Source organism: Biomphalaria glabrata, chromosome 10, assembly GCF_947242115.1.
Source record: "Biomphalaria glabrata chromosome 10, xgBioGlab47.1, whole genome shotgun sequence".
NCBI lineage: Eukaryota > Metazoa > Mollusca > Gastropoda > Planorbidae > Biomphalaria > Biomphalaria glabrata.
The window spans coordinates 624,279-768,457 of NC_074720.1; the positions used below are offsets into that span (position 1 = coordinate 624,279).

The 144,179-nt window shown below is 35.3% G+C and overlaps 2 protein-coding genes and 3 long non-coding RNA genes across 26 annotated transcripts in view; 1 reads left to right on the forward strand and 4 right to left on the reverse strand.

Moving 5' to 3' along the window:
- The window catches only part of LOC129928620 (uncharacterized), a 14,320-nt gene extending 7,095 nt beyond the window's left edge, over positions 1 to 7,225 (reverse strand). The window contains exons 1-5 of one of the 3 annotated variants that reach the window (XR_008780070.1): positions 6,853 to 7,225; positions 2,401 to 2,539; positions 2,075 to 2,164; positions 1,339 to 1,427; positions 1 to 862 (exon numbers count right to left, since the gene is read on the reverse strand). The exon at positions 1 to 862 is cut by the window's left edge and continues 7,095 nt beyond it. This is a non-coding gene — a long non-coding RNA (uncharacterized LOC129928620). Of the gene's footprint in view, positions 863 to 1,338; positions 1,428 to 2,074; positions 2,165 to 2,400; positions 2,540 to 2,975; positions 2,995 to 3,326; positions 3,358 to 6,852 lie in introns of those variants that run through there. The other 2 variants (XR_008780072.1, XR_008780071.1) reach the window with 2 other exon arrangements.
- Positions 7,226 to 17,770: 10,545 nt separating this feature from the next.
- LOC129928618 (uncharacterized) lies at positions 17,771 to 45,206 on the reverse strand. 6 transcript variants are annotated; one of them, XR_008780066.1, is made up of 16 exons: positions 45,059 to 45,073; positions 42,645 to 42,791; positions 38,927 to 39,117; positions 31,866 to 31,974; positions 30,025 to 30,336; positions 28,760 to 28,870; positions 28,400 to 28,495; positions 27,414 to 27,536; positions 26,987 to 27,129; positions 25,601 to 25,664; positions 25,383 to 25,449; positions 25,046 to 25,151; positions 24,816 to 24,919; positions 24,245 to 24,315; positions 23,923 to 24,045; positions 17,771 to 18,735 (listed from the first exon to the last, which is right to left on the reverse strand). It is a non-coding gene; the product is annotated as an uncharacterized LOC129928618 (long non-coding RNA). The 6 variants fall into 6 exon arrangements; XR_008780065.1 differs by having other exon boundaries at positions 42,645 to 42,802; XR_008780063.1 differs by lacking the exon at positions 42,645 to 42,791 and having other exon boundaries at positions 45,059 to 45,206.
- Positions 45,207 to 57,842: 12,636 nt separating this feature from the next.
- Positions 57,843 to 86,023, reverse strand: LOC129928613 (mitogen-activated protein kinase kinase kinase 13-like). Of its 3 annotated transcripts, XM_056043434.1 has the most exons (8): positions 85,904 to 86,023; positions 80,573 to 80,681; positions 79,405 to 79,514; positions 79,003 to 79,119; positions 72,662 to 72,790; positions 71,261 to 72,134; positions 65,559 to 65,870; positions 57,843 to 63,839 (listed from the first exon to the last, which is right to left on the reverse strand). In XM_056043434.1, exons 2-6 carry the CDS (start codon positions 80,672 to 80,674, stop codon positions 71,972 to 71,974), a joined length of 621 nt encoding a protein of 206 aa, XP_055899409.1. In that variant the 5' UTR covers positions 80,675 to 80,681; positions 85,904 to 86,023; the 3' UTR covers positions 57,843 to 63,839; positions 65,559 to 65,870; positions 71,261 to 71,971. The 3 variants fall into 3 exon arrangements, with proteins under 3 accessions (XP_055899409.1, XP_055899411.1, XP_055899410.1); XM_056043436.1 differs by lacking the exon at positions 65,559 to 65,870; XM_056043435.1 differs by lacking the exon at positions 85,904 to 86,023 and having other exon boundaries at positions 80,573 to 81,849.
- A 1,838-nt stretch (positions 86,024 to 87,861) lies between these two features.
- On the reverse strand, positions 87,862 to 116,421 carry LOC129928615 (probable peptidyl-glycine alpha-amidating monooxygenase pamn-1). 13 transcript variants are annotated; one of them, XR_008780059.1, is made up of 18 exons: positions 115,767 to 116,421; positions 114,529 to 114,583; positions 113,744 to 113,795; positions 113,574 to 113,641; positions 113,003 to 113,076; positions 110,984 to 111,259; positions 109,953 to 110,038; positions 107,860 to 108,029; positions 102,084 to 102,167; positions 101,842 to 101,915; positions 101,685 to 101,735; positions 100,899 to 100,952; positions 99,883 to 100,164; positions 99,666 to 99,727; positions 98,964 to 99,054; positions 97,287 to 97,363; positions 96,154 to 96,555; positions 95,649 to 95,831 (listed from the first exon to the last, which is right to left on the reverse strand). XR_008780059.1 is itself a non-coding variant. In XM_056043439.1 (13 exons), exons 3-11 carry the CDS (start codon positions 94,159 to 94,161, stop codon positions 90,618 to 90,620), a joined length of 564 nt encoding a protein of 187 aa, XP_055899414.1. In that variant the 5' UTR covers positions 94,162 to 94,174; positions 94,327 to 94,417; positions 95,407 to 95,436; the 3' UTR covers positions 87,862 to 89,655; positions 90,206 to 90,392; positions 90,555 to 90,617. The 13 variants fall into 13 exon arrangements, 9 of the variants coding, with proteins under 9 accessions (XP_055899414.1, XP_055899415.1, XP_055899413.1 ...); XR_008780060.1 differs by having other exon boundaries at positions 95,649 to 95,834; XR_008780061.1 differs by having other exon boundaries at positions 95,649 to 95,843.
- A 3,025-nt stretch (positions 116,422 to 119,446) lies between these two features.
- LOC129928626 (uncharacterized) lies at positions 119,447 to 122,438 on the forward strand. The gene is made up of 2 exons (XR_008780078.1): positions 119,447 to 119,740; positions 121,658 to 122,438. It is a non-coding gene; the product is annotated as an uncharacterized LOC129928626 (long non-coding RNA).
- The last annotated feature ends 21,741 nt before the right edge of the window (positions 122,439 to 144,179 follow it).

Below are 144,179 nucleotides of genomic sequence, written 5' to 3' on the forward strand. Positions count from 1 at the left end.
AGTAGTTCAATAATAATCCATGGGTAAGGTAACTAAGTAATCCGATTGAGAATACACATCAATGTGAGCATCAAAGTAGTAGTAAAATAATCCAGTCATATGCCATAAGATGGCTCAAATGCTCAAGTAATGTCAAAAAATATTTCCTCTTGACCTTTACAATTAACACAAGTCCAACAGGTAATCCAAATAATCCAATAAGATAATCCAAAATGTAAGTGTAGTAATGCAGGCATGTGTTATTTCTTCGTCGTACAACGATGACTAGGAGAGCGCCAATAGGTACAAGTTAGTCCAACTTCAACGTCAAAGATCAATAATCCAAAAGTACTTGAACATTCGTATAAATAATCCAACAGTACTTAAGTGGAGAACTTCAGCTTAGATAATCCAAATATGTAAAGTCTCTGAAAAATTAGAATGACCATAAGTGAACAGAGGTCTAAATGGAGGACCTTCTGTATAGCAATGTAAGGTGAAACCTCGACAATGCAAGAGCGTGTCAAAAGTTGGTGACGAGCGCTCACGTGGAAACGATGTATCATCTGTCTTCAGGCGACGCCTTGAATTTTACACCCACACAAATGTATCAGCTGTCTTCGAGCGAAGCCTTGAGTTTTTCACCCACACAAATGTATCAGCTGTCTTCGAGCGACGCCTTCAGTTTTTCACCCACACAAATGTATCAGCCGTTTTCGGTTTCTGCCGATGGTGATGTCTCAAGATGTCAACAATAGTGGAGAAATAGGCATTGACCAGGTTTAAAATATACATATAAGATCCTTTTTTGTCCAGTAGATATAATGGTCAGTTTGTAGACTTCATCAAGCCCTAACTTGAGAACTGCTTGGTCAGACACAAACTGTGAAAGATGGAATGTGATAATATGAATATATATATATATGAATACAATATTAAAGTGCTGACTTATTTATTACTAAAGCATCTCCAGATTTTCTTTTGCTAAGTCTTTCTTTTAACCAACTGGTGTGGCACAGCAGTAGGCTCTTTTTTTTTTCATTGCAAGTCTATGGTTATTTTTTAAAAATCTTTTTGTCTACCAACACTCTTTAAACTATTTCCCAGGTGGATTCCCTACTTTAAATTTCTGTCTGTTAACATTTCAGCAAAGGTACAAGATATGAATACATTGCTTATGTCCTGAGAATGTTCTGCATTAGACACTTTAGGCCTTCTCTGCTACTCTATCACCTAAATAAATTAAGTTATGCTTCTTTTCCTTGCTCTTTGTTTCACTGCCAAGTCTGATACTTAATACAAAAAGAGTCAAAGGAATTCATCAGATTAATTTAATATTTAAAAATAGAATTGACTCACCATTAGCTGTCCCAATGAATGAACCATAATGTCAGGTTGACCATTAACCCTATCTTACTGTACCAGACATTCATGCTTGTTAGTTTAGCCTAAAGATAACAATGGTAGTGATATTTAGCTGCAAACATTTTACTAAATTTATATAACTGGTAATAAATTATTGTTAAAACAAAAGAAAGTCCATAGAAAAGAGATACAAATAAAACATAAAACAGTCTAATTTAAAACTAAATAAAATGATTAATTAACACATTCTTTTTAAGACTGGATGGCTGCCTGGTTGTGCAGTATGCACACTGGATTATCTTTCACAATGGTGGGAAGCGTGGTCGAGAGGCCAAGTGCGCTTGAACTTGGCTTGGCTACCTAGAAGGGGGCTCGAGGTTCGACACCCGACTCGGGCAGAGATGTGTTTACCTAGCGCCCAAAGGCAGCACAGAAAACCAACTCCTAGATACCCCCTCCCCCCCACCGGTCCACAAATGAGATTGGACCAAAAAGCGCTCTGAGCATGCTATAAGCATGAAAGTAGCGCTATATAAAAGCTATAATAATAATAATAATGGTGCCAGGTTCATATTCTGCCAGCTGACATCAAACTTTTGAATTCATTTGTCAGTAATTATATTTTCTTTTTTTTTTTTTTAAATACAAGCCTCATGCAATAGCAGTCTTTAACTTTTTCTTTATTGTTATAAATTATTTTAAGCAGAAGAATCTAATGAAATATACTTACAAAACTTCCTTTAAGATTTCAAGTTAAAAGTTGTGGGTGAACATCATCCCAGGGTATACCAGGACCTATACAGATAGAGTGGTCATGAGTCTGAAATACAAATAAAGTGATTGTGTCTGAAAAAATTTTTTCTTTTATTAATCAGAGTTAATATGTCATCTAGGTATGTCAAATAGATAAGTTTTCCAACCTGTAGGTATGTCTGACAGATATGTCATAAAGAGTCTTACAGTCTAGTAATGTAACATGCTGACAAATTTTTTCTTTAGAATCTTAAGGGGAGGGGAGGGAGGTAAGAAGAGTGCTTTTAAGAAATTATTACTCACTATGGTTTCAATTACAATGGTCAGGTCAGTTCATCAGGGCTGATCAATCCAACATAAGATCCACTATTTGGTAATTTACCTACGCCACTGTCATGCTTTAAATATTTCCAGCCAATAGAAGTAAATTGAGTTGTATGTGCTGAGAAAGGAAGACAAAAAAATGTTTGTAAAATGTTTCACATATTTTAGTTGTTCCTTCAGAGTTGAAGATAATTTACTTCCTAGTCCTAACTTCCAGCAGGATGACAGCAGGCAAGGTATTAACCCAGGACCATCGAGAAGTCCAAACAATATACCACACGACCAGGCAACCAGCCTGTATGTATTATAAGTGTGATTCAATATGTTATAAATCTATATTTTATATATGTTATAAGTGTGATTCAATATGTTATAAATCTATATTTTATATATGTTATAAGTGTGATTCAATTTGTTTAAAACTACAAAATTTATTTTTTTTAGGTTTACTGTTTTTGACAGTCAAAATAGTGGTTTACATATTTTTCCCACCATTTAAGAATTCCGATTACAATATAAAATTTAAAAAAATAGAAAAAAAAACACATACACACATACAAAAGATTTGTAAAAAGCCTTGGCAGTCACATCAAACATTTTTTCAAAACCAACAACATGCACATCCTTGATACAAAACACACACACTGGTGATTTTAGTCATAAGAGATGTACCTGTTACCAGATGTACCAGTTAGGTTGATTGGCTGTATTGTTAAAGATTAAAAGCAAACCATTATCCATACAGATCTAGTTTCACTAGAGAAAAGATTTTTTTTCTTGGTATCCAAATTCTTATGTATAAGATTTCTATAATGTGTCTTCTTTCTACTATAACATGCTCAGTACACTTTTATTGTATAAATACGGTATGGGTTATATAATTTGGCTCTAAATGAAAGATTTACCTGCTTTCCATATGAAGGGAGGGAGGGGGGGGGGGGCAAACATTATAGTTTCGGTTCTAATGCAGTCATAAGACCATATCTAGTATGACAGTCGACAGTAGAAACTTGCAATTAGATTCCATTATAGTTTCGGTTCTAATGCAGTCATAAGACCATATCTAGTATGACAGTCGACAGTAGAAACTTGCAATTAGATTCCAAGCAATAGTTCTACAAGTATATAGTGAATTTAAGATGTAGCACATAAATTATAATTTCCAAAATCTAAACATAATTTTTTCTATTGCACAAAGTTATCCAGCTAGAGCTAAATTTTAAAGTAAGAGGCAATTCACAGTTGGAAACATATGAAAATATAAAGTAAAAATATTAATGTCCATCATGCATCAGGTTTAATTACAAAATGAGGATACTGAACACTTCAAGAACTTTAAATATTTCCTTTTCCACAACCAAGGTAACCAATCGAGCCTAGTAGGAAGCGTGGTCAAGAGGCCAACTACGCTTGAACTTGGCTTAGCTTGGCTGCCTATGAAGGGGGCAAGAGGTTCGACACACAACTCGAGTTGAGTTGTGTTTACTGAGTGCTTTAAGGCAGTTAGAAAACCTACTCCCACTGGTCCACAAATGAGATTGGACCATAGTGCTCTGAGCATGCTATAAGCATGAAAGTAGCACTATATGAAAGCCATAATTTATTTATATAGTAAATATTTAGGGTTAGAAACATGCTTACAATTCAAGTAGATTTCCTTATTGAATGACACTACAAAATGTAATCATGTATAATCTGGATATTCTTCTTTGTTTTTATTATTCATTAACTTCAACAGACCTACTTTTTTTGCAGTGTCAGAGCAGAAGCACCAACAAATGTTTCATTTTTTTTTATCTTTTTAAAAAAAAAGACTCACAACATAGCAAGTAAACTGCTTTACTATCGAAGTTAGTGGAATTAATTTAGGTGAATAGATAGTTCCAAACAGGATGCATGCCATAGTTTTACTTCTTCTAGACTTAATCATTATTTCAATTTATCAGACAATAGTTACCCAGATAACGATCCTGACTGCCAGGTCGTACAGTTTGCGCGCTGGACTGTCGATCGGATTTATCGATGGTCTCTAGTTCAAACCCTGCCTGCTCCCATCCCCCGTCACCCTGCGGGAGGTTTGGACTAGGAAGTAAACTATCTTCAACTCTGAAGGGACATCCGAAACATGTAAAACAATTTACAAACATTCCAAAGATAAATACATGTTAAATTAGTTATAACTTATGAAGACATATAGCTATTGACATAGTTTTGATTTAAATTTGAGGATAAAATGTAAAAACAAAAAAACCTTCATTAAAATTATAACAAATAGATAGTTGTATATTCTATAGCCCCATTTTCTAAAAGATCAATAGCAAATATTCTTTTTTTATGCTTTGTTTAAGCCTGCTTAGCATACTTTATAAAAGTGCATAATTTGACTATAGTAAGTATTGCTTATAATATTAGCCTTTTCTTGCAAAGTAAATCAGAAATATTATTTTAAAATCAATTGTTGATTTAACATAATCATCAATTTAGTGGCTCAGAAAAGAAAAAATGTCTGAAAAAATGATTATAATTTTTAGAATAGTTGCGGATTAAAATGTAATAAGAATGCCTTTTAAAACTTGCAATCTATAGGGCTTGCTAATAAAAATACCAAAGAGTGGAGATCTATCACAATGTGAGAAATGGCGAGGCATCACTTTGCTGTCAGTACCAAGCAAGATTTTTAGCAGAATCCTACTAAACAGAATAAAGGGAGCATGTGATGAACACCTAAGGGAAGAACAGGGCAGATTCAGAAAAGGGAGATCTTGTGCTGACCAAATAGCTACACTCAGGATAATTGTAGAACAATGTGTCGAATGGCAATCTCCTCTCTATGCAATTTTTGTTGACTTTGAAAAAGCTTTTGATAGTGTCGACAGAGAATCTATTTGGACTGTAATGAGACATTATGGGATCCCCAATAAAATAATAACCATAATCAAGAACCTTTATGATGGTTTCACCTGCCAAGTAACCCACTGTGGCAAGCTGTCAGAGGAATTTCCAGTCACAACAGGAGTCAAACAGGGATGTCTTCTTTCACCACTCCTGTTCCTTCTAGTACTGGATTGGGTCACAAAAGAAGCCTACTCTAACACAGGGAAAGGAATCCAATGGACTCTCATACAAAAGCTGGAAGATCTGAAATTCCCTGATGACATAGCCCTATTATCACACAGACTACAGGATATGCAAGAAAAGGTCACAGCTTTAAGCGAAGTAGGAAAAAGAATGGGCCTCAAAATAAACCACCAAAAAACTAAAGTACTTAAAGTAAAAAATAAACAAAGTGGAGACATAGTATTGAATTCTCAGACAATAGACCAAGTAGAAAATTTTATATACCTTGGGAGTGTAGTCAGTATATCAGGTGGAACAGATGAAGACATTAAACGCCGTATAAATCTAGCATGTCAGACATTTACACAGCTAAAACCAACCTGGAAATCTCCTTACATCTCAAACAAGACTAAACTAAGAACCTTTAACTCTAATGTCAAGGCTGTCCTACTGTATGGTTCTGAAACATGGAGAACAACTGAAGCCACAACAAAAAAAATACAGACCTTCATCAACAGATGACAAAGTAGAAAACACCAAACTGTGGGAGATGAGTGGACAGAAAAATATAGAAGTGCAGATCTTAGAGAGGAAGTGGAGATGGATTGGTCACACCCTTAGAAAAGATACCAGCAACAGAGCTAGGCAGGCCTTAGAGTGGAACCCCCAGGGAACAAGACGCAGAGGAAGACCAAAAAGAACATGGCGACGCAGTGTACTTGAAGAAGCAGTGAAGACCGGGAAGAGCTGGGACACCATCAAAAAGCTAGCAAGAGACCGTGGAGAGTGGCGTGTTTTTGTCGAGGCCCTATGTTCCATAAGGAACTCAAAGGAGTGATGATCATGATGAATCTATAGGGCAGATGATGTAAATGTCTTCTGTTTCAGTGGCCTACAGTTATAAAGGTATCATGATATGGCCAGCACAATGATAAACCTTCTTTACTTCCCCAACTAATGTCATTAGAATTGCATGGACTTGAGGCACTCTAAGATCCTGAAATTCAAAAACAATCTTCACCAAGATTTGAACCTGAAAACTCTAGCTTAAAAGCAGTTGCACTTAACCACTTAGAAAGTCCCCCCCCCCCATTAAAAAATCAAATGTTCCATTATGAATCAGCACATCATCATTTGCAGAGAGAATTTCTGCCAATCTTTTGACTATACAGGATATAGCTAGCTTAAGTACAATAGAGATAACTTTATTCAAGAATTTTTAACTTTGGCTGAATGTGCATTGTGACAAGCTAATTCAGGAACTGGCTTATACTGTAACATTTATTTAAATATTTTAGACTAAAATTACAACTATTATACACTAAAATAAAATGTTATTTCATTCACTATGTCATTATGTTATGGAGTGTTTACCCTGGCCCAGCATCCTCCTCCTTTTGCAGCATTACATGTAATGTAATCTTCAGGGGCCCAAAGACTTTTTCCAGTGATGTAAGCCTCCAGAGAATCATATGTCCTTGGATAATGGCAGCTGTGAACAGAATCACTTTTGCATAACACTTTCCAAAATGTACAAACTATTTAAATATATTAATATATGCCTTTATTCTAAAAACAACCTCATAATAATATACTTATTCTTTTAAAAGTTTCATAGAATTTATTACATGCTAGATATCCTTATATGTTCACCTAGATGTCTACAAGCTAGCAGAGCTGTTTGTTAGAAAGTTGATTAGGTCTTTCCAAACTCAGCCACTTTCAAAACTTAATAAATAGTGAACAATACACAAGTTACACCTAAAAAAAAAATGCCAACAAAAGAGCTATTCAGGCTTTAGATGGGAACCCACAGGCACAAGGCACAGAGGAAGACCAAAAAGAACAGTACAACACAATCTTTATATCTTCTAGATTACAGGCATTACTTCAAAAGAGAATATTCCTATGCATTTCATGATCAATCTAGTCAGGCATGTTAATAAGTTACTTCACCTCTACTAAGTCATTGGTTTTCCTGGCCGATTGAGGCATCCCATTCCCCCTCTCTAATGGCATTAGGGAAAATTGAAAATAATTATGTGGTGTTGTCTTTTTATCTGTTTCTATCTCATCATCACTAGTTTTGGGAAGTAAAAAACTTAACCAACATACCCAATAGCATAAACAGATTTAGCTCATTTTTTTTTTTTATCTTTTAAGATGTCATGAGCAATATCCCATCCTTCATCATGTGCTATAATTAAAATATTTTTAAAAGCCATTTAAATCCCAAGCCCAGGTGAAAAAGGAGGAGGGTTTGGCGTGGGGCTAGCGACCCCCACCCTGTAAAACCACTATTGCTACAGAAACGGCAAACTCGACACACCAGGTGGGAGGAGGCTTCAGACATTGCCAGATCTTTATGGAGACAGCTTGCCGCCCAATGCACCGAACGGCGCGGGAGGACCTAAGTCTAAAGTAAGTTTAAATCTAATGCATTTCTCAAAGTCTGCAAATAGAGAGATAAACAAAGATGTCTGTCTGGTAAATGTTGTATGCAGGCCTTCTAACAGAACTAATAATTTCAAAAACAAAAATGATTAGGAAAATATGACCCTAAATATACAATCTGTTGAATTTCAATAATCAATTTATTTATGAACCATCTGGTTTATTATATATTCAAAAAATATTTTGATATGTTTAAAAGCTATAGAAGATTGTCCTTATGATCACTTGAGAAAAAATGTCAATATACATTAAAAGTCAGAATACTTTTTATATCATTTCTACAATGATTCACTATAGAATAAGTGATGCCTTGTGATGACAAGAAACTAATCTTTAACTCTTGGACAACTATCAGATACATCCAATATGATCTGGTAAAAACAAAGATCTTCACTTTTTCCAAAAATATACAAGTATTATTATACAGTATGTCTTATAAAGATAGTATAGTATAAAATGTAGACAATTACCTTTATAATAAGTCCCAAGATAAGTTAGGAATGCAGTATTTTCCGTGGCTGTGCAGCCCCAGCTGAGACCTACATATTTATATAATCAACACTATAGCCTCTCTCATTCCATATCTGATGAAGATAAATTAAAATTAGTTGTTAGATTTATACAAAGTCCCTGTGGGGCTGAGGGGCATACACCAGTTGGCTACCTTTCAAGGGGCTGGATTTAGAATTCCAGTAAGCACCACACATTTTCATAAATTTTCAATTTAGATTTGGCTTGAGCTATGTTGCAGAAAGGGTTAAGTAAGGGTTGGAAACAGCATGGAAATCTTCTCCCAAATACTGCTTCTCCCCACATGTTCCCCAAAGAGCTTAAACTGAGCACTGAGCAAGCTTTATGTTATGATAAACCAAAGAAAAATAATAAATAAATAAACATCTAAATTTCATTCAACAGAAAAGTAAAATCTAGACAGTCAACTGTTAATTAAGGCTAGTAGAAACTAGAACAAATATATTCGTTTTGTAGAGTTCATTTTCAAGAATGTTTTTTTTTTTTATGTTGCTATCTTGACTAAGGCTAACTCATTTGACACAGAGGGCATTTCAAACCCAAGCAAAGGGGCATAGCACTTGTAATACATATTAACATAAACTTTTTCATATAGAGTTAAATATAAATATCTTTATATTATGAACTAAACTGTGTATGTAATAGAGACCAACAAAAAAACAAAAACAGTCTAGAGAAAACCAATACATAAGACCATAGAAAGTGTAGGGGCAGCTACGGAAACTTACCCCAAAGTAGTCTATTGTTAAATTATGCCTTCTCTTAGCTCCAGTAATCCATCCCTTCTTTGTCTACTCAATCAATCATATACACTCTGGACTATCGTTTAGTGGTCTCCATGATCCTAGGTTAGACCCCTGCCTGCTGCCACCCCACATCTTCTTGTGGGACGTTCAAGCTAGAATGTAGTTGTTTTCAACTCTGAAGGAACATCTGAAACATGTAAAACATTTTTACAATAATCAGAATGGGTCACCACAATTTAGATCATGCACACATAATAATTCCAGACTCATCATAGATAATCAGTAAGTCAAAGTTAATAAGTAAATACTGTTTGCATCAGTTTAATTTAACTGAAAAAAACAACATTATTACATTATAATATATATGTCATAGAAAAAAGCAGTTTTAAAATCATAATCAAGAAATTACTATTTTTCTCAAATTTACCTTAATTATAAATAGTCTAAGATTTCATTCCCCTGAATCTCTGGATAGTTGACAAAGTAGTTTTGAAGTTGCCTAGGAAAACATTTTTTTTTAGGAATTAGTTTCAAAAAGATCAAACTCATGCCTGTAATAAACCTTCCTCAGTTACCAGTACTATAAAAAAAAATCCTGTGTTTGGTACCATGGGGTCAGTTTAAGCTTTATTAGTCTCATTGTAATTTTTTCATTTATGTTTTGAATTCTCTTAATTAAATAACATTAAATCTCTAAAATCAGTGGCCTGACTTTAAACTTATCTGTTTGTTTCTAGTGTAACAGTGTAAGCTTACTTTATCAACTCTATGCAGTCTCATTTATTCTATTTTACATGTTGTTTTTTTTTATTTGCTTAGTTGTTGCTTTTTTTTTTTTAAAGCATCAAATTTACATAAAGAAAAAAATAATATCTTTTTGATGTATTTTTTTTCTGCCTTTTTATTATGTTTTTCTTTTAATAGGCCTACATAGTAACATAGATCTCTATATATTTTGAACTTCCAAATTACAGCAGTTTTTTGTTTAGAAACCATAATGATATTATGCTTAGACTTAGACTTAGGTCCTCCCGCGCCGTTCAGCGCATTGGGCGGCAAGCTGTCTCCATAATGATCTGTCACTGGCAATGTCTGAAGCCTCCTCCCACCTGGTGTCCACTGTTCTGAGGTCCTCCATGAAGGTGTGTCGCCAGGTAATACGAGGATGTCCCTGTTTGCGCTTTCCTCGTTTTGGCTTCCATGTTATCGCAACTCTTGGTGTGCATAATTCATTTTGACGTAGAACATGTCCCGCAAATCTCATGCGACGCTCAGTCACAACCTCACTAAGTGTTCGACTCCCAGTTCGGCATAGGATTTCCTTGTTTGAGATCCGGTCTGTGTAACTGACTCCCAAAATCCGTCTCAGCCATCTCTGTTGAGCCACATTTAGTCTTTTCTCAATTTTGACAGATGACTTCCACGTCTCACATGCATATGTAGCAGTTGGAATGACGATTGTGTTGAGAAGGTGTATTTTTGTCTCGAGTCCAATGGCTTGGCTAGTCCAAATAGGCTGCAGCCTTTGGAAAATGCTCCCTGCCTTTCCTATTCGACATGCTACATCATGGTAAGCATCTCCATCATTTGTTATGATGCTGCCAAGGTACGTGAACTTGTCCAGCTCTTCAAGCTTTGACTCGCCAAGTTTGACGGGGACACCCTTTGCCTTATATCCAACTCGCATAATTTTAGTCTTATCCAAGTTTATGCGGAGGCCAATTTTGGGTGCCTCTCTGTCTAGGCTCTCCGTCATTTCTTGAATGCATTTATTTGTAGCCCCGAGTAGTGCAACATCATCAGCAAAGTCCAAGTCTGCTGCACCCAGACAACGCATATCTCTGAGTACAGTAACCTGAAGTATCTGCTGCACCCAGACAACGCATATCTCTAAGTACAGTAACCTGAAGTATCTGCTGCACCCAGACAGCGCATATCTCTGAGTACAGTAACCTGAAGTATCTGCTGCACCCAGACAGCGCATATCTGAGTACAGTAACCTGAAGTATCTGCTGCACCCAGACAACGCATATCTCTGAGTACAGTAACCTGAAGTATCTGCTGCACCCAGACAATGCATATCTCTAAGTACAGTAACCTGAAGTATCTGCTGCACCCAGACAGCGCATATCTCAGAGTGTGTTTTTTGTTCCTAGTCCAGGACAGTTGGACTTTTTTGGATATATATTATATATAGTCTAAGTGTGGACTCTAACTATTTTTCTGTATTATAGTGCAAATAATGTAATTAAACATGTTCTATGTCGGTAAAGTGGCATTCTGAATCTTATTTTGTCGTTGTATGACAATGTATGTGTCATTATAATAAATGGTATTGCCCAGGACTTGGGTGTCTTGGGTACATTTAGCATGACACATAGATCTACATATATAATATTAGAGAGAAAATGAGTCTTGGACTGCACATTACCAAATTAGTTAATTTAATTAGGTTTGGACAAAGATGTACATTAGATTTATACAGATCTAGAGTCTAGTATAATTCATAACATGTTATTGTTATGATGACTGGTAATCTGATTATAATTATGACATGCCACATGGTGTAAAATAAAAATGATAAGATTCAACTTGGCAGAATTTAAGTCATTGCATGACTAGATGCATGACGCGTAGGACATAATAATCTTCTTTTTTTCAAAGTAACGTCTGGGGACTCTGTATTTTATAAGATAAGAAGATTCAACAATCTAATTCTAATATATCTAGATATCTGTCCAGTCGTCTAGATCTAGATCTACTTACGGTAAAATCTGCGGCGTCCTTGTCCTTATCTACCTTTTGTTGGCAGTGGCCAGGGAATGGTTGAGTGTGGTGACTTTATTATAGGCTAATCTTATCTTTTAAATTACAGACACGTCTTCAAGAAGACATGCTAATTATGTCAAATGCGTTTAATGTGTCAATCTAGCCATGCATGTTAATAAGGGGCTTAAACTCTAAGTTGGTGTTCCTGGCTGATCCAGGCAACCCATTCCAGACTCTAATGGCACTAGGGAAGAAGAACTTGTACTTGTAATCAAGGGCGGATTGGATGTCAAAATCGGTCCAGGCATTTCTAAACAGTACATTTCGTAAATTGTATATCATTTGATGGGTCTCCAATTATATGCCTATCTGTTCTCAAAATCATTGGGTTTTTTTAATGACGTATTGATAAATGTATGCATGCTCTATAATACTCTATATCTTTAAAAGAAATATAGGACTTATGTTGCTTTTGAATCGTCCTAAAGAATGAAGCCTAATAATAGCACTGTCTACGTATGTAGGTATATTAGCCTACATTATTTTTGAACATGTGTGAGATTAAATGAGTATTACACTGTAGTCTGTAAAAGATGTATTTAACTTGACGCTCATATAGCCCCTTATATAAGAGAATATTATAAAACCTTTAAAAATTTTATGCGTGCCATAGTGGCATTCATGAGACCATTTAGGCCAGGCATGTCAAACTCATTAAGATGTATGGGCCACATAAAAAACTTACTATGACCTGAGGGGCCGCAGCCAAAAATCAGTTGCAAAACAGCCTACTAGTTTTATGTAAATTATAAACAATAGAGAGGAAGTGGAGATGGATTGGTCAGACCCTTAGAAAAGATACCAGCAACAGCGCTAGGAAGGCCTTAGAGTGGAACCACCAGGGAACAAGACGCAGAGGAAGACCAAAAAGAACATGGCGCATCAGTGTACTTGAAGAAGTAGAGAAGACCGGGAAGAGTTGGGAAACCATCAAAAAACTAGCAAGAGACCGTGGAGAGTGGCGTGTTTTTGTCGAGGCCCTATGTTCCATGAGGAACTCAAAATAGTGATGATGATAAACAATACAATAGAATACATTATTTAATAGCATACCTGTCCCATAGTTAGCTAAATTTGTAGTAGCCTACTATTTGGTAATTATAAATTACTATGATTACGCGTTATTTTCTTTGTCCTGATGCTTAACATTCTTTCTGGGATACAAGTTTATAAATGTCTGATTGAAGCTTGTTTGCCACTGACACTTTCATCACTGATGACAAATTTTGATCAGATAATCTCGAACGGGAAGGTGTTTTTGTAGCTTTCATTAAGGAAAAGAACTGCTCACAGAGATCAGTGCTTCCAAACATAGCAAGAATTCGGGCTGTAAATTTCCGCAATTTAACTTTCTTTACAGGTAAATAACTGTAAAAATTTTGGCACAGCCACTTCTATCTACTTCGCTTTCAACAAAGATCCAGACTGCTTTTCCATCAGCTCTAGTTGCACATTATAGCAGCATTTTCAGAAGCAAATAAAAATGGAGATACTAACAACGAAAATTCTTGCTCGTATGAAACGAAGTCAAGAAAACGGTCATTGAAAAGCATCTACTAATGATTCCAGGTGTAGGACATATTTACCTAATGTTGTAGCCGTATTTAATCTTTTTAGTTCCTGGCACGTTGAGACGTAAACAAGATTTTTTATTCATATTTGATTTATCCATAGTCGTAATTTTGTTTGAAAGCACTTGACATGATCACACGCAGTAGTGACAATTTTGTCTTTACTTTGAAGTTTCAAATTCAAGTCTTGCAGGTGACCATTGAGATCAACTATAAATGCAAAAATCCTGAATCCATTCGTAAGTTTGGAAATGTTCAACATGTTCATAAACAATACATTTTCTTCACGCAGTGCAAAAAATCTCAGCTTTAACGACACATTCCTTCATAAACTCACATTCACTAATGATTTGCTATGGCTTGCAATTACGTTTGACGAAATGTAGCTTGCTTTCACTGCAGACTCATTCTCGTTGTTCAGCTTAACAAATACTTGTTTCAATTCAAGTAACTTGTTATCTCTTATTTCCCAGCGTAATAGTCTAATATTATTTTGATAATTTTTGAGCTGGCCAAGCGGGCCGCATGCAAAGTGTTGCCGAACGCCGTGTTTGATATGCATGCTTTAGGCCCCTTTGAGTACCGGCCCACCGGGCATTTCCCCAAATGTCCATATAGCCAGTCCGCCCCTGCTTGTAATAATATAACATTATTATTGTTATAAAGGAGGCTGTTACATTTATATGTGTATTTGTGTATGCTGTGTGTTTGTTTTCTTGTAGTCTCCCTTATTCTACTGTTCAGTGTTTTCACGTTCGAACAGATCGAGACAGCTGGAGGTCACTTACAAAGGCCGCGGCATACACATTTGAGACCAAAAGAAAATCTGCTACCGAGGACAGACGCAGACGGCGAAAAGAAAATCTAATTCGACCACCTGAGGACAATGGTTATTCTTGCCCTGTGTGTGACAGGATATGTAGGTCACAGCTAGGGGTGCGCATCCATGGGGAATATTGCATTCCTCACTAATCTTCGAGGACAAGCCTTATTAGTGTGTTGACGTGTTTTTCTCAAGTATGTTAGGTCTATAATTGTGTATTACAGTCTCCTGTTAGTGTGTTGTTTTTTTCATCTTCTTGTTTTCATGTCAATAAAATTGAGTTGCATCTTAAACATCAGTGTTGAAATTAAATATTAGACTTAATTGATAGCCTAATATATTAGAGGCAATACAGTATTTTAGATAAATGGCTAACTAATTACTAGCCGCAACAGAGTCGATAGGATACCTCTAAATGTCGCCTACTGGCATCTGGTTGGAGGCGGCTTCAGAACGAGACAGGTGGAGGTCACTTACAAAGGCCTCGGGATACACATTTGAGACCATAAGAAAATCTGCTGCCGAGGACTGTTGTAGACAGCGAAATGAAAATCTAAATTAGACCAGCGGCGGACAATGTTTACGCCTGCGCTAGATGTGGCAAAACATGTAGGTCGCAGCTGAGGAGGCGTAGCTACGGGAAATACTGCATTCCTCATTAATCTTCAGGATAGAAGACTCAAAAGTAAAGTAGCAATTATACATAAAACACTTTTTATCCATAATCTTCAAATACAAAATTTAATAAAATACTCAAAAAGAAACAAAGATAAAGGCATATTCTTCGTTCCGTATGCTAGGACAAATGCTCCTTCTTCCCTAGTGCTATTAGTGCTTGGAATGGGTAGCCTGAGCTAGCCAGGAAAAACCAGTACGTGGCTTGGAAGAGTTTAGGTCATTGTTTAATATGCATGACTAAATGCATGACGCGTAGGACGTAATCATCTTCTTTTTTTGAAGTAACGTCTGTATAATATATTTGGACTCGAAGACAAGCCTTATTATTATTGTTATAAAATAACTCAGTCCTCGGCAGTAGCCTAGATTTCTTTTTTTTTGTCTCAATAGTGTATCTCGCAGCCTTTGTAACAAGTCTCGAAGTCTCGTTCTGAAGTCGCTTCTGCCAGGTGTTTTCTATGTCAATTAAAGCTTGCTGGCTCTAAGCTGATCTTAAAATGGTTTCATGGGATTGGAGAGGGGGGGGTGAACATATGTTAGGCCGACCTTTCTGCTCACCCAAAATAAAAGGATTGCCTTAAGCGTATGGCCGATTGACTGCAGAGGAAGACACAAGGGGATCATTAAAAACGCTATGAAATTACACTCAAGATTTCTATCCAAGAATGTGGAACTAATATCGGACTGGGAAAACGTAGCTTAAAATCGATTTCTTGTAGTCGGAATTGTCTTGCTGTGAAAGAAAGACAACAGCTGCAACAAGAAACGTAGAATAGAGCTAATTTAATAAGGTATATGCTTCCGTAGGCCATGACTAATTTAATGATCCAGATAAACTCGCCTTTTGCATCCATATTAGTGAAGGCTACATTCAAAATGAGAATATACTTAAACTTTGCGAACACATTGAGATTTTATGTGTGTGTGAACTAAGAGGGATTCGTACATGACGATGATGTTTTATAGACATCTTTGATCACGAATGAGAAGCATTTTGTTAACCGGTACATGATGATGTTTTGTAGACATCTTTGATCATGAATGAGAAGCATTTTGTTAACCACAATAGATGAACAATGGTAATGCTGTGCTGCAAGTGGCAAAATATATAGGTCATAGCTGGTGCTGCGAAGCAACAGGAAATACTGTATTCCTCATCAATCTTCGGACTGGAAGACAAGCCTTATTACTATAGATCCTTAGTTTGATTCTTTCCCTTTAACAGGATGTTCTTCATTACGGAGAATTCATGATCCAACTCTACTAATAACATAATGAAACAGATTTGTTGTTTTCTTCTCCGAAATGTTAACATGGACATTAAGCTGAATGTACTTTTGAGTGTATTTTAAGTTTGGCTTAGTCAAATTGTAATTAAAAATATTATTGTATTTATTGTTCTTTTAATGGCTGTAAACTGTTTTAAGTTCATTACGACATCTTTCAATTTGTAGTCACTCACCATTGCCAAAAGGCATTACCATTCTCAATCTAGTCCATGCATTGGCTCATATAAAGGCTAAAAGCTATAGTGTGATATTCAGTTTTTTCAAAAAATAAAAATATTGTGTTGAATAAAAAGTTGCATTTTACATTTTACAAATTTATGTGCAGAAATAAAAAAAAAAAACATTTAGGAAAGAGTACCAAATCAGTTCTAGTAAAGAAATGGATTGCAAAAAGTGATCACTTATTCCAAGGAAGAGGTAATGAAAAACTGGGTAAAATTTTAAATTATCTTTAAATAGGAGAATCACAGAAGAGCGAGTCCATGTTTTGACTTTCATATATAGATTTATGGATTTCAAATATTTACACTTTTCTTTAGAGTAAACTATTCTGGTATTCGACATATGTCCAAGCTTGTGCAAGTTGTGTGCCAGACTAAAGAAATGTTTGCTTTACATGTTTCAGATGTACCTTCAGGATAACATAATTCCACATACAAACCTCCTGCAAGATGACGGGGATGTCATTGGGCAGACTGCCAGAGTATGAACTCTGGACCATTGAGAATTCTGATCGACAGTCCAGTCCAGTCCAGTTTGACAACAATTGACAACCTCAGCACAACTACTGTAACAATAACATTATGGATGCAAATACGAACAACATTCACACACAAAACACAGACACACTCACAACCAGCGCTTTATGAATTAGACTTCTATGAACTTCTCGATGATGATAGATGATCTTGTAACACTCTGACCGACAGTGAGATGAAGGAGTTTTAAAATCTTTCTGTTTTAGTTCTAATGGAAAGGAGACAACCACTTCATTCAGATCTTATGTAACAGTGGTTTAATGGGTGAAGGTTATCTTTAAGAATAGTGAGTGTTTTGGAAAGGCATGTTTCATGGAAAAGTTCTTCTTGAGATGGTAGCAAACCGCTACATTACAACCAGGCAGCTATCCAATGTTTATGATGAAAGTTAATATAATTAAAATTGAGGCTTCCATAGAGTGGTTTCAAGAAAAAAAATATTAATGTTTTCTGGAACTTAAAAAAAAAAAAAGAGTCAAGATAGGCTTACAGATGATCATGGTTTATAAGTGCAGAAACAAACAATTTAATTTAAGAATCTATATTTATGAACAAACTAAAACACAACAGATATGTAAGCATAAATAAATAAAAATGTTAGTTTAAAAACATCAACAGTGTAACAATTTCTTTTTATTTTTTTTACATTTGTAAAATAATATAGAAAATACAATAGACTTACATATAATAACCCACATACTGGACCAAACACAGTGGGGTTTCCTACATTTTGTGACTTTACCATCACAAAAGAGATACAAGACACTGATGGCAATCAAATCATTAAATAGAAACAATCTGATATAAACTTTTCACATGTAAATTATGAGTGAGTCAGGTGTGAATGTACTTTATTATTATACATGTCTATTGTATTTTAAAAAAAGTTTTTCATCCCTGCAGAAGTAAATCTTAATATTGTATAATAATAAGGCAAATTATAAGTAATTGTTTGCTAGACTATTAGTTATTAGACTCTCATTGTGGTTTAACAAAAAAAAAAAAAAAAAGAAAGATAATTTACAATTGTGTTCTGAAGGAAAAAATTCAATAATGTTATGAAGTTATGGAGGAAATTGATAACATTTTGAAGGAAATGATTTGAAATTTTGGACACTGTCCAACATACATCTTTTTTTTTTCTGGAAAGTTACTTCAGATATGGGTTTAAACATGTGCAGTTTTTCCTCAATGGTGAAGCAGTAATAGATTTAGAAAACACATCATCAGTATCAGATACAGATAAGCAGAAACATGATGCCATTAAAAAATTACACATTTTTATGAACTCAAATGTATAATCATTTTACAAAACAATTTACATTGTATGTTTTATAAATATTTCATCTAATAAATTTAAATGAGTTTAAAAATGTCCTCTAAGATTATGCAGACATCTTGTTTTCACATAAGAAAGACTGCAATCTAAATGGAAACAAACTGTTACCAAAAAATGAAAATCACTGATTACAATATACTGGTATACATGTTTATAAATAGATATCACATCCACCTTGATCCACTCTGGCAGCTACAAAAACTCCACTAGTAAAATTTATTTCCACAAAAATATAAGACCTGTAAAATAAAAGAATGTTTATTGTATTAATATCAAAAATAAAGTTAAGTAACTAAATATATTTAAAAAATCATTTTCTAGTGTGTGAAATGGACAGCTTACATGGCTAATCATGAAATCAGAAAGACTAATTTAACACACTGCAATGACTTAGTAAGGAAATTTAAGTTGTTTTAGTGAGTAACTTTTTATGTTAGAGATCTTTTAAATACAGAATGCTTAACTGTATATATTATATATCATCTGTTCCTTGACTTTTGTCATGGGGTTCACCTAACCAAATCCCTAAACTTAACCCAGTCATCATACAGATAGAATATTATTTGATGTATATGCCTATAAACTAGGGGTGCACCGGATAGTTGCTCCGGCTCTGGCTTCTGCTGAATATTCTGCACTTTTTCACTATCCGGCTCCGGTTGGATATCACTACCGGATAGTAAAAGCTACACCTGTATTTCTATGAATATTGTTATGCGCCTCCGTGCTAAGTGTTTTCCAGATACGCCAAACGGAGGTAACACTTAAATATCGAAACAACACAGGCGAAAGGCAAACAATATAAAGGTAGTCGATGCTGATAAACGATGTCCAACAAGAAGTTTAAACTAAATCTCCATGTTAATAAAAATAAACCAATACTCATAAAGTGGACATGATTCAATAATGTCAGTTCTGAAATACATTAACTTTTTTGTTTCAAATAAAAAAATCTGTTTTTAAAACTAAAAACTATGAATATGCACCAAATATTTTTTTAGTACAAAGACAAGGCGTGTTAATCTAAATAGAAATAAGACTTTACATTATAAATTCGCATTACATACATAGCAACGATGTCATGCACATTTTAAAAGCTTGTCTTGACTTTTGAGTGGTCTAGTAAACATGTAATATTCCTTAACTACGCCACGCTGATAATCTGTCTAGATGTGCGGGTATATCTCCAGAGGTAGAGATGAGCAACCCCCACCTCTTTTTGTTTGTATAGTCCATAACATTGAGTTCACAGATAGGCAGCTTACCACATCAAGCCAGATGTCAATGTGTTGACACTTTCCAGAGGTCACATCTTATGAGGGAACTGAGTTTGTTTACTTGGAGAAGAATTTTTATTAGGGGCGGGACTACAAGCCAAATCTTTATAAGGTTAATCTGGTATGAGTTTGTTTATTATGAGATAGGTTGTCAATCAAGGGTCTGGACCACATGCCACACCTTTTATACTTTTGGCCGGGACAATAAGTTTGTTTACTTTAAGTCTCAATTAGGAGGCTGGACTACAAGCCAAACAGACACTGACCAGGGGTATCTTTTAAGGGAGGGCTCAAGAGACTCAACATGCTCAACTTCTTATTTGTTTAATCCATGACAATGTATTGATAGACATTGACCATTCTTAAGCCAGAATGGATTAACGCAGATTGTTGAGAAATATTGACACTGTCTAGAGGTAACTAGATGATGAGACTAAGTTTGTTTACTTGGAGAGAAATGTCATTTAGGGCGCTGAACAAACGTTCGTTGCACAATAAAATAAAACAAATATGTTTTTGTTTTTTTGGTTTTCCTAATTCTCTTAGATCTATATAACAGTAGATCTAAACATAGATATCAATAAAAGGCCTACAGACTACAATTAAATCTATGTTTCGCAACATTTAAGGCTCTGGCTATGAGTAGGTATAATAGATGTTCCTGCTGTTAATAAAATATCGTTTGCCGCAAATGGATTAATAAATATATGACCTACAACGCTTCAGATTCCAACTATTAACTAACAGCTATCAGTATTATGCCCTTGAATCCAGAAGCAGTCTTTGGACTTAAAATTACAAGTCTGATGACCAGTTGTTGGTCAGAAATTCTTGAACACATACATCCAACCACCATACAAGCCAGATGAGAGATTTACATTAGTAACTAGTTAAATATTTACTAACATATTTTACATTGATCCTCCAACACACAGCCTTTATAGTTGGTGGCCTTGTACATACATACAGACACGCTCATGCTACACAGATTAATTTTTGTTTATACTGTTAATCTTTTATAAATCAATCAGTAACAGAGTTTAAAACAATAAGGTATATAAAAGGAGAAAAAAACAAACAAATATAGGTATGTTATTAACAGTTTCGTAATATGCTCAGCAATACAAGCTATTTACAAGACACTTAGGTATTCGGCTCCGGCCGAATATAAAAAAGTACTATCCGGTGCACCCCTACTATAAAAAAATTTTATATTGTTTAATGCTACATATGAAATGTTTGACTAATATGCCTATAAACCTCATTGAAAAAATAATCATTTATACATACAGAATATTATGAGTAGGACTAAAATCTAGGCTATATCAAGTTGAATTTCACAATTATTATTTAAATTATACAAAATGGATCTTTTAAATATTTTGACATGAAACCAAATAAAACAATTTTCAAAATAGGATTTTCAGAAGGCCTTGGTTCCTTTGTTGGAAAATAAAGATAGTTGGTATTTGTGATAAACACATGACACGCAGATTAATAAGTGGTTAAAAAATCTTGACATTATCTTGACATATCAATTAATCATCATTTGATACAAATTTTTTTCCCGGGCATGCTACCCTGCCTCATAGTGGTGCCCGGGTGGAAACGATCGTAGGAGGAAACGAGGTTAAAGGGTAGCAAAACAAGACTCCCGTGGGGGTGCCTAAGGGGGTGCGAGTGCATCCTCTTGCATTGCGCAGAGTTGTAAAAAAGCTCCCACAACCTTGTCACAATCCAGGCGCTGTTCCTCAAGGGGCTGTTACATAAATGGCGTGTCCCGCATGGTTAGCCTGGTATAGAAAAGGAAAATGGGGGGTGGGGGGGGGGTGGGGGGGTGTCTTAGTGTACGCGGCCTCTTGCCGTGAGTCTGACCCACCCGCCAGACAGAACAGTGTACACTGTTCTCATTCAGGCCAGTGAGAGAGAGCTCTTGTTCACTTTTGCTGGCCTAGAGTTCCAAATAGCCGAAGGCTCAACTCTAACTGACAGTTTCAAGAAGAAGAATAAATTTTTTTTTCTGATAGTTAGTGGCTATTACATTCAAGTTTTTATTTAGCACGAACAAACACATGCCTCCATTTTTTAACTTGAATTTTTTGTCTCACTAACTCTACCAATAGTTTAACATTAACTTCAATCAGTGATGGGAACAGACTTTGAAAACATTTTAGGAAATTTTGTCCACCAGCGTTTTTTTTAACTGGCCTGTTGCAGCGACTTTAAAAAGATGTCGCTGAATTTTTAAAAATAATGTAGAATTAATTATATTTATTATATTCTTTAAATAATGTATCATTCATTATCACTAAAATCTAGGACTAAACCTAGATTTTCTAGACACTAGTAATTCCTAGAAAAGATTTATCTACTATAAATCACTCATTAGATGATATTTTCTTGATCAAGAATCTAGATTAGAACTCTAGATAAATCTAGACTTGTAGTTGGACTTTTATTAGTCTCATTAGATCTAGATCTATCTATATCTAGATCTACTTAAATCTAATCAGACATTATATATCACTGTGCAAGAGTTAATTAAAAAGCTAGAAACTTTTAGTTTAACTAAAACAAATTAATTAAGGCCAAAGTTTAACTAGAAAAAAATAGTTTAGTTATAATCATATTTTTTTTTTAGTTACAAACTAAAATGTTTAATTAAAATTTGTAAAATTTTCAACATGTAGTAGCAGTTGAAAAGCACATCCCAGTTTTCTGGTCTTGTGATATCAACAACATTTGATTATCAAAGAGTGATGCAGTTAACAACTATTTTGTCAGTCTGCATTTGAAGAGGATAAAGTAGAAGTTACCCGTGAGTCAATATCTGCACTTGAAACTAGCAGTAGTATTAAATGTTGCTAAACATTTGTTTACCAAAAGCTTTTATGCAATATTATGAATAGATTTGGTTCGAGTTTTTTCTTAAATCATGTTCTGGTGTTTAATTTCTGTTTATAGTGGGAATCTGATTAGCAAGTTAGGTCAATATTTAGTAGTTTTAGTCAATTCATTTTCTGCAAACAATAATTTATTAACTGCAGGAACATCAAGTACAACCTTTTTATAGCTTAAACCTTTGATGAAGCAGAGACATATAATAGATTCTAGTCTTAAGACTTATTATTGAGATCTATGTCTAAATTGACAAATTATAGATCTAAAAGCATTAGCATAATGAACTCTAGAAAAAAACAACATCCTAATCCATACCCTCCCTGACCAAAAAGTAAATAGACTGTAGGCCTAGTGTACTGTACATGTGTAGTCAATGATACTACAAGACTACCCTGTTTTTTTTTTTCATTGCACGTTATGCAATTGTGTTTGCTTAATGTTGATTGGTCAAACAAGAAAATAACACACTGGCCCATGTTTAGTGAAAATAACATACTGGCCCATGTTTAGTCAAGCATGTTCGTAGATCTATCTTTACACTGAAATTTGTACACACCCTTCCTGCCCAAAAAGTAAACAGACAGTGATTTTAACAACCTGATCAGATAGACATAGACACATGTAGGCCTAGTGTACTGCAGTGTGCGGCCCACAGTGACAAGACCACCCCGTGTTTTTTTCTATGCACACTTTTAACGGTTATGCAATAGTGTTTTTGAGTGGTCAGACAAGAAAATAACACTCCAAAATTTTGTTTCTATATCTTTCGTTACTAGATCTAAATCTGAAATTCTAAATCTGTTATTTAATGAGATTTTAAACTTTACCGGTATAATAATAAGTTAATATAATTTTTTTTGTAAAAGTACCAGGTAAAGGTTTTAATTCAAGGCAAATATACAAGCACACATATTTATTTAGACATCTTTTTTTAAAAATTTTATTGTGCATTAACGTTTATGTAAGAAACATCTTCCTCAATACTGATTTTATTATGCTCTACAATGTTAAAAGAATTAGTTCAAGCCGCAGGCATAGAGTCGAATGATTATAGATAAGTCTAGATATCCCCCCCCCCCCCCCCAAGTTATGAAAAGGTTTGTATGGTATGATTAATCTTCTTTAGTTTAGTTTAACTACATTTTGAAATTCATGATAAACTTTTAGTTTAACTACTTTTTGTTAGTTGAAACTTAGTTTTAGTTTAACTTTTTAAATTTAGTTTAGTTCCCATCACTAAGTACTGACCTTTCAAATTAAAGCTTTTGAAGTGTAAGTATGATTGGAGCTCAAGTCCTTAACCTTTAACATTTCTTCTTTTCTTTTACTTGAGTGTTCTTCAGAATAATGTCTGGAGTAGATGCCAAGTTCCTAGACAAGAAATAACCCAAAATTTTATTGCATGCCTTAATCCAGAAATACTGTTGTACAGTAGAGAGAATTACAGCTTTAAAGTAACTGACTTGTGTTGACAAAACTCAAAAAACTAACCTTTTCTTAAAAAAAAAAATCAAACAAATTAGTTGATTTGTCCCAACAAAATGACTTCAAAAAAAGAAAAATGACTTACTACAAACAAACAAACTAAAGCTCCAGTTTTGTTTCACCTCTGTATCCTACTGTTTATGACTCCATCATCACCTAAATAAGAACAAATTTGTGTTAGAGATCAAGTCAAATTAATTTTGGATATATGGACTTAGTAACAACTTAATTTTTTTTTTTCAAATAATTCTTAAAAAAAAACAACATATGTACATGGAAATATAGTTGTTCATTACTGATTTAAACTGTATTCATAACACATTTTCAAATTAGTGCAAGCTGTTCCATGCACCCATGGCATTTGTTTTGTGCAGTCTGTTATTTAAGATCTCAAAAACTAAGACCACAATTAAAGAACTCATTCAAGATTCTATACTCTGTGTTTGACATGCTCTGTCAATGACCACATTCCCCGCCCAGCCCTGCCCCCACTTCAATATACAGTAAACATATGTAAAACACATTTCCTCACAGATTAAAACATTATTATTATTATGGTAAGAATAGTTTAATCATGAGAAGGAAAAAATTAATCTCTTTCTGTTTGCAACACTAATTCCTAATATCTACAGTACAAACATTACTGCTTATTGTACCTGGTTTGAAGTGACTGATGAGCTTCTTCCTAAATAAAATGAAAAGACTGTTGAAGGAACTTGAAATCAGCTCCTTTCAAGATGTCTGCTGCCTCATTCACCATCTTCAGCAGGAAAAACATAATTATGAATAATAACAAAATATTATTTTATGAGCTTTTACCACATACAGAAATAAAAAAAAAGATGAATAATAAAGAAACAACTCCCTATTTCAACTGTGTACTTACATCTTTGGACTGTGTCTGGGAAATAGCAGCACTTAAAAACTGGATCAAATGTGACCTTAATCTTTTAGCAGCAATAGAACTATTGACCTTGATTTGTTCTCTTAATCTAAAATCAACAAAGACAAAACAAAAGATTAGAAAATGACTTCATTGAAAGTGCATACTAATCAATAGACAGTATTTCAATGAAAGTGTGTGAATCTTTAATAATAATAGATTTTAGAGCTACTTCACAAAGGATTTAGGTTTGTGGATAGAAAATAAAAATCATTTTGTAGCTTGACCTACTTTACAACTAGTTTTAATTTCACTAACATGTAAACATTCATCCACTTACTTATCAATCTGTTGGAAGCAGGAAGGAATGACCAACACAATACCAGGGACTTCACTTTCTATTCCATCTAAAATTTTGATATGAAACACACAGAAGATGAGATAGTATTAACAGTTTAGGCCAAGATTTCACTTAGGCTGTTATATTTATAAGAAGACTATATTGATACTTAATCGCTAATGAATTAGATTTATACTGAAAAAAATTACAAAAATTACATTTCCATCTTTCAGCATCAGAATTTTCCAAAATCTTGACAAAGTCCCCTTTTGCTAATGACACCTGAATGTATAAGAAACAAAAATCTTTACTATTAATCCCAACAAATACAACCACATTAAGAAGACTTAGCTACAACTAATCATTAATTAAACCTGCTCTGGTACCATGGGATCTAAGTGACATCAAACCTTTTTGGAACATTTTTTTTTATATTACAATTAAAATATTTCATTCCACACAATTCCTTATGAGGCTTTCCAAATTTAAATATTGTCTGGTTATTTATTATTTAGGTCTTTGGATGAACTTTATTTCAAGCATTTTAAAATTGTGACTATGATATGATGTTGGTACACATGGACCAGGGACAAGTCCTAACACAAGATATATGGATAAGCTCCCAACTATTTCATGAACAAACAGGAACAATACAATTATTGCACCTAACTTTTACTGATAATTTAAAATCAAGGAAATCAATTTGGAATGATGAAAAAGAACAAGATCTTTGATAACAACAATTGTATGTTTAAATGAGAATAATATTTTTATTTTTGTTTCAAAAACAGACTGACTTTTAATTGGGAATGAAGAAATAAGGACAACCTGCACCCATTAAACCCCTGTTACATAAGATCTGAACGAAGTGGTCATCTCATTTACATTAGGACTAAAACAGAAAGATTTAAAAATTCCTTTATCCCACTTTCGGTCGGAGTGTTACAAGATCAGCTGTCGTCATCGAGAAGTACATAGAAGTCAAATTTATAAAGCGCTGTGTTTCGTGTGTGAATGTTGTTCGAATTTTTCATCTATAATGTTATTGTACAGTAGTTACGCTGATGTCGTCAACTGTAAACTGTAGTCAAACTGAATTTCTATTTGATTGGATCAATAAAATTATCTAATCTTATCTTATAATAAAATATGTCACTACAAAGAAAAAAATTTGTTTAACAGACATGAAAATAAATCTTTGAACAGTGGCTAAATCATTGTGTCTTTTAGGGAATGGCTGATAATGCTGCTAACAAGGAATTTCTTGTAGAACTTCAAAGAATGTACAAAAGATAAATAATTGGCCCTAGCTTTGATCACTCTTGTGCCATTTAACAGTTTAAGTGCATCAAAGGTCATAAGACTTCAAACAAGTCCTTTGTAGCTGTAGAATTTTCATTGTACAAGATCAGGTTGATATTAGCAACTATCTGGTTAACCATTGAAAAAATCGTCTAAACAATTCAATGATGATAACTGGCTTTAGTTTATACACACAGCTATACAGAACAATTTTAGATGCAACTTTGACAATTTGGTTCTCCTCCAGAATAATAAAGATTCATACAAGGAAACTGAATGAAAAAGTCCCATGGCAAACTCACATGTTTGTGCTGATATTGGACAAGAGCTCTAGCCTTCAAATGCCATTCTGGCAGTTCTTGGCGGTGATGAACTGGGTGAATATCTCAACTTCGCTCTGTGAGAAGATCTAACTAGCCCTGATAGTCCAACATATGTTTATTAACTGAAATAAAAAATTAGCAAAAGAATTATTTTCCTATTTGTGCATCAGCATCTGACACTTTCTTTCTTTATATTTATTAAACCTTCTCTAGTGCTGTAAAAAACCTGTACAATTTTGCTAAAGAGTAATCTTAACATGAAATATGTTGCTCTGAATATAAAAAAAAGTAATTAAAAAAAAGACATAATCTTGAACTACAATATGAAAAAAAAAATTGTGTTTTGTTTTTTTGTTGATGATATATAATCTAAATCTAAACAAAGCTGAATGATAAATAATCTTACTCTGAAATGTTTTAACATGACATCAGGATCATGAGTCTTGACTTGAGCTCTAGCTGTTGAACTGTCCATCCAAAGCAAGAATGAAAGCATGTCTTCTTCCAGGTGGCAAACATCATGGTAGAACTTTGAGAACATTAGAATAGAAAAGTCTAATCATTAAGGTACTTCTATCAGAACATCATGGTAGAACATTCAGAACATTAGAGTAGAAATGTCTAATCATTAAGGTACTTCTATCAGAACATCATGGTACAACATTCAGAGCATTAGAATAGAAATGCCTAATCATTAAGGTATTTCTATCAGAACATCATGGTACAACATTCAGAACATTAGAATAGAAATGCCTAATCATTAAGGTACTTCTATCAGAACATCATGATAGAACTTACAGAACATTAGAATAGAAATGTCTTATCATTATACTACATCTATAAGAACATCATGGTCAAAATATCAGAGCATCTTGGTACAATTAAGATGCAATTATTGTAGACATAGACCTGGTTTCATGCATGTCTTACTGATTGTACTGAGATGTTTGATTTAGTATTAAAATTGGCATGCAATTTTGGTTTTCTGCCTGCATTAAACTGTCATCTGGTTGTCCACTTCTACAGCTATTGACACTTTGGTTAACTACTCAAACTTTAGTGTCAGTTTCATTTACTTCTTGTAATAATGTTTCACTTGGTCTACTGCTTCTAATTAGATTTCACTTTAGTTTTCTGCATTTTCCAATGACCAGTTTTGAGCCCAGCTCATTTCATAATATTGCATTTTAAATGTTTCTTTTACCATATTTTTTTTCTATTTCTCTGGTTCTATATAAGATGAAAGTCTTGAAATACTTATTTTTATTTTTAATCTATGTTGGCTGGGTGAAAATTTACTACACAATTATTTACTGAGAATCAATAACTTTTGATTCTAGCTAGCAATTTCTAATACACAAACTTTCACAAAGGAAAAGGAATAATATTTACCTGATGATAGTTAGCAGTATTTTCACTATGAATGCCTAAACATTCATTGACTGTTTGAATCCAAGACCAACTCTTATGCTTCGCTGAGACACAGTCCTAATTAGAACAGAAAGAAATTGTAAACAAATTTTCTTTTTAAACACATTTTGACAAAGTAGCAAATATTATTTATTTGTAGGAGCTGGTCTTTAAAGTTTTCCTCTAAGAACAATGGTATACTGACTTTATTCATGCCTATAATCACTGGTATATAGATTTGTTATCCTAGAATGTATCTTGCACTAGACCTATTGTAAACCCTTTGCTTATTTAATTCTATACATAAAATTTTTTTATAATTTAATAAATATTTATACTTACTTTATGAATTTTGGACTGAGCTGGGACATCTTGTCCTCTGTAAACACTGTCAAATACTAGTGGTCTTTGACTTAGATACAAAGCTCTGGCTTCAATATCTGACTCAACATTCTAGCGCAGAGTGAAAAAAAAATGGATTTATGGCATAAAACAGGTAAGTTGAAACAAAAAGGATTTACTTCAGTTTCTGCAGACTTTAGTGTTCTGACACTGAAAATGTGTAGTATGTAATTTTTTTTCCTAATAATTTTCAAAAATCCCAGAAAATGTTCATTTTTTTTAACTCTTTAAATTATATCCTGCCTCTCTATTTTAATGAGTATAATGAATAGAAGGTACTTATTTAAATAATGAAGTTGGTATCTAACCATGGATAATAAGTTATCAATAGCTAGTGATATTACAACATAGATGGCTATTTTTAGTATTCTGACAGTAAGCAAACAGTATTGTAAATAAGGCAACTTGTACTATTGTGGTTTAGAGAGTAATCTTATAATAAGTGTGACAAAGATATGCAAGATAAAAATGTTATAAGTTGCAAGAAATATTGTTGTGGATGAAGCTTGTCTGTCTACATCCTTTAACATCTCAATAGATGATCTTTTCCCTTTGCAACTACTCATGTGCCTTAAGAGGCCAGTCCTAAATCCTAGATACACATCTGCAGTCACAGGCTTGGTATTTTTGATCACTAAACATTGCATCATATTCAACTGTGATCCAGATCATTTCTGTTATGCTTGCTTTCCATGAGGGTCTATCCTGTGCTTTTGCTTTTTTTCTCCATGCTATTGGTGTTGATTTTGAAAAGCTTCATATAGAGCAGAGTGAAAAAACAACACCATGGATTTATGGAATAAAACTGTTAAGTTGAAATAGTGTTCTATGAGATGAACCTTTGTCTTTATGACTGAAGGAGGCCAAGAATCATTTAAAAATGGAATAGAGAAGCTCTACTGCCCTCTATTTGATATGGACTAACCTCTCCATTACTGAGGAAAAATCTGCGCATAAAATGTGTGATTGCTGGGCTTTCCAACATCAGCACTCATCTCTCTTTCATGCTGACCAGATACTGATGTATCTTGTATTATTATAACATCACTGTTGATATCATGATGTAGGTAACTTTCAATATAATTACATCAATAGCTGATAATGTTATATTTTAGTAACATTAATAGCTGAAGTTATAAAATGTAGCTAAAATTATTAAATGATGTAAGTTGCTGATGATGTTGAGGTATCAAGAGCTTACTTACTTAGACATAGGTCCTCCGGCGCCGTTCGGCGCATTGGGCGGCAAGCTGTCTCCATAATGATCTGTCACTGGTAATGTCTGAAGCCTCCTCCCACCTGGTGTCCACTGTTCTGAGGTCCTCCATGAAGGTGTGTCGCCAGGTAATACGAGGACGTCCCTGTTTGCGCTTTCCTTGTTTTGGCTTCCATGTTATCGCAACTCTTGGTGTGCGTAATTCATTTTGACGTAGAACATGTCCCGCAAACCTCATGCGACGTTCAGTCACAACCTCACTAAGTGTTCGACTCCCAGTTCGGCATAGGATTTCCAAGAGCTAATGATATTATAACATTTATAAAGTTACTTGATAAAATTGGTCTTCCAAATATCTTTACAATCCTCAGACAACGACGTCTGAGCTGGCTTGGTCCTGCAGGACAATCATATACCAAGTGTTATTTTTATGGACAATTCATGACAGGTTCCAGATGTACATACTATGTAAAGAAATGGTAACCAAGAAAGGTATGGACAGCGAAAAAGATTTGCCTCAGTTCTGGAAAAAAAAGCATGCCAAATGTCACCTTAACCTGGGACACATGTGGAAAGGAACATCTCTCTACAGCCACATTAATGAAAAAGTGTTATGTGAAATGAACTATTAAAAGAGGTCCACTAGTAGATCCAAATGTGTTGAGTCAACAAAAATGCTAGCTGTGGCATTCATACTCTCTCACCTTGACTACTGCAACGCCGTGCTAGAAGGTATACCTGATGACAAAATAGCCAAGATGCAATGTATTCAGAACAACGCCGCTGTGGCATTCATACTCTCTCGCCTTGACTACTGCAACGCCGTGCTAGCAGGTATACTTGATGACAAAAGATGCAACGTATTCAGAACAACGCCACATGAATAGTACTTAGAAAAACAAGACAAGATTCTGCTACTACGCTCTTTTGTTAATTGGAGGTGCAGTAGCTGAGTGGTAAAGCACTTAGCTATCTGAACCAGGGGTCCCGGGTTCAAATCCTGTCAAAGACTCGAATTTCTAATTTTGGGATCTTTGGGTTTAGTGGTTGGTTGTTGTGCTGGCCTCATGACACCCTATTTAACCATGGGCCAGAGAAACAGATGAACTTTACATCATCAGCCCCATGGTCTGAAAGGGGAACTTTTTTTATAATATTATTATCTTTACGCACAATATGATCGGTGAAGTACAAACTTTGATGTCAAAATGTAAATATATTAATAACATTACTCTATTTGAGTAAGGGCCTAAGAGTTTGGCCTGAACTGTGTGAAATTTGAACCAATCACTTGGCAGCCTCATCCAGGGGCTTCTTGTCCCAGCATTCAAATCTTTTTTTCCCAATTTATTGTTTTCAGAGCGTTAGTCTCCACTTAAGTCATTATTTAGTTGAAGCTAACAAACTTAAGTTTATACCAAAAAGTAAAGCATTAAATGTATGTTAAGTTCCCCTTGCAGACCTTGCGGTCTATGTGGTAGATGTTGTTTCTGTGGCCCATGGTTAATGAGGGTGTCATGTGGCCAACACAATGATCAACCACCTTTACAATTCCCTAACTAAAGTCAGGTACCCATTAGAACTCTTTGAATCCTGAATTATTTTCCACGTTTAGATGGAATTAATTTTTTTTTGCCATTCGGGGTGAAAAGAATGCTTTGATTAGACTTTTATAAATTTTTTGTTTATAATATAGCACAAAGCAATTATAATAAAACAAAAAATTATTTTTATATTAATGTTTGAAAATTAAAAATAAACATTTACAGACTGCAAAAAAAGCCTCTAGGATCTAGATCTAGAGCAATATAATAAAAAATAAATATTTACCAACAAGTTTCAGATGTATTTTATTGCCGGCATGGAAGAGGTAAAGATACTGACGACAGTCCGGTGCAAAGTCTTTCACATCCCAGGATCTTAAAATGGTATGACGATCCTTAAAATACAAATAAAAACTCCATGAGTCACAAACATCACAATTTTTGTTTATCTTTTAGCTCACTTGGTTACCTAAACTAGTCTATATCAATATACTTTTTATAAAGCTTTTATCAAGTCTGACTGACTTTTTGATAAAAATTGTGTACATGTTATTCTCCCACTTCCCATACTCAGATCAAGTTGAAACATAGCACTATTATTCATTGTCCTTAACAAAACATAATTAACCAAAGAGTTAAATGATTATTGGCTACATGTAATTTTAATTGGGGAAAAGTAAAGGCGGTTGGTCATTGTGCTGGCCACATGACACCCTCACTTACAATAGGCCACAGAAACAGATGACCTTTATATCATCTGTCCTATAGACCACAAGGTCTGAAAGGGGAACTTTCCTTTTTTATGTGTTGTTACAAACTGACAGGAGAAAGGATGAAAGGCGGAACACTGGCGCCTCAAAACCAGTTTAGCTTCGTGTTGATGGAGCACGTCAGCCTAAATAACGCAACCCATCTAGGAGAAGGAAAACTCTCCAAACCTCCACTCTGTGGTGATACTCCCCCGTGTGGGTATCGGGGCTTGGAAATGACCAAGAGAAATAAATAACCCCACTGCCTTTCCACTTGCATTTCACTAAGTGAATAATAGTGGACCTTCCCCCCCTCTAGGTGCTTGTTGACGGAGGTCTGGATTGCACTACACCAGACAGAGGTCCTTGTCTCACTACATTCTAATACTAGATATAAATCCATCATGAAGTGTTTTTTTTCTGGATCTGGTGAATGTGATATCGTGAAGGGGCCTGGATCCAGGATGTGACGATTCCACAGGGCATACCCAGGGCACAGTCCACTTTAAGCTTTCTACTGCAGAAAAGTTCCATTTGGAGAGCTCTATGGATGGCGGAGAATGGACCATTGGCCAACCCCACCTTGTCCCATGGATATTCCGGTTACAGTCTTCAGACCTAGATGTTTCCTTTTATGTCAGTATTGGTGAAAATTGCCAAGACCGAAAACTCCCTTAAAATGCGGGGACTATATATATATTTATAGATTTTTAAAAAGCCTGAGGAAACAGCCAGCCTACACTAAATGCCAACGAATTTAACGAAAAATCCATACGAGCTCAGACGTCGCCTCGTAAAAGGTCTGCGCATGGCAGTTTCTTCCAGGACTGCCTGTGATAAGTGAGCTACTGGAAATAAAAAACAGACTAGCAGCAAACACCTAAACCTTTTGCAACTCAACATCTTAGGCCTAGAAAACAAGACAACAGAACTCCAACACATACTCAAGAAGCATGATATACACATAGCGCTATTGCAAGAAACACTACTGCCCAAGAAAAAAATAAACATCACAGGCTACACACAGTACAGATTCCTTTGCACCAAATGTCAGGGAATTATGACCCTCATAAGAAACAACACACAAGCCACAGTAAAACAAATACAGAACAATACAGACATCGACACGCAGGAAATACTTCTTTGGAGAGGAGGAACAACATCAAAAACTACTATTGCCCACCATCATCAACAGCAGAAATAGACATACAACTACCACACTACACAAGGACAATAATAGCTGGCAACATCAATGCACACACACCTTCCATAGGCTACCCACACTACAACAAGCGTGGCAAAGTAATATAGGATGTAACAAATGCCTCTAACCTACAACTTCTGCAAAACAAAACTTCAACTCCAACTTTCCTCCACAGAGCACACAACACAACTAGCAGACCTGACCTAACTTTTATCTCTACAGAAATTACCAACTCTTCTAAAATTACAGTACTTGAAGACATAGGTAGTGACCACAGGCCTATACTCCTCAATATTGGAATGCCAGGTAGATACCAATCCAACAAAACAACTAGATGGAACTATAAAAAAGCTAACTGGGCAGCTTTTTCACAAGAAACAGACACAAGACTATCAAGCATAATTGAGACAGACGTCAATTCAACCTACACAACTATAGTCTCCAACATCTTACAAGCAGCAAAAAAACACATCCCTCAAGGCCAAGTTAAGAAATACAAACCTTTTTGGACACCTGAATTAGATAAATTAGTAAAAGAAAGAAACATAACCAGGAAGACTATAGAAAAATACCCTACTAGAGAGAACAAGACAACGTACAACAAATTGACAGGGCTTATAAGATACAAAATTAAAACAGAAAAAAAGAAAAAGTGGACCACAACATGCGAACAACTAGATCTAAACAAGGATGGTCGAAAGGCCTGGACCCTTCTGCACCGGTTAACAGGAAAGAAACAAATAACAAACCCCCAACCTATAAAAGGCACTGACGACATAATAACAGAAAACCTTAAAAAGACTGAAACCTTCAATAAATATTTTGCCAGCATTAACAAGTCAAAGCCAAGAAAACAACTGGACCAGGCCTTCAGTAATATCTTAAAGAAAGAAGAAAAAGCTCCAACAGTCAACTGTCAGATCTTTGACACTCCCTTCACTCTACATGAGCTCAATAGTGCCCTCAAGCCTCAAGTCAAGAAAATCCCCTGGAAACGATAAAATAACAAATGAAATGATTCAGGGACTAGGACCACAGGCCCAAAACTGTATACTTAACTTTATCAACCAAACATGGAAAACTGGAGACATACCACAGGAATGGAGAACCGCAAACATAATACCCATTTTAAAGAAAAATAAACCACCTGGAGACTCAAAAAGTTATAGACTAATTTCTCTAACATCCAACATTGGTAAAATGGCAGAAAAAATGATCAATAACCGACTTTATTGGTGGCTAGAAAGTACTTGCTCACTCCACAATGCACAAGCTGGCTTTAGGAAAGCAAGTAGAACAGAAGACCACCTCTTTCGTTTTATCCAGGACGCAGAAGAAGGGTTTCATGAAAACAAGCACACTACAGCAGTATTTATAGATTTGCAGCAAGCCTATGATAGAGCGTGGAGAAAAGGTCTATTTTTGAAGATGAAAAAAATGGGCATCCATGGAATCCATGTACAGCTGGATCAGGGCATTCTTAAAAAACAGAACCATCCAAACCCAATTCGAAGGTGCCATCTCTAGTAAAAAAAGTTTGGAAGAAGGACTACACAAGGTTCAGCCCTTAGCTGCACTCTCTTTCTAATCTTCATGAATGACCTCCCGGACCTCATTTCGGTCAATAAGGCACTTTATGCAGACGACCTTTTAATTTGGACTACAGAGAAATATCCAGTGCTGACTAGATCCAAACTAAATAGAGCCCTCACAACTATCTCCACATATTCAAAATTATGGAAAATGGAAATAAACAAAGAAAAGTCAGTTTATTCAATCTTTAGCCACAGCAACAAAACAGCAAAAAGAAACTACATCCTAAAAATAGACTTTCAGCCAATAAATAAAGAAGAAAATCCAACATATCTTGGTGTAAAACTAGACCAAAGACTGTCTCTAAAACACTTTATGGCAGATTTAAAAGAAAAGGCATCACAAAGATTAAACATAATAAAACACCTAGCAGGAACATCCTGGGGAGCTGAAAAGAAAACCTTAAGACAGTTATACACTGGATATGTCAGATCTGTAATGGATAACTGTCTCTCCATACAAGTAGCTGCCAACAAAACCTATCAATCATCATTAGATACAATCCAAAACCAAGCCTTGCGGCTAATTAGTGGAGGTATGAGAACTACTCCCACAGCAGCCTGAGAAATAGACTCCAATATTGAACCTCTTAAGTTAAGGCGCAACAGAGCAGCATTAGAAGCTATTGAGAGATACAGAAGGTTGGAGGAAATATAGGAAAAACAACCAAAAAAAGCAAAAGACTCTGAATTAACTTACTGATGAACTAGCCCTAAAACACCACCTACCCAATAACAGAGAAAAAATTACCAGGTTTTCAAACATTACGCCCGGACTAAACTACAAACAACCAACCATCAAAATACATTTACTAAATAACACCTTAACAAAGAATTAAATCCACTGAAGCTCAAAGTAGGCACGCTTGAAACAATCGAAAGCTATCAAAAAACAGCTTTCCATATTTATACAGACGGATCGGCTTTCAAAGCTACCATCAGTGCTGGTCTTGGTGCCTTCCTGGTCTTCCCTAAAAATAAACACTTTGAGATAAGCACACCCTGTGGCGATTACTGCTCAAACTTCCAAGCCGAAATTGAGGCAATTACCATAGCACTTCAGACAGTGGAAAACAAATTATATGAAGGAGTGCAACCACCATCAGATATTGTTGTCTTTACAGACTCCCAATCTACTCTGCAAGCACTTAACAGCAGCACCTCAAACATCACAAGAGAGTTGACAACACTCATTGTGATAATCCACCAGATGATATCAAAATTAAATATCAATGTCACACTACAGTGGATCCCTGGACACATTGACATCATGGGAAATGAAAAGGCAGATAAGCTATCAAAGGCAGGTTCATCTATAGAACAACCAGATAGACCTGTTACCTCACCCTAAGGTCAATGTTAGTCAACAATCACAAAGAGGAGTGGCTCAACCAATGGGCATCAGGAAACACAGGCAGAGCCATGTACAGAGAAATGACTACGCCTAACAAACTGGACAGTATTAACTTCCTCCCCCACAAAGAACAATCTACAATCTTCCAACTAAGAACAGGACACACACCACTATTAAATTACCACCTGAACAAAATAAACTCCATACAACTACCCCTTTGCAGACACTGCGCCCACCCCTTTGAAACCGTAAACCATATCCTCTTTGAATGCCCCTCCCTAATCCATCTTAGGCAGACCCTACTTCCACTACAGCCCAACATAACCAACACCCTGTATGGCAGTGCAGAACAACTGAAGAAAACGGCACACTTTTTTTCCTTGGCACAGTCTACAAAAGAGCTCACAGCAATAAAGCTGGCTAGAAGAAGAAGAAGAAGAATGTGAAAAGTGAAATAGAACTAACAGTATTGAGATATGTGCCTGTAAATGTGCAGCTATATTATAAGCTTTGTTTATTTTTTATTTTGCTTGTTACATTTCTTTCTTATTAGAGGCTCAATGTATTGAGAAACTATATTGTGATCTTATATTTCTGTATTACAACATTGTTTCTTTATAAAATCAACTTGTCAGGATGTAACCTTATAAAACGAGAGCTTTAATTCATTCTTCTTCAAGCCACATTTATGTTGCTGACTTTTAGGCTCTTTAGCTGCCCACTTTTCCTCATTTAGACCTTGTGATCTATAAGACAGATGATGTATAGGTCATCTGTTTCTGTGGCCCACAGTTAATGAGGGTATCATGTGGCCAGCACAATGACCAATGGCCTTTACATGTCCCCAACTATTTCCAGGTACCCATTACAGTTTTGTGGACTCAGGAGCGCCCTTAAAATCCTGAAATTAAAAACCCAGTCATCACTCGGATTCAAACTCGAGACCCCTCAGTTTGAAAGCCAAGTGCTTTACCACTTAGTCACCACAACCTGTCCCATAGAAAAAAATGTGCTGTTTACTTTTTAGCTGTTCTACACTGCCATACAGTCTTGGTTATTTTGTGGTAATTGGTTCTGTCTGCGATGAATTAACTTCTGTGAAATTTCCTTTATTAATTCACTTTTTGTGTTTATTATATTTCTAAGTAAAAAGGGAAAATGGTGTCAGATCATGTCTCAGTGGTTCAAGTGTAGTTACATAAATAATTTAGTGTTCTTGCTACAAGTCTGGAGCATAAAATTGAAAAAATTTCAGAAACTCAATAAAGTCTCATACAAACTAGAAAATCTTGATGAATTTTATTTTTATTTAATGTACATAATCCAGGTCAGGCTTTAGAACAGCCACAAAAACAGTGTTTCTTGTTTTAAGCACCAAGGAGTTCTTCTTCATCATTCTCATTGTTATGTTGGAGTGTTCATATGACTAGACCAATACATGAGATGAACTGTGCAGTGGTTTCCAAATCAGGGAGCTCTCCATATAGTTTTCTTTCTATTGGGGCGATTTGGGGCCAATGTCTTATACGGGCCTCTTGGTAGAGAGAGCAGTTTTGGAGGACGTGGTCGGCATTTTCTGGTGATACTCCACATGGGCAGATTTCACTGGTTCCAATTTTGAGCTTCCGGAACATGTGTTGTCGCATTCTGTTGTGTCCGGTCCTGAGTTGAAAGATTATATGTTGGTCTTGTCGGGATAGCTTATAGTAATCGTCATCTTTCTTGTGATTTGGATGAGAGCTCGTCCATTTCTCATTTATTTTGTCAACAATTAATTTCTTCATTTCTTCTGGATAGAGTGCAGAGTTTACTTGTGAGTTTGTTCTCCCACTCTTGACGAGTGTGTCAGCCTTCTCATTTCCTGCTAGTTGTATGTGAGCTGGTATCCATTGAATAACAGTTTTTTTGCTATGTTGGAGTTCAGCAACCAAAGAGTTGTTTTTTTAATATTTGGCATGTTCAATAGAAGTGGAAGAAAGAGAGAAAGAAAAATATTATGGGCTAATAGCTTGAACAAATTTGCTTCTTTAATTTTTTGTTATTTTTTTGTTGCCAGTTTCAACATGACGCTAAATGCTGAAACAATGAACAATACATACATATAGCATATGTGAAGCACTAGGGTCCACATTTTTATAAGAGAAATTAGTGAATTATATAAACACAATAAGGGACTGTAACAAGCAGGGCAATAACCAGTAACCCCAGAAACAGTCTTTATATATGTAATATGTATGCATCATTCAGTTTCGAAGTGAGACTGCAATTTGTGTTTTCAGTTAACCAGGAGATTGCAAGCTTCATTCAAAGACCAATGTCTGAGTACCACTCATGGAATCAAAGTTTTAGACAGTCTTACTTACATGAGGTTAAGTGAAGAAACATGAAGTTAATCTTAAAAAGAAATTTAAAACAAAAATCTAACATAAAATGGAAAAAAAATCTTACAGTCTGTGCTTTGTCTTGTGTTAAACGAACAGCCAAAAGAAGAAAGCAAAAGCTTCATCAGCTTGACACCACATCAGGTCCACATCTTTTAGTGCTGATCGCTTGATGTACATGACTCTATCAGACCTCTATTAGAAGACTTGCTTACTGGTTTCCAACTCACGGGGACACAGCAGAATTACATCTCTATTCTTGAAAAAAAAAAAGATATATAAAGTTAAGTATTCTGATAGCTGAATTAAACATTTTTAAGTTTCTTGGGTTAAATTTTTTCTTTACAACTAATCAAGTTTTCAGTCCAATTTCTTTTGAAATATAGACAAATGGTCAACATCTTAACAAACTATATTTATTATGACTGTTTCTTATTGCCTTAAACTCAGATTACTCTGCTAAGTCATTGGTTTCCCTTGCTGATTTAGGCAACCCATATAAGGTAGGCATTAGAGTTTAGTGGACTCTAAGCCTTTTTCCAATTAATATCGAGAGAAGATTCTCCCGACAGAATAATAATTGTTTTGCCATTTCTTCACTAAACATTGTGTAGGTTGATGCTATGTGTTCAAATTGATCCAAGTAATTTTCAAGAGTTTCCTCTTTGATGTTAAAGTTATGGAATTTGGAGATGTTTGTTGGGTCGATATATTAGGGTTTACTTTGACTGCTTCTACTTTTGCTAATTCTATCCATTCCTCACTTTCTTTTTGTTTGGTTTCTAATTGTTTTGGTTTGAGTTCTAAGTCTTTTAATTCTTTTTGATGAGCTCGTTGAGCTGCTCTTTCATCTCTTTCTCTTATTCCCCAATATATGTTTCTAGTTTATCCCTCTCTTTCTTTTCAGCTTTTTCTAATTCTAATTCAATAAATTGTGAGAAATTAGTGGAGGGATCCACAAAGGCTTCTATGGCACCTTACCTGAAAATAAAGGCAGCTATCCAGAGAGATGAAAGGGGCAGTCCCCCAGAAGGTTGTGCGCAGGGCTAACTACTTTGTCATATAAAAAACAAATACTGTCCTGAAAGCTTCTACTCACAAGAAAACCTGGACAGATCTCAAAGGAAAACAGCCTTGGCCTGGAAAAGACATGATTTTTGTTTTGCAACATGGAACGTGCAAAGCCTTTATAGAGCAGGTGCGCTAGCCCAACTTACTGAAGTGTTAAAGAAATAAAGGATACCTCTTGTAGCCATACAGGAAACCAGGTGGAAAGACATTCTCAGAACCAAGGAGTATACTATATTTTATAGTGGTGGAAGCATTAACTTAGGTACAGGTTTTACTGTAAAAAGAAAATGGCAGGTAATGTCATTGGATTTAAACCTGTAAGTGATAGACTCTGCTCACTACGTTTGAGAGGAAAATTCTTCAACACATTATTCATCAATGTCCATACCCCTAAAGAAAATGCAGATGATAACAGAAAAGAAGCCTTCTATGATGGACTGGAAAGAATTTATGATGAAGCACCAAAGCATGACATCAAAATAGTCCTAGGAGATTTTAATGCAAAAATTGGAAAAGAACCAGCATTCAGACCAACAATTGGCAAAGAAAGCTTACATGAATAGTCAAACAATAATGGCATAAGATTAGTGAATTTTGCATCAGGAAAAGGAATGTCTATCTGCAACACTAAATTTTAACATGAGAGTATTCACAAGGTAACCTGGATCTCACTCTATGGAACACCCAGAATCAAATAGATTATATACTCATAGATAAGAGACATGGATCGGATTTACTAGATCAGAGGTGTGCAAATTACGTCCCACAGGCCACATGAGGTCCGCCTTACTGTTTTATGCGACCCGCGCATACCTACAGAAATTAGGTGAGCTCATAGATTATACATATAAAGAATGCAAATATATAAAAAAATAACTTATTTTAAATATCTATATAAATTATTGAAATTTCTGATTCTTATCAGTTATGATGAGGCAAAAGAAATAGTCTCTACACATCATTCTAAAAAGCCTAAACTAAACGTAGCATAAATTCTTATTTGCAATATTTTAAAGATCCAGTCAAAGATTCAAACTCAGAGAAGTACTTGAAGATTTGGAAATAAAACATTCTAAGGTTCGGTACCACAGTAGTGTCTGCTGGCTTAGCATGGACAAGATATTGAGAAGAATATAGGATCTCAAGGAAGAAATTGTTATGTTCCTTGAAGGACATTGACTATGACTTTGCTACTAATATTTCTAATGAAGAGTGGAAGACTCAAACTTTTTTTTCTTCGGAGGTATTGTACAAAACTTTCCCATTTTTCCAGGCAAGCAAGTGAAAACAGATTTTGACATTTTCCTTTGCTGAAAGGTAAAACTATTTCTAGTAAAAGGGTTGAATTATTTGAATTCTTTGATTGTGGAATGGGCTGAATACTTTGAGGGGACAATGGAGAATATGAACTGCCACATTGGAGGACCAGATCCCTTAGAGAACCAACACTCATTGAAACATCAGAAATAATTAGGACCATGAAGAATCACAAAGCACCAGGAGAGGACCAAATTACAGCAGAACTAAAATATGGAGGAAAAGACTTAGATTCCCAAATACACAGACTAATATCAAGAATTGTGGAAGAAGAAGCAATACCAACAGAATGGGAAACAGCTCTTATAATCCCAATACACAAAAAAGGATCCAAGCTAAAGTGCTGCAATTACAGAGGAATCTCTCTACTAAATGTGACTGATCCTGTCTAGGCTTATAAGAGGCTTGGAAAATACTCAGAAGAAATCTTATGTGACTACTAATCTGATTTCAGATCAGATAGATCCACAACTGATCACATCTTCACACTAAGATGTATACTAGAAAAATGCCATGAATACAGCATACCTATCCACCAACTCTATTTAGATTATAAAATGGCCTGTGACAGTATCAAATGGAAATATCTATACATGACACTCTACAAAATTTTTGAATACCTAACAAACTGACAAGACTTATACATATGACTTTAAATAACCCAAAAAGTAAAGTCATGATAGAAGGAGAACACTCACTTGAATTTAAGATTAAAAGAGGATTAAGACAAGGTGACTCACTAACTTGCATGCTTTTCAATTTGACACTGGAGAGTTATAAGAAATATACACATAAATACGAGGGGAAATATTACTAACTTTTTAAATACTTCAGGAGAGAAAATATGGGTCCACAACCAACAGGGACGATATACAGCTAACCTCTACAATACCCTGCTTATGCCGATGACATTGCCTTATTGGGTAAAGAAACCTCTGACATTGCTAGTTTTTTCACACAACTAGAAGAAGCATCTCGACCAGCAGGACTTGAGGTCAATGACAGTAAACCCAAGTACATCGCAATGACAAGAGACAATCAAAAAGATAGGACCATATATTAAAATCATAAATCACAAATTTGAAAATGTCAAAGCATTCAAATATCTAGGAAGTACAATTGATTTAAAAAATGACCTACTAACAGAAATAAAGGAAAGAATAGCAGGAGGCAACAGAGCATTTTATAGCACCCATCATTTACTTAAGAACAAAACAATAGCAAGAGAAACTAAGAAAATAATATACAAAACCATAAGACCAGCTGCAGTGTATGCAAGTGAGACCTGAACGCTGACAAAGACAACCGAAAATATACTAAATACTTGGGAACGAAAAATTCTTAGGAAAATCTATGGTGCTATACAAGATGAAACAGGGTGGAGGACATGTACTAACCATGAGATATATTAATTGTATGAAGACCCACAGATAGTGACGGAGATAAAAGGCTAAGGAGAGATCTGAATGGAGGGATGTGTTGAAGCCAGCTAAAGCCCTCCATGGGCTGTAGTGCCATTGGGATGGATGGATGGACAGTGTTTCCTGCAAAATGACTGAAAAATAATGACATTAAAACAAAAAAAAAATATTTTCTCTATTCATATTTTACAATGTCTTTTAACAGTATTTCTTTCAAAATAACTATTTTGTATTAAATAGGTTAAATAAGATCTAGATGTAGTGATAAATTTCATCATCTTGACATCATATATATGTGATAAATATACATGACTTGATCATCATATATATACATAAATCATACAGGAATGGACTGGATTTCTGGATGCACTAAGATCATGCAACAATACAGGATTACAGGCAGCACTTTGGCTTTCTTACTGTCACTAATACCGTAGTCTAACTGTAATACTTGATCTAGATTCAGATCTAGACTCTAGTAGACTGTCCCTTACTTTACTCATAGTCATAGTCACCATATAATAGATCTAGATATCATAGTTTGGTCAGACGTGAAGACCTCCTGCAGGAGGACAAGGGATGGGAGCGGGCATGGTTTGAGCCCATGACCATCAATAAATTCAAATGACAGTCCAGTGCGCAAACCGCACGACCAGGCAGCCATCCACAAATTTTAGATCTAGAGATATAAATATATATAGAGAGAGATAGATCTAGAAACTAGAATATATAGATGTAGATTCTAGATTCTAGTTTGTCTAGATTACTCGTCTCTATGGTAGATTCTTATAACTGAACACCGACTTTCGGGAACTAGGTCAATTTTTTATTTTATTTTTTTATTTGGTGAAGGTTTAACTTACAAAAAAACTGAAAGCAGATTCTTATTCTGCAACTAAAGGACTATAAAAATAGCTGTGTTCCTTTGTATTACCACCCATAGTCAAGATTTTATTTTAAAATAAATTAGGTCACTTCATGCTCCTATTTTGAACGCAGTTTTTGGGCTTTCTCCTTTAGTTGAACAGTGAGCACCGGTGTTGAACACCACTATGTAATTGCTAATAAATTATATCGGTGTTACTTAAAAATTATTTAGATTGTAGTAAAAGAAGTAGATTCAATTTTGCAATATGTATTTATAGTCTATTTCCTCATATATACTCTCTCTATTTCTCTCTTTATATATATATATATATATATCGTGTATAGTTTATTTATTTAAATACCTATTTAATCTATGTGTAGAAACAGACAGAAATAAATTTATATAGATTATAGAGCTATAAATTAATTATTTTAATTTAATAAACATATTTTCTTATAGGCTACTTGTATTTTCTCTCTGTCTTTCTTTTAACTCCCATCCAAGGACCCTCTTCTTGTTTTCATAATTTGGATGTTCGTTTTGTGACACCTTAACATCCCCTCCCTCCCATAGATGCTTATAATTCTTTTCATGACTCTCTCCCCCTTCCCTCCACTGCCTGTTGGATAGTTTGTGACACTACTCGCTGAGTGTATACCTCTCCTTACCGCCAGCTTATCTTGCGTGATCACATGCAGTGGGCATGGTCTCTGGCTTCAAATTAGCAGCCCACACTTTTTCTTTCATTCATAAGTTATATATTCTAGATATCTCTATCTAGGTCATGTTTATTCATTGAAAAAATCATAGATTTATTAATCCCAATAATATTTCTTAATACGATTTTGCTGTGTTCAAAAAGGAGAATGAGCTGAATTCATTATTATTTGTTTGGACACCCCCTTTTTTAATTTTATTTAACAGCTAACATAACGGTATAAATGTGATTGGAAAGTCTTTCTAAAGATGTTTGGAAGCTTATTTTGATATGCCCATCAGCCTATGATCAAACAGGCTCATGATATAGCCTTCATCCCTTATATGGGTATGAATTGCCGGGGGAGGTTAAAACAACAGCTTAACATACATGGTTACAGAGAATCTAAATAACTGCCATCTGCTTTGGAAAAACGGAACAAAATTACCAGAACTTATCTAAAATTGGACATGCTCAGTCCCGAATCGTCGATTTTAGCTCCAAACATAAAAACAAATGAATTACAAACAAAAAAAAGCGACCCGTTTAGAAAGGAGAATCCGATGGGGTGTTCAAACTATAAGAGCCTCCTCTAGATCTAGTATAGTCTAGTCGTCTAGGTCTAGATCTTGAATCTTCATCTAGTCTATCTCTATAGTCTATAATTTATTTATTATATAGTAATATACTTATTATATAGATCTACTCTATAACTCTTTAACTATAGTCACAGTGACTAGTCTAGTCATCTAGTATGATCTAGTCAGAGTCAGACTTAGACTAGCTAGTTAAGCTAGTGACTTGTCTACTACTAGAATTACTTACCCCAATCATTATTTATATCCATATTCTACAGCTAAAAGATTAATATTCCCATTAGAATCTTATTCTATTAAAGCCTACACATAAGCCTAAATATGTTTCATTTTGAAGGCTAGCAAAAAAAAACGTAATTTTCAAAAAATCCATTCCAACATGCTGATGATAATACTGATAATCATAAGCACCTAAAAATAGCTTCACTATCGCTCTTCTAGGTCAGAGTTAGTAAAGGTATAAATCGTTATTTAAAAACTAGCAGTGCGTGCGTAAACGAAACAACCCAAAATCGGCGACTCTAATCGGCGCCTTCGACATAGCGGTCACGCTCTAGTTGTCTACCTACAGTGAAGTCCAGAAGGGCGTAGGCGCCATTATCCCATTGGTGGTTAGAAAGGCTTTTATCTAACTACCAGGCCTGGACGTAGGGCTCTTCACCCCTGTCCTGTCTGAGGCAGGGGCGTAGCTAGGAATTTTTCATCGATTGGGGGCCCGGGGGGCTTGGCCTCTTTTGAGGCCTCCGCATTTTGCGTAATATTTATTTTTTTTTATAAAAAAACACACTAATTTGGTTGCCCTCCAAATTGGGGGGGGGGGGGGTCCGTGGGAATTTTCAAATACTCCCATTCCCCAATTGTTTTTACAAAGCTTATATCAACTCTGTCTGTCTGGTCAAAAAGTTTGTAGTTTTTTTTTTTCTAAAAGTATTTTTTTTTTTATTTTCTTGTTCATATATTAATTTTTAAGCGATGGAAATTTCAAGTCACTGTCCACTGAAAGAAAACCTAGATCAAAGTTAGCTAGCGCTATTGTGTCTCTAGTGCAGTGTTTCCCAAACTTTTTCCTTAAAGGAACACTTCGCACGTTCTGAGTATTTAGCGAAACTTTTCGCTTATTTTTTTTTTCACTTGGTGGCCTTAATATGGATTGTGTATGTGTGTGTGTTTATATTGTTACGATCTTCTCTATCAGGCCTTTTGCAAACACTGCCAACAACACAACACATCTAAAACAACTTGACTACAAAAGCTTCAATAAACAAAGTGGCGGTTTAATGACAAATTACATTTCTTCACAACAGAACTGCCTAACTAATCCCTACAAGTCTCTCTAGCTCGCACAGCTACATCTTCGAGGACTCTCAAGGTACTGCACTGTCTTTCTCTTGCTGTCTTGGACTCAACTGTCCTTTCTTTACACACTGAGTCTCTCCCCCTTAAAGGCTATCTGTCACATGACCTCAGCACAGGTCATACTTGCGTGCACTAGCAGTACTGTCCCCTTATTTATCAGCCCTTGACCCGTGTGATTGGCATGAGTAATGAGTGTCAGTAGGCCGCACACACATTAACCCTTTCAGTCCGCCACTAAAGTTACTACAATATGGTGACGGTGGGAAGAGTTTAGCGGTTGTCCCTAATTAACATGCGTAACTAGATTAACACATGTATTTGATAAGGACGTAATTATATTTTTGAGAAACGTCTGTAATTCATAAGATAAAATAAGAAGTATTCTTATAGCAACCCAATTCATTATAGTAGAAGTAAATAAGAGATTGTTACGTAAGACTTTGGTCCTTGTTTATAAGATGTCCGGCTAGATTAGGGTCACTATATACATGCAAGCCCAAGGAGCACAGAAAGAAGGACAAAGCCTTCAAAAGGAGGACAATGAAAATAAAACTTTAAAAAAAAGTTTTGCAACTTAGTTAATGAAACGTGTCATTCAATCTTAAATTGCAAAACAACTCATATTTAGCCTACCCATTTCAGACCTTGCTATTGATAGGGAGGGGTAGATGATGTTAAAGCTCGTCTATTTCAATGGCCGACTGTTTCAACGAGGGTTTTATATGACCAATACAACGGTCAACCGCCTTTACCTTCCCCAACTAATGTTAAGCACCCATTAGAGTTGGGTGGACTCAGCAGGGTTGTCCTAGGAATCCACGTAGAATGCAATTATTTTTGTTCTCTAAATGATTTGTGTACATCTGGTCACACACATGATTATATTTCACACCTATCTCCCATTCAATTCATCATTTGAGAGTGAGTTTACGTGATTAAAGCAGAAGATGTAAAGCAGTGGTTCCCAAACTGTTTTGTCTCGTAGACCCCTTGCCATTTTTTTCTGGTTTTCGGTAGACCCATTGCTTAACTTGCAATTTTTTTGCAAATTCATAAACATTTTTTTAAAATAATTTCTAAATGTTATCAGTTGAAGAGTGAAAATTTTAAAACTACATATGAAGTCATATAGAACTATTGCTGGCTGCCTGGTTGTGCGGTTTGCGCGCTGGACTGTCGTTCAAGATTTATCGATGGTCCAGGGTTCAAACCCTGCCCACTCCCATCCCCCGTCTTCCTGCGGTAGGTTTGGACTAACATTAAATATTAATTAGTTAATTTTCTTGAAATATCATTGTAAAAGGTTTCGCAAAGAGCAGTTTCTTATGTATTTCTTGATTTTCACGTGTGGCGCAAATATTGAATCTGCGGAACTGTTTTCATTAACCTTGGTTTGCTACCCACCTAGCAGACGGAAAACAGAACTCAAACCTTTGCTGCCTTGCAGCTATACCCAAACGTGGGAAAGGTTTTGTGGGTCACCCTGTGGAAAAATAAGGAGACGGCGTAGGCGACCATTAGGCAGTTTGTAGCACACAGCGCTTCACTACATCAAACCTCTTAATGTTGATCCCAAGCTGTATAGGCCTACCAGTGGTTTGGACTTCTTTGGTGTGAGGAAATGTTTCAATCAGGTTTTTCGTAATAGTGGCTAGCCCTAATCACACTGTACACGTGCGTCGGTATGACTTCCCCCTCCCCTGCATGTTGAAAAAATAATTGATGGTATTACCGCAATTGGGAGGAGGGGGGGGTTCTTGTAGTCTCCTTTGTTCAAATGTTCAGTGTGTTCACGTGTTATTAGTGTGTTGGCAGTCTTCTGTTAGTTTTTTTTCTCTTCTTGTTCATGTTAATAAAATGGAATTGTATCTTAAACATTTTTGGTTGTAATGGGGTTGTTCCGAATCTCGATCTACTTTTCAAAAAGTCACGCTGTGGCGTGTTTACAGAGGCTAGGCCTTGTTATTTCCATTACTTTTCAACTGCTAATATCATAAGATATAACATGCTAAAGTCAACTGAATAAATGTATGAATAGTTCAATTATTTTAAGCGTATTAAAGAAGGAACTGCTGCTACAATTAGTTGTTTTGTTTTTTTTGTATATCTCAATGTCACTTTATCACAATATCTCAAAGTCACTTTACCATTGAGATGTAGGCAGTATAAGCCAACTAGCCTCTGTCAAATGTAGGCCTACTGATGCAACAAACGATAGCATATTTGGTCTAAACCCAGTTAATCTATTTGAATGGAAGTTCTTTTTTTTTTTTATTTTATTTACTTTATATTTTTTTTTGTGAAATCTACATCCAATAAATCCAGAAATACGATGTTTACAAACGATCTTGCAAGAAAAAAAAAAGGCTGGTTGTAAACTACACACACACAAAACACTCACACACACGCGCGAATATCTATCTATCTATCTATCTATCTATCTATCTATCTATATATATATATATATATATATATATATATATATATATATATAAGTAGTTGAATCATTGGCATTGTTATACCCTTTTTTTTATAAACTTCAGCTATTAGTTCAACTTATGTATTTCTCATACCGATAGTTCCTCATATATTATGCATATCAATGACATAATAAGAATTATTAAAGTGTGTGTTGTATAGGCCTACATTTATTAGGCCCTATAATGTTCTTGCATTTTTTAGAAATTCAGTAAGTAATGAAGATCAGTACATTTTTTTTGGTTGATGCTTCAGTTGTTATCCAAACATGGTCTATAGTCTATACTACTCTATACCATATATACAATTGCATTTTGTGTTTTCCAAACACTGTCAAAGCCTGTTACCGTTTGTTCAGAAGAGTGGTCATTCCGACGTGACAAACTAGCTATTGATCTGCACTGTCCACAGGTTGTGACGTTGCAGGTCAGTGTTGAGGCTTTTTATAACGAATGGCCTCGGTCATTCTCGAAGTTGAGAGAAGTAAAAAATTATATAACAAGTTCTAGGACACAGAGCAGGTTGACTTCACTTGCTGTTCTATCCATGAACGATGTTCTGTTGTCACAGATAAATAAATAAAATACTGTAGACATTAATTATAACAATAATACTAACAGAAACTTTGTGTTTATACAAGTAGACATAGAAGACTTTCCTTTTTTTTTATTTCGTAATATCCTTTCAAGTACTTTCTCACAAAAACATTCACAACAAACATTGACGTAATATAAACATATTAGCACAAGCGAAAAACAGCAAACGTTTAGAAATAGATTCACTGGTTTCTGAATTATTTTATTAGAAGACCAAAAGAAAAAAAAGTATTACAATATAGATGGCTGCTCGGTCATGTTCTATGCGCTCCACAATGTCGTCTAGACTAGCGGTTTTCAACCTTTTAAGCTCGGTGGCCCCTTTTTACAATTCCTCACTTTGCCGCGACCCCTCCCCCCTTACACACACACAGCAATAGAAGAGTAGACAATAACAATCCATATTTTCGATGGTCTTAGGCGACCCCTGGCAAGTCGTCAATCGACCCCCAAAGGGGTCGCCGTCCACAGGTTGAGAACCCCTGGTCTAGACGATCTTGGTCTCGAATCCTGAGACCACCAATCCCCCAGCCGTCACGCGTGAGACAGTGACCTCCGTGACTCCATATCGAAGGTGCGGGGAGACAGAATTCCAGTAGTGAAGTTTCAACTTGATCAGAAAATAGGTGCTGGAGTAATAACGTGTTCAGATTTTTTTCCAGACGGACAGAGTCAATATAAGATTTGTAAAAGCCTCTCCACTAGTACAGTATGTCAGGAGAGAGGGGTGTAAGATGTGAGACTGTGTGCAAGTTGTTTATTATTGTGAGACATGAGAATTGTGTTGTTAACATTTTTTTATTCAGGGGAGACTATGTGTGTTGGGCCAGAAGTTCGAGTGCTAAGCTGGTCTTTGTTAGGAGCGGGATTCTGTTTGTTTATAAAGAAGTGGTTCTCAAACTGTGGTCCGCATACGACCGTGGGGAGGTCCGAAAAAAAAAAAGAAAATAGTTTACAATTAAAATAATTTCTTCGCTGATAGCCAGTTAATTCGATCGGATAATTCGAATAATAATCGACTCGCCCATCTCTATTGTTTATTGTCTTTTACGAACTATTTTATGACGACCTAGGCAACAGATTTGAAGACACTCTTCACCTGATATACCCTATTGGACTTTATTGAACTCTTTAGCGCGTAGACAAACTCTAGATCCCAATAACAGATTGTAGTGTAACTGAGTTGATTTTCTGCGTGCGTCCAGCGTGTCTGAAGGTCATGGCCATTGTATGTGTTTCATGTCCAGTGTGTGTGTGTGTATAGACTGCATCAGTGGTATGCTAGACGTGCTGGTTTCATTCACTGTTTACTGTAGTCTAATTTTGTCGAATAAAGCCATGTTATTGGTATACTAGTCGTTATCATTTCATTACACAGATCAATCCATACTAATGCAGGAGCAGCTAATTGAGATATCAACACACACACACAATAAAAACACACACAAAAAAAAGAGGAACTTACAACCAATGTTTGAACAATGATATGAAAGATTCTGGTTTCTGCATTATGGATCATTGTACAAAGTTGTTGGCTGATTTCCCGTCTTTTATTTGGATACATTGCCGCCAAGAATCTCATGACATTAAAAAAAAAAAAGGACTAGAAATTTGTGATCGTTGAAATTAGCGGTTGCTATTTATAAAAACATTGACCCGGACACAAATACACTCCTAAAATCTCGTGACAGTTATCCAAGTATTTATTTTAAAACTTACTTTTAACAAAAGTTACAATTTCATAAATCAATCCTTCCCCTTTACTTTTTTTTTCTACATTTTAAAAATTATCTACTATGTAGTTCTTTAGCTTTGTCACTTTGAGATTCGAGGGCAAATTTTGACTATTCAAAGGAGTCCCCGGATCAAAAAAGTTTGAGAACCTCTGTTATAGAGTATGAAAGGGATATTATTTTTTCTCTTTTATTTAGTTTGGTTCTTGTTACTGGTAATGATTAGGTCTGTTGACAAATTGTTATACTTTAAAATATTATTACATAAATTGCAGTATTAGCCTAGGCGCCCGAGTACTATGTGTATGGGTGTATTTACTATTTTGTTATAGGTTTTAATGAGATACTTGTATATGTAAATCGGCTGATATGTAACTAAATCTAAGTTTGTACTTCATTGGGGAGTGTTGATATAGTCGTCGTTCACATTCAAGCAATCTAGAATGGTCAACCTATGTACCATCTCTTTCACATTTATATGTACTAACCGCTATCAGAATCATACTCTTTATCCAGTGTGTTGTTGCATTCACCCACACAAAGCCATTTGTCTACACAACACAATCAGCCCATCCGCATCTTTACACACGCTTTAAGGACCAGGACCCGAATTGCTCTTTCTTTTTAAAAGATGAAACGAAGTTTAAATAAAAACATTTGTAATACATGAAATGTCATTTGACTTGGTTAATAACAATACATGGATTGATATATATGGCTCCTTCTGTCTCGCAAGACAATGGATGCGCCCAGATGAGTCACTGGCTTTGGTTACTTCTTGAGACGTGGCAGAATCTGGAGTGGCTGATCAAGCCAATTCTGGATCGGCAGAGTTTGCCACAGTTCGAGCATTTATATTCATCTGTCCTAGGGCTCACTGACAGGGCAGCTTTCTTTTTCTTTCTCTTGACCGATGCAGCTTCATTTCTTGTGCATTCAGCAAAGTTCGTACCAGCACGTACACTCTGTTTCCATGCTGTCCGGTCTTGGGCTATCTCTTCCCACATACTTTGGTCGATGCCCATGGCTCTCATGTCTCGCTTGCAGACATCTCTGTAAGTTAGTCTTGGGCTATCTCTTCCCACATACTTTGGTCGATGCCCATGGCTCTCATGTCTCGCTTGCAGACATCTCTGTAAGTTAGTCTTGGGCTATCTCCTCCCACATACTTTGGTCGATGCCCATGGCTCTCATGTCTCGCTTGCAGACATCTCTGTAAGTTAGTCTTGGGCTATCTCCTCCCACATACTTTGGTCGATGCCCATGGCTCTCATGTCTCGCTTGCAGACATCTCTGTAAGTTAGTCTTGGGCTATCTCCTCCCACATACTTTGGTCGATGCCCGTGGCTCTCATGTCTCGCTTGCAGACATCTCTGTAAGTTAGTCTTGGGCTATCTCTTCCCACATACTTTGGTCGATGCCCGTGGCTCTCATGTCTCGCTTGCAGACATCTCTGTAAGTTAGTCTTGGGCTATCTCTTCCCACATACTTTGGTCGATGCCCATGGCTCTCATGTCTCGCTTGCAGACATCTCTGTAAGTTAGTCTTGGGCTATCTCTTCCCACATACTTTGGTCGATGCCCATGGCTCTCATGTCTCGCTTGCAGACATCTCTGTAAGTTAGTCTTGGGCTATCTCCTCCCACATACTTTGGTCGATGCCCATGGCTCTCATGTCTCGCTTGCAGACATCTCTGTAAGTTAGTCTTGGGCTATCTCCTCCCACATACTTTGGTCGATGCCCATGGCTCTCATGTCTCGCTTGCAGACATCTCTGTAAGTTAGTCTTGGGCTATCTCCTCCCACATACTTTGGTCGATGCCCGTGGCTCTCATGTCTCGCTTGCAGACATCTCTGTAAGTTAGTCTTGGGCTATCTCTTCCCACATACTTTGGTCGATGCCCGTGGCTCTCATGTCTCGCTTGCAGACATCTCTGTAAGTTAGTCTTGGGCTATCTCTTCCCACATACTTTGGTCGATGCCCATGGCTCTCATGTCTCGCTTGCAGACATCTCTGTAAGTTAGTCTTGGGCTATCTCTTCCCACATACTTTGGTCGATGCCCATGGCTCTCATGTCTCGCTTGCAGACATCTCTGTAAGTTTGTCTTGGGCTATCTCTTCCCACATACTTTGGTCGATGCCCGTGGCTCTCATGTCTCGCTTGCAGACATCTCTGTAAGTTAGTCTTGGGCTATCTCTTCCCACATACTTTGGTCGATGCCCATGGCTCTCATGTCTCGCTTGCAGACATCTCTGTAAGTTAGTCTTGGGCTATCTCTTCCCACATACTTTGGTCGATGCCCATGGCTCTCATGTCTCGCTTGCAGACATCTCTGTAAGTTAGTCTTGGGCTATCTCTTCCCACATACTTTGGTCGATGCCCATGGCTCTCATGTCTCGCTTGCAGACATCTCTGTAAGTTAGTCTTGGGCTATCTCTTCCCACATACTTTGGTCGATGCCCATGGCTCTCATGTCTCGCTTGCAGACATCTCTGTGAGTTAGTCTTGGGCTATCTCTTCCCACATACTTTGGTCGATGCCCATGGCTCTCATGTCTCGCTTGCAGACATCTCTGTAAGTTAGTCTTGGGCGGCCCTTGGGTCTGGCTCCCTCTGCTAGCTCAGCGTACAGGATGTCTTTAGGGATTTTTTCCATCTGGCATGCGAGTGGATCTGGCATGGATTGATAACTATAACAAAAATATTACGTTTTTTTTTCTTCACTTGAAAAAGAAAATGACTTGCTCCACCTCCCCCATTTTGTCAAGAGCTCGCACCCCCTATCGCGAGCTCCGAATTTACGGCTGTGCTACACAAACTCACAAATATGTATATATTAAAATTACACATTGAGTCACTATCTCTTCTGTAGAGGTCTAGTAGCAAGGTAATGTAGGTGTTATCCCCTGGAGTTACACATGAACAGGGCTAACGTAACACTAACGATTAACATGGCCAGGGGAAATGTCCCTTTAATGGGTGTGTGTGTGTGGACAATGAAAACTCTAGTTGGACCGTTATAATTTTTAAAAATATAATAATCTTACAATTAAACATTGCTTTTGAAGTTTTATTTTTAATACATGTTGTGGGAAATTACCGCAAGTATTCAAGAGTTGTATACATAAGAAACCATAAACATAATCTTTTGAGGAAATATAATTTACAGTGAAATCACAGATTTAATTACAAAATAATATTTGGACCGTTAAATTGAAGCATATAACAAATAACCCTTATATTTTAATGTTTCCAGTGATATATAAATAAAATATAAATACAATTTTTAAGTAAATAATTTTATGTTCAGTCAAATTTTCGAGAAATTCTGGCTGTCATCCAATGGTCTGTAAAGAGAAAGTAGCAATGTTAAATTAGTCTAGTTCTTGAAATATTGATAGTAAAATTACGTTTATTTTATAATTAAGTTGTTTTCAGTTCGTTTACATCGGTTATAAACTGAACAGCTTGCCAGTAGAGATCACAATAAAATAAGAAGACGTGTATTTCTATTGTAGACTGTGTGACTTAGAAGTAGTCATACACACCGCTTAGTTCAGCAGCTCGAGGTCATTCTTAATATGCACCAGGAAATTGTTTTTTCGAAGGATTTAAAATTTGAGTCGAATAGAATGGACCTCACTTACCAATCGTAAACAAACAACATTTAGCCACGTGATAATATTGATAAAATATTGAAAAAACTGTCAGCCTGTGTGTATTACGTAATTTGTATAGAAGAGATAGAGAATCACGTGGCTAAATATTGTTTGTTTACGATTGGCGAATAAGGTCCATTCCTTTAACTGAGCGCCCTAAGTTAGTTTGGAAACATTCTTATACACATGTATTCCCTTTGCCCATTCCATTATTCTATAAATGAGATTGGACCCTAGTGCACTAAGCATGTTATAACATTAAAAACGCGCAAATTTTTTTTGTGAAGGTCTTTATAGAATAGTAATAGACATACTAAACAGTAGTAAGGGACGAGTCGATTATTTTTGAAGTTATCCTATTGTATAAACTGGCTTTTAGAGAAGAATTTATTTTAATTGTATAGTTTTCATCTTTGTGTGGAATTTCCTTCGTCACGTGGAACCTTGAGATCCCCGGATACAGTATGAAAAACACTGAGTTAAGTGCTATCTGAAATAACAATGCTTGACTAGTCACCTTTTTTCAAGTTAAATGTACAGCAACACAGCTAGTTTCTAAAGGCTAGCCACGCGAGCGAAACTCGTGCACTAAAATCCTAGCCTATAGCACATAATAATAAAAACACGACCCGAAATACACGTGTCGACATGGCGACTTGAAACATTTGATCGTATAGGATCATCACACACATGCGCATAAACACTAATACACACACACACACAGATACGAACAAATGAAATTATTTCTTATGAACAAAATCATGTTTTGGTTCTATGATGAACTAAGAGAGGCAGAACAAAAATTGATAATTGAAGAGACCAAGCAGTACACGTGCCCTAGACTGTTGGACCGCTGGGATACCACACATGATCTGTCGACCATCTTTCTCCATTCCTCTCTATCTTTTGCCTTGGCTAGAATCTCTTTCAATTACAGGCCCGTCCATTCATTTACGTTGTCTTCCCAGAGTCCCATCGCTTTCTCTATCTGCCTTTTTCTTTTTTTCTGGTACTGTTTAATAAAGGAAGGTCTTTGCAAGAAATGGGACCTTGTGATATGGCCATAAAGTTTAGAGTTTTTTTTTTTACAGTTGTTAGCAGGTTGTCTTGGAGTCCAATCGCCGTTGTGATCTTAATTCTTATCGGTTCTTTTGTGATGCTGTCTTTGTGTGAGATGCCTAGGATCCTTGTATATTCAATATTTACCATCTCAATTTCATTGCTAGGATCTTTCTCTCTAGTTCCGCAGTCAGCGTCCAAGATTCACACACATAAGAATGTGGCAGTGACCAGGGAGCGTGTCGGTCTGAATTTTTTTGTTGAGGGCTATGCCTTTGTCTTTTTAAGTTGTTTCGCGTTTTTCAGATGCAGCTGCCATTTTTCTCCACATTTTTCACATTCCCACATTAACATTCTTATCTTCACAATTTCATTTCCACATTCGTATATTCACATTCTCATATTAACATTCTTATCTTCATTTTTTCATCTCTACATTCTTATCTTTGCTTTCTAGTCTTCACTCTACATTCGATGTTTTAGTTTTTAATACATGTAATAAAATGTGATTGAAAAGTTATTAGCTTTTAATTTAATGTATTAACTGAACAAAATAAATAAGTATTTTAAAACATCTTTAATAATGCAATGCAACGCGCACTCTATTCAAACTCTTTCAGCATCCATTGGGATTCGCGTACGCTACCACACTTTGGAAAAACTGTGTTAGAAGAGACAATTTGCTGGCCGAGTCTAGATGAAACATTGAGGAATGTGTATGACCATTTCAAAAAGTGTAACAATAACGAAGTTGATTTTTTTTTAGGGAGAAGTCGTTGACCTTAATACCCTGTAGACTACACACGTTATTGTCACGTGATTTAACTTTTATTACACTGTGCTAAACGAGGGAAATAGGGAAGATGATGACATTGACCTAATTCGTGTTGGGGTGGGAAAGTATCACATAACAAGAAAAATAGAAAAAAATCACTTAAAAAAAATTAAGCTTATATTTAGAATAATTGTATCAATTGTTTTGTATTAGTCATGTAATCCAATTTGTAATAGATCTAGATTTTTCTAGACTAATAATAATAATAATTCTAAGCGATTAGAAATATATGTGAGAATTAACGTGTGCAGGCTTTTTACCAGACAGACAGAGTGAGTTGATATAATCTTTAAAAAAAAAAAGAGTTGACCTTCCATCTTTTAACAAAGACATCCAAGTGGCTACACATTTTTTTCAAATAAATTTACTAATATCTAAATCTGCAAGGCAATAAAGAATATGTTTGAGAAAATATCTATCAGCATTTAAGAAGGCCTTTAGTGTGTCTATGACATTCGACAAATATAATATAATAATACAATAGATCTATAATTTTCATTTGGGGAAAGTTCTATTTTTAGAGTTTGAACCAAGTTTCTTAAATTTTGTTAACAGAGTATGACGTGGATAAATCAAAAGAGACTCGATCGGATAGGGAATTATCTAATTGGGAACAAGAAAAGGCGCTAAAAATGGCATGTGTTGAATGAAAAGGGCTTTTGTTTGACTTATTGTTACAAAACATTTTTTGCTGTTGGTGTACTTGGTGATGGTCTTGGCTACCACACTGACAGCGTGCTAGGCCAACTCACCAGGAAGGAGGAGACGGGCCGCAGTCTGGATCTCAGAGATGTGATGGTGATGTGTTTGTTGTGGTGCGCCAAAGAGGTAATTGAGTTCATGAGGAGATATCATTTTTTTATTGCTTCACTCTTACGGTGTCTGTTTAGCTTTGACACGGCCTAGTCCATAACTATGACAGTCACTGGTACAGTTATATTTGTAAGGTGGTCCTTTCGAAGTAAGCCTATTTAAGAACGGAGGCCCCTTTGATTGAAGAACTATTCAAAATAGTGGTGACAACCACAGGTTGGTAGACGTCATTTATTTGTAGGCAGCATGAGTGAAAGAGGTACTTGCAAGACGGTTATCAACTTCTTTAATGCATTGGTTCAGCAGTTACCTTCACATTTGTATTTAGCTTAATTATGTGATACATGTAGTTTCTTTAATGCTAAAAAGGAATACAAGACCTAGCTACCCCACCTAAATGTCTCTGAATTACTTTCTAAAACATGGGGTCTATTTTATTTTTAGAATGCACATTTCTTAAATGAAATGAAAAAAAGACATCACAACTAAATTCAATCATTTCTAGTTTATTAGCTTACAGGCCTATTAGTTTATAACAAGTCAAGTTCAATGCCTAGAAACCCATTATTTGTTAATGGGAAGCATTATTCAGATTGTCTTTAGAATAATCATAAAAGATTTTAAAACCATATACACGCAATACATAATAACTATTTGCAGCACTAATTGACAACAATAACAACTGAATCATAGTCCTACAAATAACAAGAAATAAAATGGCTGCCACTAGAATGATTGTAGCAATCAGGAGAACACAAAAGAGTTCTACTGTCAATGTACAAGTGTTTGAATGTAATAAAAAAAATGGATTAGTAACAATTATGAATAATAATGTAATATAATATCATATACAAAACTGTTTTTTTTTTTGTTTTAATGTACTAATCACACAGCAACTTTAAAACTTAGTCAACAAGAAAGGCTTTAGAAAAAAAAAAAAAAAAAAAAAGCCAAAGAGTGCTACCAAATATAATTTGTAAAAAATAAGTATTAAGCAGATGTTCACTCAGCTTGTTTGGTTTCCCCAGACTTATAAAATGAGAAGCAAGACAAACTAAATGTAAATAAAACAAACCAAAAAGCAAACATAAAAAAAAAAATTAATTTGAGGTCCACAGAGGACATTTTTGTTCCCCCCCCCCTTCCCCTAAAATTGTAACAACAGTAGTAGACATGGCAAAAAAAACAACAATTGTTTCATGATTTTCCTATGATTAATGTTTTGTATATTTGAGAGTGCAAAAGTCAAACAAAAGCATAAACTAAGATGAACTCTTTTCAATAAGAGGTAGAATCAAGGTGATAGTCCAGCCAGCGAAACCAATGTTTTGATGAAGCAAGTTTTATCCAGCAAACCTTGAGTTTGTCTAATGAATGGGATAGTGACAAAACTATGTGGCCAAATTAAACAATTATAATCTGGACATGTAATACAAATGTCACTGGTATGCCTTAAGACCAGTTCCAGACAAACGGAAGCAATGTGTGTGTTAAAATAAATAAAAGGATCTATACAATGAAATAAACACTTACAAATGTATGAAAGAAGAGTAATAAGACACAGAAAAACTGACATAAAAAATTCATTAGTAAAAATCAATAAGATATTGTAATACACAATATTTAACTTTTTTTTTTCAGGTTATGTAGTAATAAATGTTTCTATGACAAAATTTTTTTTTTTCAGATTGAGAATAATTCAATTTAGAGATGATGACAATGAAAATTGATCTATTAAAAAAAAAAACAACAAATTTAAGTCTCAACAAAAAATTATTTTTTTGTAGGACCGAATGCTGTATTTCTAATAACTAGAGGCCCCCCCCCCCTGAAAAGAAAACTTAAATCTATTTTTTTCTTTCTGTTCTATCAACATTTTAAAAAGCCTACAAGTTTTGTTTTTTTGGCCTATGAAAAGTTGGACAGGAAATAAAATCATGCATTGCTTAAGAAAGATGTGGACAAAACTCACAAGGAATGATTTAGATCAGCGCTGCCCAACCTTTTCCAGCCTGAAGGCTGAATTTCTAATACAGGTCATGGGCCACATTTAAAAACAAAATGAAATTTGCCTCTGCAGTTTGATTATGCACTATGAGCAGAAGCTTCAAAAGCCAAACAGCACTGCACCATGGGCCAGATATGGCCTGCAGGCCCTATGCTGGGTATCACTATTTTGGATGTATACATGCTTTTAGGAATGCAAAAATAGACTTGAAAAAATGTGCATCTATTTTTATTCTTGTCTCGGAATGACAAAAGTGGTTACCATGTTATAAGATACATAAAAAAACAACTTTTTAAAAAATGTGATATGTTCATTTTAAATTATTTTTGAAATTTTAAAGATTTGATAAAATATTGTCATTAAATAAATAAACTTGAGCTAAACAAATAAATGTAACATTAGCAAAGATGAAAATGAGGAGAAAAGAAGCAAAGAAAACTGCCAATAAAATCATTGTTTGTAGTTATTTAGGAGGACTTTTCCCCTCTTGAAAACATGCACTGGCTGAAAATCCTTTTCATATTGGCTGTTAGCAATAGTCATCAATAAATACTATTTTCCTGTGCTTTAGCTTATTACCAATATGCAATAGTTCCTTGTACATTGGCTAAGCCAATATAGCTACACTAAGTGCAGCAATCGGCCACGCAAACCTTGAATGCAATCAGGTTTTGAAAATGAGTCATCTTAAAGTTCAAAGGAAATTAAAGGAAATGCTCATTTTTTTTTAAAGAGACAAAAGTTCCTAGTGGCTGGCTAATCAAACAGAGCTCCCAATGAGCAAACAACGCTCAAGTGGACTTATTAGATATTTGAAATACAAACTACTGCACCTGGTTAAAATTCATACTGATGAATTCACTCAGTTTAATTTTTATTGTGTGTTTTGAGATCAAACACACACACACACACAAAGTTTACTATTTTCAATAAAAAGAAAACAACCATAAAAAAACAACAACAACAAAAAAAAACAAAAAAAAACAAGCAGCTCTATAATCACAATTGAAACTTGTAACCAACTTTTTAAGAAGCCTATCACTAACTTCATCTTTTAACAAACAGTATTTATGATTAACAGGTTACCTTTGTAAAGAGTTTGAGAAAGTAGGCCTCAATTTTGATAGACATTTATGTTTTTCAAATACAATAATAACAAACTGCCTGTTTGTTATGTCAGCATTGAAATAAAGGTCATTCCAACTGCTACATATGCATGTGGAAGTCATCTGTCAAAATTTAGAAAAGACTAAATGTGGCTCATCAGAGATGGCTGAGACAGATTTTGGGAGTCAGTTACACAGATTGGGTCTCAAACAAGGAAATCCTATGCCAAACTGGGAGTCAAACACTTAGTGAGGTTGTGACTGAATGAGACAATCAAGTGTGATGGCGGTTCAAACATTTAATCTAATAATGAAGGGAATCTGTCTGTCATTGCTGTCACTAACCAAATAATTAAGTCCAAAACTTCTTGATAAACAAAACTTGACTGTCTCCAAAGACACTAGCATTATGAACTGTTTTCATTTCATATCAAACTCTTTTGTTTTTACTATGACATTATTGTCATTATATAAAACCTTACTCAAAATACACAAAACAAGAAAAAAACTAAACTTTTATCTGCCTAATTTGATATTGTAAACAAGTAAAGCCTAACAAATTCCTTTGACATATCACTATAGAAGTAGTGAATTCAGCACTAAATGTTAAGACACAACAAAGAGCTTAGCAATAAAATACTCATAAGGGGAGAATGTCCTAAAATTTGTGCTGATGTCAGAAATAGATGATTCTAAATCAAAGGAAAATATAACATTCCATAGCTTAAATGTAAACAAGAAAAGGAAGATAATCCAAAAGTAAAGAAAGAGAAAAAAAAAAGTGAACAAAGAGAGAAAATAAATATCTTTGTTTAGAAGTATCAGTCAATGCCTTTAGACAATAGAAGGAAGTTAGTGTATTAAAAAAAATTGGTCTCATTGGAGAGTCTGGTACAAAAACTTTTAAAACAAAGTGCAATGAGAGACAAAAACACTCATGCAATTTCAGACAGCCAGGCACACCACTGTTGAATGTATAATTTGTGACATCTTGCCAATGTTGTAAGACTTGATACAACTAACAATTTGTGTTATTTTTAAACAAATGACTAGTATTAAAATGTTGTTGATGGTATAATCTATTTCTGCTGTTGGAGCTGATCTCTGAAGATTTGGTATTAATAATTACCAGACATATCAAGAAATTATTTCAGAAGTGAAGCCATTTAATAAATGACATATTGAATAGGATTCCCTAAGATGAAAGAAGTAATAAAACTACATAGTGGGGAAAGTGACCATAGAGATGGCCAACTTATAGATAGGTCAATCACAATGAATTGAAGCTAGACTGGGTTTAGCATAAGGAAATAAATCATTAGTAAAAAAGTTAGTTCACTTTAAAAATAAATTAAAATATATAGCAAGCATCATACACTTAGAAGCCTTTCTTCACAGGCCCACTTAGTTTTATTTCCAAATGTTCCCACAAACATCTGATGATTCTATCATTGGCTCTATCCCCATATGAAGTGCCACCATTCAAAATGATCATATCCCCACAGATGTAGTGGATCCAGTACTAATTATAAAACTGATCTACAATGATTTTGGTAACTCATTGAAGTTTAAATATTATTGACTCCCCTGATAAAACTAAAAAAAAGGTAGGGGGTTGAGGGGGATTTTGGAAGGTAAATTTCATATGCACAAGATTCACATTGACTTGTTCAAATTGATTATTTATACTAGAAACAGAAAAATAGGTCTATGTCATAAGTGTACATTATCTAAGAAGCAAAAATCAGAGAAATGGAAAAATGTGTGAAAATCACTAATATTTGTAGCATAATTTAACTAAATACATTTCAAAATTAGAATCTAAAGGTACTAATGTCCTTTGATCAAATCTCATTTAGATCAAAATAATTAACAATGCAATTTAAAAAAAAAAATCTATTAACCAGTAAGTAGTTAGTTCAATTGAAACAGCTGGTAGTTTTAGACAGGATGAGTTCACAGAACTGTTAGAATGGACATAAAACAACAAAAATTAAAAAAATAATGCTCATCCTCCTCCAGACAATACATCAATGGCCCAGGGTTAGCTTTGAAAAGTTATTCTAGACTTGTATAAACCATTGACAAATCTGATATAAAATGACAATTTTTCATTCATTGATTTAGTGCATGCTTTTATTTAGTTTAGATCAAGTTTCTATTGGCAGAAAATGCACAAATTTGCCATCATTTTAATATGATTTTCCCTAATAGCAATCATTTTACTTTTTCTATATGTGACAAGCATAATACAATCAGGATATGGTGAGGTGATGCTTACATAAACATTTAAAGTTTTACTATTAGTATAAGATAATTAGAATCATGCCACAAAAAAAAAAAAATTACATATTCGCATCAATGCAAAGAAGATGAGCATAAGTAGGGAAAATCAAAACTCTTTAGTCTTGATGTATCAGTGGCAATGACAGACAGTTTGTGTATGGTAGCCAAACTAACTAAATAGCTTATTCTAAGTGTAAAAATATACAATTAAAGTTTATTCTAAGTGGGAAGCGTGGTCCAGAGGCTAAGTACGCTTCAACTTGGCTACCTATGAAGGGGGCTCGAGGTTCGACACTTGACTCAGGCATAGTTGTGTTTACTGAGCGCCTAAAGGCAGCACGGAAAACCTTCTCACAGATACCCCCTCACTGGTCAATGAATGAGATTGGACCATAGCATTATGAGCATGCTATAGGCATGAAAGTTGCACTATATTAAAGCAATAATTTATTTATTTATTTAAGTGTAAAGATATAAAATTAAGACATTTTCACAGAAATTCTGTTTCTCCTGACTTGCTGTAGTGGCGACATGTCAATTGTTGAGTTTTTTTTAAATTGAGATTGTTACATGACTTCAATTCAGATTTAAACTGAATGCATTCCATGAAGGTCCTCATTTCTAAAGATGGTGCACAATGATAAATGAATCCGTTTATGTGCAATTGATGGTGGTCTCAGACCAAGAGCAGTGAAAACATTGGTTTGATGCACTGGTACATCCTCCAAGTAATGCAATTCAAAGATGCTGTCTTTGTGTTTTAAGATGTTTTTGTTATAGTGAAATTTTGAATCCATGACGTCACAGGACTAGTTTACTGCTTGATTTAAACAAATGGCAAAACAGCGTAAATGGTAGTCTATCCAACTTGATGGATGTCCAAACAAAACAATGTAAATGGTTGTCTAACACACTAATTGTAAGTGATAGAACTGATGACTTCTGTCTGGAGGAAATAGAACTAAGAGAAAAACTACTACCAGTGTGTACTAGTTTCTAGAGATCTGGTTTTGTGTATAGTTGATGAGACAGTCATGTCAGAGCATTCATCAGAACTTGAACTAGTTTCTGTATCACATTTCTAAAATGAAATAAAAATATAGTTAGTAAGTGAAGCAGAATTAGAGTTACTTAGAGCTAATAGTGAATAATAAAAAATATTTGAAATTATTCATACTTTTTATATACAGCTATTTGACTGCAGAATTACTTACATTTTTCCAAGTTTACAGAGACAGCAGCTCATACATTATAGACCTCCCCCACCCCGCTGCTGATGGGGCAGATAATGAAAAAAAAAACTACACTTGAATTGACTGGCAGAAGAGACAGATGTGATTAAATATCCACTGTTGAATCTGCATAACATGTAGTTCGCAATCTCAGAGTTTTCTTGAATCAACTGTATCTTTTGACCCACACATAATTCAGTTCTGTAAGCATCTCTGTCTGCAGCTGCACATATTGGGCAAGATTCTACCATATTTGACAAGTGTGTCAACAAAAAAGCTTGCTTTGGCATTCATACTTTTCTGGCTTAACTAATAAAATGCAATGCAAGCATGTAAAACTGATAAGCTGCAGTGAATTCAGAAACAAAACAACATGAGATTCTGTACACTCTAGCATACACTTGATTGGCTTTCTGTGAGTACAAGATCTACTACAGGGTGGTCATACTTTGTCATTTTTGCATTTAGAACAAAGATATGCTCTTGAACCTTAGTGAACTGATCACTCCATGTGACCCTCTAAGAGCCTTGCTTTGGGCTAAACACTTCTAGTTTTGCCAAGTTTCTTCCTCAAAAGTTGAGGTTTTTTTTTTCAGTGCATGCAAGCATTGACCTTAGACAAGCAACATGCTTCATTACACTCAAAAAGAAAATTTTGACTTGTCTGCTCAAACCTTTTAAAAAATTGGTTTGTCATTTTAACTTTTTTCTTTAAGCCATGTTATCACAACACCTTGAGCCTACATTATGTGTGTTAACAGCGCTATAGAAATTGAAGATTTTTTTTTCAAATGATTTTGTTCTACTAGATGCGCGTCTTTCATGCAATAGATAAACCTTGGAGGCGTGAGGCCCCTAAAACCACAAGGCCCTTGGCAGTTACCCACACCTTGAACCATGCTGGGGCAGATGATATAAAGGTCGCCTTGTTACTATGACAGATGGTTAACAAGTGTGTTAAGTGGCCAGCACAATGACCAACTGTCTTCTGTTTAGAAGCCAAACACTCACTCTGCCACCATGCCCCCCAACCTATACTTTAGCCCTCTTAATTTTCTTTTCTATAACCTGAGGCAGTGTTTGCTTTTAAACTCTCTAATTAGCTGCATGAATGTTTTCCTTCTTTCCCCCCACATTTCTTCTATTTTCTTTTGAGCAGTACGCTACAACAGACATAGCTGTACATCTTTTTAAGGAAAGTTTTCATGAAAGAGAAGTAGAGATGGCACAAGTTAGTATATCCCAACCTTTCACATTTTAACATGTGTTTTTACTTGAGGAAAAATATGCAATATATGTTCCAGGCCATTTCAGTGTAGCCTCTTGATGTTCAGAGATAATGCCTCTTTCTATTTTATTTAGTTTTTCAAATTTATTTATTAACAACTGGTTGGAGTGGAAAGTAGGGCTGCCTAGTCATGTGGTATGCGCCCTGGACAGTTATTCCAATAATCCCTGGTTCAAACTTTGCCCGGTGCCATACCCCATCGTCCTGCAGGAGGTTTGGAAAATAATCTTCAAATTTGAAGGTACATCCGAAACAAACAAAACTAATAGTTCCTACTTACTTCAAATATTCTGTCAGGGGAGTTGACTTTATTCTTCATCTTCCTGACAGTCTTCTGCCTGTCGGACAACCCATCAGGTATATTTGTAAACTTTGTCAACTCTGCTTGTAAATTTTCTGCACTACCCGTAGACAACAAGCCATTATCACCACTGCCATCTTGATGACCAGAGCGATTGCTAGTCATGTCCTCCTCAGACAACACACCTTCAGAACTGAGAGTTGAGAGAGACTGACGACAGGGAGGGTGGCTACTTGATTCATCATCCTCACTAATGTCTCCTACTTCTTCTGAGCATGAATCTTCAGAGTGCTGTGGGGACAGTTCAAAATGGTGTGATCAAAACATACAGTTGTCATTTAGTTTGAAGTTATAATTACTGTGGATGAACTTATTTTTTTAACATTTGTCTTTAAACCTAATCTAAATTTTTCTTTAAACCTAATCTAAATTTGTCTTTAAACATAAAATCTCATCAGTTTTCTTCACGGATTTTATCTAAAGAGAAGAACTGACTCTCGTGTGGAGATTTTGATCTCCCATCGAGCGCCTCCCCAGGTGGCGGATAGGGGAATGCCCTCCAGATATGGTGGGTACCAGGGAAATAAAATACCCGGGGTGGACCAAAATCTAACCTGCTGCCTTGCAGGAAGTGGAGGGATCCACAAAAGCTAGGGCACCTTACCCGAAAATAAAGGCAGCTATCCAGAGAGCTGAAAGGGGCAGCCCCCCAGATGGTTATGCACAGGGCTAACAACTCTGTCATATAAAAAATACTGTTACGAAAGCTAATACACACAAGAAAACCTGGACAGATCTCAACGGAAAACGACCTCGGCCTGGAAAAGGACATGATTTTTGTTTTGCGACATGGAATGTGCTAAGCCTTTATAGAGCAGGTGCGCTAGCCCAACTTACTGAAGTGTTAAAGAAATATAGGATACCCCTTGTAGCCCTAAAGGAAATCAGGTGGAAAGACTTGGACATTCTCAGAACCAAGGAGTATACTATATTTTATAGTGGTGGAAGCACTAACAACTTAGGTACAGGTTTTGCTGTTAAAAAGGAAATGGTAGGTAATGTCATTGGATTTAAACCTGTAAGTGATAGACTCTGCTCACTACGTTTGAAAGGAAAATTCTTCAACATATCATTTATCAATGTTAATGCCCCTACTGAAGATGCAGATGATAACACAAAAGAAGCCTTCTATGATGGACTGGAAAGAATTTATGATGAAGCACCAAAGCATGACATCAAAATAGTCCTAGGAGATTTCAATGCAAAAATTGGAAAGGAACCAGCATTCAGACCAACAATTGGCAAAGAAAGCTTACATGAAGAGACCAACAATAATGGCATAAGATTAGTGGATTTTGCATCAGGAAAAGGAATGTCTATCAGCAGCACAAAATTCCAACATAAGAATATTCACAAGGTAATCTGGATCTCACCTGATGGCAACAGCCAGAATCAAATAGATCATATACTCATAGATAAGAGACATGGATCAGACATACTAGATGTAAGAAGTTTCAGAGGAGCTAATGCTGACTCAGACCACCAACTAGTAAAAGCTAAACTTAGACAAAGAATAAGTACCATACACAATTACCAAAGAAAGAGAGCACAGCAATATGATAGTCAAAAACTCACAAAGGATCCACTTGTTGCAGAAACTTATAGAATGGCACTCCAAACGCAACTGACAACATTAGAAAAGGACTGCGAAAATAACATTAATGAGCATTGGGAAATAATAAAGCATGCTATCAAAAGAACAGCAGAAGAGGTAATTGGACTTAAACAAAAGAACGAGAAAATAGGGTGATATGATGATGAATGCAGACAAACTATAGAAGAGAAGAACAATGCCCGAATGATAATGCTACAGAGAGAAACCAGAAACACTAGACAGCAATACAATGAAGCAAGAAGAAGGGCCACAAAAGTTGTAAGAAAGAAAAAACGGGAATGGGAAAAGTCCAAGATTACTCAAATAGAGGAACTAGCAAAGGAGGGAGACATGAGAGGAATGTATATGAAAATTAAAGATGAAAAGAATGGATTTCAAGCTAGATCACACATGTGTGAGAACAAAGATGGTCAGCTTATTACAGAAAACAGCAGGGTCATTGAGAGATGGGCTGAATACTTTGAGGAGATCCTAAATACCACTGAAGATGGAGATAATGGAGAATATAAACTGCCACATGGGGGACCAGATCCCTTAGTGAACCCTCCAACACTAATTGAAACATCAGAAATAATTAGGACCATGAAGAATCACAAAGCACCAGGAGAGGACCAAATCACAGCAGAACTAATTAAATATGGAGGGAAAGACTTAGATTCCCAAATACACAGACTAATATCAAGAATTTGGGAAGAAGAAGTAATACCAACAGAATGGGAAACGGCTCTTATAACCCCAATACACAAAAAAGGATCCAAGTTAAAGTGCTGTAATTACAGAGGAATCTCTCTACTAAATGTGACTTATAAGATACTGTCTAGGCTTATAACTAAGAGACTTGGAAAATATTCAGAAGAAATCTTAGGTGACTACCTAAGAAAATACCAAGAAAATAATATACAAAACCATAATAAGACCAGCAGCAATGTATGGAAGTGAGACCTGGACATTGACAAAGACATCTGAAAATTTACTTAACACTTGGGAAAGAAAAATTCTTAGGAAAATCTATGGTGCCATACAGGATGAAACAGGGTGGAGGACAGCACTAACCATGAGTTATATCAATTATATGAAGACCCACCAATAGTGAACGAAATAAAAAAGAACAGACTACGTTGGGCAGGTCACCTTGAAAGAATGTCAGATAACAGAGGGGGGGAAAATCGTATACAGGCATAAACCAAAAGGCAGACCCTGAATGCGATGGATAGATGATGTGGAAGCAGATCTGAAGCAGCTTGTGGTTAGGGCGTGGAGATGAAAGGCCCAGGAGAGATCTGAATGGAAGGATGTGTTAAAGCAGGCCAGAGCCCTCCATGGGCTGTAGCGCCACTGGGATAGATGGATGGAAGAACTGACTACTAAGTAAGTAGGCTTCTTAGCAGTGTGGTCTGTGCTTTGGTTGTCATTACAATGGCCCTGGGTTCAAACCTGTCATCCTGCAGGATGTTTGAACTAGGAGGTAATATGCTAAATTTCTGAAGAAAATATATATAAAACAAAACTAACCCAAGACTTATAATTTATCTAAATTATATTAAAGATTTTAAAAATATTTCATCAAATAATTTCCTGGCTCAGAAAGTGGTCAAAACATTTTCTAAGTTGGCCCAGATTGTTAACAATTTGTCTATTGCAATCCCAAGCTAGAGCTTATAAAAATAATGAATGATGATAACTAGAACAAAGTATTATGTGAATGAAATCTTACTTCACAGAAACTATCTGATATAAACTTTTCACAGGTAAATTATAAGTGAGTCTGGTGTGAATGTACATTTTGGTTTTCTATAGTTATAATGTTTTGTTTGAAGTAATGCACAAATTGTAAGACAAGTGTCTTTACAGATAACAAAGATTTTTATTATTATTTCATATCCACTGTACATTGAACACTAAAACATTTGGCAAGAAAATATAGAATGTTTCATTTCTGACAATTTTTCTCACATAGCCAAATAATTGTGAGGTGGAAGGAAGCATCATCTTTAGGGTTTAATCCACAAAAGTGAAGGGGGGCAAGAGATCCTTTTTAATACCACCAGTTTGGAACCAACACATATGAGAAAAGGCTCAACCCTTCAAAAGTCTTCAGAACAGGCAGCAGATCAACTCCAGCAGTAGCTCTAAATTCTGACAATCACAGCCCTTAAACCAGACAAGCATGCAAGAACCATGTAAGCCACAGCTCATTGCTATCCCCAAACAACCAACTAGCATATCACCAGTTAGCCTGCAGAGGCCAGAGACTGTAAGATGTTTCACAATGTTAGCTCTTTTCAAAACATTCAAGAGGGTAAACTCCCTCAAGTTACCAGAAGGCACCAACTGGAGTTTGGCAGGCAATGTCCCCCATAGAGGAAGAAAGTAAATTTGCATACATTGCAAATACAATAATTATTCAAAGGAAGTATTTGAAAAGTCATGGCAATGGATTTAATATTTAACAAATTAATCTTGATTTCATATTTTCATAACTCATGAGGAGCATTTTCACCTTCAGTTTTTTTTTATTTCAAGTGTTGTTGTTTTTTACAAACCAGATGAAATAAGAAAAATGATACAAACATACAAATCTATCATCTGTGATTTTATAAGTATTCCACTAACAAACCATATAGGCTGAAGATAAAAATTCATACGAGGCTGTATAACCTTACAGACTTGAGTCTGTTTAATCTGACCGCACCAGGAAATGATTATTTTGGTGCTAATAACTGGCTGGTCCAATTACACGGTGACTGGTTATTTCATCCCTCTAACTTTTGGTCAGATCATTCCCAATTAAAAATGTTTTTAGTCATTGTATAATTGTGTTGTTAAGGGTTTGCCTTTAAGCACTCATTTCATATAATATATAAATATTCTTATTTAGAATTTTTTTTTATGTTTTGAACATGTTATTATAGTGTTTATAGTTCCCCCTATATATCGTAATGCAGGGTTTGTATTTAGTTATATAGTTTCTGTTTGTTGTAGGGATGTCAATATTATCCTGTGCATATTGCGTGATGTAATGACAAAAGGCCAAGGCGTGGTGGAAGTGGGGAAAATCTTTTTAGAAATAGAAGTACAATTTGAATAATTATGATCATGCCACTCTGCTCTCATAAATTAACATCAAAGGCCAAGGTGTGGTGGAAGTAGTGTAAATCTTTTGAGAGATGAGAATAGTTAGAATACTTATGACCATACCGCATATAAAGAATCACCTGACTGCCATCTTTCACTTTATCTTTCATTGTCAAACTTTTTTTCTTAAATATGTGCGTGTCATTTCAAACCCTATTATATAACATTTTATTTATTCTAATAAACGCTGATTTCAAGACATATGCAACACTGGCCGAGAAATTAGGAACAATGTACAGCAATAGGAATCAAAAGATCTTCTTCTGTACCTACTATCAATAGCCTATCTTATTGATTTCAATTAACAAGCAAAAACAATTTTTATATTGACATTATACTTTATTCTTATTTATTAATGTGTAATTATTATATTTATTATTATTATACTTATAATTATTATATTATAATGTGTAATAATAAAAATAAATATATGAAATATTGTTAATTTCATACTTTTTACAATTATAATTTGATGGATTAGAGAATGAAATGAATAGTGGATGAAATGACCATGGGATGAAGTGACCATTGGATGAAGTGACCTGGAACCAATTAAATGATTATTCTATGTGATACAAGAACACTTTGGCACTTCAGTCCTGATTAGTGGACTGGTGTTTAACCTTCGGTTCAATGAAATTTATATGGTTATGTCTTTTATTATCAAGATGGGGATTATCACCGCTGACACTGTGTGGAATAAATAATTGAGTCATGATCAAACTACAACTTTGGAAGACTCCCACTGACACAGTGTGGATCAAAGTAACAGGGAAGTCAGGATTTTACTAAGATCAGTGTAGATAAGACCTATATAACTACACAACAAAAATGGTCATTTAACATTGATACAATATTTTACTATACTAACCTTTGTATTTCTAAACTTCTTCGGAGCATTGGTCTTCTCTGGTGACTCATTTCTTTTTTCTATTCCACTTTGGAAACAGTTGGTCTCTAAATTTCCTAGCGTATTGTATCCTCTAATGTTTTCATAACTCCTTTCTCCATCAAATCAGATTCAAGAATCCTTCTGGAGGGGCTTCTATTCTTCTGTCCCCCCAGTTTCAGGTCGGGATGAGAGGTCAATATCCGGAGAGGATTTTTCACTCATAGTTTCAAAGTTCTGTTTTGGGCTGGACAGAGGGGATAGGTCACATGTGCACTCCACATCTGCACTGACCTGGGATGAGCGTTTCTGCTACAAGTAGCATCACTGCAGCCACCATCACAGCCAAAGCAGACATCATTAATGTTATTGTCTTGATAGGATGAAGAGTTCTGTTTTGATGCTGGTTTTGATGCTGGTAAGTGTTTACTTACAGGTGAGTGTTTTGAGATTGGCAAGTGCCTGGTGGCAGAAGTGGATGAGTTTCTGCTACAACACTCCTGACGTTTCTTCATGTTGTTTTCCATATGAGTTAACCTTGTCTCTTGGCCATCAGCTTCATCTTCACTTCGATACTCCCCGATTGCAGTGGCAGGTCCCAAAAATTTAAATGTCCCAGGATAGGGTGCATGGTCAGTAGGATGAAGCCCTGCAGGGTTAAGTTTGTCTGATGTTTGGATGTCCAGTGATGCTTCATATGTAGATTGAGATTTGAGCAGAGGTAATGTCTTTCATAGACCCTCTGCTGTTATTCCGACGATGACGAGACTTTCTGGTACCCAATTTCATAGGAGACGGTGGTACCAGCTCAGAGCTAGTTGTCATGCTCCCTTCTGTGTTTTTCATAGAGTCTGGCCTAAAGTCAGAAGAGAAATAAAAAGTCTTTATTTTTATTATCTCATCTCCATCTCTTGTTATTCTAAAATTAATTTCTTTTTTTCTTTTTCTAAATACCATTTTCATATTGTGACATATACAAATTTGATATGTCAAACATTTATAGGTCTATGGCAGGTCATTTATCTATACAAAACTCAGCCTGTGCATCTTAATACCATTTGGTGAAGATATTCTTTATGATTGCTAGTTAATATTTACTTAACAGTGTTATAGATTACAAGTCTTTCCAGTTCCTCAATTAATGACCCTGACTTTGACATTAGGTCTACCTTGTCATTTCCCTCTGTAAGACTGTGCCTTGTCATTTCCCTTTTTGCCTATAAGTTTGTCTCTTTATTTCATTCTATACCTAAATTCTATCTTTTCATTTCTCTTTATGCTTTATGCCTACATGGCCAAGGATCCCTTGCAGTATGATAGTGGAGTGTGAGCTATAGATTGTGGATATAAAGATACACTCACACAACAAGAAAATTTACTTACGTCGTGACTTCAGACCCTGACCTATGTGTATGTTTTTTACCAAGTCGATCTAACTTTTCTTGAGCTTTTATGATTGGTCGAACGATACTCTTTCTATGTTTATTGTACAAAGTCAGTTGTTGTTCTCGTCTGATAAAAAAAATATTTCATGATTAAAATTCAATGTTCGCCATGATACAAAATAATCATACAGAAAATATCAACATCATGCATAAGTAACAAGAGATAGTCTCAAAAAAAAAAAAAAATAATGAATGAAGAGCTGAAAATGATTCAAAATTATTTTATATAACTTGAAATCAATCTTGGGTTCAAAATTCATTTTTAGCATTGAACTTACCAATACTGGGCCTGATTTAAATAAGATATGCACTTCAAGAACCCAAAATCATGAAGTCATTTTTTTTTTTTTTCATATTTTAACCCAATAGCTTCTATTTCCAGGCCTTTCAAGGCCCTAATCAAAGAGGGATAACCCTGAATCCTAAAAAATAAATATTTTGAAAAAGTAATCAAACTTAAGATCTAATACTAAATAAACAAACAACTTTAAAAAATAGAACAATATGTCTAGTTTAAAAAAATATATACTTTTAATACCTTTAGAATATAAAAAAAGCTTCAAAAATACTAATTTTCTCTTGGGGGAGCTACCACCTTCTACCAAGCGCGTCCCCAGGTGGCGGATAGGGGAAAGACCCTTAGATATAAGGGTTAGCTGTGAATAGCAAAAAAACAGCTGAGGACCAACTGGTTTGCAGTCATGGAGGATGAGGTGAAGTATTCCAGTGGTTAGAATATTTACTAAAAACATCTGAGAAATCCAGGGAAATGATTGCAAAAAGCAAGTATAGGGCGCTCTAACTCTAAACCCGGGTAGATGAAACCCGTTAGCTAGGGATAGCAGTTCATTTAGGAGAGAAAACTCAGAAAATAAACACCTGCTACCTTGCAGATGATCTTGAATGATCAAAGGCTATGGGAGCACACTCAGAAAGAAAAGCAGGCTGAAGTCGGAGTCAATGGGCCTCCTGGCGCATAACACATTGACAAGCAACTTCATCTATGTTGGAGTTCAGTAACGATTGTAATAGATGTGGCGTTCTGCCGCGCAGGTAGGGAGCCGGGCTCTCCCCCTCGAAGGAGCCCACACAAGCGAGCTGGTGGTTCTTCTATCTCTGCCTGTGGAGCCAGGAGCAGGGACAAGAAAGTAAATACTACTGGCCAACACTCCAAGACCAAAAGTCTAAAAATCTTACAATGGAACGCAGAGGGCATCCAAAAGAAAAAACAAGCTCTAAAAATATTTCTGCATGAGAAAGAAATTGATGTAGCTTGCATCCAAGAAACTCATTTGAACAGTAATTTTCGTTTCTCCATTAGAGGCTACACCTGCATCAGACAAGATAGAGAAATCAGACCCAAAGGAGGAATCCTAACCCTCATTAAAAATGATATTCCTACCACAGACATAACTATGCCCAACTCCTCAGAATCAGAAATAATGGGAACTAAGCTAATTCTCCCAGATGGAAATATTTATCTATTTAACTGCTACTTCCCACCAGACAAGGAAATCGAGATTGACCACATACAAATACCTGACCAAGAAGACTGTCTAATCTTAGGAGATATGAATAGTCACTCTCAGAGCTTGGGATACCCAGACCTAAATGCCAGGGGAGAAGAAATTGAAGAATGGCAAGCAGAGAACAGACTTATCTTGCTTAATAAACCTGAGGATAAACCAACCTTTTTCTCAAGAGCTTGGCTAACATCAACCACTCCAGATCTAGCCTTTGCAACTGACAACTTATCCAAAAAGTGCAGCAGAGAAGTTGCAGACCAGCTAGCCACCAGTGACCACAGACCCATATTGATCAGTATCGATACCTCCTTCAAAATATCAGAAAACTCCACCATCCCCAGATGCAACTACAAAAAAGCCAACTGGCACCTATTCTCAAAGCTCACAGACCTATACACAACTTCAATAAACTGCAAATCAAATCAGGTTAATAAGTCATTCTCAGCTTTCTCCAAAGCAATCCTCCTAGCAGCTAAGGAATCAATTCCTAGAGGAGCAAGAAAAGATTATATCCCCAACTGGTCTGATCACCTTCAACAACTCCACAATGACACTATTGAAGCCAGAAAAAGTAGAAAATAACCCTTGTATAGAAAATAATATAAATCTAAAAGCAGCTAACGCAGTTTTCAGGAAAAATTACCTTTCTGCCTTGAGGAAAAGTTGGCATGAAAAAAGAGAACAACTAAACGTATATAGAGATGGTCACAAACTCTGGCGTATAGCCAAATGTCTCAACCAGGAAGAAAGCAGAACAACTCCTATAGTAATAGAAAAGGACAACAAACCCCTGAAAGGCCAAGAAGCAGCAAATGAATTCATTAAGTTTTTCCAAAGCGTAGGACAAATACAAATTAATGAAAGTAGAAATAAAGATGTAAACTCAGAAATCCCAGATAAAATTAAAGAAAACAATCCAGCTTACTCCTGGGAATGACCACTAATCTTAAAATGAAGGAACTAGATGAATCCCTAAAAGTCCTCAAACCAAAACAAGCCCCGGGCTCAGACAAAATATCAAATGACATGCTTCTTCACTTGGGTCCTCAAGCCAAAAGAAACTTGCTACAAATATTCAATGCTAGCTGGAAATCTGGCAGAATTCCAAACATCTGAAAAAAGCCATTATGATCCCTATACTAAAGCAAAGCAAACCAAGAAATAAACTGGTTAGCTACCATCCCATCAGCCTCACTAGCTGTACTTGCAAACTGATGGAAAGAGTGATAAATAGAAGGCTGACATGGATCCTTGAGTCAAATAATCTACTCACTGAAGCCCAGGCTGGCTTTAGAAAAGGCAGATCAACAGAAGATCAAATTGCCTTCATCACACAAGAAATAGAAGACGGCTTTCAAGAAAAGAAACCAACAATTGTGTGGGTTGACTTAGAAAAAGCATTTGACAAAGTCTGAGAACAAGGTCTCTTGCTCAAGCTAATCCAGCATCACATATCCCACAGAATGTACAACTGGATAAAGGAATATCTAAATAATAGAAAAGCCTTAGTTTGCATGCAAGGACAAAGAAGCCACACAGTGGGTATAAAAATGGCGTCCCCCAAGGAGTCCTATCCCCAACACTTTTCCTAGTATTCATAAACGATCTAAATCAAAACCTACCAAGAAAAGTTAAAAGCAGCATGTATGCAGAAGACCTTGCCATAATTAGCACAGAAGAATATGTAGGAACATCGAAATTTCGATTACAAGATACTCTTGATAAACTCAATAATTGGTCCAAAGACTGGGGCATGTCCATCAACACAAAAAAGACCACATATACCATATTCTCACTGTCAACAAAACAATAAACAATAAAATTAACATTAGATAAGGAAGCTTTAGAAAAAAATGACAGCCCTACTTATCTTGGAGTCACCTATGACCCAAGACTAACCTGGAAAAAACAAATAGATAAAACACAGAGTAAAGGCATCCAGAGACTAACCCTCTTGAAAAAATTAGCTGGCACAGATTGGGGAGCTAATCACAACATCCTGAAAAAGACCTATACCAGTTATGTAAGACCTGTACTAGAATATGGTGCCACAGCATGGGGCTCAGCAGCCCAAACCAACATAAGAAAAATAGACAAGGTTCAAAATATTGGTCAAAGGATAATGACAGGAGCAATCAAAACAACACCCATAAGAGCTATGGAGGAAACCGCTGCCCTAATCTCTCTAAATGAAAGAAGAGAAATAAAAATTCTTTCCCAATTCACTAAATTGGAAACCTTGAAGAAGCACCCACTCAGAACAAAAATCCACAAAACTGGCACAAAAAACCGTCTCAAAAGAACCAATTTCATACAGGAATCTCTAAGCCTAAAAAAGAAACACCAACTTGAAAAAATTACTCTGGAATCCTCAATACACTATAATGAATCTCCACCCTGGGACGAAGGCCCTCTTCCTACTATAAGGGACCATATTGAAAACATAAAAAGAAAATCTGATTACAGACCAACAGAGCTCAAGGAAATAGTGAACTGTTTTCTACATACCAATTACCCTAGCAATCAGTGGATCAGAGTTTACACGGATGGCTCATCCCATAAAGCCACCACAAATGGAGGAGCTGGAATACTTATCAAATGGCCAGATGGAGGAAAACTAGAAAAATCCATTGCAACTGGAAAGCTCTCTGACAGTCACAGAGCAGAAAGGGAAGCACTAGCACTAGCTGCTACCATGCTAGCAAATCACCCAAGTTCTCCTCAGTCAGATTGTCTTTCTAACAGACGCGAAAACAACCCTCCAAAGCTTGCAAAACTCTGATTCCCCTTATATTAAAAACCTCAGAACAGCACTTACAAAGCTCAACAACAACAGCAAAAAAAAAACTGTTATTCAATGGATACCAGCTCACATACAACTAGCAGGAAATGAGAAGGCTGACACACTCGCCAAGAGTGGGAGAACAAACTCACAAGTAAACTCTGCACTCTATCCAGAAGAAATGAAGAAATTAATTGTAGATAAAATAAATGAGAAATGGACAAGCTCCCATCCAAATCACAAGAAAGATGACGCTTACCACAAGCTATCCCGACAAGACCAATGTCTAATCTTTCGACTCAGGACCGGACACAACAGAATACAACAACAAATGTACCGGAAGCTCAAAATTGGAACCAGTGAAATCTGCCCATGTGGAGTATCACCAGAAAATTATTATTATAGCTTTTATACAGCGCTACTTTCATGCTTATAGCATGCTCAGAGCGCTCTGGTCCAATCTCATTTGTGGACCGGTGGGGGGGAGGGGGTATCTAGGAGTTGGTTTTCCGTGCTGCCTTTAGGCGCTCAGTAAACGCAACTCTGCCCGAGTCGGGTGTTGAACCTCGAGCCCCCTTCTAGGTAGCCAAGTTTAAGCGCACTTAGCCCCTCGACCACGCTTCCCACAAAATGCCGACCATGTCCTCCAAAACTGCTCTCTCTACCAAGAGGCCAGTATAAGACATTGACCCCAAATCACCCCAATAGAAAGAAAATTATATGGAAACCACTGCGCAGTTCATCTCTAGTCATATGAACACTACAACATAACAATGAGAACGATGAAGAAGAACTCATTTTCTCAGGTGGGGGCTTATACACTGGGGTATATGGGCAATTTCATTTAAAAAAATTATTTAAACAATAAAAATCTTCCAGATTTTACTAAAAATAGAATCGATAATCTTCACAATGATTTATAGTCATGCTTGCAATGAGACTAGGAGAAATCTTCTATTTAAAAAAGTTTAAAGCAAGTAGGCCTATATTGAAAAAGGGGATTTTAGAAACGTTCTACAACAGTTTATGACAACAATGACAGGAGAAAACATTTCAGATTGCAGAAGGAGCTAATGGGTTAATTATAATAACAGTTTATCTTAGCATAAATTCTAATACAAAACAGAAAGTGTTTTACAAATTATATATTTTACATGTAAGGAATATTCTACCTTAAAAATAAGATAAATATTCAGCTAATTTTTTTTTTCCAATGTGCAATATTTATATTCCAATATTTGGGAAACACTTATTTAGATACATCTATCATAGAATATACTATGCTTATGCTGTGGTTCATACAAAACATCTATATCAATAGTAAAATAGTAAGGCTTTCCAAAGTGGTAGTATACGCAACATTAAAGTTACTTTACTTGTATCTAAATGTGTATCCATTGAAAAAGAACATTTACAACAAAAATTAACATAAATATAATACAAATAAATATAACTGATATATAATCTTAGTAAAATTTAATTGTACAATATAAAGTAATTTTATTAATACTGCCATAAGAAAGTTTTTTTAAAAAAAGGGACCAGATATGTGACTGCTCCTTGTCAGCAATTTGTGGGAGAGAATTAGACTAAAGCCCATAGCCCAAGACATCACAAAGCCAAAGTGGAGCTGGATAGGACACACCTTGCGAAAACCAGCTACCGATGTTGTAAGGTATGCACTTGATAAGAATCCACAAGGAAGGAGGAAAGAGGGCAGACCCACGCAAACCTGGAAGAGGTCAGTCATCAGTGAAGCTGAGGGTACTTGAATGACAAGTGAAGAAAGCTGCTCAGAACCGAGTTTGGTGGAGAGGTGTGATTGTGGCCCTATGCTCCCCTGGGAATGCACAGGAATAAGTCAAGTCCTTGTCAGCAGGTCCTTTTGTGATATGGCCCACAGGTTGAGAAAAGCACCCCTAAAACATTGTAAAGCATGACTAACATTAACACCAAAGAACATGTCCTTACTTGATGAGCTCCCGTTCTCTCTTTTCCAGTTGCAGCATACAAGCTGTTAATTCCATATACAAATTGTTAGCATGCTCCAACTTGCTTTCATAATGCTCTCTGACATCCTGTGCATGTCTAAACAAAATAATTAACATATTGAAACATAACAGTTATCACTTCATAGCAACAAATAATGGAAATATCCAAATTTACTATATGTTTAGTCAAGGTCTATATAGATACAAGACAGGACATGAGATAATTAAAAATATAATTGTCAAGTCTATTATGTCTTACTTAAAAATAAAACAAAGTACTTAAAAGTCAAATGAAAAAAAAAAAAATTCAATTGCATAAATAAATGATCTTAATTTCATGAGAAAGAAAAAAACAACAACAAATACTCTCCATACAAAATACCTTAATTCTTCTTTTCTTCTTTTTATAAGCTCTTCTTCTAGCTGGGGTAAGTTGGAACCTTCAGCTTTCATTTTTTGGAAATTTTCAGGAATCTCTTTCCTCCAAATTTCCTAAGCAAAAAAAGGTTTAAATATTTTCTTAACATTTTTTAATATATATAGTAGAAAAAAAAAATGTATCATGAAAAAATATTTAGATAGGAATTGGTTCACTTTAAGAACTAATGACATTAGAAGATAAGCCAGAGCTGGAACTGAAAGGAGTTAAATTTGCTTTATTTCTGCATTAGGTCAAATTATTTCAATGCCATTCATGGTCAGAATAAGAAGTTTGAATAGAGTCTGAAAGAAGGTCAGCATTACTACCATATAGCAGCAGGGATACTTGCAGTGTAAAAGCTTTTCTCTCTCAGAGTGTAAAAGAAGGCTAGAAAATAAGAGGCTGTCTCTTTTTTTTGTATGAAGAAAGCTTAGAAGCTTTGCATTGGTTGAAAAAAAGGTTTTTTTAATCATTCAAAGCACAAGTTCACTTCTGGCTCTAGCACAGCTATCACACAGCTACATTAAGTACAAAGCCAACTTCTGATGACAAACCAAGATGCTGATACTAGAGTAATATCAATTCTTTGTACCCACCTAGGAGAAGGAAACTTCTGAATTGAAACCTCTGCTGCCTTGCAGCTATACCCAATCATGGGAAAGGTTTCGAGAGTTGACCCTGAGAAAAAATCAGGAGACTGCAACACTTAGGCAATTTGCAGAGCCTGAAACACCACTGATACCAAACTGTATCAGCACTTGCCACTCCTTTGGATACATCAGCTGCATGGAGAAAGCAATATCATTCTGACCACAGCTGATGCCCAGGCATTCATCTTATTTCAATGAGATGATCCATAGTTGCTTTGTGACTGAAGGAGGCCATTATTAAATATGTACTGTTAAACGTTAAATGCCATAAAAAGACAAATTTTCTAGCAGAATATGACAAGTCAGGAAGCCATCTGCTCTTTACTCAAATAATAATGTACAATTATATGCATAATGCACAAAGGTAGGTTTTTCATCTGTATATTTTAATTGGGAAAATGAGAACACCTCAGATAAATTCTTAAGAGTTTCTTGTTGATAATGACAGAACCCATAGTGTCAATCAGTAAAGGACTTACTTGAGATTCAGAAAAGTCCTCCAGACTGAACCGAAGTAATTCAGCAGAGGCAATCTCAATGTGCAAGAGAATTAGTCTAAATGATGGTCTATTTCTGGGCATTGCACTCCTGAAAAAAAGAAAAAGATATTTTCCATTAAAATTATTCTTTGGTGATGACCCTTTTTTTTTAAAGGAGTAGGTTGATGATTTATTTTTTAAAATTTCATGTATATAGAGAGTGTGGTAACCTATGCATACAAATTTTTGCCAGTAAATACAAAGAAAAACATTTGAACAGTTTACATTAAGATATAAAATGTTGATTAGATTAAAAACCTGAATAATAGTTATAGATTAATGTAAGCAATAAATTAATGTAAAATATACTACAACAATGCAATGAAGATGATAACCAGTTCCCACTTCATAAACTTTCCTCAAGATCTTACTGTGTGTAATGTTATTCCTTGATTTATTGTTTGTTTTAAGTGGATCCTGTTAATTTTTTAACATAATTATACCTTAAGAGATTATTAAAGTACCCAGAGATCCAATCAACAGATCAACATAGCTTTATCTTTTTGGTATAAGGGGCAGCTACTATAGTCAAGGCTGTGAATTTTTTGCCTAATGTGTTTCAAATAATAAAGTCTGCTCTTGTGTAAATGTAAATCTTTTATAGTAACCTTTATTTCAATATATGTGGACTTAACTAAAACCTTTGACACTGTGAACAGAGAAAGTTTCTTGAAGATCATGTCAAATTATTATAAATGCACCAAAAAAAAATCATTAAACTATGGTGATGCTCTTTTGTTATATATATGTGTGGATTGTTCTTTCAGAATTGAAGATTACTACATCCTAGCCCAAATCTCCTGCAGGATAGTGGGGGATGGCAGCTGGCAGGGCTCAAACCTGGTCCATTGATAGGACAGTTCACAGCCCATGACCAAACAGTCCTCTCAATGGCATGAAAGCATGTGTTCAGGAGAGAAATTCATCAAATATTGATTTGCAAAACAGTATCCAATGGGTGCATATATATACTTAAGGAAAGTAATGTATGGAATAAATATAAGATTTAAATCCTATGATGGTTGTTTCAATTCCAGACATCACAAAGTAGCTAATGATTGTTATGAAGGTTTAATTTACTCAAGAGGAATTATCTAATACAAGATTGTATTAATTTAAAGTCTCGTATTAGTATTATTACTCACAGCTTAAAAATAGAATAAAATCTGCTAAATTTTAGAAACAATATAAAAAAATCCCAATCAATATAGTAAAAATAAAAAGTTTGTTGTACTCCTTTTCAGACCTTGTGATCTATAGAGCAGATGATGTAAGTATCATCTAATTCTGTGGCCAACAGTTGACAAGGTGACAGGTGGCCAGCACAACAACCAACCACATTTACTTTCCCCAACTAATGTCAAGTAGGCTGTTATGAAAATTATATTCTGAGATTTGAAGCCAAGCACATTAAATCTCAGCTACCACACTGCTCAATTATAAAATTTCTAATAAATCTAATGAAAATTGCAATTTAAAAAATTAATCTACTATCATATTATCATCCAGACCTAGATCTTGGAGTATCCTGTCTAGTCTCTACTGTAGATTTTTCTACTAGATCTAGAATCATTTAGATTACATTTCTCAGGGTTAGTAGCACTTTTCCATGACAAAATTTTAGGAGATTTTAGGAGGTTTTTTTAAGGATGAAATGTATGATGTGTGTGTCTGTTTCCTATCCGTTTGTGTGATACATAGTAAAACATACACAAAACTAAGCATTTATCAAATCAATTATTGTTATTTGATTTTAAAAATAATAAATATCTTGCCAATATGCCACATAAACAATGTTATCAGCTGTGGTATGTCCACAGAAAATGTGATGAAAGTTATCTTTTAATCAAGTAACAACTTGACTGTCATCCCAAAACCTCAAACAACCATTTTTTTTTCAAAGATTTATTTAAAAACATTACAAATGGTTGCTTTTCCATTTTTTAAAATAAGAAACATTCTTAGAGATGCTATCATAATGTGTATTCTCTGTGATGGAAATGTACACTATTAGTTCCTATGTGTATCTTATAGATTATTGAGTCATGGTGTGCATTTGAGGTAATGTTTTATTCTTTTATTAGCTAACTTAAATCCTTCTCATAAACAGAGCCAGTAATATATAGGGCAATATAGGTCTATTTGAATGTTTAGTTGACATTTGCTTACTAAAAAATGGCTTTTGGATTGTGGGGTGGGGGGCGGCAGCACACGATTAGACCTATTCGCGTTTTTTTTCTAGCAGAATCTTTTTCAACCATATAGTTTCCCTGGCTTTTACGAGTGAAATAATTTTTACGGACTTTTCACAGCTGCATGAGAAATATTTTCGTTAAATCTACAGTAGATCTAGACTATTGATCTAAGTCACTAAAATGCGCGGATTTTTTCAAGGCTGTGAGAGAATTATCTTCACTGAATTTACAGTAGATCTAGACTCTAGATCTAAGTCACTAAAATTTGCGGACTTTTCAGGGCTGTGAGAGAAATATCTTCACTATATATATTCTAGTGATTTAGCATTTAAGTCTAGATCAGGGGTGGGCAACCTTTTTATATCGAGGGCCGCATTAGAAAAATTTTAGGAGTGGCGGGCCGCATATATATATATAACTTTAAAACTACTAATACGGTAGCTAAGTTTGTATAATGACTATTAATTGTCATGTATACTGTATTACACATTTACATTTAAATTTTTTACACTCTCAATTAAGGTATTACAAGAGTTAGCAGTTTCTAAAACTAATTTTATAAATATTTGTTTGAATTTCGTTATTTCAATTGTGTAGTTGTACCTAATGTAAAGTATTTAACTGTTTACAATCGCGTATAATGTTCCGAAACTTACTAGTTGTTATCATTGTGACTGTTGTCAAATTACACGTAGTCTTCATCGAACTTTTCTTATAAATAATGTGAAAGTTTAGCACCAAAGTGTTTTCCAAAGTGTAGAAATACAGTTTCTGGTACCCATACAATTCCCGAGGAAAGACTGGAGCCTCTCAGGTCATAATTTGTTTGGAGGGTTTTTTCTGGAGCTGAATCAGCTTCTGCACTAAGTGTGGAGCTAATGGTATTGAAAACTAGTTCCAAGTTCCACAAGAAATAGTTTCAACTCTCAGCAAAGGAAAATGGCAAAATCTGTTATTGCTTGCCTAGAGAAATGGGAAGGGGGGTAGCTTTGATTGAAAGTTTTCACATGCACGTACGTTTCCTGTGCAAGCAACCCATTGTAATAATTCAGATGAAAAAGATAAAGTCTGTCTTCCACTCTTTATTAGAAATATTAGTCACAAAGTTTTGTCCTTCAATGAACATAACAATTTCTTCCTTGTGATCCCATTTTCTTCTCAATACCTTGCCCATGCTAAGCCAGTGGATACTACTGTGGTACCGAACATCGGAATGTTTTGTTTCCACATCTTCAAGTACTTTTCGGAACTGCCTGTACTTAAGACACCTAGCTCTGATAAGTTTGATCACTGACATACTTGGGCCAACAATATGTTTGATATTCAATGCAGCTTGGCGCAAACTTTCCCGATTACTCCGTTTCGAGTTTATGGTTTGAATAGTACTCTTTTATTTATTACAAAAACTCAGTCAAAGCTCGTGCTCAACACAATTCTTCAAAGCATTAAATATATACTGGCCTGAGTTTGTGTCTTTGACTGAATGTTTCGACATTTAGCCTTATCGACATAAGTGATAAGAATCAGAAGTTTCAATAATTTATAGAGATATTTAAAATTATTTATTTTTAATATGTATAAACTGTGGACACACCATATTTCCGTAGGTGTCCACGGGCCGCATGTGGCCCGCGGGCCGCATGTGGCCCGCGGGCCATAATTTGCCCACCCCTGGTCTAGATCAAAGTCGAGAAAATTCTCGGACTTTTCACTGCTGTGTAAATATTATCTTCACTAAATTTACAGAAGATCTAGACTCTAAAGCTAATTCGCTAAAATTCGCGGACTTTAACTCTTAAGTCCCTCAATTTTGCGGACTTTTCACGGCTGTGTGAGAATTATCTTCACTAGATTCTAGTGATTTCAAGTAAATCTAGAGTCTAGATATAAGTCACTAAAATTTGCAGCTGTGTGCGAATTATCTTCATTGAATATACCGTAGATCTAGAGTCTAGATCTAAGTCACTAAAATTTGCTGACTTTTCGTGGCAGTATGCGAATTATCTTCACTGGATATACTGTAGATCTAGAGTCTAGATCTAAGTCACTAAATTTGCGGGCTTTTCACTTCTTAGTGCTAATTATCTTCACTAGACTCTAAGTGATTTAGCGTAAATCTAGAATCTAGCGTATTTCTAGAGTAATCTAGAACATTAGATGTATCAAGATCATTAAATTGACTAAAATTCACTGATTTTTCATGTTAGGTGCGAATTATCTTCCCTAGATCTAACTTAGATCTGAATCTAAATACTATTACTAGATACTAGCTAGATCTAGAAGATTAACCGACTTTCCACGCGAAGTCACTATTACACTTACAAGAAGATTTTAGGTGAGGGAGGGCACGGAGGGGTGTAGCCTACAAATTAGTCTGGTAATTGCTCTAATTATAGACAATAGTCACTACAGACTAGATCTAGCGCGTCTTTAGTCACTTAGTGGTAACAATAAATAGGGTAAAAATTTTAGGAGAGTGGACAAAATTTTTGGAGACTTTCAGCAATTTTTAGGAGAATTTTAGGATTTTTGGAGACTTTTCATTTTTTAGGAGATTTTAGGAGTTTTTAGGAGCGCTATGAACCCTGATTTCTACAACTAGACCAGACTTGAGACTAGTAATATTTAATATGATTATGAGTATGAGGCTAGTAGTAGTACTACTACTCACTCACAGTACTAGATCTAGTAAGTAGTACTACTTAGTTATTAGTAGTACTACTAGTACTAGATCTACTTACTACTTAGATCTAGTATTTACTAATTTAGTTTATTTAGATCTAGATCTAGATTAGATCTAGAATCTAGTTACTACTATATACTATAGTACTACTAGAGTCTATGAGTGCTACTAATAGTACTACTACACACTGAGTACTACTCGGAGTACTAGTACTAGCTCAAGATCAAGAGACTCAAGACGTCAAGAGTTAGTCTAGAACTAAGAAATAAAGAATACTAGATCTAGATCTAGAGACAGAGACTAGAGTTAGAGAGATGTCTAGACTGTCTAGAGCTAGATCTAGAACTTATACTTACTTATAGTTTAAGTTATAAGTTATAGACTTTAGGTTACCGAAATCGTCAGTTAGATCTAGAATCTGTTTACTAGATCTAATTTCAATTGCAAGAGAATCAACAGAATCATCTAGATCTAGACTTGATATATAAGATCTAGATCTAATATGGGAATTTGAAATCTATCAATTTTCCCTCAATTTCTACGACAAACATTGAGTGTTGCCATTTCCGTGATTTCAAAACAAATGAGTTGAATGTACGTAAGCTTAAAAAAGTTTTTTTTTGAAAAGCCACGAAATCAAATAAACTAAATTATCAGTTACCAAGGATATTTTTCAGTTCTCTTTAGTTCTATTCTTCTTACATATAGTCTAGATTCTAGATTTATGGCGCAACTAGATCTAAATCCTCCCCACCCCCATTTTTTTCCCCGCGGAAACGCTTCAAAGACCAGCTTAGGCGTCAACTTTCCTTGCCTTGGCTGACAGATGAGAGCACCTGGTTGCATGCGGCCTCAGAACGAGACAGCTGGAGGTCACTTACGAAGGCCGCGGGATACATATTTTAAAACCAAAAGAAAATCTGCTGTCGAGAACAAACGGCGAAAAGAAAATCTAAATCGACCACCTGCGGACAATGGTTATGCTTGCCCTGGTTGTGGCAAAATATGTAGGTCACAGCTGGGACTGCGCATCCACGTGAAATACTGCATTCCTCACTGATCTTCGGACTCGAAGACTAGCCTTATTATTATTAGCAGGATGTCCAAAGAGTGGCCTTTTTTCGTTGTGCAGCCAGCTTTGCTTTGGACGACAATTTCTTTGTGCTCCCTTCAGTGCCTCTCGACTTTCGACCCATAAAAAATCTTTTGGATCTGCCTTTGAGCTGCTTACAAAATTAGTGCTGAATGTAAAGTAAGGATCCTGTTTTGAAAATTTCGATTTCAGCAATGCCCATTGTCCTTTTCTTTTTAAAGCTATATTATAGGCAGCATTACTTAGGGAATTTAGGTGCCCTTACTACCAAGGCATCAGCATGCCTACTTTTCATTGTTTATATGCTTGTGAGTCTTGGATACTGACTGCAGAGCTAGAGAGGATGATCCTAGCAATGGAATTGAGCTGCTACAGAAGGATCCTAAGTATCACATTTTAAACCACATCACAAAGATATTAGAGGCAGGGCTACTGCAGCGATTAGACCCCATGATGACCTACTATCATAAAAAAACTTGAGCTAAAAATCTATGGCCATATTACAAAGTCTTCGAGGCTCGCTAAGACCTGCCTTCAGGGAACAGTACCAGGAAAAAGAAGAGGCAGACAGAAAGCGATGGAAAGATAAAGTACATAAAAGAATGGATGGCCCTGCAATTGAAAGAGGTTCTAACTAAGGTAAAAGACTAGTGGAATGGAGAAAGATGATGAATAAATCTTGCGTGGTGCCCCAATGGTCCAACAGACTAAGGGATAGGTAAAGAGTTTTTTCAGCAGCAAGTATCAAAACTCTCATGTTTCAAATTAAATCTCTTTTTACATGTTTTACAACTAAGAAATGAAAATGTAGATTTATCATTCCTTTTTGTAAAATAAATCTAAAAAATTGCTTGATATTTGTCTGCATTTAAAGATTCCTTGCTTTGTGGTTCAAATATTTAATAGGTGAAATGAGAACATTACTTTCTCATTATGATGTAGGTATGAAATTTCAAAACATAAATCCACCCAGGTCTAAGAGCTATTTGATCTTGATTATTCACACTGCACTGTCAACATAACCTACCCTGACATTCATTAACTATTAATCAGATATTAATTTCTTAACCTCAAGAGAAGCATGTTATTATTTTTTTTAAAGCTAAATGATCAAGTTTTTTTTTTTATCTCAAGATTAGCTTTAATAAAGTCAGTCTGAGGGAACTTAAATTGTGCTTAAGCAGGTATGATTGACAGTTTCATAATGGTGGATTTATTCAAGTCTGGTCATCTATTTAAGAAAAATGAAACAACATAATGAGTTTAATATTTTGTATTTTATTCTCTATACCCATAACTGTTACATATGATCCCTTACAATACATCAAACATGTCCATGTTTTCTATGCTACTAACATTTGAGAAACAAATGACATCACTATTTTGAAAGTCATTGTTAGTCCCATTTTATTTCAGAGATTAAATTTACATTGACTCTGCACCAGGTGTTTTTAGCAATGAACTTGTAAACATGTTTCTTGAATCTTAGCCACATTAAAATCAAATTAAGCATTATGCTCAGTCATTAAATAAAACATTATGTAGCACTGTCAGATGTTGATTACAATTAAGAACATACACAATAAAAAAAAGAGCAAAGTAAAAATGAAATGCTCTGAATGTGGTTAGTTTAAAAAATCTATAAACTTCTATTATGACTGGGATACTTTTTAAATTTCTTGATTTATAGCACTCCATAAAACACTCTAAGTGCAAGGTGGAGTACAATGGAAGTCAATGAAGGATGAGAAATTTTTACCAACAGCATAGAACCAATGTCTAGCATACCCCACCAACAAGAGACAATGTTGATATAGATATCACAAAACAACATTAACATGACATCAATAAAGTAGTACAAATATTTTGAACTTTCATTCACTTTTGATTTCATTTTTCACAACAGACAAGTTCAATTTTTTTTTTGTGGCAAAAACAAAATGGTTAAATGTCTCCACCAGATAAAAAAAAAAATTGATAAACCTTCAACAGCCTAAAAAATATAAGTAAAAAATAAAGGCTAGGGCTTAATGAAACTGTACATAAGTAAGTTTTGAAGTACTAATACAATACTTTAGGGGGACCATCACCAGTTGAAACAAATATCAAACCCATTTAATCTTACATTATGATTAGTATAAGCAAATAGTATTTGAAAGAGATTAATAGAACTGCTTTAAAAAAGTTAAGTTATTGACACAGTGCAGCATAGAAATCAAGAACAAAAGACTAATTTAAAACAAAAATTGGTTCAAATATATAAAGATCACACAAAAAATGATTAAGTTGTAATTTCACACGAACAGTGTATAATCAAAAAAAAATTTTTTTTTTAAACTTTTATCACAGCCCTTGAGCTGAAACTAAAATATTCAAACAGCAGATCATTTCCAGAAAGAAATCAAAGAATTACATAAATTAAATGCAGTTGCCAAAGATCAAGTGGAATATTTCATGATACAAATGATTTTAATAAAAAAAGACATTAGTTCTTAGTACATGTATGTAAATACATAAATACATAAGTAAGAACTAAAAAAATGTGGGTTGAAATCTACGTATGTATGCACTAGAACTTTATACCCTAAACATGTAGAAAATAAAAACAAAAACAACTCATAACATAACAAAAAGATTGTATGTCATAAATATAAATATCTGATAACCTCTTAAAATGTAATCAATTCATCTGAGGTGAAACAACAGTCAACAATCTTTAATTGAAATGATTTTCAGTTTCTGTGTCAAATTAAAATTATGTGATGCATTCAAAAGTCGCTAGCATAAATAATTCTATTCAATATAACTAACTAAATTTACAAAACATACAATTTTTTTCATTCATAACATTTTTACTTTGTAAAAGTTGAATAAGAATAAATAAATAAAACATAACTTTGATAAATTATGATACAATGAGAGAGAGATTAGCTATTTGTAGTTAAACCAAGCTGAGTTTTGTTGTCACATGAAATAGAACCTTACATCTGGTACATTCCACATTTCCAACAAATCTCAAAAGCAGGACCATTTACAGCATACAGTAAACCTCCTATAGAACAAAAAATGAGCTGTTTGACAATGCAGCAAACTACTGACCAAAATCTACAATAAAATATTGATGGTGATATTGTAACATTTTTCTTTGTTTACAAAATAATGAAGAAACAGTAGAAACATGGTTTGAACTTTAAAAAACGCTGATAAGGGGAAAAACCTACCAAGCTAAGCACATTTATATAACCTAATTTATTTAGCTTAAAATCTTTATTTTGCTTTTTTTTTTAAGTTCTGGATGTTCCTTCAGAACTAAACATAACTACGTTCTAACCCAAACCTCCTGCAGGATGACAGGGGATGGCAGTGTTCAAACTCAAAACAATCCTGATGAGTTCGAAGTGCATACCACAAAATGTGGCTATTGAATACAATTCATATGGTATCTGGTTTTATAGTTTTATATCTAGTGGTATAGTTAGTGGAAAGAGTATTTGAGCTTTAAATAAAATAAAGAAAGCTAATCTAGCTGTTCATATACAAAGCACAGATAATGAACAGAAGGTAACCAAACCTATTTCTACAGACACATAGCCCATACATACCATGTGCAGGACAATATTCTAAAGCGAAGTCGTGGACCAAATTCTGGGCATTTGATGACCTGCTTGAAATTTCCATCCAGATCAAAACATTGTATGCGATTATTCTCTCTGTCAGCCACACAAACCAAATGATGCTCCTCTGACACAGTGATGCTATGAGGGATGTCAAATGTCACAACAGGAGGAACTAAAGACAAAAGAGTTTTTAAAATTGTTATTACAAAACATGACTTGAAAATTAGGCACATCAGACTAAGAACTCATATATTATTTTAAATTGTTATCATGACACATGACTTGAAAAGCATGCCCATCAAACTAAGAATCAGATATATATTTAGGAAGTTACCTGCACCAAACTGAACGTTTCTTTTCCCAAAGGACATCAAAAAAGTTCCATCTTTGGAAAATTTCAGAACTCTGCTCTTGCAGTACCTGTTTTACAAAAAGTAGGTTTGTAATAAAACAATCAAGATTTGATTATTTTTACATAATTCAAAATACAAATTTAAATATATTTTTTTAATGCCTAATTAGTATCAATGGACTCATTTATTTAAAGCAATATTTGCTGACACAATATATAATAACAATTAATTGCAAAGAAAATAAGAAAAATGTAAAATGATTGGTTTAATCTACAGTTTGACAATGTATATATGTATTGTGTGGCTTGTTTCTCATTGTAAGATATAGTGATTTTGATAACATCAAGGTGGGTAGTTCAAGAAACCAGCTTAAAAGTTTTAAATCCAAATTTCTGTTACAGGTAATAATTTGAATCTTCTGGAATTGTTCTAGAACCTTTAGATCCAGTCCTTAGCCCAACGGATACAGTCCAATGCATACTAACGAACATTTAAGAGCTATTACCAAAACAATTACCTGACATACTTCAAGTTTCATAAAAGTTTCATACACTTTGGAATTTATTTGTTTTTCATGAAATCTAATTTACTTACAAGCTAATAGTCACTTTCTGTAGATCATTATTAATCAGAGTGATTTTTAAAGTTGCACTTGTTAGCCTAATATTGTATGGTACAAAAGAAAGTTATTTACAAATGTAAAATATTGTATGATACATTAAGAAGCCACTTTTTTTTTTCTTTTTTAGTAAACTACATTATTATTAAATGGCTATAGCAATAATTCAAATTTGCCCATGAATGCATTAATATAGCAAATCAATTAATGGACTACTGGATCACTCCTGAGAAGAATCTAAATAACAAGAGTAGCGCGATTCTTCATATGTTTTCTAAATTACCTAAACATTCTCCATAAGGCTCCTGCACAGAGCTGTCTGTGTAAAACACGATGTAGAAATTACACATCTCATCATTGCCAGTCGACCTGCAACAGCAAATAAAAAAACCCAGTTTATATTTGCAATCTTTGTCTGGTACTTTTGATTCTGAAATAAACTTAAAATTGTTGTAGCCTACCCCACATTCACAGGACAATCCATGGATGTTGAATCATAAGTACATCTTCCAAGCTAAAATAGTGAAAAAATTTTACAAAATTAAATAATTTTTTATTCAAAAATTGTTACAATAATATGTAATAAACAATATAAATTTATATTTTAAAAACTTCTATTGTTTTTTTGAAACATTAGTAATTAAAAAAAAGCTTATTACCAAATAGTCACCATTTTTGACCTCAATTTTGTTTGTGACTGGATAGAAAGTCTGCAAGAAGGAAAGTAGACTCAATAATAAATGTAAGTTAAAATACTGTTAGCTTGGAGAAAAAAAATCTTGTGGCAGGAGAAATAATCAAACATAAAACTAAATGATAGGATAAGTATTTTTTTTCAGAATTAAATCACAGCTTCTTCCAATTAGCAGTTTGATACTACAATTCAAATGAACCAAATATTCTCTGTATTTTAAGACATAAGATTGGAAACCTAATTATTATAGTGCTAGATACATATGATTGTTGTCATGTGCTATATGTTTCAGACTATCATCACAATGGTCCTGAGCTCAAACTCAGCCCTTCCATCAACCCATTATATTAAATGAATTTTGACCTAGGATGTAAAAGATATAATGTCTTCATTTTTTGAAGGAATGTCTAAAACATATTGAACAAACAAACCAAACAGCAGTCCAACATAAGGGTCTAAAAAGACTGTAATTGACTATCACAATTTGAAAAGGTCACCAAGTAATTTTTTTTTAGTTTCCCATGACAATGGTTTCAATTAAAACTAACTGCAAGAAATAGTTAATTTTTACAAACTATTACAAATTTACAGGGATACATTGAATGAAGTATTTAGATAAGTGAATGGACTAGTACTGACCTGTGGCCACTGAGGGTGTCCTTTGTCAATCTCATGGTAGGATCCATTATATTGGTAGCCTGTGATGTCTCGGCCTAACAAAATATGACAGTTAAACAAGAACAAGTATATTTAGAATTGTCATTTTAAAGATAACAAAATTTGACATGACTAAAAAAACTTAACACCATTGTGTCATTAGTACACACTGAAAACCTAAACCATGGGAATGTATTGTACACTAAAAACCAAGATATTCTCCTCTAAAACCATGGGCACATATTTTACACTAAAATCATAACTATATTTTTGCCTAAACTATTTATATTAGACTAAAAAACAAAGATATTCTCACCTAAACCATGGGCATGTGGCTTGTAGGCAAATGGAAAAATACTTTTTTCTTTTGAAAATCTACAGCCGACATCCACAGGGAAGGCTGTTAATAAATTTAATACAAATGTTACAGCCTTTTTTTCTATAAAAAATCTTAAATATTATTAAATTATTATTAAATATTAAATATTTAAAAAAAAAGAATAAAAGTTAACTGCAGGTCTCTGAGGGTTAAATGTTAACTGTAGGTCTCTTGTCATTTACTGTGGAGAACTGTGGGTAATTGTAATTGACTGAGTAAAGTAATTGTTGGGTCAAGGTTGTTTGAACTTCAACCATGTGGATAGCCTTGTAGAAATGTCAAAAATGACTAACAGAGCCTAAGAAATGGTATAAAACAGTGATCCTTCACTTTTATTTTTCAGCCCAGGGGGGGGGGGGGGGGGGGGGGAGGGAGGGAGGGAGGATTTACATTTCTTACAGAGGCTGATTAGCCTAAAAAATGGCATAAAACAATGATGAAGTACATTTCTGAGTCTTGTTTAATGCTGATATTCTACATTATGGGAGAAGTTTAAAGTGACCAGATAAAACCATGCCACTAGCGAGATATATTGATAGAGACACAACAAACTAGGCTTGTACTTACAGGAATGTCCTTGAGGTATCGTAAACGATGCAGATGCCAAGAAAAAAACTCCTGCAACATATGGCTGCCTGTGAAAACACAAAATGAAGTTAACAGCCAAGTTAGCTCTAAAAAAAAGTTCTAATTACAACAGCCTATAATTAATTATTTTTATCAGATTGACTTACTTTTTGTGTGTGACATAAATCTTCAAACCTGAGTGGTCTTCATCTTCAGCATCTGTTCAATTAATAAGAAAGACATTTTGGTTTTTGTTTTCAGTTATTTAACTAAGAAACAGAGAGTTGATAAAATCTCTTTACACCAAACAAAACAGTATAACTATACAAAATAAAAAGTATAGACAATACATGTTACAAAGTTTTCTATAGTGAAGTATATGGTTACATTCTCTTTCCTCACCAGTAAATATCCTAGCATAGTGAACTTGCAGTACTAATGTTTAGTAATGTTTTTAATGAATGTTCTGTTGCCAAATCTCAAACCAACATCTAAGATAATACAAAGAACATTAAGTAACCAAAAAAAGTTTCAATTGAATGTATTTCTCTCAATACCAATAACTAATAATTAAAATAATAATGAGTTTATTAATGTACCTTTAGGCAAGATAGTTGGAGGAGCATTTTTAGCCTGAGCAAATAAAATCACAGGATGACTATTCTTGCACATTGCAGGACAGTTCCTAAAAGAAACATTTTTAAAAATCTTAATGAATAATGAACAGATATAACAGAACACCATTTCACCATCGTATCACAACCAATACACCACTACACCAACACACTACAATGACTATCCTTGCATTACCTATCATGCACAAATGAAAATATTTACCAAACTGGCTACTGAGAATAGGCTTCACCTTCACATCCATACAACAGCATGTGATGAGCTCTGTTGGCGTCAGCTACAGCTTCAAACTTATCTGAAATAAAAAGCACCAAACTCATAACAGTAACTACAGAGTTCCCAGAGCTAAAATAGGTCTTCAAAACTAACTTGAGGTATCAGCAAAACAGGCCTATGACATAATGTACATAAGATCCTATATTAAGTATATACTTGTTTCAATTTTCGCTAAGAAAGATGTTTCTATTATACTTAAAAAAATAAGCCAGCAGTAGGTTTGTCTGGACAAACAGCAACTTCAGGGCAAGCTATGATTTAAGCACTTTACTATACAGAATACCAATAAATGTTTGTAAGAGAAGTTTTATATTCTTGTTGAAGGAATGGGAATGATGGGGAGAAGGCTGGCTTCAGAGCAAAGATAAAAACTTAGGCACCCAAAAGTTAATGCAAAACAAGGAAAAAAGAAACATATACTTTGAATATAACTCTCTATTTCAACAACAAATCAGACTTTATGCCTTCATCAATAAAGAAAGTCAATTGCTTTCATCATGATTTTTTTTTCAATAATAACATTTTCTGTACTTAATAACCTTCCAGTCACTTGTTTGCTGTATTGCTTAACATACAATTTAGCCTATACTGTATTATATTAAATTAGTGAAATCTTCTAAAGAATAGAAAGAGGCTATGTTTATCATAAAAAAAATGTGGATTATACACTCACAAATATATGATTCCAAATCCTGTGCATGGTAAGCTGTGCATAAATAAGAATCCGGCTGAAAACACAATAATGATTTTGTAGAAATATTTGTTTATTTATAAAGGCAGAAACTAAAAGTATGAAAATAGAAACAAAATTTGTTAAGATATTCAACTATTTCTCTTTTGTTGACAACTCCTAACTCAGTTGTGAAATTACAAATTTGATTTCCTTATTCAATTTCTTAGTACTTTAGAGAAATATGACTAAATTGATCCAAAAGGTTATTAAAATAGAATCCTTGTAAGCATCTTCACTCTCTTCTTATGTCCCATGAACAATTACAAAGAGTTTACCTTTCTAGGGCTTGCTCCCAGCATCAATATCTTTAATATCTGTGTGTCTTCAAAGTCAACTACAGATAAAAAAGAATCAGAAATAGTGAACAACATTTTAAAATTTGCTCTGTTCATGAACAACACAAGCCAACAAACAATAGACTGAAAACATTACAAGACTATGCAATCTTATTGGAAATATTGTGTTTAAAGCTTTTGAGAAAAAATTTACCATTGGCTTCACCTGGATGATTCATGCCAGCATGATTATGGGATCCTATAGCTGCTTCTTCAAGGGCTGGATTGGGTGGAAGAGTAACGCTGACATCTATGGGAAAGTTTTTTCCAGTCAGCTGTGTAAGTTCATTGAAAGCACATTCTCCTGATGGGTCAGCCACAGAACTGTGATGTAATAATTGCACATCTCATCATTGCCTGTTGACCTGCTTCAGAAACTATCATCAGTAAGTGAACAACGCTAAATTGGTTTAATTGAAATAGATTAATCTTTCTTATGTTTAAAGTTAATATTAGAGATGAAGTTTTTCAACAAATATATTTTTCTCTACTTTTTTTTGTCAATTTTGTTTCTTTCTCCAATTATTTATTACGTGTCCATATTACAGATGAATGTTTTATTAAAAAAAAAATTTATGTTGCTGATGACAGACTTTGTAAACAGAAATCACATTTCAGCAATTTTGACTACTTTTAGTTAGTTTGTTTCAATTTTAGAGTTAAAAGCTAAACCAACAAGAAACTCACCCAACACCAACAGGATGATGCATCGAGCTTGAGTTATAAGTGCATCTAACAGCCTGGAACATAAGTCACATTTCAAATTTAGACAAAAAACACCATAAGAGCTTTAATAATAATTCAGAAAAAGAAAAGCTGACATTACAGTTGGTAAATATTTATATCAGACTTACTAAAGCATCTCCTGGTTTGACTTCAATTACTTCCTTCACTGGATAGAAGGCCTTTAGATTTATTTCATATCATAAACATGTGGCACTTTAATTGTAAGTTTGTATGAGATCATATAATGTTAGAATAATTTAATATCAAATATGGTAACTTTAAGACTTACTTGTGGCCATTGTGGATTTCCTTTACCGATTTCATGATACGTTCCATTGTATTGATAACCAGTTATGGCTGTACCTGAAGAACATTACAATTAATAACAATTAGAAGAGATATGATAAAATCTTAGACATTACAAAGAGATATTTTAAGACAGTGTTTTGTGTAAAGTTTAAGTCCAGAGTGATCTGCAGGTTCTGAGTCTGAAATATATTGGTAGTTACTAAAGAAAATAAATTGAAGTGTTACATAAAACATTATGGAATAACATCACTGAATGAAATATTGTTTAAGACAAACATAATGAAATAAAATGTTAGCAGAAGGAGAAATAATAACAATTTAGTTGACAAAATGACATCTAATCAATTTCTATGACTAAGTTCATATAAGGAAAAAAATCTGAATTTGAGTTTTCAAATCATTTCAATGATGCATTCTAATAAAGAAAAGTTTCCCTTTCAGACCTTGTGGTCTATAGAGCAGATGACATAAAGGTCATCTGTTTCTTTGGCCAATGGTTAATGGGCAGCACAACGACCAACTGCCTTTACTTTCCCCAACTAAAGTCAGATACCCATTAGAGTTGGGTGGACTCAGGGGCGCCCTAAAAATCCCGAAATTAAAAATCACAGTCTTCACTGAGATTCGAACCCAGGACGCCAGGTTTGGAAGCCAAGCACTTAACAACTCAGCCACCTCACCCCCATAATGCATTCTAATACATTGTCTAAATTTTTTTCCAATAATTATATAGAATACAATTTTATAGGTTCATCTACATTTATATATTAGTAAATAAAACTAACCTTCAAAATCTTTGCGTAGTGTACCTGGAGTACAATAGTCTTAATTGATGTTTTCCTGCCGACCCTGAGACCTACACCTTTAAAGAAAGAACATGACATTCTTGATAACATTTTAATTCCTACATGTTGTGTGTGTGAGTATTGACAAGTAATGGTAGAGACAGGAGAAATCTGATCTTCAATGACTTTTTTACTGACTTTAAAGTCTAGATTTTTTTTTTTAGCAATAGTAAGGAATAGGTGAAAAGGAACCTTTTGTAAAGGTGATACAAGCAACATGATGGATTATTAATAGAAAGAATTGCAGAATAAGTTCTCCCTACTTAAACGTTCCCAATGAAACACTCAGTGTATCTTGTTGAGGTGTTCTATTTCTTTTGTCAATGTTAACCCAGATGTAAGTTAATGAACCTCCTTTCAATGTTTTACCACTAAGTTGGTCAGGTGTTCCTAAGAACACAACTCAGAACTTTATCACAGATCATGCAGCTTATATCTTGGAAATTACATTTGCTACCTTGAGCCCTTACTTGTGTTAAAATACTTTCAATGGAGAGCAGGTGGGCATAATCTGATCTGTAAAGTTTCAGTAATCTTCTCATTTCAACAATAGTATGCCTAACTCAAATTCTTCACAGATAAATCCCTCTGACCTGTCATCATGTGATGATGATAATATAAAAGGACTACTGAGAGCTTATATCTGAGTTTCAGCATGCTTGTAATGTTCTTAGCCTAACATAGTTCTTGACAGGTCATTAACCTATTGTTAAACCTTTCCAGCTGGTTTTCACCAATTGCATTTATGCTTAGTACATGCCTCAGTGGCATAAACAAAAGAATGCATGTCTTGAATGCCACATTAAAAGTGTCTGTCTCAGGTATTTGTGCAAGACTCTGGAAATAAAATGGCAAGGCGCAGTCACCAACACAAAAGTGCCAAGAAGAAAAAATACTAAAATGGTTTATCAAAGATCTTAGAATATTATGTAATCATTTTAAATTGTCAGCTTGCTGAAGAGAAATATAGCGTTTTTACAAAAATTATTTTGAAATATATTTTATGCAGGTTTTTTAAAAAATGGACCATTACCAGGCTCTTTTAAGTCCATTTACTGTCAAAAACATAAGCAAAGATCCTATCTGAAAATCAATTTCAGGTACATAGAAAAAGATATCTAGGTTATAGTATTAAATTTTTAAAAAGTGTTACATATTGATGGGGTGAGAGGATATTAACATTTAATAACAAGTTCAGAAATGCAATTCCACCATCAATTAACAAGTGAATTGCTCAAAAAGAAGTCTTCACTTATCACTGAATTTTGAAAAAAACAAACTTGTTTCTTTCTAGTCAGTTTGTTAAGCTTAAAACATGTCAACTGTTTATTTGTTACCTTTAGGCATAACTGTTGGAGGAGCATTCTTAGCCCAGGCAAACATTATTGTAGGCTGACCATTTTTACACATTGGTGGACAGTTCCTGAAAGAGAAAAAGTATAATTCTAATACAGCAAAAGCTGGAGGCCATTCTTATTTATTTTTAGCTACAAACTAGGTCAAGCACTTTGTCACAAATAAAATATATTAATTATCTAGAATCATTTTATTACTATTTGAATTTTATTTAAAAAAAACAACAACTTTACCATTAAAAAATTAAAGCTTCTTACTTACCAGATGCTGTCTGTAGAAAAAGGTTCACCATCACATCCATACAGCAACATGTGGTGTGCAGTGGCAGCATTGGCCAGAGCTTCAAATTTATCTGATTAGCAAGATAATTGAATACCATTAAATATATTACATGATTTTTTTTTTTAAATTAACTATTCAGTGTATGTCATATACACCACTGTAACTATAGTTTAGTCAACAAGACTTGGAGATGACTTACAAATATAAAGCTCCTCTTCTAGAACTGGATAGGTTGTACATAGATAGGTGTCAGGCTACAGGACAAGAGAAATAACATCATCTCACAAACACATTAATTGACTAGATTACTGACACACTTGTATTAATAATTTTTCATGGCTAGGTAGGACTTCATTGTTTATTTATTAAATACATTTATGTTTAAGCAAGTTTAATAAAAATATTAATTAATATAACCAATACTTTTATGATGAGAAATGTTCAGATGCTACTGTAATAAGTCTTTTAATTTAAACTTCAATATCTTGATTAAGAAAAAAATGTTTTCCAAAGTTAGCCCATGTTTTAAAAATTTGGTTTTGGATAAAGAATTGTTTAGAAATAACACAGGACTGAATATAAAAAATACCAGCAACCATCACAATATTTTCTTAGTACATCTAAAACTTGAATGTCAGCTTGTGGGATAAGCTTTTTTCTTTATATTTCATAAACACTTACTGTATTAGGCTTAGCACCAGGCATCAATATGTCTTGAGTTTTTGTGTCTTGGTACAAGTTCTCTGGAAAGTGACAGTGTATTCAATATATCACTTGTAATACAAATAAATGATGATTCTAATTGCTCAAGAAAAAAATCTATTTACAACAAAACAAAATTAAGGTTTAACAATGCAAAACAATTAATTGAATTGCTTCTATATGCTACAAAACTAACCATTGGCTTTATCTGGATGATTCATGCCAGAATGGTGGTGAGAAACTATGGCTGCTTCTTCAAGTGCTGGATTTGGTGGAAGTGGAACGCTAACATCTTTGGGAAAGTTATCTCCTGTCAGTTGTAGAAGTTCATTAGTGCCTTCTTCTTCTTCTAGCCAGCTTTATTGCTGCTGAGCTGTGAGCTCTTTTGCAGGTGCCACATTGCCATGAAGGATTAGCCACAGAGCTGTTCGTGTCGAACATAATATAAAAATTGCACATCTCATCATTTCCTGTAGACCTGCAAAAGGATATATTTATTGTCAATAAGAATTTTAAATAGTTGGGTTTATTTAGTTTGCTTCTAATTATGGTATACAAACTACAATTTCAATAGTACATTATTAATTTACAAGAGGATCAGAAAAAATAAGGTCATGTGGCACATTTTTTTAATGAGTGAAGGAACTTAATGGTCTGTCAATCATTAGATTCATACAAATGCTACAGTCAAGTCCCTTACTAAGTTGTATATTTTCTGAGGACTAATTCTTTTAAGTTTTTCCTACATAAAAATGTAGTGCCTTTTAGACCTAGTGGTCTATAGGGCAGATGATGTAAAGGTCATCTGTTTCTGTGGCCTCTGGTTAACGATGGTGTTATGTGGCAAGTATAATGAAAACCGCCTTTATTTTTTCCCAACTAACAACAGGTATCCATTAAAGCTGGTTGCCCAAAGATCACAACATTAAAAATTCCATTCTTCACCAGGAGTCAAACCTGGGATTCCTTGGTGTGGAAGTCAAGCACTTTATCACTCAGCCACCCTGCTGCCCCCTCTTTACTTGTAAACCTTAAATTAATGATGATGACTGGAAAGAATCCTTTCATGACTTGTTAAACACAGTATAATACATTTAAAAAGAATGAATAATAAAATAATTATTGAACTAATGGTTAAATTATTATCAGCACACATATTTAGAAAATAAATACAAATGAGGTGAAAATACAATACAAAGTCAATACACTAACCCAACACCCAACAGTATGATCCATTGAACTTGAGTTATAAGTACATCTAGCAGCCTACATAGGAGGTGAAAACAAAAAAGAAATTAGCAAATAAATATCACACATTTGTTTACCTATGAAAGAATGTGATGTCTTGGGAATAACAATCATATTTTTTTATTTGATCATTCAATGTAAAAAAAAACACCAAAAAACATTAAAATGTGCAATGCCTTAAAGTGTATACTCTCTAAAGAGATGGAATAGGTTGCCTAAAACAGATATGAAAACCAATCACTTAGTATACAAGAAATAAACAACTAGTTAAACATATGAACATAACAATGTAGTTTGTTTTTTTTAACATAAAATATCAGTACGTTCTAGACATGGCTTAGTGAACTTTTCTTATAAAAATTCTTTAAAAAAAAACAACAATCTTACTTTTACCAATTTTCTAGAGAATGAATGTGATGTAATTTCTTAAATGATTAGGTCCAACAATTCAATTTTCAACAAATAAAAAAAAACACATTAACTGAAAATTTCATTATCTTATCTAATATAATACAGACGTTACTTCAAAAAAGAAGATGATTACGTCCTACGCGTCATGCATTTAGTTATGCATATTAACCAATGACTTAAATTCTGCCAAGTCACTGGTTTTCCTGGCTAGCTCAGGCAAACCATTCCATGCTCTAATAGCACTAGGGAAGAAGGAGTATTTGTACAAATTTGTCCTAGCATTATAGAATAATGAATGTATAACAAAAAATAAATGTAGTAGGAATTCTAAAAACATACCAACGCATCTCCAGGTTTGACTTCAATAATATCTTTCACTGGGTAAAAAGCCTATACAAAGGATATAATAGACAGTGCTCGATATTGTCTTGAAAATATTGCTTAGTCTTTACATATAATTTCTTAATGTTAATATAATATTGTCAAGCTAACTCACTTGTGGCCATTGTGGATTTCCTTTGCCAATCTTATGATAAGAACCATTGTGTTGGTAACCAGTGATGACTCGACCTGGAACAATAGTTAGGGTGGAAGAGAACTGAAAGGCACAAGGCTGTTACCTAGATCTAGTTTGAAGACCCTAATCCATTTTCTAGTTAGTGTGTGAGACATGAGGAAGTGAAGGAAGTGAAATAGTTTATCTTGAAGAGGAGAAAAGAGAGAAATTCTAACTCTTACCTAATCCATGAGCATGTGTTCTGTAGGCAAAGGGAAAGATACTCTTGTCCATTCTGAATGTACAGCTTATATCTACAGGGTACACTGAAATTTAAAAAAAAATGTATGTCCTTGGGTGTTTATAATGTTTTAAAAAAAAGATTCAACTATTATTAAATTTCATTAAACAAAAAAAAAAAGCTTTTTCTTTGGAATAATATCTACTGAAAATAGTCTATAGAATTTAAGAATTCTTACAATTTACATGTGGTGAGATGGTGAAGCCAGCAGCCAACAAAAATATACCAGCAACATACTGGGGCTGTCACCTGATGCACATACCTTGCCGTGGTGTGACAGCTTGAGTGCCTCAATGACCCTCAGAGCTATACCGGCGAGAGCTCATCACTCCTGGCAGGTACTACCAAGCCGGACAGGTCTGTTAGGAAAGAGGCCAGACAAAAGGTGCATCCCCCTCCCCGGGACACAGGGGTTGTGCAATAGGCTAACAACCTGTCCATGGAAAAAAAATAGTGTTATAGAAACCAGAACAAAAGCACAAACACTAAACATTGTCAGAGGCGAAAGTAGAGCTCCACAAAGGAGACTTATGAAGCTATGCAGGGAAAGTCGAACGAATCCTGTGAGGCCGACCACTCTACTTAAACCAATGAAAAAGAAACACTTCCTTATTCAGAAGGCAGCATTTAACTTGGGAACATGGAATGTCCATACTTAACTAGAACCAGGTAGATGTGCACAAATTGCCAAGGAAATGGCCAACTACAAACTACAGATCCTGGGAATGAGTGAAGTTTGATGGAACACATTCGGTGAAACAAGACTGCAATCAGGAGAAACCCTTCTCTTCTCTGGAAAGGAAAAAGAAGATGACTTACATGAAAATGGTGTAGCACTACTACTAAACAAGGAAGCTTTCAAAAGTCTTTTAGAATGGGAACCAGTTTCAGAACGAATAATTAGAGCCAAATTTTTGTCTAAGTTCAAAAATGTTCACATCATTATGTGCTATGCTCCCACCAACCTTGCAAGTGATACTGACAAAAATAAATTCTATGACCAACTGCAAAGTATAGTTGACAAAATACCTACAAGAGATGTTTTGATCGTCATGGGAGACTTGAATGCCAAAGTGGGAAGTGACAACAGAGAGAGAGAGAAAAGTATGGGCACCCATGGACTTGGCACCATAAACGAAAATGGAGAAATGTTTGCAGACTTCTGCACATTTAATGAATTAGTGATAGGAGGCAGCATTTTCCCCACAAAAAATGCCACAAAGTGACATGGGTTTCACCAGACAATAAAACAGAGAATCAAATCGACCACATTACCATACAGCGGAACTGGAGAAGCACATTACTAGATGTACGAAACAGAAGAGGAGCAGATATTGGCTCAGACCACCACCTAGTTGTTGCCAAACTAAAAAATGAAGCTGGCCAGCAATAAAACAGAAAGAAACAAAAGGAAAATATTTGACCTAGACAAGCTCAACAACACCCAGATTAAAAAGGAATTCCAACTATCCCTTCAAAATAGATTTGCTGTGCTACAACTAGATGAGGCCAAACAAAGCGTCGATAAATCTTGGCAAAATTTCAAAGAAATTATTACTGAAACAAGCAATGAAGTACTAAGCCTTAACCCTAAGAAGAAAAAACAGTGGATTAGTGACGAGACATGGAAATTAATCGAAGAAAGGAAATGCGCTAAACAGGCAAAAACAAGAAACCACAAGCAACAATCAAAACAAGACTACCAAGCAGTTTCACAGAAAGTCACCAAAATGCTTAGACAAGACAAATGATCATTTTACAATAATCTGGCAGAACAGGCAGAAGAAGCAGCAGGTAAAGGAGATATAAAACAACTATACAAATCACCAAACTTCTCAGTACCAAAAAGGCTAATTGCAATGTTCCAGTCCGAGACAAATACGGAAAACTACTTTCTTCAATAAATGAACAACTTGAAAGAAGGAAAGAATATTTTCAAGAAGTGCTCAATAGACCTAAACCACGAAATCCACCAGATCTAAATGCAGGACCAACACTAGACATAAACATGGAAGAAATAACAAAAGAAGAAATAAGGAATGCACTCAAACAAATGAAGACAGGTAAAGCGGCTGGAATTGACAACATACCACCCGAAGTCCTAAAAGAAGGAGGAAGTGAAATAGTTGACCCAATGCACAAACTATTCAACAAAATTTGGTTAACAGAAACACCTCCGGGTGAGTGGAAAAGGGCTTGCTAATAAAAATACCAAAGAGTGGAGATCTATCATAATGTGAGAAATGGCGAGGCATCACTTTGCTGTCAGTACCAAGCAAGATTTTTAGCAGAATCCTACTAAACAGAATAAAGGGAGCATGTGATGAACACCTAAGGGAAGAACAGGCCGGATTCAGAAAAGGGAGATCTTGTGCTGACCAAATAGCTACACTCAGGATAATTGTAGAACAATGTGTCGAATGGCAATCTCCTCTCTATGCAACTTTTGTCGACTTTGAAAAAGCTTTTGATAGTGTCGACAGAGAATCTATTTGGACTGTAATGAGACATTATAGGATCCCCAATAAAATAATAACCATAATCAAGAACCTTTATGATGGTTTCACCTGCCAAGTAACCCACTGTGGCAAGCTGTCAGAGGAATTTCCAGTCACAACAGGAGTCAAACAGGGAGGAATCCAATGGACTCTCACACAAAAGCTGGAAGATCTGGAATTCGCTGATGACATAGCCCTATTATCACACAGACTACAGGATATGCAAGAAAAGGTCACAGCTTTAAGTGAAGTAGGAAAAAGAGTAGGCCTCAAAATAAACCATCAAAAAACTAAAGTACTTAAAGTAAACAATAAACAAATCGGAGACATAGTATTGGATTCTCAGACAATAGACCAAGTAGAAAATTTTATATACCTTGGGAGTGTAGTCAGTATATCAGGTGGAACAGATGAAGATATTAAACGCCATATAAATCTAGCACGTCAGACATTTACACAGCTAAAACCAACCTGGAAATCTCCTTACATCTCAAACAAGACTAAACTAAGAATCTTTAACTCTAATGTCAAGGCTGTCCTACTGTATGGTTCTGAAACATGGAGAACAACTGAAGCCACAACAAAAAAAATACAGACCTTCATCAACAGATGCCTGAGAAATATCCTAAAAATACACTGGTATGACAAAGTAGAAAACACCAAACTGTGGGAGATGAGTGGACAAAAAAATATAGAAGTGCAGATCTTAGAGAGAAAATGGAGATGGATTGGTCACACCCTTAGAAAAGATACCAGCAACAGAGCTAGGCAGGCCTTAGAGTGGAACCCATAGGGAACAAGACGCAGAGGAAGACCAAAAAGAACATGGCGACGCAGTGTACTTGAAGAAGCAGAGAAGACCGGAAAGAGCTGGGACACCATCAAAAAGCTAGCAAGAGACCGTGGAGAGTGGCGTGTTTTTGTCGAGGCCCTATGTTCCATGAGGAACTCAAAGGAGTGATGATGATGATGAATATACTGGGGCCTAGAAGTGAAGGTTGTAAGTAAGCATTGAAGAGTATATAATAAGAGAAATAGAAAAAAATCCTTGATTAAATTAACTAGATTTAGAACAATTTGAAGATAGAACTTTAAAAAGCAAAATGTTAATTATGCTAAGAGCCTTCAAATGCTAAAAGCGTTTAAAAATATAAAACAAGCTGTTGAAAGACTTCTGAAGATTCCAGCTCCCATGGTATCAACGAGGCGGCTCGGAAACATTTATTTTGTGGAAAGTGGATTTGCAAGCAACAGGTGAATATGGTCCCCATTGAGTTCAAACAAGCCACCACACTATTCCACAAAGAGGCTGCCCATAAGAGAGAGCTAAGGGCAGGAAATTGCGCTAAACAAAAACAATAGGTAGAAATATTTCTAATCGCACAGACTTATTGTTAGTCTAGATCTATTACAAATTTAATTACATGACCGATCCAAACTAATTGATACAATTACACTTAATATAAGCTTGTTTTTTTTTTTAAAGTATTTTTATGTATTTTTCTTGTGTAATATTGTTTGTTACTTTACTTCTGAATTGTCTCCTAGTAACTTTACTCTTGGTATTACTCCAGTAATTGTAAACATTCATTTGTTAGAAACTAAACAGCTCTATTTTAGACCTGATCAACTTATAATGCTAAGATTAAATAGAATTTCAGTTGTATGTTCCTATTGGATTTCTAAAAATTTCTTTTAATAATTTTTAAGCTCTAATGATTTGTTTGATTTCTAAATTAATTCCATAATATGAATATAATATTATAATTCCAAGGTATTTTGAGCTTTGAGATATTGGTTTTGAATAATAAGGATAAGCAGTTTTCATTTGTTTTGGTTATCTCTATTAATAATAATAATAATAATAAATACTCTCCGCAAGAGGTTCTCGAGTCTACTGAACATCTGCTGTACTGGGATAGGCCTATTCTGACCTACAAAATGGTAGATTTCAATCGCCCGGATCTGCTGTTCATCGATAAAAAAGAAAAAAACGCTACCATTATCGATTTCGCCGTACCACTGTCTCATAATTTAAGAAAAACTGAGATAGAAAAACAAAGAAAATATGGGAACCTAGGCTTGGAGATTAAGCGTCTATGGAAATTGTCCAAAATAACAATATACCCCATTGTTATATCAACCGAGGGGATAATAACAACTGACCTCACAGACACCTTCAAGGCCCTTTACATTCCTAGGAACATCTTCGTTGCCTGTCAGAGGGCGGTACTGTTGCAGACCTGCCACATCACCAGAAATTTCCTCAGTGGAAACTGTTAAAAGGACTACGATGAATTTTGTTTCTCTTTAGCGAAACTCGACCCTGGCAGCGCCAGAGAATGACTACTCGTTCATTTCTAACATAATAATAATAATAATAATCTTTATTGTCCGTATGGAAATTGGTCTTACAATTTGTGCATTACACCAAACAAAAACATTATAACTATAAGAAACCAAAGTGTACATTCACACCAGACTCACTCATAATTTACATGTGACAAAGTTTATACCAGATTGTTCTTATTTAATGATTTGATTGCCAGGGGAACAAAAGAGAGTTTGTGTCTGTTAGTCTTTGCTATCGGTGTCTTGTATCTCTTTTGTGATGGTAAAATCACAAAATCCTGACACAAAGGGTGATTCTTTATTTCGAGGATCTTTTATAGATGGCTTTTTTATAGATGTTTGTCTCAAACAACTGCCCAAATGGGGTTTGTTTTTTGCCAATGATTTTACCAGCAGCATTTAGGATTCTATAAAGTTTATTTTTATTTTTAATGCTCAGATTGCCATATCAGGCAGTGATATTGAAACTTAAAATATTGCAGATATGAGCGTGATAAAACATAGCCAAGGCCTTTTCGCTAACATTAAACGAGGACAGTTTTCTTAGTAATCATAATCTTTGCTGCCCTTTTTTGCTGATATAATCAGTATTTGCAGTAAAATTTAGTTTATTGTCTAGGATAGTACCAAGGTATTTAAAGGTTTGCACAATTTCAATAGTCTCTCCAGCTACAGAAACTATGCGGTCTTTTGAAATAACATTGTTTACCCTAACCCTCTGAGATCTCTGGGTCAAAAATTCAATAGTCCATAGTATTATGTATGGACTAATCTTCAACGCTTTCATCTTTTCAATCTCTCCCTAGATATAGCTTTTGTTTTTTAAATGGCAGTAGGTAGGAAACTACACATATTGAAATTTCTTACTTCTGATGTGTTGTGTAAAATTTTAGTCAATTTTGTACAAGGTTCAAGCTGTACACGTTGTACAAGATAAAAGTTCATCACATCACAATAATGTTGTTTACGATGCCAAGTACCATCTCACTGTCCATCTTCAAGAGCATCAAGAAGCATCACAACTTCATGACATTTTCCTATTATGGATACAAACAGTAAAAATCCATTAACAACTTATTACAACATTTAAACAGTGATACTTGAGGCATCCCTAAATTTCCAACCCATCAATAGATTCAAGCTTATTTCTTCCTTCGCTTACCATTTCCTCAGGAATCTAAAATTTACAAATGATCGATGTGATGATACACACAAAGAAAATATAATACTTCTGCTCATACTTACTTTCCAATAAGCTTTCAATATATATTATCTCCCTTTAAAACTATAACTCTTCAAATTATTTCCCTTTCTCATCAACACAGTCTTATGAGTGCCATACTATAGCATAAAAATAAATATCATAACATATACAACTTATTTACAATCTAAAAGAACTCAACATGTTCATGCACTATATAATTAAACCATTGCTAGTATATATATATCTATATATACTTATAAGTAAACCATCAAGAATTTACTTTCTCCAACTATATTCTGCTTCTCCATTTCTTCTTTGGTAAGGTCTATATGACCTACAATTGTCCCTTGTACCCTGGTACTCATCAGAGTTACATCTTCTCTGAGGGTTCCCTCTATGATACTGTCTATCATAGGCATTGCTATCAAAATTTCTGTCATACTCATAATGGTCAGATCTCCTATCTGAATAGTCACAACTTCTGCATTGCCTGGCAATATGTCCCTTTCTTTGACATTTAAAACAAATAATGTTTCTTCTCACTTTACCATAAGAATTTCTTTGTCTCATTTTGTATTCATGTCTTCTATTCCAGCTATCTATCTCTCCTTGAGTCAGTTCCTTTAGTCCATGTATATTGCCTAAAAGCAAATCATGAGACAATCCTGGTATTGCTAAACCTTTACAATAACCAGTATAAAATGGTGTTTCTAAGAAAACTTTACAGGCTTGATAGCGCTTGATACTGCCATCTATCAACCTTACTTTTTTCTCATAGCCTAATAAACAATCTGGTTTAACTAAGTTACTCCTAATTCCAACTGTACTGCATCCCGAATCTTTGACAAACCTCATAGGTTTCCCATTGATAAAACCAGAGTGTACTCTCACTCTGTTGGTTTCATCTTCTGCAAAATTTATTTCTTCTACACCCCAACAATAGTTCATCTCTTCTACTTCTTCATTATCACTACTTTCTCTACTGTCCCTTTCATTGGTGAAATACACTCTACTTTTGTTATTTCTGTTTCTGTTCTCTTTAAACTCAACTTTCCTACTCTGCTTTCTGTATCTCGTCGGGGTCGCCAAAATAATGTTGTGGGCTAATCTAATCTGACTTCGACTATGTATCAATAATTACTTAACATTAGCCACAGAACATTATTTTAATTTCCTAAACATTTTTTGTTTATTTTAAGTTCACATGGCACTAAGAAGCTGCAACACATATCAATGCATCAGTAAAGCAGAAAAAAAAAATCCCACACATTCTGGTCTTCATGCACCAGTTTATCAAGTAGCAATCAAATCAAAGGTGTAGAAAATAAAAATATTAATACAAGTTATTACTGTTATATTATATAAGGGTCTTTAGTTAGATGATGACCTGGAAGTAAAGAAAATGTTGCCTTAATGGTTTCAATAAAAACATGTAGATAGCTAACTATAGAACTAAGGAATAGTCTTATGTATTGTTACTATTCCTGGCTAGCTTAGACCACTGAGCTATGAATGTTTTTGTGGCAAAACCAAAGCTGTAAATATCAAGTTGTCACTCTAAATTAGTTAAGTCTGATAAAAAGAATTAGCGTATTGTTAAAGTGTTTAACATGTATATATAAATGGATGGATTGTAAGACCTCAGTCAGTCTTCCCTTGTTCAATTCATACAAAATGTGGTTTGATAGAGCACATTGGCATTAATAATTAATTAAATAATTCATCAACACAAATATTTATTTTAAATTTTCCTTACCTTTGGGCATGACAGTTGGAGGAGCATTCTTAGCCCAGGCAAACATTATTGAGGACTGACCATTTTTACACATTAGTGGACAGTTCCTGTTGAGTAGAGTAGAATAGAAACTTAACATCCACCAAACTTTTCTTTCTAAAGATTATTTCTTTTATATTTAAAACTTTTACATTATTCAAATAAGTCAGACTAAAAAAATAATAGTTGCTCTTAAAGTATGGAGAGCTCATTTCACAGATGAATTTTACATAAACATTGCAATGGTTTGAAATGAATACAAAAGATTTGCAAGACCATCAAATAGCCCTTTAAATTGACTTTTTGATGTTTAGTTTTTATGAATAGTTTATGGAAGTCTCAAGGAAAAAAAAAAGTGCCATTTAATAATGTCCACCACTTAGAAAGCCAACTATGTTCCAGTAGGGGGATTTATATCTATAAAAGAGAAATATTTCTTTAAAGACAAATAAAGGTAGACTAACTAGGAGAGAAAAAGACATCTTAAGATCATGTCCATTTTTGTAAAAACATTGTTGAAAACAAAGTTCTGTTGATTAATTGTACATTTTTGTTTGTATTATTATTTGTATTAAAGAGTGTTGGTATTTTTGTAAGAGTGTTGGTATTTTAAATATCTAGAAAATTGCTCAAAATATTAAGAAGTCAATAAGCCTTTCAGTAAGTCTCTTTTACTGAGCTATGCCATTGAAAGAATCCTCTTAATGTCTCCAATGTATTCTGCTTCTTGAGAAGAAGACTCAACTCCAAGGTCTTTGTGTGCAAATAAATTACATCAAGTTCATCTTTTCTTAAAGGAGAAAGCTTCATTCTTTTATAAATTGCCTTTATATAGTGCTTGGAAAGCATGCTTAGTGCACTACTGTCAAATTTCTTGTATGGACAAAAGGGGGGGGGGGGAGAGAAGGTATTATGGAAGTTTTCATGCTGCCTTTAGGCAGTCAGCAAACACAAAGCTCAGTTGGGATTCAAGCAGACACTGCTAAGATATTAATCAATAAAATCCAACTGACCATTGTTTTGTTCTGGGGGATTTACTCCTGGATGGTTGTGAGATCCTATGGCTGCTTCTTCAAGAGCTGGGTTGGGTGGAAGTGGAACACTAACATCTTTGGGAAAGTTATCTCCTGTCAGTGGTGTAAGTTCATTGAATTTACAATCTCCTGATGAGTCAGCTACAGAACTATTTGTGTAGAACATGATGTAATAATTGCACATCTCATCATTGCCTGTTGACCTACATCAGAAACTATCATCAGTAAGTGAACATCTCATCATTTCCTGTTGACCTGTACAAGATTAAAAGAAAAAAATGTTTTGAAAATCAACAATAATACAATTGAGAAAAAAAAAGTGTTTACTTAAGGTTTAAAACTGAAAGAGTTTTATCCTTATTATTTCTTTTCTTTACCGGATGTTTTGAGACTATCAGATATGGAAACAATTTAGACTGGTTGAAAAATGGAATAGTAAAATAGAGAAATTTGTGGAGTTCCCACTAAGACTAAAACTGTTCAAAGGGTATGGATTTATATTTGTAAACATGTGATAACTATATTTTTAAAGAAGTATCATTGTGGGCCAATAAAATGTAGACAAATGAAACTCCTCTTTAAATACATGAGGCTTAGATGTAAAAATTGATCTAAAAAGGAAAACTTTTTAAGCAAAAATTTTTTGTTAAATAACCTAAAAAACTGCTATTGCAAAAAAAAAAAAAAAGCAGCAAATTAATATGTGGATTCATTTTTTTTGTTTTTAGTATCCAATTTTTTTTAGTGGTTTTTGTTGAATATTTTAAAAAAAAAAGCAACTTTGTATTTTAAGATTTATGACTAGAAAGTAATTCAACCTCATGTACTAGATAAAGAAGTAAGAGTAGCTTCTTCAGCCATAATGATCTTTCTTAGAACCAAAGCTATTCAATAATGATAATAATAATAATAATAATTTTATTTATAAAGCGCTGTTAACAAACAAAATGTAGGCTCAAGGCGCTGTAATAACATTACAAACACAAACACGACAGCTAAAATGACAGTTAATCTAAAAAAGTTTTAAACAGATAGGTCTTAATGTTCTTCTTAAAAGTGGTGTAGCATGTTGTCTGTCTGAGATCAATGGGGAGTGAGTTCCAAACCTTTGGTCCGTGAACTGAAAAAGCCCGCAGACCGTAGCTTTTGAGGGAGAAACGTGGCACTATTAAAAGCGTTGAGTTTATTGAGCGCAGGGCTCTCTGGGGGACATATGGAGTAATTAGTTTGCTAAGGTACAAGGGCATCTCGTTGTTATATATACACTGATGACAAAGTGTGGCGACCTTGTAATCGATTCTCGCTTTCACAGGAAGCCAATGGAGCGTGCGCAAGAGCGTAGTAGCAGAATCTTGTCTAAATTTTTTAAGGACTATTCTAGTGGCGTTGTTCTGTATACAATGCAGCTTGGCTATTTTGTCATCAGGTATACCTGCTAGCACGGTGTTGCAGTAGTCAAGGCGGGAGAGTATGAATGCCACAGCTAGCGTTTTTGTTGACTCCGTTGTTAAATATGGTCGGATCTGGCCTAATCTGTGCAGCTGCAGATAAAGACCTTTGCAGAGCTGACTTATGTGTGGGTCGAAAGATAGTGTTGAGTCGAAGAAAACTCCAAGATTCCGCACTACATGGACAAAAGGAACATGGCAGTTCATGATAAAGAGAGAATCTGTGCTTTCAACTTTTGAGACATTGCTCCTAGTGCCAATCTTAATTATTTCTGTCTTGTCTTCGTTCATCTTGAGTTTATTTTCAACCATCCAATCGCTCACCCTTGCAACGGTACCACTGATTTTCTCTGCCAGATGCAACACCTCTGAGGGTACTGATGAATCATATAACTGTGAGTCATCGGCAAAGAAATGGTATAAGATGCCGGTTGGCTGTATGACACCGCTGTAAGTTTACACTTGCAGACTTTTGTAAGTTTACACTTGCAGAAAATAAATCAAACTAATGCTGGTGTCACTAGTAGTGTCAATATTAGAACTAACTCACTTGTGGCCATTGGGGATTCCCTTTGCCTATTTCATGATAAGTCCCATTGTATTGATAGCCTGTGATTACTTTGCCTAAGTTTAAAAATAAAAATATTTAAGTTTAAAGAAACATTTTTTATTTTGGAGTTTAATTGTTTTAGGTTAAAAAAAAAAAAAAAAAAAAAAAATAATTTAAAAATTATGTTTTACCTAGTCCATGAGCATGTGTTCTATATGCAAAGGGGAATATACTTTTCTCTTTTTGGAAAGTACAGCTGATATCTACAGGATATGCTACAATATGCTATAATATACAAAGAATAGCAAACAGTATACATTTCTCAACAATTCCAAAAGACCAGATTTTGGGCTCTTACATTTTATGGTCAATAAATAATTTTGAAAATTATGATTACTTCCCTTACATTTAATCATAGACATATCTCTAATACAGTGCTATCACATACTTCTCTAACACTTAATCATATATCTCTCTTACAGAGCTATTACATACTTCTCTTACATGGTTCTCTTATAATGTGCATGTCTGTTGAACTGTTACATTGTTACCATTAAATGTCAATACTTACATGACACTTGGGGTGGAATTTGAAACCAGTAACTAGCCAAAAGAAATATTCCAGCCACAAACTGAGGCCTAGAAGTTGGAGCAGAAAGAACGGTTGCAATAAGAGTGTTGACACTTCAATAGAAATGATTACACAAATTAAAATACAAGAGTAAGGGTTTAAAAACTTACTTCTGAAATGTGGTGTATATCTTAAGACTTGAATGATCAGTAGGCTCAGAATCTACATAAAATATTAAGAGTCAAAGTCACAACACTACAGGCTATATTAAGTAGATAGAAGGTAATTATAATAATAAGTCCAAAGATTAAGGAAGAATGCAGTATTTCATGAGACAGAAAGTAAGTGACATTCAAACACAATACAAAGTAGTTGAGTAGTAACATCAATAAACAATCTTTTAGTTATGTGAACGTTTAGCATTTGTAGCCATTGAATATTTATCTAGTACTCCCAATTCCAAACAAGCTGCAGCAGTTTCAAGCCACAAGAGATTGAGGGAAAATCCTGAGAGGACTCTATAAAACTTAAGAACTAACTATGGTATTCTTTACAACAGTTTAAGTTATATTAGCATGACAGGTGCTGGACTTGGTTGATACAAGCTATTTAGGATGTAGTAACAAATTTGTACAAGTGCTTCTTCTTCCTAGTGCCATTAGAGAATGGAATGGGCTGCTTGAATCAGCCAGGAAAACCAATGACTTGGCAGAGTTTAAGCCATTGATTAACATTCATGACTAAATTTACACATAAAATGCATTGGATTCTTCAACTTCAACTTGTTTCTTCAACTGAATTGAGATAAGCATTTCTCAGAATAACACTTGCAAATTCAAAAGAGACAGTGAGCTATAAGATCTGTTTAGATCTCCTGTCTTAGAATGAGTCAGACATGCATATTACAGTAATATATTAACATTGTCAACACAAAGTAAAAGTGTGACTGACTTACAAATATAATATTCCTCATCTTCAACAGGATAAGCTGTACATAAGTAGGCATCAGGCTATAGGGAAAATTTTTTTTAACAAATTTAAACTATGCAAACAATATTGGAATGTGAAGGTCACATGACTTTTATTATTATTATTATAAAAAATTATTTTGTTTTTGCAAGAAAATAAATCAGTATAGAATAACAATCATCATGTTTTATTTATTATTATCTATATATAGTTATAACCCTGCCATGCACACCACCATTCAAGTAGTGCAGTAGGTGTGCACTGTTAGAGACTAGACTGAGAAGGAATGTTGACATTGAAAAGAAGAGAACCAAGTCCCCGCCCCCATCCCTCCCCAAGTCTAGGGCTGATGAACAACCTATGCTCAAGACATATTGTTATTATGTGTTTGTGATGTCCTGTGAATTAACATGTGAGCAGGTCAGGAGGCGCAAGAGAGACCTTTTCTCTCTGCTCAACATTAAATTTTATAACAGTAGGCAGATGTTAGCGCTACTGGGTGGGCTCAATCTGTGCACCTCGGTCTGCGACCAAGGGGCAAGAGTCGCCTAAGTAACCAGACAACTAGACTACACTAAACTAACTAAATTTAAAATGAAAGCAAGAACAAAAACTTTACTTGAAATACTAAAAATAAAACGATACTTTATTTACATGAAAAATAAATCAATAATAAAATATATATACACTAACCACTACAACTGAACCCAGAAATTAACTAAAACCCTCTAAATCTACGCCACTACCAAACTGACCAAACACCAACAAACTAACCAAACCAACTATCTACAAACTGATAAAACCAACTATCTAACTAAATCACTACAACTACTGTGTACTATACTAGACCTAGATCTACTAGACACAAACACACTACATTAAACTAGTCTAGATCTACAATATTCTACTACTACAACCAACCCATAACACTAACACTAAAACAAGAACACCTTAGTTAGGCTTAGTACCTTAGCCATACTATTAATAATAGTATTACTTCACTAAGACTAAGAACAAACTAAAGTTACAGTATAAGCCACTAAGCCGACTAAATCCTTTTTTTTTCCTGACAATCCATTCAGATCAGATCTAGTCAATTCTAGTCTAGCTAGATCAGATAATTAGATCGATCTTATATTATAAGAATATTAGACTGTCTAGTCTATATAGATCTAGAATCTAGGTCTACCATCTAGATCTAACAGTGAGTAGGCCTAGTCTAACCTGTTTCTAAGAAAAAGAAAAGGATTTTTAAAAATACGTTTAAATCATAGCATGATAGTAAAGGCTACTATAGAATGAGATCTAGATCTATATAATCTAGATCTACGTATAGATTATAGTCTATATTAAGTATATAGATCTAGATAATCCCGCCCTCCCCTAGGCATTCGAGGACACATCAGTTTACCTGGTTGACCTAAAAACAAAACATGCGCTGATCTAACTTACTCTAAGTATCTTTAATCTATGTAGTCTATTATCTCTATAGTCTATATATAACACAGTCTGACAAAAGAAAAAGGCCCCAAAGTCAGTACTGAATATTTTTTCCGGGGAAGGGGCTAAAAAGCTATGATAGCTTGTGAACTGTGTTACCTATACATCTAGATTCTAGATAAATTCCGCCTTCTCCAAGCCACCTAGTTGACCAAAAAAAAAACAACGTATCTTAGAGCACGCTCAGTGTCTGTTGCACACACATACAAAAAGCATCAACGTACTAGCATGCTTAGTGTGTGACCTAATTAACGGCTTGACCGATCAATAATTGGCTCCTCCCCCTTTTCTCTCATCATTGTTGTCAATAAAACTAGAGCAATGTTTTGGGGCTGTGTAGATGGCCTGGTATACACCTGTGTGTTGTGCTATTAATGAACTTTTTTCTAATGTGTGTTGGTCTGATGGCTGTGATTGGATTGAGTCTTGAGATTTGTTACTTGATAGTATCTTCCCCTCACCCAAAGAAATTTTAAAATACCATATCTACATTCTATATCTCCCCCTTTTTTATTTTAAACTAATTTAAAAAGAGAGAACTATAGTATTTGGATATAATTACTATTATATTGATTATAAAATAAATACTAGATTCATTATTAATTTATTAACATATAAAAAACGAGACCTATTGTTATAGCGATAAAAACGATTGGTCTTTTTTAAACCTCTATGCGTCATGCATTTACTCTGCAACCCATTCCATGCTCTAATATCACTAGGGAAGCTGGAGCATTTGTAGAAATTTGGCCTAGGAATGTGCCTCTATTGTATCTAGATATAATCTACTGTAAGGTGTAGTGATTTGAAGTAATGAGCAATGATGATTTGAATATGATCACCTAAAATTTTGGCCGCAAATAATAGACATTAACAACTACACGTGCTTCTAGAGTCTGCCTAACTTGAAAGCCTAGGAAGATTTGATTGGTTAGTCTGTGAAACACGCCTTCCTATTTAGCAAAAACATCACAAGGTGTTCTGTGCATTTTAACCGTGACCTCCGTGTATGTCGAAGGCGCCGTTTTAACGCGGAATACGGCAACTTTTTACTCCGCCCCACTGTGTAGTCAACTGTGCTGGTAGGAGGTGCTAACAAAGGGGAAATGCGTGGTCTTTTTTTCAGGACGCAAAGTTTTTTTTTAATGCGTATTTTATTTTTTAAATCAGTTATAATTATACAGTTTAATAATAAATAATTATCTTATAGTCAATATTAGAGCGGTATTATTAATAGCTTATATTAGAATAGTCACAAGTAGATCTGAAATTTACAAAAATCCTACACACACGTAACTGGTGCACGCTAGATCCATTTTTCAAAAATAGGGCGGGGTAAGACACATTTGACCTGTGTAAAAGTGTTGGCCTCATTCAGTCGTACAACGACTAAGGTTAATCTCGCAGAACACTTTTTCGTGTATATAACTGTAGAGCCCTATTGTGGAGAGACACTCTAGTCCACATTTTACGCATTAACAGGTGGCCTATTTCGCTTTATTGGTCTATCTAGATGAGCTGGACATTTTTCGTATGGCACGCTTTTCTTCCAGAGCTGAGGCCCGTGATTTTTCACTGTCCATACATTTCTTGGTCACCATCTCTCTCCGCGTAGTGTTCTAGGGCTATGTCTTCCCAGTATCAATGTTCACTGTTTTGAGGTCCCGTTTTATCTTATCTTATATAATAATACAGACGTTACTTCAAAAAAGATGATTACGTCATACACGTCATGCATTTAGTCATGCATATTAACCAATGACCTAAATTCTGCCAAGTCACTGGTTTTCCTGACTAGGTCAGGCAACCGTTTTATTACACCCAGATCTAGATTTTTCATTGACAGATGTGTTATTTGATCGCTAGACAACTCAACGCTATTAGTATTACGCACAAGGAAAAATACAAGGCAGTCTTTTCATCATATATAGCAACTAGTCGACGTATCGAGACATCGACTATACAAGCTAGGTCTATCTGACCAATCCAACACATTAATGGTTTACTGTCCAACTTTTAGTGTTCAGTCTAGGGCAGAGAGAGGGGGGATGTGAATGAAAGTGTTACATTTTTTCCCTAGGGTTGATTACCCGAATGCTCTGATAAAACAAAAAATTACAACACACTAGCTATTGCAAACACGAAACATTCAAATTGCTGCAGTTAAAGTACACATAGCATCGAAGCAGTAAAAGGGATGACTATTGATATAAAGTAGCTAATTGGACTACTGTCAGTTTATCAATCATGGCTGCATGTTGTATTTGAGAAATATCACTATTTTTATGTTTCTGGCTTAGCTTAAGCCTTCGCTCACTGATTGTCAATGTACATTGAAAATACACTTCCACTGGCAGTAAGCCTATTTATGGCAGGAAGGGTTAGGTTTCAGCAATCAACTCAAGAAAACATTAAGATAGGCTGAATTGATATAAGCTATGTAAGAACACTTACAGTTACAAATGATGATACATAAAGTAAGCTTAAAATAGTTTCTCAATTTTTTGAGATGACAAAATAGTTTTAATCGACTTTGATTTGTTTTGCCTTAAAAAAAAAGTGGTTTATTGTGCTGTTATTCATAGTATGCGAATAGTAGAATATATGCATCTGTTTGGAACCCCTCAACTCAAAGAAAGTGAACAAACTGTAACAGACACAAAATAGAGCAGCGAGATTCATAGCAAACGAATATTCTTATTTGATTAGACACCTTTTTGTAAAATCACTAAATTTAGAAACCTTTAGGATAGAAGACTTAAAAGTAAGTGCTTTCCTTGTGCTATTAGAGCATTGAATGGGTTATTTGAGTCAGTCAGGAAAACCAATGACTTGGTAGAATTTAAGTCATAGGATAACATGCATGGCTAGATTGACACGCGTAAGATGTAATAATCATCTTTTTTTTTTGAAGTGACGTCAGTAATTTATAAGATGAGAATCAATGCCATCGTCAGAATCTTTTGCTCTCTTTGTAATGCAAATAATTGTCGAATTCATGTCTCGTGTCAATAATGTACTATAATAGAACAATAAGCATTTCACAATGAAGGAATCACGGCTTTTTTTTTTTATTAAAAAAAAAATAGGTGCCGGTACTCAGTGATTGATTGCCTAACTTTTAACTACTAATAAATTAATAATATAGATCTACGTTAAAATACAAGAAAAGTAATAATTTTTCCCCCACATTCCAAAAAGGTGCCGGTACTCCGTAGCGATGCCTTCCGTCACAAAAAAAAAAGCCCTGCGTATATAGATCTATATTGTTATGTCTCTCCTACTGTTCAGACTCTCTTCTAACTGCACCTTACGACACAACGAACTTAAAGAACCTCACAACTCAGTGCTCCAAAGTATCAGATCAGTCAGTTTAATGACAAATACATCGCAATTGGCAACAACATTAACACTGTCTTTACAAAAACCTAGTCTTGTTACGCCTGACTTCACACACCGTGCTGGTTCTCGCCTCGTACTGGTCACATTGCGAGGTAACGTGAAGTCAAGTCTTTCTAACACACTCGCTCTTATATAGTGTCTCTACTGGCCTACTCGAACCCTCTTGACCACTCCAGTTGATCACTTTCGCCGTGACTTGCGTGCGTAATATTTACACACAGGTCGTTGCCGAACTGGCGAGTACTGTCACTGGTCACAGTTGACCGCTCTTCCTGCGCTGGACAGTGGCGATTTGGGTAGGCTAAAAATACACAGCACTACCTCCATCTGTGTCATCACCAGGTTTACAACAATATATTTATTGCTTTATATAGGCCTATACATAGAAAGAGAGACAGAGACATTTATACAGTATTATTATTTTTTTCATTATTTGTAAGTTGTCTTTTTTATATGGACTTAGGCCAACATTTTTTAATAGAGATCTTTTCATGAAGTTGGATGTTCATGTCATTTCTTTTTTCTTCTAAGAAAAAGAATCTAACCTTTGCGTAATAAATAATCTAAACTTTGCCTGTAATACCACGTATGATTATAATAATCCAATCTGTTGAAGAATCTAATTATTCCAATATCTGAACTTCACTGAAGCACATTTCTATACAAAAAGTAAATGATCGAAAAGAAATAAGTGCGCGCATGAACTGCAATAACACGTCTTCTTTCACTAAAAATAGGTCAAACTTTTTTTTCCGTGTCTGAAACAATTCATGTAAAAATCAAACTAACACATTAAGAAACCCGGTCAATACAATGTTTGGCATCTCTTGCATGAATGACCTTTATTGTAAATTTACTATAAATATAGAATCTACTACCAAAAAACTACTACTACTAGAATCTACTACCAAAACATCTGACACATAGTGAGTACGCGATGGCGTGTGTAGGATACTATCTTGGATCGGATGCCTTCCAAGTTACTATTTTGAACCAACAGCATGAGTCTCAAAAGAGTCAAATCAGATACAATGGTGACATATCAGCTTATTTCTCTGTAAAGAATGGCGTGAAGCATGGCTGTATACTTGCTCCAAAGACTCCAACCATCTTTCATCTTACCAAAAGATTGCCTTTGGCATACGGTCGTCCCCAGTACGATATACGTGCCCTGCCCAGCGTCGCTGTCAAACTATTATAAGCAATCCCTCTATCATGTCCATATCGCATTCACAAGAACATCGCTGCTTGTGATGCGGTCTTGCGGCTCTTGCCAGCGTATGTTCCTGGAGGAGCGCAGACGTCATTGGGAAAAGCGTTCAAGAAGTATCTGCTTTCTGTATAGTACCCATTTCTCCGATCTTTATAGAGTTGGGAGAATCACTTGATAGACACTGATCTTTGTAGGCAGCCAGGGCGATTTATTCCATTTCCGCCACACTCTCGCTTGGAGGCGTCCAAAAACATACAAAACATTGAAAAGGATCATTTTTTAAAAGACATAATAAATGAAAATGTATAATGATTCAAATACATTGAGCACCAAAATGTCCGGTGTCACAACGTTCTGCTTCGCACGAGCCGAGGAATAACACTAACAATGAAACTGCAGTAAAACACACACACACACACACAGATGACGGGGGCAGGGCATTTTCTTGAAAAAGCAGCAAGCTGAAAATTATCGCTACAGCAACCTAACAGACTTGAATCCGCAAATTGGGTATTGGCCAGGGATTCCCCGGCATTTTGCGAAGTGGCCGGCCAAAGTAGAATAAACACTTTTAGTTACAAGTGCATCGAGTAATGACCACACACCTGAACTGGCCAGTTTGTTTTAATTTTGGCCGAGTTGTGAGGTCCTTTACAGCTGGTACGCTAAGTTTTTGTTTTTTTACTGTTTTTGTTCAGTCCCTCCTAAATTTCGTGACATTTTGTTTTCCTATTCGCTGCTTCGCTTTTTTGTTTAGTATCATACATTTTTACTTGCTATATCTAGATTCTATATCTCTATTTATTAATTCTAAATCTAGACTTTTCTAATTTGATTATTATTACATGATTCTTAAAATGCAATCTAGACTTGTAAAAATTTCAACACTCTTCACACATAAACAATAGATTTTTAAAGAACATTATATTTAGATGTTTACTTTCAGACAAATAAATTATTTCTTTAATTAACATTTTATATTTCTTTTTCTTGATTGCAGCCCTGTTTTGAATACAACTAGATCAACAACTTCTGAAACTCCAATAATACTACCTGCAAGTGCTGCTAAAAGAAAAATAACCCTAACAGCCTTTAAATTTACTACATAGATTCTAATGCTGACAACATCAATTAGATCTAGATGCTGCCTGAAGATTTCATGTCTGTGGCATTTTACGTCTCAAGAAAATATATTTTTCCTTTGCAACTTCTTGTGTGGCTAAAGAGGCCAATTGATACACAGCTGTGGTCACATGTAATCACCAGCCACCATTGCATTGTCACCTTTCTTCCTGCTGCTGTTGTGTATGGCATCTGCAATCGGAAACCCTTCCTTTATGCTCGTCTCTCCATGTGGATCTATCCAGTGCCACCTTTTTCCCAGCCGCTAGTGTCGATTTTGAAGATGCACACTATGATAAACTCAATGCAGTTGACTACAATAATCTCCATGACCACATTGTTTCAACAAGAACCTGTGTGCCACATTGTAAGGGTCGAAATTGAAAAAAAAATATTTTTAAGCTATGTGCCAAAAATGCTCCTAATATTCAATGATGAGCTCTGACCAGGATAACAATCACACATTGTGTCCGGATGGCACTACATCTGGGTATCACTTCAAAATATCATAGCACGAGAGCAGCCATAACAAAAAGTACAACCAGACCATTACTATTATTATGGATACAGTGATGGTCAATACTGTTGTTGTGTTTTCAATAATAGTTTAATTGCTTTTTAGTTAGTTACAATGCTATTAATATTAAAAGGTATTTTTTATCATTTTTGTTTTTTATATTAGAGATAATGGTAGGCCTTTATTTGCTACTAGTAGATTATGTAATTTGTTGAATGCTATTAAAGAGCTTCCATATAAAATATGTCTTAACATAATTCTTTAGTTTTTATTTCATAACACTATTACTACTATTAATAATAACACCTAAAAAACAAACTATCTACATTGGATTCTAAAAAAATAAATTATACTCGCTATAGCTTTAAAAATATTTTACTTAGTTTGTTTTTTTACAGTGACCAATTAAGGTGTAAAATAATTTACAATACAGTACTAAAAAAGACATTGTCATCTTGGCGTAAGTAGGACTGGTTCATTGAAGTATGTCATTACTGCTAACTGTTGATCATTGTGCAGGCCATATGACACCCTGCTTATTAACTAAAGTGTGCTTCAAGATTCTGCAGGCTTTTCAGGACTTTGCTTATTTATCGTGCAATAGTAGATCATTAGCGGAACTAAGAACACTGATCTGGAAGCAGTCAGAAACTTGTTCTATATCAGCAGCATGTACATTCCTTTGAACTAAAAAAAAATAATGATAAAATAAAAATAAAAATTACATTTTAAAATGCAAAATATAAAAAGTATAATGCAGAAGTTAAATAAATATAAATGATGGTATCCATATCTTGAGTCCCCACTTCCCCATTAATGTTTTGTCAGCTACCCTTATGAAACTTTAAACTGCATCCTCTTTGAATGCCATCTACAAGACAAAGATGATAGTGCCTAACATTTGGTTTGGCAGTTTTTTGGATAGCAGTCAATCTTGGTACTGATGCCAAGGTGGCTGGCTGATGACATTTCTCATCATAAACTATTAGCTGGTTCAACATTGTTTTTTTAAAAACACATTGACAAAGTTTAGTTTGTCTCATTTTTCTCTTTTCTAGAAGTCAGCATATTTTTATATTTCTATAAGTATGAGGGAAGAGGCTTCTGCCAATGACAGATCTTTTTGGAGACAGCTTGCTACCCAATGTGCCAGAGGGGGAGGATCTAAGTCTAAAAGTACGTCCCTTGTGTCGGTGGGCTGAAATCAATCACAACTGAAATTTAATGTCTAGCTTTGTTTAAAAAACAAATTATTTCATATAAAACTTTTGAGGAGTACACATAACACTTTCTGTCAACATTGTCTAGCAAGAGTGTCATGTGCAAAGCACAATGACCTGCCACCTTTACTTTCAACAACAAATGTCAGGTACGTATTAGGGCTAGGGGTCATTCTAGAAATTCCATCCCAGTCTTCGAACCCAAGACCCTTAGATTCAGAAACCAAGCCCTTTAACAATCAGCCAACCTTTTGAGAAGAATACTGAAATTATTACAGTATAAACCTTATTCACTGAGCCAAAATATCAAACTACAGCCTATGGGAAACAAAAAAGTAAACAGAGATAGAACAAGAAATCAAATGATGCACATGGGGATGCATTGGGCACACACTGGGAAGAACAGTAGACAACATTGCAAGACTGGACTGGAACCCAGAGAGGAAGAGAAAGTCTGGTAGACCCATGCAAACTGTCACGGATGAATGTGTGTATGTATGTATAATCTAGTTTATGTGTTTGATCTAGCGGTTTCATTGTTTTATTTCGTTAACTAGAATTGAACCAGGGACAGCTAGACGTATTGAGAACTAAGGTAGATTCTATAGAGTTATTATTATAAATATAATAAGGAATCTGTGACATATTTGGAGGCTCGTTAATCTAGTTACTTGACTTAGTCTTGGAAGACATTAGGCAGAACTGCGGTTCGCCATTGTTAAAAGGTCAAGGACAAAGAAGGCTGTGAAGTTGTGAAGAGTGTGCGCTCATGTGCAATGGCGGGAAAAAAAACTAAGTCAATCAGCTGAGACGAAACCAGGTCAAACACAGTGATAAAACTATTTGTGTTGTGTATATTGTATGCTAGAGATATAAACAAAATGTCAGAGAGATTAACACAGTTAATAGCTGCTGGAAAAGAGATGGGATTGTGTGGGATAGCTCTACAGGAGTGGGTGAAAGAAAGAGAAGTCAAGCTGGAAAAGAAAGAAAAAGAAAGAGAAGACAGAGAGCATGAAGAACGTGTTAAAGAGAGAGAAGAAAGAGCTAAAGAAAGAGAGGCGGTGGAGAGAGCTAAAGAGAAAGAAGCTGAGGTAGAAATACACAGATTGAGAGTCAGAGAGTTGGAGCTTAGGGAGACGAAAGGAGAAATCAAAGAGCATATAAAACCTGTATGGAAGCCAAAGTTGCCACCTTTTAATGAGAATAAAGATCAAATGGATGCATATTTGGCCAGAAGTACATGCTCAAGCTACAGAAAGACCTAAAACTCAGTGGGGAAGTCATCTATACACATTGTCACAGGGAAAGGCACTGCAAGCTTGTATCAACTTTTCTAAGAAAGATTTAGAGGAATATGACAAGGTGAAAGAAGTATTAATGAAAAGATACAACTTGACAGATGATGGGTATAGAGAGATGTTCCATAAAGCTAAACCAGAGAGAAACCAGCCATTTCATGAATTTGTTGAGGACATTAGAAGATACTTAATGTGTTGGGTAGAATTGTCTAATACTAAAAAGACATTCGAAGGTCTCATTGATCTTTTCATCAGAGACAAGATCCTCACATTTTGCAATCCTCAGTTAGTGGCTTTTCTACATGAAAGGAAACCGAAAGATGTGCCAACAGCAGTCAAGTTGTGTCAGCACTATATTACTGCACATCCAGAGAAGACAATTTGCTGCAAAGACTAATGATAACAGAAGTCGATTTAAACAAGAATGGAGACAGGACCGTCTGCAGAAAAGAAGTGTTGGTGAAAAAAGAAAATGTTTTAAGTGTTTCAAAACGGGTCATTTAGCAGTCCAATGTAGAAACAAAAGCCCCTTAAGACGAAATGAGACTATGGGTTCAAGCAGAAGTCAGGAGTTTAAAACCAGCAACAGGGGAAGACCAACTGGACATCCATACAATGCGTCAGTTTGCATAGACTATCAACATGGTGAACAACTCCATGAATCTGATCAGATCCAGATGGCTGGAGCTGTAACTTGTGACGCCGGGAAATTAAAAATGTATCCTGGATTCGTTGGGAAGAAATCTATTTGGGTCTTGAGAGACACGGGAGCGACCACAATTGGAGTGAAGAGACTACATGTGCACCCTCACCAGTTGACGGGTAAGAAAGTCTAATGTATGACATTTGGAGGAACAATTGAAGAATATCCCACAGCTGTCATTGACATTGATACGCCATATTTATCTGGAAAAGTTGAAGCATGTGTGTTGGAGAGGCCTGCAGCTGACTTGATTCTAGGAAACGTGACTGGCATAACTGAGCCTACCATCAGAGATATCTACAAGTGGCAAAGGTGAGCAATGTCAGAAGTTACTATTGCGGTAACTAGATCTCAATCTGGTGTAATAGAAAACATGGGACAACCAATCCTACATAGATTGAACAGCCAGAATCAGAATTAACATCCAGTTATGCATTGAAACAAAAGGAGGACCAAACATTGGTTAAACTTTTTGAATTGGCAAAGCGTCCCACCAGTAAATTTAAAGTGAAAAATGGACTTCTGATGAGACAAGATAACAAAGAGAAACTACAGCTAGTCATCCCTGCCGCCGAAAGATAAAGAATTTTGGAGTTAGGTCATGAATCACCTTTTGTGGGTCATATGGGGACAGCACGAACAAAGATACAGCACAGTAGAAAGAGAGTGCTTGGCAGTTGTTTGGGCAGTAACCAAGTTGGCCAGATATCTATTGGGCAGAACATTCGTACTGCGCACAGATCACGCACCCTTACGCTGTTTAAACACAAGTCGGTGAATTCCAGGGTAACTCGCTGGGCCCCTGATGCTTCAGGACTTTCAGTTCGAAGTGCAGCATATTCCAGGTAAAGGAAACGTCATAGCGGACATTCTGCCACGCTTATCATAGATATAAGCCTACGTGGCTTCTCACAAGCATGTGTTGCTTCATCGAAGACTTTGTGTCTTCAACAGTTTAGACTTTGTTGCTTGATGGTAGACTTTCTGTCTACAACTAAGACTTTGTGTCTTCATCTTTTAAGACTGTGTGTCTTCAGCTTTTAAGACTGTGTGTCTTCATCTTTTAAGACTGTGTGTCTTCATCTTTTAAGACTGTGTGTCTTCATCTTTTAAGACTGTGTGTCTTCATCTTCTAAGACTGTGTGTCTTAACTATAGACTGTGTGCCTATTACATTGCAGTCTGTGTGACTACATTAAAGTCTGTGTGACTACATTAAAGTCTGTGTGACTATGTTCAAGTTTGTTTGGATACATAAACGCCTGTGTGGCATATTCAGAGCATTTGTGGCCTATCGAACGAACATTTTTGTTGTATTGTGGTGTAATGTTTGATATTTGTTTTATAATCATTTTATTTAGTAATCTTTGTAAAAATCGATTATAATTTTAGGAGGGGCGAGATGTCATGGATGAATGTGTTTATGTATGTATAATCTATTTTTACAATCTGCGCGAATGACTGGAAGTGTGTTGGTTGTTAGACAGAGACCAGCGTGTGTGATATGCAGTAAAGCTGATTAAAGTTTATGTGTTTGATCTAGTGCTTTCATTGTTTTATTTCATTAACTAGAACTGAACCAGGGACACCTAGACGTATCGAGAACTAAGGTAGATTCTATAGAGTTCTTATTATAAATATAATAAGGAATCTGTGACACAAACATAGATCAAACCTGCAGACCAAGAAGGAAAGTTGGCAGGATGGAAATAGATGGGGAATAGCCCAGAACAGAGTCAGAATGTAAAGCAATGATGCGGCTCTATCTAATTTATGTTGCCTATTTTTTTTTTATTATGCATTCATTCAAAGATAGAAAGTTCTATTTAAAATAGCTATACCATAACGTAGGCCACAGAAACAGAGATGACTTTACATCATTTGCCCTTTGGACCACAAGGTCTGAAAGGGAAACTGTATCATAATGCTTTAAAAAATCTACTAGCCATGATGAAGAATAAAAACAGGCCATCTTTGCTGCAGTTCTTTGTTTTCTATCTGTTCCTAAAATATGGTTTCATTAAACTGTGTGCAGCTCTTAATTCTTGATCACCAGGAAATTCTCTGCATCATTATCTGAAAAACATTTACAATTAATGACCTAGACAAAGAAGATTAGTGTAGACACTGGAACTGAAAGCTATTTTTTAAATAGTTTAATCAAATTAGTACTTAAAAAGAAAGTTTTAGAACAAAAAAAAATAATAATTAGAAAGTTAACTTAATTTCCTGAATTAACCTGTAAGTCTTAGCTAACCTATTATGTATTATCATATTAACCTATCCCTTAGTTGTTGGACCATTGGGGCACCACACAAGATCTGTTGGCCATATTTTCCATTCCTGTTTGTAATATTATCCAAAAGAAAAAAAATTTGATGTAGACTTTAAGTTTTGCCTGTAACTCATAGGAGATTATTTCATTAGTCTGTATGCTGATCTAATTTAGGGAACTTGGTCTGCATCTTGATCAGAACAACTGTTAATGAGATAATTCAGCTGACAAATAAAAGATAATGTGTTTAAAGTCTTAGTGATAGGGGAATTCTTGTGTGTATTAGCTTTCGTAACAGTATTTTTTATATGACAGAGTTGTTAGCCCTGTGCATAACCATCTGGGGGGCTGCCCCTTTCAGCTCTCTGGATAGCTGACTTTATTTTCGGGTAAGGTGCCCTAGCCTTTGTGGATCCCTCCACTTCCTGCAAGGCAGCAGGTTTGATTTTGGTCCACCCCGGGTATTTTATTTCCCCGGTACCCACCATATCTGGAGGGCATTCCCCTATCCGCCACCTGGGGAGGCGCTTGATGGGAGATCAAAAACTCTGCAACGGAAAACGACCTAGGCCTGGAAAAGGACATGATTTTTGTTTTGCGACATGGAACGTGCTAAGCCTTTATAGAGCAGGTGCGCTAGCCCAACTTACTGAAGTGTTAAAGAAATATAGGATACCGCTTGTAGCTCTACAGGAAATCAGGTGGAAAGACTCGGACATTCTCAGAACCAAGGAGTATACTATATTTTATAGTGGTGGAAGCACTAACAACTTAGGTACAGGTTTTGCTGTTAAAAAGGAAATGGTAGGCAATGTCATTGGATTTAAACCTGTAAGTGATAGACTCTGCCTCACTACGTTTGAAAGGAAAATTCTCCAACATATCATTTATCAATGTTCATGCCCCTACTGAAGATGCAGATGATAACACAAAAGAAGCCTTCTATGATGAACTGGAAAGAATTTATGATGAAGCACCAAAGCATGACATCAAAATAGTCCTAGGAGATTTCAATGCAAAAATTGGAAAGGAACCAGCATTCAGACCAACAATTGGCAAAGAAAGCTTACACGAAGAGACCAACAATAATGGCATAAGATTAGTGAATTTTGCATCAGGAAAAGGAATGTCTATCAGCAGAACAAAATTCCAACATAAGAATATTCACAAAGTTACCTGGATCTCACCTGATAGCAACACCCAGAATCAAATAGATCATATACTCATAGATAAGAATCATGGATCAGACATACTAGATGTTAGAAGTTTCAGAGGAGCTAATGCTGACTCAGACCACCTACTAGTAAAAGCTAAACTTAGACAAAGAATAAGTACCATACACAATTACCAAAGAAAGAGAGGACAGCAATATGATAGTCAAAAACTCACAAAGGATCCACTTGTTGCAGAAACTTATAGAATGGCACTCCAAACGCAACTGACAACATTAGAAAAAGACAGCGAAAATAACATAAATAAGCATTGGGAAATAATAAAGCATGCTATATTACAGAAAACAGCAGGGTCATTAAGAGATGGGCTGAATACTTTGAGGAGATCCTAAATACCACTGAAGATGGAGATAATGGAGAATATAAACTGCCACATGGGGGACCAGATCCCTTAGTGAACCCTCCAACACTCATTGAAACATAAGAAATAATTAGGACCATGAAGAATCACAAAGCACCAGGAGAGGACCAAATCACAGCAGAACTAATTAAATATGGAGGGAAAGACTTACATTCCCAAATACACAGACTAATATCAAGAATTTGGGAAGAAGAAGTAATACCAACAGAATGGGAAACGGCTCTTATAACCCCAATACACAAAAAAGGATCCAAGTTAAAGTGCTGTAATTACAGAGGAATCTCTCTACTAAATGTGACTTATAAGATACTGTCTAGGCTTATAACTAAGAGACTTGGAAAATATTCAGAAGAAATCTTAGGTGACTACCAATGTGGTTTCAGACCCAACAAATCCACAACCGACCACATCTTCACACTAAGATGTATACCAGAAAAATGCCATGAATACAACATACCAATCCACCAACTCTTTATAGACTATAAAATGACTTATGACAGTATCAGAAGGAAATACCTATAAGACACTCTACAGGATTTTGGAATACCCAACAAGCTGACAAGACTTATACATATGACATTAAAGAACTCAAAAAGCAAAGTCATAATACAAAGAGAAGACTCACGGGAATTTAGGATTAAACAAGGATTAAGACAAGGAGACGCACTTTCCTGCATGCTTTTCAATTTAACACTGGAGAGAGTTATAAGAAATATACACATAAACACAAGGGGAACTATTACTAACTACTTCAGGAGAGAAAACACGGGTCCACAACCAACAGGGATGATATACAGCCAATTTCTACAATACCTTTCTTATGCCGATGATATTGCCTTATTGGGTAAAGAAACCTCTGACATGGCTAGAGCCTTCATACAACTAGAAGAAGCATCTCGACCAGCAGGACTTGAGGTCAATGACAGTAAAACCAAGTACATTACAATGACAAGAGACAATCAAACAGAGGGACAAAATATCAAAATCAAAGACCACGAATTTGAAAACGTCCAAACTTTCAAATATCTAGGAAGTACTATTAATTTCAAAAATGACCTACTAACAGAAATAAAGGAAAGAATAGCAGGAGGCAACAGGGCATTTTATAGCACCCAACATTTACTTAAGAGCAAAAACGATTTCAAGGAAAACCAAGAAAATAATATACAAAACTATAATAAGACCAGCAGCAATGTATGGAAGTGAGTCCTGGACACTGACAAAGACATCTGAAAATTTACTTAACACTTGGGAAAGAAAAATTCTTAGGAAAATCTATGGTGCCATACAGGATGAAACAGGGTGGAGGACACGCACTAACCATGAGATATATCAATTGTATGAAGACCCACCAAAAGTGAACGAAATAAAAAAGAACAGACTACGTTGGGCAGGTCACCTTGAAAGAATGTCAGACAACAGAGGGGTGAAAATCGTATACAGGCAAAAATCAAAAGGCAGGCGACCCAAAGGCAGACCCCGAATGCGATGGATAGATGATGTGGAAGCAGATCTGAAGCAGCTTGGGGCTAGGGCGTGGAGACAAAAGGCCCAGGAGATCTGAATGGAAGGATATGTTAAAGCAGGCCAGAGCCCTCCATGGGCTGTAGCACCACTGGGATGGATGGATGGATAGGGGAATTCACACTAAACTAGTTTGGACACTACTGAATATATCAAGCTCTAGAAATCTTATAAGAAGAGAAATATACCATATATATATATATAGAAATATATATATAATTACAAAAATATATGGACAATGTTTGACTTGCCAGTTCTACAGACTAACTGGATTTCACTAAAGCTGCACCATGTAACAATATAAATAGAATCTTAAATTCTACCAAGTCTTGGTTTTACTGACAACCAGTCGACAAATGCAGTTAACAATATTTATTAAACCTGTAGCTTGTCTTTATTAAATTCAAAAGAGCATTTTGGCCTACTTCAAATACCTAGAAGCTATTGTCTCAGATGAGGGAACGAAACCTGAACTACTGACAGTCCACAGCAGCCCTTTCAAAACTTAAAATAATATGGAAAGACAAAGGCTTAGCCCTAGGCACCAAAATCAGACTGATGGCTCTCTGGTCATGGCCACATTTTTATATGCTTGTGAGTCTTGGAGGCTGACTGCAGAGCTAGAGAGGAGGATCCTAGCAATGGAATTGAGATGCTACAGAAGAATCCTAGGTATTACAACTGAAGAATCCTAGGCATTACATAATAATAACAATAATAATAATAATTTTATTTATAAAGCGCTGTTAACAAACAAAATGTAAGCTCAAGGCACTGTAACAACATTACAAACAAAAACAATTATTTTTTAGATAGACATAATGAAAGACAGACAAACATACCCATCCATGTTTAGCCAGCAGAAAAACATCTTTCTCTATAATTCTAGTCTGGCTGCAAGTCGTCCATACATTGAGTATAGTTGATAGATAACTTCTTTAGTGTCTTGTAAATCTGTGCATAGCAAACAAACAAAAAATATTTGTAGAATCATAGTAGTTACACATAAACTCGATTTTTTAACTGAATAAAGCTTAGCAGGATGTAATTTGTAGAATTCAAAGTATACCGTCTTGATCCTTTCTCTTTCTTCTCAAACTTCATTTTTTGTACATATCTGAGGGCACGTGATGCATAATTACCTGATTAGGGAATAAATTCAAAAGATAACATTGCAATGTCTTTGAAGATTTACCATTTCTAAATACAACAGCAAACATTCATCTTAAAAAATATTATGGTGTTAATTTCTTTAAACAATATTTAGACAAAATACAAAAAATATTCAAATAAAGTTAAGTTTCTATGTAGTGAGTGGATGGCAAAATTCTCGTGCTCAAGAAAATAATATTTTCTGTGTGGTATTGGATAAAGCTGAAATATAGCCTACTGCATTTTGTCTGTTTTTAACCTAATATTATAGAATTTTAACACTGAAAGTCCTATTTCATTCAGCCACTGGGCCTTTGTATAGTTCTTAGGCACTAAAATCACTTAATTAAGAAAGCCTTCAGGATAGAAGACTTAAAAGTAGCAATTATACATAAAACACTGAACCATAATCTTCAAATACAAAAACAAAACCCAATAAAATACTCAGGCACAAAGATAAAGGCACATTTCTTGTTCCATACGCTAGGGGCAAATTTGTATAAATGCTCCTTCTTCCCTAGAGCATGGAATGGGCTGCATAAGTGAGTCACAAAACCTAAGACTTGGCAGAATTTCAGTCAATGATCAACATGCATGACTAGATTGACCTAGAAACATGCATAGGCCTTAATCACCTTCTTTTTTAAAGTGACATCTGTAATTCATAAAATTAGATTAATTTTTACCATTTCAATTAGACCGATTTCTTAAAATTAAAGGAAATAATGGCGATACTTTTTCTAGTATAATGAAAAACCCATTGCAAATAAATCCCTTCCTACATTGAAAAGAGATAATATATACCTTAATATGAAATATACTTCAAAGAACTATAGAAGGTCTATGGAGAGACTGATACACAGGGAATGTGAGATTAGTCAAACAATCTTATGCAATGGCTATTTAAGGAACAAAACCATTTCTATTTCTTATGACATTCTCTTTCAATGCAATGCAAAAACAATAATAATAATAACCAGTAAGCTTCGAGCAGGAGGGGCTCATTAGCCATGGCTGGCTACCCACCTAGGAGAAGGAAAACTCTGAATTCAAACCTCTGTTGCCTTGCAGCTATACCCAATCATGGGAAAGGCTTTGGGAGTCAACCCTGAGGAAAAATCAGGAGCTGGCAACCTTAAGGCAGTTTGCAGCACCCAGTGCTACACTCTGGCAGAACCTGTAAGGCCACTGACCCCAAACTGTATCGGCACTGCCGTTCCTTTGGATACATCAGCTGCGTGGAGTGGGGGGGAACTGATGTGTGGGCGACATCGTACCAACCATAACTAATGCCCAGGCATTCATCTCATTTCCATGAGATGATCCATAGTCGCTTCGCCACTAAAAAAGGCCATATATACATACTATTTCTAATGTGACAATACATACCAGGTTTGATGTGACAACATATATGTAGTGTATATTTATTATTAATTTTCTGCATGAGTCCAGTGTGCCAGAAGGTCATGTTCAGTGTGTGTGTCTATAGTATTTCAACAACTAGAGATGTACTTATATTTGTTCATTGTTGGCTGTAGCTTAATCTTGTTGAATAAAGCCAATATAGTGGTTTTCTAGTATTGGTTATTTTATTACAATATACTAGACTATTCTGCATAATTCTGGGGCTATGATGAAGATGCTGTCATTCATACAGATGGTGGTGACTGATAGTACCATTCAAACAGATGGTGGTGACTGATATTACCATTCATTCAGAATGTGGTGACCGATAGTGACATGCAGATGGTGGTGACTGATAGTACCATTAATGCAGATGGTGGTGACTGACAACTCCATTCAAACAGATAGTGGTGACTTATAGCACCATTCATGAATATGGTGGTGACTGATAGTACCATTCGTACAGATGGTAGTGGCTGACAGTACATTTCATACAGATGGTGGTGACTGATAGTATCATTCATGCAGATGGTGGTGACTGATATTACCATTCATTCAGAATGTGGTGACCGATAGTGACATGCAGATGGTGGTGACTGATAGTACCATTAATGCAGATGGTGGTGACTGATATTACCATTCATTCAGAATGTGGTGACCGATAGTGACATGCAGATGGTGGTGACTGATAGTACCATTAATGCAGATGGTGGTGACTGACAACTCCATTCAAACAGATAGTGGTGACTTATAGCACCATTCATGCATATGGTGGTGACTAATAGTACCATTCATATAGATGGTGGTGACTGACAGAACCATTCTTAGCAATTATACATTAAACACTGAACCATACAGATGGTGGTGACTGATAGTATCATTCATACAGATGGTGGTGACTAATAGTACCATTCATAAAGATGGTGGTGACTAATAGTACCATTCATAAAAATGGTGGTGACTGATAGCACCATTCATACAGATGTTGTTGACTTAAAGAACCATTCATACAGAAGTTGGTGACTGATAGTATCCAGGGTTCCCCCACCATTCTAGGATCAGGATTTCTGGAGATTTCCAGGAGTTTTTCAGGAGAAAATATTCAATTTCAGGAGCAGAAATAAATATTGAATTACCATAAACGTATAAAAATGTTGTTTTTTTTTCCTTTTCAAGTTAGCAAATTCAAAAGTAACTGATTAAAGAGTAAAAAAGTACTTTAAAAAGTACAATAAGCCTATTTGCACTACTCTCTCTATATATATTAGGAATTAATTAAAATCTCTAAAAACAAATTGCAATGTATAACACATTATCAATATCATTTACCTATTTCAGCGGATATCACTTTCATTGATTGTTTTTGTTAACAATAGCTATCCTTAAATCTATAAAATCTAGCTCTGAATCATAAAGCTAGAAGTGAATTTGAAAGTAAAACCATGAATAGTTTAATTTTATATAGCAGCTTATACTATATAGACCATATTACACTATACTCTAAGCCCCATCTACTTCACAATCTAGCTAGATTTATAAAACTAAAACTAAGAGAGAGATTCCAGAATCTAAGTAGATCTTCTATTAGATATAGAATTCTAGAAATACAATCTATACCATATATCATATATAATATACTCTAAGGCCTCCACCCTAAATTAAAGACAGTAAAGTAGAATAGTAGGCCTTATAGTATATTCAATAATATTCAGTATATTGGCTATATCACTATCTATATATCTGTCTCTAGAGTCTATCTAGATTCTATCTCTATCATTAATAATCATACACATATCTAGATCTGACAAGAGATCTACTAGTAGTATTACTACTACTAGAAGTCGATAATTAGATTTAGATTGGCTATATCACTATCTATATATCTGTCTCTGGAGTCTATCTAGATTCTATCTCTATCATTAATAATCATATCTAGATCTGACTAGAGATCTACTAGTAGTAGTACTACTACTAGAAGTCGATAATTAGATCTAGATCTAAGATTGACTAGTCCACTAGATAGATCTAGAACAGGGGTGGGCAACCTTTTTGGATCGAGGGCCGCATATGTATATACAACTTAGAAAGATACTCTAGCTAACTTTTAGTTCATGCATGTCAGGATTTTGTGATTTTACCATCACAAAAGAGATACAAGACACCGATAGCAAAGACAAACAGACACAAACACTCTTTTGTTCCCCTGGCAATCAAATCATTAAATAAGAACAATCTGGTATAAACTTTGTCACATGTAAATTATGAGTGAGTCTGGTGTGAATGTACACTTTGGTTTCTTATAGTTATAATGTTTTTTGTTTGGTGTAATGCACAAATTGTAAGACAAATTTCCTTACGGATAATAAAGATTATTATTATTATTATTATAGTTACACTGTATTATATTCACGTTTCTTTTTTTCCACATTAAGGAATTACAAGAAGAGGTTGCAATTTCTGAAATCAATTAATTTTTTTTTAATTGCTGTTGTGTTTTTATATTACAATAACCCCACTAATATACAGTTGTACTTCATGTGCAGTATTTTACTTTTACACTCGTGCATAATGTTCCGGAACTGTGGAACTAGCTTACTAGTTGTTACCCTTGTGACTGCTGTCAAATTACAGTCAGTCAAAATCGACCAGTAATTATACTTGTTTAGTTTCCCCCCACCCAAAATATAATGCTTGTTCACTGGATGAGACAATATTTGTTCTGGAAGTTAAAAGTCGGGACGAGCAAAACTTGCCCTTTTGGTGCATTACCAGAGAATGCTGACCATGTCCTTCAAAGGTGCATACTAAATCAGAGACCCGAACAGGACTCTGACCCCAAAGCCCTCCTATAGAACCAAAACTATTTGGAGAACTACTTTATATGGAAAACATTGCGCAGTTCATCTTAAATACTGTTCTCAACCCTCCAACATGTAAAATGAGAACAAAGAAGAAGAAGAACAGATGTATGTGTACTCAAATAGTGTGAACAGCAGCAAAGTTTTTAAAAGTGTTGACATACAGCTTCTGGCACTCATAAGACTCCTGTGGAAGTACTGACTGGAAATTCTCTTTGCTCGGAGTTATGTCCTCTGGAGCTAAATCAGCTTCTGCGCTAAATGGTGAGCTAATGGTATTAGAAACCGATTCTTGACGTCTTAAAATTTGCTTTTATAAATTGCAAAATTAAGGGATCTAAATAAGTGTTGTACTTTTAATCATTTCACTAGAAATAATTTCACCTTTCTGCAAAGGAAAATGACAAAAACCTGTTTTCTTTTTGCTTGCTTGTAAAGATGGGAAGGCGTTGTTTGAAAAGATTTAACATCCATTTACATTTCATATGCAAAAGGCTCTTTGCAATGGCAATTATGAAACATGAAATCTGCCTTCCACGCTTCATTAGAAATATTGGTAACAAGGTCACAGTCAATGTCCTTCAAGTAACATAACAATTTCTTCCTGGAGATTTTACATTGTTCTCGTTTACCATACCCATGCTCATTTAATGGACATATTGAATTAGATTTTTCATAATCGGAACTACTCGTGGTTGACATGTTTCAGTTATGATAAATTTGATTACTATTGTATTTTTTTCTACTATGACGTTGAAATTTTATGAAGCTTTGTTTGCAAACTTTCCTGTTTAAAGATTATGGTTGGGATATAAAAAAAAACAGTTGTCACCCTTGCCATCTTGTTCCAAGCATACCCAACATTCAACACAGTTCTTCATAGCATTGAATAAATACTGATCAGAGATTGTGTCTTTAATTGAGTGTATTGATGTATAGCCAATAAGCATAGTCTTTGTTTGCTTGAAACTTTTTATAATGACAGTTTCAATAATTTATATTTTTATTATTTTTAATATATTTGCATTTTTATAAGTATATACAGTGGGCACACCTGACTTCTGTAGGTGTCGGCGGGCCGCATAAAACACTCCCCCGGGCCGCATGTGGCCCGCCGTCCGTAATTTGCCCACCCCTGATCTAGATCATAGATAAATCATACTGATCACAGTAGATCTAGTAGACTAGATACTAAGATATAGAGAAAAGATCTACATCATATTATAATATACATAGAGTAAAGTGCGAAGTTCGAAATTATAAAGCCAGCAGGCAGGAATTTTCATGTTTGGATTTTTATAGCACCGTAACGGTCTGACCTATGAAAAAACTGATGGTATCTCTGAATTTCTCATCCTTTTTTCTATAAAAATAGATTAAGTTTAATGTATCATTAGGCTTAGTTAAAATTAAATAAATGAGTTCAAAGAGGTGTAGGGTAGGTATCGCCAAGCGTACTTTACCTCGAGCGGATTTTTCCCCAGTTAGTAAGCTCGAATGGGTTGATGGAAGGTGCGAGCAGATCAAAGAAAAAATATCTAAAAACATGTTTTAATATTTAATTTTCACTATAAAGTCATTTTCTTTTTACTCCAGCGCAAGAACACCATCCTTTGCACCATTTCCCACCCTCCACAACTTCAAATAGTCTCTTTAAGCTGATGAGCAATCAGACTTCAAAGTAGCCTTAAGCCCATTACCCATTTCCTTCACTACCGGGTAGTAAAAAAGAATAATTCCACACCTCCTGAGTTTGACCTCACCATGAACTTAGCCTTTACAAGGAAAAGGAAATAGTATGTGTCGGAAGTAAAGAAAAAAGGTGCATGCGCAGTAGCAATATAGTAGTAATTTGGTAAACATTCAAATAAAAAAGTTTTAGCAATAAAAAGTGAACTGTTCGAACCTCTTGACAAATCGGGGCTGCTCGAACTTCGCACTTTACTCTATATATCTAGTAAATGATTTGTAAGTCTAGTCTAGACAATCTAGTAGATCTAGATCTAGTAATTTCTAGTAGATCTAGATCTAGTCATTTCTAGTAGATCTCATCTATGATCTACTGATCTAGTCTAGGCCAGGCTAGATCTACTTACTTAAGTTACTACTAGATTTACTTACTACTATCATAACTATGATTCAGTATGATTAGTTATTTAGTATGATGATCATGATGCAGATGATCTATGTTAGTATCTACTCTAGACTCTAGTCACGACTAGTGAAACTCTCATCTGATCTGACTCTAGTCTAGAATCTAGCTGCTAGATCTAGCTACTAGCTAGATGAACTCTAGACGATAATAAAAAAATTTGATGCCACATTGTGTTCTAACAGGTTAATTTTGGAGACGTTATATTTATGAGACATGGATACAATAACAAAAAAATATATCAATACTAATACAGCTTTAACATTTCAAGAAATATAAGAAGATGAAAAAAGACTTTAACACAAGTCTTTATTAACTGAGGTGGAAGGGATAATGGGAGTTATATCAAAAAGTTAACCAGGATAAATATAATGGGCAATGCTGATGAGCAAAATTGAGCATTGGTAGCTTCTACCATCTGATATAGAAACTTGACTATTAGCCAAATAGAACACTAAGATACTATCAAAGAAGAAAATTAAAAGGTACACCACACTCAGCTCCATAAATAAAAGGTACACCACATTCAGATCCAGAAATAAATGGAACTCTACTCTCAGATCCAGAAATAAAAGGAACTCTACTCTCAGATCCAGAAATAAAAGGAATTCTACTCTCAGATCCAGAAATAAAAGGAACTCTACTCTCAGATCCGGAAATAAAAGGCACTCTACTCTCAGATCCAGAAATAAAAGGAACTCTACTTTCAGATCTAGAAATAAAAGGAACTCTACTCTCAGATCCAGAAATAAAAGGAACTCTACTCTCAGATTCAGAAATAAAAGGAACTCTACTCTCAGATTCAGAAATAAAAGGAACTCTACTTTCAGATCGAGAAATAAAAGGAACTCTACTTTAAGATCCAGAAATAGAAGGTATCCTACTCTCAAACCCACTTACTGTTTATTGTGAAATGCCATGGAAAGAGACTGAGCTAGTTTCAGAGTCATTTTGTTGAAGTCCACTACTTGTGGAGGACATCCAAACCTACTCAAATACTTAGATCCACAATGATAGAGGCCCATATCTTACTCCATAGGCTAGGTCCTACAAGTGCTTCTTCTTCCCTAGTGCCAGTAGAGAATGGAATGGCTTGAATCAGCCAGTACAGGAAACCCAACCACTTAGCAGAGTTTAAGTCACAGATTAACATAAATGACTAGAAATGTGATGAATGTAATTATCTTCTTTTTTGAGATAACATCTGTAATCTATACAATGTGATGTAAATCACTACAGTCTGTAAATGTCAAGCAGAGATTAAGAGTATTACTAAATAAGAAGGTTAATTAACTTAGGACATTTTATGAGCCTAAGAGACAGTCTCTGGATTTATCCTAAGTTAATCAACTTGACATACTTTTAGATCAATTATTTCAGACCTTTGAAAGCTTTGAAATTGATCCGATTCTTTTTTATTTTCTTGTCTATGTGTTGATTCTTTAAGCAATCTTTAAATCTGATGACAATAATTTATAATTATTAATTTGATATTTACCTGTGTTTAACTGTTGTGGTCAGCTTTATGTCCAGAAGAAGTTGAATCATATACCTCTAGGTTGTCCACTGACTGGGTTCTGTAGATAGCAAATGGTACTTGCCTACCTGTCGACATAAGTCTTCGTACAGGTGACCATACATCTGGTACTTCCTGACAGTAGCTTTCTTCACTAGAATCTGGGGATAAAAAGTTCAGGGATTTTATAAAATATATTCAGGCATGACAGATAACAGCCATGGACCTAGAGTTGTTGTTTTTTAAATTTGAATCAGAAAATTTCCTAATCTCAGGATTCCCTTTGAGTATTTTTTTGTTGAAGAAATTAAAGACGGATCATTATGTTGATCAAATGTCACCTACATCAGTAACAGGTTAAATAGCTAGCTAGGGAAACTGTAGGCATAGTTAGTCAAATTAATGAAACATCGATATAAATGATTTGCATAACCACAAGGACGGAAGAATTGATGACGCGCGGTGGTTGAGTGCATAAGCACTAGGGTCCTGGGTTTGAATCCCAGTGAAGACTGGGAGTTAGAATTTCGGGCACTCATGAGTCCACACAACTCTGATGGGTACCTGACTTCAGTTAGGAAAAGTAGAGGCGGTTGGTGCTGGTCACATGACATCCTGCTCTTTAAACATCATCTGCCCTATAGATCACAAGGTCTAAAAGGGGGGAACAATAAATAAGTCATCCCATCTCCAGTAGAACAACCTTGATGCCACCTCCAGAGAGAGTTAAGTATATTAAAACTACAAAAATAAGGAATTTAGAAGGAAAAATAAGTGCCCCTTTCAATTAATAAATGACTAATGCTATATATAGTAACTTTGACTTTGAATAGTCATAAAGAATATTGGTTAAGCTAATTTTTATATAATGTAGGTTTGAAAATATTTCATTGGTTGAATTCAAACTTGAATTTTATTTCAAAATGTATGCGGCCTTTGAGTTTGTTTATAGTTCAATTACTCATCACCGCGGAAGCGCATAACATATATCACAGTACTGTAGTCTGGACTACTGTCTTTTAATGTTGCCATGTCTGGATCTGCATCATCAAGCTAGAATTTTATACACTCTAGATTAATACTTGGGCTTAACCAGGATTTGATTAGGTCAGAGTGAATAGAATAAACAAGAAATAGACTCATCTGAGTCACAAGAAAGACAATGCCTATTCCAAAAATATCAACGTCTAGTCTTTCACCTCAGAATCAGACACAACAGAATGAGACAACATATGTTTCAGAAGCTAAAAATTGGAACTATCAAAATCTGCCCATGTGGAGTATCACCAGAGAATGCTGATCATGTCCTTCAAAACTGCATACTTTATCAAGAGGCCCAATCAAGACACTAGTCCCAAAACACCCCTATAGAAAGAAAACTATACAGAGAACTCCCTGATTTTGAAACCATTGCGCAGTTCATCTCACATATTGGTCTAGTCATCTGAACGCTCCAACATAATAATGAGAACAAGGAAGAAGTTTTGGTGATGTGCATTGAGGGGGGGGGGGGGTAAATTGTACTTTTAAAAAATCTATAACTCATTAGTTATTAACTTGGGGGAGTTACCACCTTCTACCAAGCGCGTCCCCAGGTGGCGGATAGAGGAAAGACCCTTAGATATAAGGGTTAGCTGTGAATAGCAAATAAACAGCCGCGGACCAACTGGTTTGCAGTCATGGAGGATGAGATGAAGTATTCCAGTGGTTAAAATATTTACTAAAAACATCTCAGAAATCCATGGAATTGATTGCAAAAAGCGAGTATAGGGCGCTCTAACTCTAAACCCGGGTAGATGAAACTCGTTAGCTAGGGATAGCAGTTCATCTAGTAGAGAAAACTCCGAAAATAAACACCTGCTGCCTTGCAGATGATCTTGGATGATCAAAGGCTATGGGAGCACACCCAGAAAGAAAAGCAGGCTGAAGTTGGAGTCAATGGGCCTCCTGGCGCATAACACATTGACACGCAACCTCATCTATGTTGGAGTTCAGTAACCATTCTAATAGATGTGGCATCCTGCCTGTGGAATCCCGCCGCCCAGGTAGGGGGCCGGGCTCTCCGCCTCGAAGGAGCAGGGACAAGAAAGTAAATACTACTGGCCAACACTCCAAGACCAAAAGTCTAAAAATCTTACAATGGAACGCAGAGGGCATCCAAAAGAAAAAACAAGCTCTAAAAATATTTCTGCATGAGAAAGAAATTGATGTAGCTTGCATCCAAGAAACTCATTTGAACAGTAATTTTCGTTTCTCCATTAGAGGCTACACCTGCATCAGACAAGATAGAGAAATCAGACCCAAAGGAGGAATCCTAACCCTCATTAAAAATGATATTCCTACCACAGACATAACTATGCCCAACTCCTCAGAATCAGAAATAATGGGAACTAAGCTAATTCTCCCAGATGGAAATATTTATCTATTTAACTGCTACTTCCCACCAGACAAGGAAATCGAGATTGACCACATACAAATACCTGACCAAGAAGACTGTCTAATCTTAGGAGATATGAATAGTCACTCTCAGAGCTTGGGATACCCAGACCTAAATGCCAGGGGAGAAGAAATTGAAGAATGGCAAGCAGAGAACAGACTTATCTTGCTTAATAAACCTGAGGATAAACCAACCTTTTTCTCAAGAGCTTGGCTAACATCAACCACTCCAGATCTAGCCTTTGCAACTGACAACTTATCCAAAAAGTGCAGCAGAGAAGTTGCAGACCAGCTAGCCACCAGTGACCACAGACCCATATTGATCAGTATCGATACCTCCTTCAAAATATCAGAAAACTCCACCATCCCCAGATGCAACTACAAAAAAGCCAACTGGCACCTATTCTCAAAGCTCACAGACCTATACACAACTTCAATAAACTGCAAATCAAATCAGGTTAATAAGTCATTCTCAGCTTTCTCCAAAGCAATCCTCCTAGCAGCTAAGGAATCAATTCCTAGAGGAGCAAGAAAAGATTATATCCCCAACTGGTCTGATCACCTTCAACAACTCCACACTGCCACTATTGAAGCCAGAAACACAGTAGAAAATAACCCTTGTATAGAAAATAACATAAATCTAAAAGCAGCTAACGCAGTTTTCAGGAAAAATTACCTTTCCGCCATGAGGAAAAGTTGGCATGAAAAAACAGAACAACTACATGTAGATAGAGACGCCACAAACTCTGGCGTATAGCCAAATGTCTCAACCAGGAAGAAAACAGAACAACTCCTATAGTAAAAGAAAAGGACAACAAACCCCTGAAAGGCCAAGAAGCAGCAAATGAATTCATTAAGTTTTTCCAAAGCGTAGGACAAATACAAATTAATGAAAGTAGAAATAAAGATGTAAGCTCAGAAATACAAGATAAAATTAAAGAAAACAATCCAGCTTACTCCTTGGGAATGACCACTAATCTTAAAATGAAGGAACTAGATGAATCCCTAAAAGTCCTCAAACCAAAACAAGCCCCGGGCCCAGACAAAATATCTAATGACATGCTTCTTAACTTGGGTCCTCAAGCCAAAAGAAAACTGCTACAAATATTCAATGCTAGCTGGAAATCTGGCAGAATTCCAAACATCTGGAAAAAAGCCATTATGATACCTATACTAAAGCACGGCAAACCAAGAAATAAACTGGATAGCTACTGTCCATCAGCCTCACTAGCTGTACTTGCAAACTGATGGAAAGAGTGATAAATAGAAGGCTGACATGGATCCTTGAGTCAAATAACCTACTCACTGAAGCCCAGGCTGGCTTTAGAAAAGGCAGATCAACAGAAGATCAAATTGCCTTCTTCACACAAGAAATAGAAGACGGCTTTCAAGAAAAGAAACCAACAACAATTGTGTGGGTTGACTTAGAAAAAGCATTTGACAAAGTCTGGGAACAAGGTCTCTTGCTCAAGCTAATCCAGCATCACATATCCCACAGAATGTACAACTGGATAAAGGAATATCTAAATAATAGAAAAGTCTTAGTTTGCATGCAAGGACAAAGAAGCCACACAGTGGGTATAAAAAATGGCGTCCCCCAAGGAGGAGTCCTATCCCCAACACTGTTCCTAATATTCATAAACGATCTAAATCAAAACCTACAGAGAAAAGTTAAAAGCAGCATGTATGCAGAAGACCTTGCCTTAATTAGCACAGAAGAATATGTAGGAACATCGAAATTTCGATTACA

Coding starts and splice junctions, on each gene's coding strand:
- LOC129928613 (XM_056043436.1), bottom strand. CDS start 80,674: ATGCCCAGAAATAGACCATCATTTAGACTAATTCTCTTGCACATTGAG. Junction 79,120..79,404: donor AGAAGAAAAGAAGAATTAAG/GTATTTTGTATG, acceptor TATTTTGTTTAG/ACATGCACAGGATGTCAGAG. Junction 72,135..72,661: donor TCAGGGTCTGAAGTCACGAC/GTAAGTAAATTT, acceptor TTCTGACTTTAG/GCCAGACTCTATGAAAAACA.
- LOC129928615 (XM_056043439.1), bottom strand. CDS start 94,161: ATGTGCAAGAATAGTCATCCTGTGATTTTATTTGCTCAGGCTAAAAAT. Junction 93,558..93,656: donor ATTTATGTCACACACAAAAA/GTAAGTCAATCT, acceptor GTGTTTTCACAG/GCAGCCATATGTTGCAGGAG. Junction 90,641..91,475: donor GCCTTATGGAGAATGTTTAG/GTAATTTAGAAA, acceptor TTTGTAAAACAG/GTACTGCAAGAGCAGAGTTC.